We start from the raw sequence: 144,179 nt of genomic DNA, 5'->3' as shown, positions 1-144,179 counted from the left end.
CTTATCTATAAAAAAATGCCCGCTATTATTCAGAAATTTATAATTTGCGAATGTTGTCATTTGAATTATTTTCCCCATCAGATATAATGGATTTATTTCGAAATATTATATCTCGCTTACACCGCAAATAACGGACATTACAGTAAAAAGATTTGAACCATTTGGAAGATTTAAGCGCGAGGAGAATTTTTTTGTATGTATTCTGTTTAAAAGATCCCAATTTTGAGTTATGACTTTCTGGTCCCAAATGAGCAATACGCCTTTAGAAATCGAAATCATTGATCATGATGATCACTTGAACGCCTTTTAGTTTTCCGAAAAGGCGTTCAAGTAAGTACTCGTATTATCAACATAATAAATAAATTAATTTCGATAACTTCAATCACAAGTTTTACCTATTTTTTATTATAAAAAAACACTATTAGGACCACTGTAATCTGCTGAAATCGCTGTGTACGTTACCTTTCCTTACATTTCTTTTAATTCAGAGTACTACAAATCATGGTATAAAATTCTTTCGCTTAGTAACCCATAATTGGCAGAACTTATATTGTAGGATATCTAAATTATTCGAATCTTCTTTAGGTCGAGTAAAACGAATAAGAGATTTCAACTTGTTCGAATAATTCGCTTAAATATTAAAAATTCTGGAGAACTTTAAATTGTGTATGGCTATGAAAAATATGTATATATATCAGAAATTATCGAATTCAGAAGAGTAAAGGTACAACAACTATTTTTTTTCGGTTGAAATTTTTCGTTTCGTTCCATATACATATGTATATGTTTACGTACATATAAAATCATATATCACTAATGGCCACATTTATAGCATTTTTGAGACAATACAAAAATGTATTTATAAAATTGTTCAAATTATTCGTTATTCGAAAATAAAAGTTTTTAAATTCTTCGAATAATTATTCTTAAAAAAATTTTCGATTAATCGAACGATCATTATTCGAATGAAAACCCTACTATATTGTCAATCTATGAATACGAATGTGTGTGTGTTTTATTTCATTTATACTCCATTTCAATTCAGTTCATTTAGTTTAACCCATGTTTGGTTTGGTTCACAATCACCCTATTTCGTGTAAACTGTCTACATTTTTTTGAATGTCTTTATTAAATTTGTATTCATTGGATTCATTTAATTTAGTATATTTAGGGTTTTTTTTGTGTTTAACACATAAACGAGAGAGTGTGTATGTGAGTGTGTAAGCGATTTACTAATGTTTTTGTTGTTATCACTTTTACAATTGTCATTCTGCTTTTACGCAACTGTATTCTGTTTTACGTTGTCAATGTGCTAAATATGGGAGTGTCCTTGTCATTTATCCGTTTTGATCCCGTTTGTCGATCAACCTCTAGTGCGATTTTTTTTATATTTATGTGTGTTTGTGTAGTTTTTGGGTTGCTAGATGTTTGCTTGTATGTATGTATGTCTGTATGTAAATATAACTTTACTGTTTTGTTTAACAAGCTAAAACTAATGAATTTATGCATTTATAGGTTTTTTTTTGTTTTGTTTACAATGATTTATTTTGTTTGTACTTGTTTTTGTTCACACATTTTGGCATTTGAAAATTTCTTTGGTTTGATTTGTTGGAAAGCAAATAAAACGTTTTTTATTCATTCATTTTTATTTTAATGATTTATGATTTATGATCATTTTTGATACCCTGTCATGTTCGTATTTACATATTTTGAATGTTGAAGCCATGATTCTCATGGGGATCCGCGACATATCTTTATTGGATCCGTATGATTATTTAAAAAGGGCCTGTTTTAAACATTCCATTATGATAAAATAAAAGTTCAAATTTTAGAACAATCTTAGAAGAGTAGCAAATAATTCGCTTATATTTGCTATTGTGGAGTAATAAACTAAATTAATTTGTTAAAACATAATTATTGTGGCAACTTTTTCTAATCGATTAAATTAAAAACTTTTAAATTGATAACCTTTATAAAAAGAAAATAGATGATGACCATTAAATAATTTAGCATTTTTATGTCATTTATTTATATAAAGTCATTAATTTCTCTTACAAAACTTTATAAAATTTATATACCTTTATGATCAATTAATCAAAAGTTATTAAGCGTTTGAGTAAAGATAAAATCTTGTTTTGTATATCCATACAAAAAAACGATACATTTTTATACCCTAGACCACCATAGTGAGTGATAATTCGATAAAATCTGGTGCTTAAGTTTTTTTTTGGCCCAATCGTTACATGATTTCACCTAGCCCCAAACAAATAATCACCCAACCACCCGATTAATATCTTAATCAGGTGTATGACTTAAAATTGCTTGATTTACAAGATGGCGTATCTTTTGAACGCGGTTTTCAATAACTTATTGTCATTTAGAAGGCTATATATCTGTCATTTATTTTCACTTAGTTATTGAACATTATAGTGTAAACAACAACGTTTTTGTTTGCATCAAAAATATCGAATTATGTACAAACAAATTGGAGGCATTACTCCATGAGTATTGTTGTAAAACTCAACAAGAGCTTTCAAAATCATTGGGAACTACTCAAGCAGCAATTTCAAAATGTTTGCGAGCAACAGGATTCATCCAAAAGCAGGGAAATTAGGTACCATATGAATTGACCCCGAGAAACCTTGAAATACGATTTTGCTTGAAATACGATTTGCATTACGATAACCCGAGGCCAAAGAGATCGTATGTGAAGTCCGGCCAATCAGCCGAATTGACATCAAAGCCAAATATTTATAGCGCTATGGTCATTATCTGTATTTGGTGGGAGCAAAAGGGACCTATCTATAATGAGCTGCTGAAATCAGACCAGATCGTCACAGGGAGCCTGTACGAAATGCAACTGGTTCGTTTGATGCGAGCATTGGCTGAAAATCGCCCAGAATATGCGGCCGGACATGAAACCGTAATATTCCATCATGTTAAAAAGTTTTTAGAATGAAGTGGTTGCGTAGTTTGCCTCACTCGCTTTATAGTCCAGATCGTGCCTCGTCCGACTCTGGGATACGCTTCATATTGGAACATAGTATACGAAATTGACTTGATATGTTCTTGACCTCAAAAGATGAGCTAGGAATCCATATGTTGCCAGAAAGATGGGAAAAGGTAATAGCGAACAATACTTTGAATAAATTTATATTATATCGTGTATTGTACCCAATATAAAATGTAAATTTAAAAAAAGGTGTTCAATAAATATAGTCCGCACGACTTCAAAACTTATTTGAGTCTCTAAATGATATGGAAATGGTGTATAGCTGAAGTGAAATATACTGGAATATTATAAATTAAAAAAAAACTTGTGGATACAAAATAGATATTCATTCAAATTCTTTTTGACCAAACAATATTCCCTTACATTTTAATTAGCTGATACCACAAATATTTTATTGAAAACAGGAGTTTATTTTTTTGTATATATAAATAAACATACCAAATGCCTCGTCCACCTACTCAAATGAAATAATAAGCAGCATATCAATAAAAAAAATTGCACTATAAAAATCAATAGAAAATAAATAAGACTAACACTCGGCATGATCATCTTCATAAACTAAAACATTTTTCCAATTAATTCATACTCTACACATTGAGCAAGTTTTTTCATTCGAAATAACTACGAATTTTAATATGGGTTGAGGCAAGAGTGACTTAAAAGAACTCTACTGTGAGAATGAATGAATTTAAAAAGCAAGAATAGTAATAATAAAGTAGTTTACATTTCAAAGACTCCCAAAATTAGCAATTGTTAAAACATAAATGAATTCTCTCTCAGACACTTTGTTTTAGAGATCTAGACAATTCGTACTTTCAGAAAATACAAAAAATATATTAAGAAACTTCTTTTACATAAACTTAAAGTTGTATAAAAGTTTATTACTTCAATTGGGAGTTAGATACAAAGAAATGCTTATACCATTTGTAGCTAACAAGTAAATTTCTTAACAAACTCAATTCAGTTGTACAAACGAAATATAATCGTAGCAACTTCCTTTTTTGATTGTTTAATCTCAGTGTGATACTGAATATAATGATAAACATAAATATGTTTATACACATGTAGATATTTAAATATGTTTAACTATATAAAAAAAAAAGCGCACATAACTAAACTAACAGCAGATTTAGTAGGATTAAACCTGTTAAATGTGAATATAACAAAAATAAACCAAAAAAAGAAATCGATGGCTTTTGTCATTGACCAGCTGCACAGCTGAACACAATTATAAAATACAACATACAGACGAGAGTGTAAATTCGCGTGTAAACACTTTGATCACCTGCTGGCAACTGCAAAATAAGGGACATCAACATCAACGCCTGCAAAGCAGACTCGTGCATACAAACCGACCAACTAACGGTTTAGGATTCGGCATCCAAACAAAAAAAAAGAAAACCTTTTCATACGAATCATCAGTAGAATTCATTAAAACAACTTATAGGTTTTTCTTCATCATTTCTTTTCCTTTTTTTTTTGTTTTTTGGAAGCACATCATTTGCGTCTTATACGAATGCTTGGACATCCAACTTGGTATATGCTCCTATTAGCAACAACAACCATAACAAAACAGCAGTAACACGATTGCTTACAAAACAGTTCACAACAAGAGAACACCGTAAAAAGCTACTTCAACTTACTGGATGGAAGATCATCACTGGGATTATATAGAGGTCTCTGTTTTGTTCCAACAATGCTGAACTTCAAATCAAAACAGTCCATGGTGTCGAATGGATTGTATGCATGTCTAGTGGCTAAAAATTAAGACATCGAAACGAAAATATATGTATGTATATGACTTGTACTTGTTAAATGCATAAATTTGTCGAATGAGTGAATTGCAGGGAGCAGGAGTGGATGAGTAAGACGGCATAGCAAAATAAACATGAAATGTAATCTAATATCACACTTGCCGATCGAAGTGTACTTGTATATGCATCTACATTAGGGTGGCCCGGAATAAATGTTGAGGATGATATTAACTAATATAAAAGTATAATTCATTCACGAAAAAAACTATATTTCAATTCAAATATTTATAACATATTGAACTGGTTTCAATTATTTCATAATTTAATCAAGTATTCATGTGCTCAAAAACTAAATTTTCTAATATTTTGTACTGAGTTTTGAATTTGATAATTTTGATAATTGAATATCATTACCTTAATATAGAAAGGCCCTAACTGTTTTTTTTTTCCCAAAATTATGTTTTTTGCATACTTCAATAGATAATCCCCTAATAGACCATTGATAAAATAAAAAGGCACATTAAGTAGGTTGAAGATCTTCTTAAAAATCTGTGTTAAAAAACTTTAAGTTTTATTAAGTTGTTTCCTTCTCCTGTAAAGTAAGGAAAAAGTTAGTTAGGACCTTTCTATATTAAGGTAGCGTTATACAATTTTCGTTATTGGTTGAACTTTAATAAAACAAATTATTGAATATACAATTTTTTTATTAAAGTTCAACCAATAACGAAAATTGTATAACGCTACCATAATATAGAAAGCTACCTTAATATTGAAGTATGCAAAAAACAACAATTATCAAAATTTTCAAATTCAAAACTCAAAATTCAGTACAAAATATTAGAAAATTTTGTTTTTGAGTACAAAAATAATTGAAACTAATTCAATATGTGATGAATATTTGAATTGAAGCTGTTTAGGAAATGGTTTTTTCTGTGTTATAAGATACAGTTTCTCAAAATTGTTGTCCTGTGTCGAGTATTTGGTGATGAATAAAAAGGTCCTTATTTAATTTTGTTTTTTGATTTTTTCATATTTCTATCAGGTAAAGGTCTTTGAATGGCGCTTTCAGTCTTACATGATTGTGCATGTCCAAAAATATTCAAACTTTTGTAATTTTTTGTAATTTAAATTAATATGTTTAAACCGCATATAATTAAATTTCTTAAGCTCTTCATATCTCTAAATTAAAATAAATAAAAGTGTGTGTGAGATATCATCGATGCCATTATGTTTGGAATATAACAATGTGGCATGGGCTGTGTGGGACGTAGCGCCGTCCTGTTGAAACAACATGTCGTTGTTTTCCATATCATCCAATTCAAGCCAAAAAAATTGGTTATCATTAACATGTAGCGCTCGCCGTTGACGGTGATGGTCTAGCCAAAATCTACAACAAACAGTGACATTTTCGGAATGCATTGGACGATATTGGATCTCATGTAGATTGGTATCGTCTCAAATTCGACAATTTTGTTTGTTGACGTATCCAGATATGGGCCTAACATAAAATTAGCAAAGCGAGCGCCAAAGTTCGGATGTTCCTATTGCATGACCCTTTGATTTTCTAATGATACCAATATTTCATATGTTTACTTTGTGGAAAATATGAAAAAATTTTAAAAAGGGAATTTTTGAGAAATGGTCTCCTCAAACAAACTAAACTTTCATTTTAGTCGGAAACTCTCTTGTCATAGACCTAACTCAGTTGTCAAAAACCGAAGTAAAAAAGTATTAGTTGAAAAAACTATGTGAAAATAAAAAACACCACTCGTATGTGTGATTTTTTTGAATAATTTTTTGGTTTGAGTTGTTTTCTAGTATCCAATCTATGTGTATTTCTCTATGTCATAGACACCTTATTTTTCTGCCATATAAATGGGAGAAGCCTAATGTTCATATGTAAGTATGTCTGTCGTTAGGTTGGCGGAGAAATGAAAAAGAATTTGTAGGGTTTCCCAATAAAAATATAAATCTAATTTCGGTAATTTGAGTTTTGTCTATTTGAGATAAACTATATGAGGTCTTTTCAAGGACCTTTATTTATTTCACATAAGCATTATTTGAAGCACCGCAATGTATATATCTCATCTTTGTTTCAGAAGTATCGACACGAACCCTCTTTATGAGATAGCTAAACTATGAAATTCTTTCGGCTGATAAATACCTAATATCGTTCAATTTCGAAGGTGTTAAACAGTTCTATGACAAACTACATTTCAAAGGACGATGGCTTTTTAATATGCTGGACTTGTAAATGAAAACCATTTGCATTTCAATTTTTAAATTAGATTAATCAAACCCAATTAATCGTTCTGAAGAATCAACATCGTAAACTTGAATGAAAGTACAAAACGTAGACAATCAAAATTATAGTACTTTTCATATTTAGGTTGTCACAAATCGATTTAGCTTATTTAGAATCTGAAAATCGATTTTCTACCTTAATCGAAATTAAAATTAAATGCTTTTGTACAGAAAACTTAAATATTTTTAAATTTTTAGACACAATTTCCCAATTTATATTGGTGTCGTAGCGTTGTATCGTTCTATGTCGTATTTGTTTTTTTTATGATTTTTTTTTTTGGAAAAATTAGTATGAAAAATATTTATGACATACAACGCTACGACACCAATTATGAATTGGGCAAATGTTTATATTTATAAAAAATAAGTTCTTAAATCTCGTTGATCATTATTACAATCGAGGGCATAAAAGTACCATGGAATATTTTGAGAAATTTGAAAATATTTTCAATAATACATTCCAATATTAAATTTTCACCAATTTCGTAATAAAATTATTCCACCTCGGATATTCTATGGTCAAACAAATATTTCATCGTTAAAGAATCGCAGCAATATTCCCTAGAATTATGCAATTTATGGTACGAAAGACCTCGAACTGATGTATACAGATAGATATAACAAAAATCTTAGAATTGTGTCTTCAATGTTAATACTAGATTTTGGTAAGCAATGTGAAAGTTGTGCATTATATATAAAGATATACGAAATATGGACCCACTATAATTTAATGGAGACAAAACTTTATTTAAAACCCCTAAGAAATGCCTAAAGTTTCACATTTTTAAGAAGCATAAAATGCACTAAAAATAACTAACGAATGAATTGAAAGCTAAGCCAAACTGCAAGAAGCCTGCGAACAAACTATTGTCGTGGGCCGTAAACAAGACACATCAACAGCAGTTCTGGCAGGAGCAACAACATCATCAGCAACTGAACAGCATTAGCATTAAAGAGAAAAGTCTAAAGTTACTGCTGCTAAGCAGCAACCAAGGCACACGAAAAATCTGTGGCAACAAGAAAGTTGTGGAACATAAGTTGTTTTTTTAATACATAACAGGAGAGAACTTACAATTTCTCAATTGCAATGCAAAACAATGGAAAATTGTACATATGTATATGAATGTGGCTTAACTTGAAGCAACTAGAAACTTCTACTTCTACAAAATTCACTTTATTACTTTATACCACCACAGATACTTTTTCATAGGACTCGTATTAATTTTATGCTGCAAGTTTTATGTTTAAAATAAAATAAAATTACAAGTAAAAGTTAGGCATAACCAAAGTCGATTGTGAAATGAGCTAAACTTTGTTAAAAATTTAGAACGGTTGCTGCTTTTCTGGAAAGACGAAATAGATCCAAGGAATTGAACATCATGCCAACTAATCGGACAAAGGCTGAGGATCGTCAGTTATTGACTGCTGGATAACAATCAAATATAGAATTGCGAAACTTCACATTGTATAGGGGGCACTAAGAATTGCGCTAATTCTTCCATGGTTGTGGCAGCAAAGGAGCCGCAACAGCAGAAAAAGTTTCTTGTTTGTAGTTTAGTTTCCACACTGTTTTGTAAGTGTTTAGCTGTGATTCGAAAGCAATCCAGTTAATAATGCATACCGAAATGCACAGCAAACATTTCTACATAAGTATTTATTCTCATACTCATAGTGGTACTCGAATGTTGTTTTTTTTTCTTTTTTTTTATTGTAGTTTTGGTGATATATAAATTTTATAACTTCTTTTTGTTGTTGTATGCCACAAAAACATGGGAGAATAAAAAAAGGATCACAGCGTGTTGTCTCTTATGCGTTGATCATTCATTATTTAAGAATTGAAAAGTTAATTAACATTTTTATCCTCGTCGTCCGCAAGAAAAGCAGCAACAAAGCAACAAATAAAAAAAAATAAAAAAGAGAAGTGAATAAAGATGCATTGCTTGGCAATTTACGAGTATGAATTTATTGAAAATATAAGAAAATATTTTCAGAAATAAACAACAACAAAACTAAAATTTATAATCTTGAATTGGTTGCGCTTTATTTGCTTTGGTTTTGACTGGATTCTACTGCTGCTGCTGCTTCACCAATTGACAGCGTAAAGTCTGTAATTTGTTAAAATTAAGTTGTCCGATTTTTTCTGAAATTAATACAAGTGCGACAATTTTGTTTGGTATTAATTATGAAATATTTAGCTACAATAAATATAAATTTATATTGGAAATTATCATAAATTAGAGTAAATGTGTTTCATAGGATTTTAAATCTAAACATTATTTATTTCAAATAGAAATAGAAAATTTATTTAGAAAAGTAAAACAAAAGGATAACTAATGATGCATTTTAACGTTAAATTTTGCTAATTATTCGAAAACGAAGAAGATTTTAAAAATTGTTATTTATTTTTTTTAGCAATTTAAAATCTTGAGGAGAAGGACTAAAACTGAGTGCATAACAGCTCAAGACCAAAAGGACATGACTAGTTTAGTTTATAATAGTGGTGAAATGAAACAATTTGCACACAATTTGGCCGCTACCCAAATGACTCTGTCCACATTAGTTCATTTCAATGTCTAGAATTTTAGTTAGATGTGATGGAAATTAATTAAAAAACTATCCATCAAAATACTAATACTAAAAAATTAATAAAATCATTGGTCAAAATATCGGTTCGCTATGATGATGAAGAATATAAACTCAGCGGATGTAGAGAATCGGATACAATTATACATTGAGGTTGAAGATCACACAGAATAAATTGCATTTGTATTGCTCGCTACTATATATGTATTTAATAAATCCAATATTATTGGATTGGATACATCGGATTTTGACATTCGCCAATAAATCTATGAATATGAGGTTCAAACATTGGTCACACGGTGAACCAAAGGAACCAAACACTTTCATCACTGGCTGTTTTTACTTTGACAATAACAAAATACCCGAAGTAGTAGTTGAAGTCAGAGTTCAAAAGCAACAGAGCAAAGAAATAACTGAAAGATCCCTAACAAAAACAAAAACCAATATATTGTGAAAGTGAAATTTATACTAGCGGAGTTCAGTGTTTGATGCTTATGGTCTTGCGAAAGTGTAAATAGAAAATTGTAAAGGCTTTTGTGTGTATTTTGTTATTGGATTACGGTAAAATTTTACATTTGCTATGATGCTAGACCATTCGCACTTAATAATGAACTCCGCTACTTATTATAAAAAATTACAAATTAAAGTAAAAACCTGCATTGTAGAATGCAAACTGATCATTTTTGTCGTAAAAAATTTAACATATCTGATAGAGTTGTGAGATATCTTTGTTGTAATATGTCAAATTCTCTAAATAATTATAAATCTACAAAGAATACTTATTTACGATGGTAGACCTGAAGACCGTGTCTTTTTGAATGAAACACAGATTTTTGGATAAAAAATGATTTTACTTTTCAACATAGTCTCCTTTAAGCTCTATGCACTATGTCCAACGATTCTCCAATTTTGTTATCCCTTCCAAAAAATAAGATTGGCCGAGGTCATCAAAATATCACCGATCGGCCAACACCATATCGTGATTTTTTTTCAATTGTTTCGGGTGTTCGGCCACAACGAAATTCAAAAAACCACTTTTTTACAATTGAAATTTAAGATGCAGAGTTCCCATAGTATTTATCAAGCTTAAAATTGGTTTAAGTGATGGCAAGAAATAATGCTTAATGAGCAGACGAAATTAAATTTTCTCCAATGTCTGCTCAATTAACGAGGTTGTCTGCTATTAATGAATATCAAACAGAAACTATCAAATTTTGATAGGATTCAACAGATGCCTATTGAGAGGAACAGTGTTGCCCTTTCAGTTAAGAGCCGGAAATTCAATAGGTTGCGGACTTATTGACCCCCTCGTATACATATAAACTTTAAATTTGTTACAAAAATTAACCAAATATATCTATGGAGTTTGGACAAAACATCTTAAGTCGAGATAAGAAAATATCTTAGTTTTTTTTTTTTATAATAAAACTAACTTTTCAAAACGCTCCGTTTACACTAATCTGCTTCTTCTTACAAATATTAGTTTCTGAGATATCATAAAAAACAAATCGACTTATTTGGAGTTGTTGTTGATTTGTTTTTGACAACAAATTAATTCGCAAAAACTGTTTAATTTATCGATAATTATTTTATTATTTATCCTTTGTATAATTCTTTGAGACAAATAATAAAGTTCTTCAGGGACAAATAATAAAATATTGATCGATAAATTCAATAGTTTTTGCGCTCTCCTGAAAAATTTGAAAATTCCACTTAAGTTGTTTGTTTTGTCAAAAGTTCACAGATATATATTTTAATATATTGATTTTGTCATTCCGTTTGTAACACATTGAATTATTCATCGTTGACAAAGGTATATACATATATTCTGGGTCCTATGTCCGTCCGACTGACCGTCTGTCTGTTAAAGGCCTACTGGAAAGGGGATGACATTTTCCTCAAACATTCTTTGTTTACCAGAAATGTTTGGTATTGAAAATGGAAAAAATCGGTCAATTAGATCCAGAATTATTGAATAAAAAGGAGAAAGTTGATATTTTTGATACTTAAAGTTTTGATAAGCTTAAAATGCCTTTTCATAGTACATGTTTAGAAAATCTAAAATTCTTTTTTTTAATTTTTTTATGAGATTTAACTATTTTTAAGGATTCAAAAACATCAATTGTATTAATTTTTGATGCAGAATCGACTGGTGAAATCAGATTTGCAATATATTCAACCGTTTTTGCTCTACAGAAAAATGTGTTCTACAGAAAAATGTGAGTGAAAATTTTCCCCAAAAAACCTTCAGAAAAATGATGATACCCGAAAAACAAATGAAGTGACCTGGTCACAAACGAACTCTAATGTACATATCTCTCATTTGCTACAACAACGTCATAATTCAAAAAAAGTCGTTTCGAGAAAAACGTCTTTGAATGTTTTATGACATTTTACTATTTCTTAAATAAATTTTCAACAGATCATGCGATTTCAGAAATAAAACCTGATTTAAATAGTAGATACTAATATTTTTCTAATCTGTATATAACCCAAATTTTTACTTGTCAAATATATGGGAAAACATGAATTTTAATTTTGACGTTTACATCAACAAAACACCCTTACACAAAAAAAATGACTTTTTTGAAAACTGATAAAACTACATATATGAAAGACTAAAGAACGGCGCATATTTTGTATTACTCAGTTCAAAACACCCGGATTTTGAGTTATGACGTTGTTGCAGCAAATGATATGTGTTTTTTTCAAATTTGTAAGCATTTTCAATACAAATAAATTCGCAATCTTTAATCGGAAAATATGTATGTATGTATATGTGGAATTGTTCTAGATTGGTAAGGAAAATCAAAAGTATAAGAACATCATTACAGATTATACACATTTTATAATGCGAACTATATTTCCATATTGAATTCCGCAGTGGAATTAGAAGATTCAACAAGTATTATCATATTGATCAAACTTTATTTGGATTTACCTGACATTTGTTTGAGTAAATAATGTCCAACAATGTAACAATGACTTTCTACTGTGATATTTTATAAATGAATTCTGTTTTATTTAAATAATTTTTAAGTTATCACTCTTATTTCGTCAAATATTTCAACAATGAATGTCTCTTAACAAAATATTCATTTGACTAAGAAAAAAATTTGAAATCGAAACACCAAAATTAATTTATATTAGCATTTTAGACATTAACAACTTTGTATCTCTCATATCATTTTCAATTTGAAATGATTTTTTTATTTATTAAACCACATTAAGCGAAAGCACCAATTTAAAATGTTTGTAGTTTGTAGTTTGCAGTTTTTAGAAAATAATTAAATACTTGTACAATTAAAGTCAATAATTCAATTATGTATGTATATCGTGTCGTTTGCGATATTAAAATTGATGGACTTAAAACCATATTAAAATAACAAGAACAACAAGAAAAAATTAACAAATTTTATTCACACACACTTGAAATCAAAGTTTGAAATTTGAGACGATGAACGTAAAGTTTGCATAGAAAATTGTATCTGCACGAATGAATGTGTACGATTGAATGAACGAATGAATGAATTAATGTACGTTCGTATATTAAATGATCAAATATAAATATAACGATTGGCTTAACTGATCAAACTATTGCGATTAGACGCCATTTACATTTAATACGACCGATCAAATGTTTGCGTTTTTAAACACAAATGAACTGTTGACGCCAGAAACCTATTTAGGTGTGTATAAACGCATTTTCATAAGTGGCCATTCAACCAGCCAGGCAGCGGGCAGTCATTTAGACACGTATTAACCAACCAGTTCATATAAATATGTATACGACGACTAGATAATAAAGTTTTTTTTTATTTCTCAGTTACAGTTTGTGTTAAAAAGAATATCACCGAAACAGGAAATTAAAAATATGTAGTATTATTAAACATTTTAGCAAAATGAAAAAGAAAAAAACAAAAAAAAAAGTAAATAAACAAAAAAAATAGATTTTAATACAAACATAAACAACTAACATTAAGATAAAAATTTAATAATAAAAATTAAATAAAAATCAGTGAATGAATGAATTCATATTAAATAAACATGTTTTCCACTGTGTTTTACTCATTTAAAGTGTTTGTAGAATAAATTAATTAAACAAACTCAACTAATCCATGGTATTATTTCATACGATTAATAAAAATAATATGTAGTTTGTAAAAAATAGTTGTATGAAAGAACAACTTGTGCTTTAAAGTTTCGAATATTCGAAAACAGCTTATTTACGAGTTCGAATTTTATTAGGCAGAATTAGGACTCTTGAAAAGTCCTTATATCTTCTAAACCAATACAGATGCAAACAAATATATAAAAGGGGACAGATGTTTGGTACTTTTTGAAATTCTAGTCCTTTAAGGGGGGGGAAATTGTATATACTGTATTTAAGTACTCTTTTGGCACGCTGTTAATCGTTAAAATCAACAAATATACAAAATTCATTTTAAATCATATTCAATACTTTACAAAAAGACAAAAATAAATTTGTTGGTACTTTTTGGAAAATCGAAACTTTGAATGTATCTATTTTTGGTACTTTTTCATAAAAAAAATGTTTTTCTATACTTTGTCATAGTTATGAATCACACAAACTTAAGCCAAACTGGAGTATTCTGAAAATTTATTTGTGGTTTTTTATTCTAATTGTACTTGTCTAACATCTTAAATTATTGAATAATAGTAATTAGCAAACTAAGTGAAATAGGAATGATAAGCCACCCCAATTTTTTTTTCTTCTAATGGTACCAAAAATATCTAATAGATTTTTTTAATTTTTTTCAAACAGTGAACTTTGAAACATGAAATTAAACACATTTGATTTTAAACGTATAAAAAGTACCAAAAGCAACTTAATTCTACTCCTCTTTTTTTGCTCTAATGCAAAATGTAATATTTTCTATAAGAATGAGCCTAGAAATCCATTTAAATGGACAAATGAACCGATCAAGAAAAACTGAGTACGCAGTGTTACTATGTATGGTCCCTAGTTTCACGTATGAATCGATTTGTCCATGTGTAAAAATTACTGTTGCACTGTGTTATTAATGAATCTCAATAAATACACACAAATTTATGGTCCTTTCAAGTGAAACTTTTTTAATCACCTGCTCTTTTCCTGTGATGACAGACAACGTCACAGAAAAAACTTGTCGTTCAATAATTTTCAATTTTAATTATTTGCAAACAATTTAGCGTACGGGTATTCGAATACTGTCATTATCATCATCGAGGAATGCTCGTATTATTATGATGACCAACATTATGAAGATGATTATTATTGTTATTGTGATTGCTAACAGTCAACTGGGGCCATTAAGATGATACAGGTGTCGCTACTAGAATTTCATTATACTGTCAAGATCGTATATAGACACACGTTTATGTGTTCATTTTATATTATAATTTTTTTTAATTTATTTTTTTTTTTTAGCTTTTGTGGTTTAATAAGATGCTTTCTGTCTGATTTGTTTGTGTTGCAGTATATTAGCCATTATTTCAAAAGAAACTTGAAATTTAAATGACACTAACAAATTTATGAATCTAAATAACGCATTTTTAAAAAGACAGCTAAGCTACAAAACAGACTTTATTTATGACGAGCACCATAGTTTTGCACTATATGAATTTTGTTAAATTTTGAAAAATAGCGGATATATTGATGTATGAATCATGTATGTAAGTTATTTGGGGGCTATGGTAAGTTGACTTCAACATACAGACGGACATAGCTATATCGAATCCGATATCTATAAAGTTACGGAATACATATACTTTGTGACGTCATTTTTTTTTTCTCGTACAGTTACTGCATTAAATGTAATACGTTCCTACAACACAGTCAACATCTTTGTCATCATCTACATACAGTATCGCTCAAAACATCCTGGACAAAATTCGCGTTATAAATTTTCCAATTCCAAAGAAAATAATGCATTCTAAAATAAAAATTCAGTCTCAGACAACAAACAACGAAATTTAATTTAAGTATTTCTAATGATATTAAGAAAATTAACAAAAAGTAAAAAAGATACAAAATCTTATGACAAAACATATAGCTCTTAGTAAAATAAAAAACGTAAATGGATTTTATGAAAAAACTAAAGGAATATAGTCTGTGATCACTCATATTTCCCACCAAAAATTGATTTTTAAAACGAAAATTCCAAAATATCTAAAATTGCTAATATTTCGTAAACTAAACGACCTAGAGCGAAAATAATGGAAATCTGTGATCACTCATATTTCCCACCAAAATTTGATTTTTACAACGAAAATTATAAAATATCTAAAATTGCTTATAATTCGTAAACTAAAGGACCTAGAGCGAAAATAAAGAAAATCTGTGATCACTCATATTTCCCACCAAAATTTGAATTTTGCACCGAATATTTCAAAATATATAAAATAGCTTATAATTCGTAAATTAAACGACCTAGAGCGAAAATAATGGAAATCTGTGATCACTCATATTTCCCACCAAAATTTGATTTTTAAAACGAAAATTCCAATATATTTAAAATTGCTTATATTTCATAAACTAAAGGGCCTAGAGTGAAAATAATGGAAATCTGTGATCACTAATATTTCCCACCAAAATTTGATTTTTATAACGAAAATTTCAAAATATCTAAAATTGCTTATATTTCGTAAACTAAAGGACCTAGAGCGAAAATAAAGAAAATCTATATTTCATAAACTAACGGGCCTAGAGTGAAAATAATGGAAATCTGTGATCACTCATATTTCCCACCAAAATTTGATTTTTAAAACGAAAATTCCAAAATATCTAAAATTGCTTATATTTCGTAAACTAAAGGACCTAGAGCGAAAATAAAGAAAATCTGTGATCACTCATATTTCCCACCAAAATTTGATTTTTAAAACGAAAATTCCAAAATATCTAAAATTGCTTATATTTCGTAAACTAAAGGACCTAGAGCGAAAATAAAGAAAATCTGTGATCACTCATATTTCCCACCAAAATTTGATTTTTAAAACGAAAATTCCAAAATATCTAAAATTGCTTATATTTCGTAAACTAAAGGACCTAGAGCGAAAATAAAGAAAATCTGTGATCACTCATATTTCCCACCAAAATTTGAATTTTGTAACGAAAATTCCAAAATATCTAAAATTGTTTATATTTCGTAAACTAAAGGACCTAGAGCGAAAATAATGGAAATCTGTGATCACTCATATTTCCCACCAAAATTTGATTTTTAAAACGAAAATTCCAAAATATCTAAAATTGCTTATATTTCGTAAACTAAAGGACCTAGAGCGAAAATAAAGAAAATCTGTGATCACTCATATTTCCCACCAAAATTTGAATTTTGTAACGAAAATTCTAAAATATCTAAAATTGCTTATATTTCGTAAACTAAAGGACCTAGAGCGAAAATAATGGAAATCTGCGATCACTCATATTTCCCACCAAAATTTTATTTTTGTACAGAATATTTCAAAATATCTAAAATTGCTTATATTTCGTAAACTAAAGGACCTAGAGCGAAAATAATGGAAATCTGTCATCACTCAAATTTCCCACCAAAATTTGATTTTTAAAACGAAAATTCCAAAATATCTAAAATTGCTTATATTTCGTAAACTAAAGGCCTAGAGCGAAAATAAAGAAAATCTGTGATCACTCATATTTCCCACCAAAATTTTAATTTTGTAAACTAAAGGACCTAGAGCGAAAATAAAGAAAGTCTGTGATCACTCATATTTCCCACCAAAATTTGAATTTTGTAACGAAAATTTCTAAATATCTAAAATTACTTATATTTCGTAAACTAAAGGACCTAGAGCGAAAATAAAGAAAATCTGTGATCACTCATATTTCCCACCAAAATTTGAATTTTGTAAACTAAAGGACCTAGAGCGAAAATAAAGAAAGTCTGTGATCACTCATATTTCCCACCAAAATTTGATTTTTATAACGAAAATTCCAAAATATCTAAAATTGCTTATATTTCGTAAACTAGAGGACCTAGAGCGAAAATAAAGAAAATCTGTGATCACTCATATTTCCCACCAAAATTTGAATTTTGTAACGAAAATTCCAAAATATCTAAAATTGCTTATATTTCGTAAACTAAAGGACCTAGAGCGAAAATAAAGAAAATCTGTGATCACTCATATTTCCCACCAAAATTTTATTTTTAAAACGAAAATTGCTTATATTTCGTAAACTAAAGGAGCGAAAATAATGGAAATCTGTGATCACCATATTCCCACCAAAATTTGACTTTTGTACCGAATATTTCAAAATATTTAAAATTGCTTATAATTCGTAAACTAAACGACCTAGAGCGAAAATAATGGAAATCTGTGATCACTCATATTTCCCACCAAAATTTGATTTTTAAAACGAAAATTCCAAAATATCTAAAATTGCTTATATTTCGTAAACTAAAGGACCTAGAGCGAAAATAAAGAAAATCTGTGATCACCAGGTAAACCGGAAATATGCTCTAAAAAAAGCGTTTTAGGCGCTTTAAATATGCAGTAAAAACTTTAAAATATGCTCTTAAAATTTAAAAAATATGCTCTTAAAAAAACAAACTTTTACATAATTTTTAACCAAAAAAATTTACTTAAATTTTCAAATAAAAATCGTTGTCTATTGGATCTGAAAACATTTTTATACATAGAACATGTGCTTTCGACATCAACTGATGTTACAGGAGCAAATTTAAAAGACAATATTTCTTTAACACTTAGAACGGTTAAGTTTGAATTAGAACTAAAATTTGATATTTAGATGGAGCTATTATTAAAATAGTGCTTATTTTATATTAAAACAAGTAAGAGAGCTATATTCGGCTGTGCCGAATCTTATATACCCATCACCTAATTATACTTCAAAATAAAAAATTTAAATATTTTTAGGTGAACAAAATTTTTTTTTCAGTTTTTAAATTTTTTGGAAACAAAATTTTTTTTTTTAGGTGAAAATTTTTTTCAGTTTTTTAATTTTTTGGATAAAAAAATTTTTCGAATTGTTATTTTAAATTTTAAAAAAAAAATTCTGTTTTTTAAATTTTGTTTTTGGTGAAAAGCCATCTATTTTTCAATTTTGAATTTTAAACAAAGGAAGTAAAAACCTGTAACACAACAGCGAAAAATAAGGTTTTGATAAACTCAAAATATGTTATTAAACAGTAAAATATGCTCTAAAAACGCAAAATATGACATAAATATGCTCTTAAAACAAATATATGCAAAAATATGTATTTAAGGGTAAAATATGCAAAAATATGCACTAACAAATCGATGCCAGAATTCTTAAATAGTTCTGAAACGTGTAAATATCTTATCCATGTGCTCATTAGACTCACCAGAAAAAACATGCATTTGCATATTTTGGTTTCCCTGGTGATCACTCATATTTCCCACCAAAATTTGATTTTTAAAACGAAAATTCCAAAATATCTAAAATTGCTTATATTTCGTAAACTAAAGGACCTAGAGCGAAAATAATGGAAATCTGCGATCACTCATATTTCCCACCAAAATTTTATTTTTGTACAGAATATTTCAAAATATCTAAAATTGCTTATATTTCGTAAACTAAAGGACCTAGAGCGAAAATAATGGAAATCACTCAAATTTCCCACCAAAATTTGATTTTTAAAACGAAAATTCCAAAATATCTAAAATTGCTTATATTTCGTAAACTAAAGGACCTAGAGCGAAAATAAAGAAAATCTGTGATCACTCATATTTCCCACCAAAATTTTAATTTTGTAAACTAAAGGACCTAGAGCGAAAATAAAGAAAGTCTGTGATCACTCATATTTCCCACCAAAATTTGAATTTTGTAACGAAAATTCTAAAATATCTAAAATTGCTTATATTTCGTAAACTAAAGGACCTAGAGCGAAAATAATGGAAATCTGTGATCACTCATATTTCCCACCAAAATTTGATTTTTATAACGAAAATTCCAAAATATCTAAAATTGCTTATATTTCGTAAACTAGAGGACCTAGAGCGAAAATAAAGAAAATCTGTGATCACTCATATTTCCCACCAAAATTTGAATTTTGTAACGAAAATTCCAAAATATCTAAAATTGCTTATATTTCGTAAACTAAAGGACCTAGAGCGAAAATAAAGAAAATCTGTGATCACTCATATTTCCCACCAACATTTTATTTTTAAAACGAAAATTGCTTATATTTCGTAAACTAAATGAAATCTGTGATCACCATATTCCCACCAAAATTTGACTTTTGTACCGAATATTTCAAAATATTTAAAATTGCTTATAATTCGTAAACTAAACGACCTAGAGCGAAAATAATGGAAATCTGTGATCACTCATATTTCCCACCAAAATTTGATTTTTAAAACGAAAATTCCAAAATATCTAAAATTGCTTATATTTCGTAAACTAAAGGACCTAGAGCGAAAATAAAGAAAATCTGTGATCACTCATATTTCCCACCAAAATTTGATTTTTAAAACGAAAATTGCTTATATTTCGTAAACTAAAGGAGCGAAAATAATGGAAATCTGTGATCACTCATATTTCCCACCAAAATTTGAATTTTGTAACGAAAATTCTAAAATATCTAAAATTGCTTATATTTCGTAAACTAAAGGACCTAGAGCGAAAATAAAGAAAATCTGTGATCACTCATATTTCCCACCAAAATTTGATTTTTAAAATGAAAATTCCAAAATATTTAAAATTGCTTATATTTCGTAAACTAAACGACCTAGAGCGAAAATAATGGAAATCTGTGATCACTCATATTCCCACCAAAATTTGATTTTTAAAACGAAAATTCCAAAAAATCTAAAATTGCTTATATTTCGTAAACTAAAGGACCTAGAGCGAAAATAATGGAAATCTGTGATCACTCATATTTCCCACCAAAATTTTATTTTTGTACAGAATATTTCAAAATATCTAAAATTGCTTATATTTCGTAAACTAAAGGACCTAGAGCGAAAATAATGGAAATCTGTCATCACTCAAATTTCCCATCAAAATTTGATTTTTAAAACGAAAATTCCAAAATATCTAAAATTGCTTATATTTCGTAAACTAAAGGACCTAGAGCGAAAATAATGGAAATCTGCGATCACTCATATTTCCCACCAAAATTTTATTTTTGTACAGAATATTTCAAAATATCTTAAATTGCTTATATTTCGTAAACTAAAGGACCTAGAGCGAAAATAATGGAAATCTGTCATCACTCAAATTTCCCACCAAAATTTGATTTTTAAAACGAAAATTCCAAAATATCTAAAATTGCTTATATTTCGTAAACTAAAGGACCTAGAGCGAAAATAAAGAAAATCTGTGATCACTCATATTTCCCACCAAAATTTTAATTTTGTAAACTAAAGGACCTAGAGCGAAAATAAAGAAAGTCTGTGATCACTCATATTTCCCACCAAAATTTGAATTTTGTAACGAAAATTCTAAAATATCTAAAATTGCTTATATTTCGTAAACTAAAGGACCTAGAGCGAAAATAATGGAAATCTGTGATCACTCATATTTCCCACCAAAATTTGATTTTTATAACGAAAATTCCAAAATATCTAAAATTGCTTATATTTCGTAAACTAGAGGACCTAGAGCGAAAATAAAGAAAATCTGTGATCACTCATATTTCCCACCAAAATTTGAATTTTGTAACGAAAATTCCAAAATATCTAAAATTGCTTATAATTCGTAAACTAAACGACCTAGAGCGAAAATAAAGAAAATCTGTGATCACTCATATTTCCCACCAACATTTTATTTTTAAAACGAAAATTGCTTATATTTCGTAAACTAAAGGAGCGAAAATAATGGAAATCTGTGATCACCATATTCCCACCAAAATTTGACTTTTGTACCGAATATTTCAAAATATTTAAAATTGCTTATAATTCGTAAACTAAACGACCTAGAGCGAAAATAAAGAAAATCTGTGATCACTCATATTTCCCACCAAAATTTGATTTTTAAAACGAAAATTGCTTATATTTCGTAAACTAAAGGAGCGAAAATAATGGAAATCTGTGATCACTCATATTTCCCACCAAAATTTGAATTTTGTAACGAAAATTCCAAAATATCTAAAATTGCTTATATTTCGTAAACTAAAGGACCTAGAGCGAAAATAAAGAAAATCTGTGATCACTCATATTTCCCACCAAAATTTGATTTTTAAAATGAAAATTCCAAAATATTTAAAATTGCTTATATTTCGTAAACTAAACGACCTAGAGCGAAAATAATGGAAATCTGTGATCACTCATATTCCCACCAAAATTTGATTTTTAAAACGAAAATTCCAAAAAATCTAAAATTGCTTATATTTCGTAAACTAAAGGACCTAGAGCGAAAATAATGGAAATCTGTGATCACTCATATTTCCCACCAAAATTTGATTTTTGTAACGAATTTTTGTAAATTTTCACTCCAAAACAATTCCAAAACCCTTTTTAACTGATCAACACAATTAACTACAATTAACGCAAATCAAATGCAGTCAGTGACTAAATGAAATACATTTTATTTGAATAAAACCGTTATTTTTTATGAATTCGCTGTTATTTTTTATTAAAAGTGGAATGCGGCGAGTTATTCAAAATATTTTTTTTTAATAGATTTAACATGGAAATTTCTTATTGATGCGCCTAATATGCAAGATAGAAATAAACAAAACTGTTTATCTTCGATTGAAAATATTAAAGAAATTTTATGGTACAATGTTGCACCTTATTAACCGCGGCCTACACTTGTATTATCGAACGATATGAGTACACCACTGTGACTACGATAAAATCCCCACACTATTAGCTATTTCAAACATAAACTTTTCGAAAAAATAAGCAAATTTGTTTTTTTTTCTATAAAAATCATATAGATGGCATTTTTGCTCAATATGTTTTGGCCGACACTATATATTCATGTTATTTGTATTCGTCATATGTCAAAGTTAACATGTATATTTTGGGAATTGGATCCAAACATTCGTATTGTCTTTTATTATTTAAATTGCCATAAAAAAAACGATTCTAAATCTCTGAATAATTGCTAATCTTTTTAATTATGTATTTAAAAACCAAACAGAACAATAAAGTCTCCATTAATTTTTGGGTATTTTACATAAAATCTATTGTTTTCCCATTTTGTTCTTTGTGATTATCTGGCGCATCCTGTACATCCTGTTTATTGTTGTATCTTAAGGTTTTTTCTTCATGTTTTTTTTTTATTTTTTTGTATTTTTATTGTTGGGGGAGGCGTTTAAATGTTGATGGGCCATGAAAGCCGTGGACTCGTTTGTTTATTCAACAACTACATGAATTAACACATCATAATAATACAATAATAAACTTAAATAAATAAAATTAAAAATAAAGAAATGAGCCGAGATGAAGAAGTCTTCATTAAAAATGGCTTGTGCATACACGTTGTACATGTTTAATAATGAATAAATGGCAGTTGAAATTATAAAAAATTAAAAAAAGCACAGAAGACAAGGTAGTTAGTTTTAAAAGCTTAAAGGTAAATGAAGTAAAATCTATGAAAGGGGGAAGTAATCCCGGTCATATTTGGTCTTAAGTTTCAATGGCAGGTTATCACACAGCCTGTGGAACTTTTGTGGATTGGTATATTGGAACGATATCAATATACATGCGATCCAAGAGCCTCCTAAAAGTCACTGGTGTCGATTTTGGGCTGGCGGCGTCATTGGTCCATATGTCTCTGAGAACGACGTTGGCTTGGCCATCACTGACAGCGACGAGCACTGTAGGTTGATGATTACCAAAATCATTTGGCTTGAATTTGATGTTAATTAGCTACCGAGATCATCTTCTCAAATAACCTCTCCAACATAGTTTACCCTATATTTATTTTTAGTTTTAGATACTAAAGAACAAAATTAGACCCTTCCAGGACAAATATTTTAATTTGGCGAAGAAAAATCGATGTATACAATCGAATAATTCTTACATTTACGATAAATAGTATTCCTTCCCAGATACTTTAATTTGTTCCTTCATGCGCTTGTGTTGTTAAATAAATTGCGAGACAGGATTAAAGCAAAACATATCGAGTTACACACTTGATTGCTACTTTCAATGGAATCAAAATAAATGCAGAACTCAACCAAATTTAGCATATGAAGAATACACAAGGGCTATACAAACTATTGCCGCCAATTTTATAAGTAAATATGTACCACTATAGACTAAAGATAATGCTGATGACAATGATGATGTTCGACTTGAATCAACCCAACTCTACGTACAATTATGCACTGCCGGCCGGTACAGGAGACGATGGAGCGAGCGATTGAGCGACCGAGCACTTGCACAAATTCGCAATGTTGTTTAAAAATGGTGAGAAATCTTAACACATTCAGTAGCAAAGTCTGAATGGCTAAAATAAACTGCCCACAGAATCTTTTGTTTATATAAATAAGTATAAGTTTTTTGTTTTTTTTGTAGTTAAACCAACATTCCGCTGCTGATTCTCATATGACGGCCCTAGCAATTTCTTTCGGTGGTTATGGCTAATAACCAACAATTGGCAATCATTATATACTTTATGGCCACTAAAAACTGAAATGGCACCAATTTTTCGTACAACATCAAATGCAAGCCGCCGGCCGGCCTTACAAGAATTCACCGTTTCGGTCATTGTAAGTAAAATGCCATCATAATAAACCCACTGCAAATGGCAACAGCCACAGACAGGCCCAAACAACAGCAACAGCCAACAATAAATGCAACAGCCACAACAACGACAACAATAAATACAACAACGACCACTATGACGACTACTGCACTCAGCCACTCAGTTATTGGCGAACGAACATAAGGTCCCGACAATTTAATGTTTATCGGCTAATGAAGTTGACAACATGCGGATTAGCGTATTTAGTCAGCGTCACCACCATCAACAACAGCATCATCATCATCACCATCATCTTTGTCGTCGTCGTCGTCCTCATCATCATCACCGTCCTCATCATCACAACAACAGCAGCAAACACAACTGATTCAGAATCTTTTGAATGGCAACAAACTGAATTTATGCTCTTATCTACTGTGTCGGACAAAAATTGCTTTATTCTATTTCTATAGGGAAAACAAATTTGCTGGTTTTTGTTAGCCAGTTCAAAAAGGATCCATACATGTCAGATTCAACAGCCTCTAACCCGCAAGAGTGCCTCAAGACATGCATTACAAAACACCAATTATCTCAAAAAGTACACAGAGGAAACAGATTCGTGATAGCAACCGAATTTGTTGCCAATCGAATGATTCTACCTTAGTGACCGAATTTTACAGTTGTGGCTACAAAATGTTAAAAGGTGTAACAAAAGTTTGGTTGCTTCAACCGAAATTCTTCTTTATCAACTGACTTTCTGTTGATAGAACTAAAAAAGTCTATGTGTGCAACCGAATATTCGATTGGCAACAAATTCGGTTGCTATCACGAATCTGTTTTCTCTGTGTAATTATAATTTTTTTTTAATTTAACTATGACTTTAGTTACAGGTTTGTTAACATTTACCTCGAAGGTCGAAATGCATTCTGAAATTTAGTTTTTGTTCTGTCAGCTGTTTTGTGAGTGATATCATAATTTTAGCACAAATTTTGTGTGTCATTTTTTTTTTAAATCAAATCCATTTCGATCCATTCGAAATATTTTTTATTAATTCTTTTCTTTAGTTTTTCAATAAAATCGTATCATAATTATTGTTTTTTACACCTAAACCGGCAACAATGCCCTGGGGCACTCTTCACCTTTTTGCATCTGGTTCATAAACTTAATTTGCAAATTAGTTTCTGATGGCTGTTTTAAAGTTTGCGGGTTAGAGGGTTAAATTTTGCTCACTTGAACTAGTCTGTTGTATAATTGAATACCGTTTTATTTCCCGATGAATCTAAATATAATTCTGATGTAATGAGGAGAGTTCGACGACCTGTCAATAATAGACTAAATCCTAAATGATCTAATGGAACAGTTAAGCATGGAAGCTGACATGTTATGGTGTGGGGTTGCTTTTCTGGTGAAAGCTTAGTGCCTTTACACACAAGTGAAGGTATTATTATGGACAATCAATTGTATACAAATATATTTCAAGAGAAGATGCTGCCTCATGCCCACGATAAAATGCCTATTTACGATAAAATGGTTATTTAAACTTGACAGTGACCCTAAACATATATCTAAATTAGTGAAGGGGTTTTAGAACAGGAAGGCGTTAATGTCATGCAGTGGCCAGCACAGTAAGCCTACCTTAACCCTATGGGAAATGGTAAATAGACTAGTAAATCGGGAATTTGCACATCGGAATCCAAACAAATTGTATCAAGCTATAAATGAGGCATGTTCATCTATTTCAATAAGAACAATAGAGAATCTTATTAGGTCTATGTCTAAAAGAAGTGCTGCAGTTTTAGAGAATTCCGGTTATGCTACAAAATATTAATATGTTTTTTATCTTTTTTTTTACTTTTTGTTATTTTTTTTAATTTTTTTAATAATACTGAAATTAAGTAGAATACTTTATTTTCTTTGGAATGGAAAAAAAAGTTACAACACGAGTTTTGTCCAATATGTTTTGACCGATACTGTATATGCATGCATCTTTGTGATTTTATTTCTTATTTTCATATTTTTTGTCCATCATTTACTGCCTCCTTAAGTTGTTACTTCATTTAGTTTTAATATAATAATTTTCATTTGTCTCTCACACCATCCACTATCCACCATCATCGTCTCTTCTCTTCTGTTCCCTACCTTCTTCAGCAAGGACAATATAAAACTTAATTATAAATTAATAACTTTGAAAGTTATCATTAGATTAATGCCTAAGAATCCGCCATTTATGTATTAACTGGAAATCAAGGTTGCCAACTCTGCAACACATGAAATGATTAAATTAAAAATAAGTTTTCAGTTTGCTTTTTTTATTTGTGAAGTGTTTTTTCTTTTTTTGAGAAATTAGAATGCTGTTGTAAATCCAAATCACACGTTTTAATGTAAAATTTCATCAATTGCTTGAGTCATATTTTTGCATACATATTTTGTTGATAATACATATCTTGTTATGTTTTGCTATAAAATCCTTATTTGAAGCCGTCGGCATAAACATGGCCTACCCTCAATATTTTATATCCTAACTTATCTACGACAAATTATTTAAAACTAGCTAAAATTTAATATAAAACCGGCCTATCTCTTGTTTCACCAGTTTTCAGATAGCGTTGCAACTAAAATTAACTATGAAATAATTTCAAGGAAATCCGCATTTTTTACGAGTTTAAAAAAAAAAAATGTTGGTGAACCGCGCATAAATGTGCATATTTCGCTCGTTGTGACAACTATAATTACTTTAAAGAAAATATTGCTTCTGAGTTATTTATTCACAACCGGACATTATTAATATAAAGAATATAATTCTATATCGAATATAAAATCGATAACGCTCGATTTCACAAGACTAATGTACTTTTTCTGTCGTTGTCAAAACCGATTCCGACAATGATTGGATTCTATGACAACGGAAATAGAACACAGAAAAAACTGTAGCAGTTACTAAATATTTAAAAAAAAGTTTTTAAATATTGTTACGAAATTGTACTTGAATTCAAATATAACGATTTTAAGGGCTGATTTAAAAGTAGCATAATGCTTTCAAATAACAGTGCTGTAATAGCAAACTGTAACATATCTGTGGGCATTATTAAATAAAAGCTTTCAGTTGATTTGATCGTAAGTTGGCAACGCTGTATTCAAATATTCAGTTAAAGAACATTGTAGAAAGTACACCACAGATGGCGTATGTATTAATAAGATCTAGAATATTCGAATTTCGATAGTTAAAGTGCAATCTTGAGTGCAGATGGCAGTGTTATAAATAGTGGCAGAGGTTGCAGTCGTGAATCAGTTTATCAGAGACGCTATTTGAATAAACATCAACTGAGTGCCTTAAAGTGTGCTGTATTTTTCAAGTGAATTTCGTATACATTATAAAGTGTCTATTTCTGAGAATTTATAAACGTGTATAAAAAAAACATTGAGTGACTATTTAATTCTGTTGTTGTACATTTTAAATAAATAAAGAGTTGTTACAATTTTCAAACTACTAAACGGCTTTTATTTGCAATCAAAAGTATCCGGTTTATTTAAAGGAAATAAACAAACGTTTTAAAAAAAAGGTTAAAACGTAACAATATGAATTAAATTTTCAATATTTTTTTTATTTAATAAGTTTTTTTTTAATTTCTATATCAGCAATTTATTTTAGATATTTATTAATTCGAATATTATGCGAATATCTTTATATATATAATTCTTCTGTACGTTCTTTAGTAACTAAACTCCTCCTTAACGGCTGGGCCGATTTCGATGAAATTTGTTGTGTGTGTTTGAGTGGGTCCCTGGATGGTTAAGATTCACAATTGACCTATATAGGAACAATGGGCATTGCACCTCCCATACAAAGTAAAAATTTATTATTGCATATGTGGAGTACTATTATAGTGAGAGTCTTCAAACTTTGTGTAAGCTATGGCAGAACAACGTTTGCCGGGACTGCTAGTTATAAATAAAAATAATTTTTTTTATTTTAAAAAAAAAAAAACATTCTACATAGAAAGTTGAATATGTAACTAAAATATTGCGATAACTAGAAAAAATGGACATGGATTCTTTATATAAAAGAATTTTTTCAACAGGATTCCAAGTGGTCTAATTTAATCATCAAATGCATCAAGTGTGGAAGGGATTCAAGAACAATAATGGAAGAACAAACTGCAGAACTGTTCCTATAAATTAATTAATAAGCAAAACTATCATAATTTTGTTTCAAAATGAAAGAATTCCTAACAGAAATTCATCATAAAAAAAGAATAATACTTAACATTAAATTGCATTTTTATTGTTTACCAGTTGACCGCCCCGGCTACGCCCGGTAGCATTTACTAATGTTAGTTCTTCACCTGCCTGTTCTTATTTATTTGCAATAAAATATCTAAATTTGTACTGCATACTTTAGGGAGCTTTACCCGGAATTTTTGATTTTTTTTTCTTTACAAACCATCTCTTGAAAATTTCGAATCGAATAAAAAAAAATCAGCCAAATCGCTCCAGCCGTTCTCACGCGATGCCATTACATACATGGACCATTTAATTTTTATAAGAGATCGTATGTGATCCCGGCCAACCTGCCGAATGGACACCAAAGTCAAATATCCATGGAGCTAGGTAATTCTCTGTATTTGGTGCGAACAAATGATCTCCAGAAATCTGACCAGACCATCACAGGAAACCTGTACCGCCCAGAATATGCGACCAGACATGAAACCGTAATATTCCATCATGACAACACTCGGACACATGTTGTAATACCTGTTAAAAAGTATTTAGAATGAAGTGGTTCGAAGTTTTGCCACACCCGCTTAGTAGTCCAGACCGTTCCCTGTCCGACTACTATTTGGTTCGAACGATGCAGAAAGCACTCTCTCTGGAATGCGCTTCACTTTGGAACAGAGTATCCGAAATTGGCTGATTCGTTCTTAGCCTCAAAATATGATTAGTTTTATTGGCTCGGTTACCAGAAAGATGGGAGAAGTTCATAGGTAGAAATGGCCAATACTTTGAATAAATTTATATTCTACATATTTCTCAAAATAAAAGATAAAAATTTGAAGAAAAAATCCCGCATTTTTAAATCGGTAAATTTAGGTTTCATTTGTATACCAGCACATAATTTTTTGCCAACAAGTATTACCACAATTATTTATTGCCTATGTCGTAAGTCTAGTGACTCTAATTTATGTTGGATTTAATCTGTAAGTTAGAAATTGTTAATGAAAAAACTTTTGTAAATTATCATAACTTTAAGAGGTGAAAGATTAGTAGACTAAGATTTCAGATTCAGAGGTTTTTAACTATAGTCTACCGATATGTGTTACTAATTTTTTTCATTTCGAAACCCAAAAGAAATACAATCCGATTCTCAAAACGGTTTGATTTCCCTGCTATAAAGGGTGGGCTATTTAAAATTTTAAATTTGAATAGGCTATAAAAAAATGTACTGAATATCACAATATCATACGTATGAATACCACAACTGCCTCGACAGTACCTCATCCGATCAACCCAATTATTCAAAAAATCTAGTTTCTTTTTTAATATCGGGTATTTTTAACATTTTGTAAAAAAACATCAATAGTATTAACGAAAACAACAAAGATTTGGTTACAATTTTCAAACTGTTTATTTAACTATTTTAGTTTTTTCCTTTTCCATTAGAATCTAAAAAAGTGTTTTAAAGCTAACGATATGTATGTATTTCTATGTTATTTATAAAAGAAAAAAAATTCTTTGATTTGAATTTGGTTTTTATTTCAATTTCAAAAAAGGACACTGTATATTACGAGTATTATGATTATTGACAAAATCTTTAGTTTGTTTCGTATTGTAATTTAACAAACAAAACTAAAGGATAAAATCAAATTGTACACACACAGAAAAGTACACAATCGTATTTAGTTACAATCTCAGATAAGCTGTACGAATATTACCAATGAAGATACAAATTATTTACAAATAAGAACAGCAAATAAGGCCAAATATAAAACAAATGAAACACTGAAATGAAATGTAGTCATTGAAATATGATAGAGGACAAGTTTGTAGAAACACCGTAGAACAACATCATACATAACAACAACATAAAAATATAATAATAAATTATGTATAACAATAACAATAAAACACCGAAAGCAGAAAAGTAAACAAATGTTTGAAAAACGAGTATTAAAAGATATTTGTAACGATTTTCAAAATTTACTAGTAACTTTTTAGTTAATTTTCTATTTCAAATTTCAACCCCTCTACAAATTGTGCAAATTGTTAGACAACTGAATTAAGTATGAAATGATGTACACTAAAAGAAATTTTAGAATTCTGTAGGTAAATTTTCGGAATTTATCCAGTCTTATTGTACCTAATTATCGAATGCACAAGATCACTTTTTAGAACTCCATTTAAAATTAAGAAACAAATATCAAGGAGTAGTTTGATACATAGCAGAAATATATATTATGGTTTATTAAGACTCCAGCAGTTAAACAAGTAGTCAATGTATATGTATTGAGGTTTTAATTTGAGATCGCCTCAAAAAAAAGTGGCGTATGGTCCCCTTCTACCTTACATCCCATGTAATCTAGCTTGAAGACAATTGTTACTCTCTAAGTAATCTAGAGAAAAATAGTTATTTTGCACACCCGAAGTAATCTATTGAAGAGTTGTCGGATGAAAGTTTGTTGAAAAGCAAGGTGTCTTTTTTACAGACTATTTGAGGTCAATTAGCACCGGTACATGTTAAAATAACTAGTTATGTAGATAATAGGAATGCCAATCCCGAAAAGAAGGAAGAATTTATTTTCATATACATCGTGTTTATTCAATTTTATCACGATATTAATTATTATAAGACAATTATGAATGTTCAAGTTATTTTCTGAAGGGGACTGGGTACAAGTGTAGCCCGATTTCCGCAATACTTTACAGTATAATTTCAGAGTACTTAGAACTTATTTTGTGAAAATTTTATAAGGATTGCCGCATAATCGACATATTTATGACTGCTCAAACAGTATTCCGGGAGACAATTGTATGGGGATAGGGGAAATCGTGGACCATTTTCAATACCAAACAAAGTATTTTTGGCATGCCTAGTAGCTAATCAAGTAACCAGTTAGGTAGCTAGTAAGGGGATTGACTCTATGTAACCAGTATGTGAATCGAATGCGTTGACTACTTTGGACCAGCTATCAGACAGTCTCATTGTAATCAAAAAGGGTCAATGTGATAAGTAGGGCGTCACATAGCTAGTTTTCACCCTAAGGTAAAATCACTAGTTCGGGACAGTCACCAAGAACTGCTGGAACATTAAAATTACTTTCGTTTGATAAATAACAAAACTTCAATTAGCACTGCTTTCCAAATGTTCTGTTTTTGCATTTCCATTCCCAAATTTTCTCTCACTGCATGCTGATTGTTATCTCTCAATAAAAAAAGGAAACAATCTCAACAAATTGCAACATCAAATGAATTGTTTGTTCATATTTACAAGGATTTATGTTGTATTGTTTTTGTTAGATTTTAGAGTTAGAGCTGATGCGGCTGATAATGATGTGAGTGAGTCAGTCAGTATCGAGGGTTGGATTGGTTGTTAGGTACAAGCAAAAGGCAAAGCAATGCAATGCAAAGTAGAGTAATTTAGAGGAGCGTAGCGTAATGTAATGCAAAGAAAGATAAGTTATATACAAATAAAATTTACCGAATTAGGCCGCTTATAACGGCCATTTACACACACACAAACCTACAAACATATTAATGAGAATATTGTTAAATTAGAAGTCTCTGAAATGTGATACGCCCAACCACAATATAATAAATATGTTTCCAAAATGCATTAAACAAACACAGCAACGACAGACAGACAAATGGGCATTAAATTCATAGAACAATTGCAGAATTGTATAATTTAAAGGCAACCATTGAAATGAGCATAATTCCCGAACTAAATTAAAGGAAATATATTGATACTTCTTGTGCGTTTAGAAGCAGCTTGACTTTTTAGGCAAAAAAAAAATATATATTTTTACTTATTTTAATCCTTCTTAAAAACAATAAGTAAAATATAGGAGTCAGTATACAAGACTTATGTCAAAAATGATAATAAAAAAAAACAGATGTCTGATGGACAATTGCAAAATATTCAATTTAGCATTTAAATCTTATTGAGGTAATCGAGGGAGAAAAGGTTTCTTTTCTTACAAAATTCAAATTTCACCCACAAAGAGTCAAACCATGCCATGGTGTATTTTGTTTTAGTTTTCCTGACCATTAACGCTTTTCCTCATATTACTTACCAGCATAACAATATTATTATTTGTTATTAGTTTTGTATCGAGCAACAAAACAATATTTTAATAGGCTTATAAACCGAATTAAATATGACACTGGTTGTGGTACTCGAACATTCTTCATTCACTTCCTCGGCTAGAGTGTCAATATTGTCAATGCTGTATGTAGTAGTAATAACAACTATAGTGCCACCCTAACTGTTGTATGTATTTTATTAACATGGTTTATTACGCAAAGTCTTTGGCTTACATTCCTTCTGTGTGTCAGTTGACACTCAATTTGACTTGAACAGAGAGTCGCATTTCAAGCCAACATATGTTGTTATATGTACTAAGACTTCATCTGTTAAGTTTCGTTTGCTGGAAGTTTCATTGTTTCTAGTTTTGTTGCTTGTAACCTCAAGTGTCCTCATACTTACTAAAGAGTAAATATTATGTATGTCTCTACTTTGTTGTCCTTAATGATGTTCATATTCTAGGACGAATTTTACCTATTTCACTGCTGTTTACCAATGATATGGTAATATGGATAATAAAACCTTTAATGACCCTAGAGAACGAATTAGTTGGCTACATTTTAGTGGCATTAAAGTTTAACATTACATCTGTTTGTTGGCAACATTTGATTGTACATATTTTGTTGTAATTAAATCATGGAGGAGACAATAAATATAATTTTATTTAAATGTTTGATATAAAAAGAAGACATTATTGCGATAAAATTATTACCAGTTTGACTCTCAAAACTTCAGGCTAATAGAGTGAAAAAATCCTAAAACCCTAGGTCTTTATTAGAGTACTAGCTGAACCCGGTCCGCGTAGCTGGCCCTTAGAAAACATCTGGTTTATATTGCATATACAGTGTCGGACAAAACTGAAGCACGGTATCTCCCGACTTGACTTCGCATCCGAAACACTTATTATCTGTAGGCAGATGACGGCAGATATCTATAAGTACAGTGTCTTGCTATTCCCTTAAAAAAAGAAACGTTGGAAATCATCAATATGCAGGGAATCAGTACGACTTCGCCTTTGAATCTGCCACTGATGATTGTTGCTTCAATTAAATTTGGTGAACATTTTTTGATGGTCAATCTTTGCTGAGAAGCATTATCGATGATCCAACCTTCAATGTTACTACATGTGGTGGCATTCTGGCTGGTTCCAATGAATTCAAAACTTCAATAGGATAATTGACGACTTGTTCTTCGGTCATTGCCGTGTCAATCGATTTGTATTTCATTGATTGTTGCCTCAATTAAATTTGGTGAACATTTTTTGATGGTCAATCTTTGCGGAGATGCATTATCGATGATCCAATCTTCAATGTGGTGGCATTCTGGCTGGTTCCAATGAATTCAAAACTTCAATAGGATAATTGACGATTTGTATTTCATTGTTTCGCCAGGTAGTTTCAATTGAATTTGCTCATTGAGCTTGTTGACATCATAATATGACTTGAAAATACCTTGTCGATAACGGCTTGAATACTCTTTTGTATTTGGCAGAAGTTCGGCGTGAACGAAATCTCATTTGTGGCAGGATCATTTGGAATTTTTCCATTTCCGATGTCCAATAATAGCTTTGAGAATGTTTCGGCAGAAGGGTCTTCAGGAAATGCACACTCATGTGCATTTGGCTTTTGTAGCTAAATTTCCGGTGAAATAAATTTGAAGGAAACTTCGCATCATCATTGGGGAGCGGGAACAATGATCCAATTCTGTAGTATATTTGTCCTTGAACTTTAAAAGTGGACATGAAGCTGACGTTTTTAACGATGTTAGTTGCCCCGAAGGACGTCATTTGAAAGCATGAGTTGTACTTTTGGATATTTTGAATGAAGTGCTTGGAAATAGGATTGGCGCCGGAAATGTAACTTAGAAGCATCTCAGGCGGCTCAACAATTGGTGGCGGAACAACTTTACCGTTCGCACGGCATATTCCCGGGGATTCTTTAAGGAACTTCAAAACGATGCAATGTAAGCAAAGTTTGTTCATTGCATCGATTCTTGCTCTTCGTCGAGCCAATCGGGAACGATTGGCTTGTAGTCTTTCAATATGCTGTTGGGGTGTCTCTGCAGCTCTGGATGCACTGCGACACATTTGCTGAAGCCGTGATTCGCATTTTCTTTCACTTTCTGCGGCTCTTGACGTACATGACCTAGAAAAATAAGTAAATTAATGCTTATTAATCCAATTATTTTTCTGATTTGAATTAAATATAATTAAAGCATTGAATTCAACTGTATTTTAAAACATGAATTCAAGTATTAATCTTACTTGAATGGCATTTTAATTCAAGACTTGAACTCAACTGTATTAACACTATAATGTTTGACTTGAATTCAAGTTTCCTTTTCACGGCAGATTACTATACAATTAAAGTGTAACCACACTTTAATTGAATAGTATTTCAACCCTTGAAATTTGATGTATGACTGAAATTCAATTTATTTTACACTTGACTTTCAGCCCAAATGCTGATTAGGATATTTGAAAATGCTTTTATATTGCCAACTTTAAGCAACACGCCAGATATCGTATAATTGAATTGCATTAATATTGAAAATAAATATGTATTCGTTTTGTTTCGGATAAAGCCAAATATACATTTTTAGGCCGATTATTACGTTCGGTTTTTATTGGCATCTAGTAATAATCTATGCCTTCATACATATACATACGATTGTTATTTAATTTAGGTTTTTTGTTGTTGTTGTTTTGTTAGCTAAAGCTATTTATAATTTTCTTTTATCTAAAAATAAATGTTAAATACATTGTAATTCTTGTAACATGGGGCATGTGCTGCATGCTGTTTAAACAATTAGATTTGACACTTGAATTGCAGCAGCATTAGTCCGCGTGTCTAGTTTTCCAAAACTACTACTGCCAACAATCACTGTTTATAAGCTTTTAGGTTTTTAACTTACGAGTGTACCAGAGATCGGGTGAACTGCTGCTGCTCTTCTATTATCCGCGGTCATACAAATGAATAATTACTTTTTAATATGGAAACAAAACAACAATAAGCGGCAAATGAAAAGCGCTTTGCTTTGATCGCTCACTACAACAATGCAAGCCAAAAAAAAAATCCACACAAAAAAAATTACAAAACAATTTATAAAAATAAAGAATTGTAAACCCCAAATCCATTCCATCATCATCATTATTCCTTTTACTACTCACATTTTGGTATGAGTGTGTCGTTTCTTTAGATATTTTTTTGGTTTTTTTATTTGAATTATTTTCTGTGAGCTTCTAAAACAAACATTAAACCACAGCGAATCGCGTATGGTTTTTTAAACATTCATTGTACAATAAACATGTTAATATTGTTTGTTATTAGTACCAACAAACCAATTCATAGTCAATCCTACATCCATCGTACGAACGTATGTATGTACGTACACACAACACATTCCATTGGAGTACAATATAAATGAACATCAATACTTTTGGAGCACGATTTGTAAACAAAACAACATGGTTCTTTTCATTTCATTTCAATTCATTTCTTCTTTAAGATCTTTTGTTGTTTTTGTTTTGTTCAAAATCAGTTGAATTGAATAATGAAAACAAAATAAAACAACAAACACTGAAAAGTGAGACAGACCTGTAAAGAGTGAGTGATAAGCAATGACGTTTTAGTTTTTAATAACCTTAACCATCCATGGTACATTTCTTTCTTTGCTGCCAACCAAATGACCAAAGAAAGATCGTCGTACAACAATTCCTTCCTTTTTAACTTTGCTCAACTGCAACAAATATGTAACAACAACAAGTAAGTCATTTAAAAGATGTCTCAGTCATCATACACTCATGCATCCATCCATCCAATAGGTAGATATTGGTATTCGTATCTCTCATTCCCAAATATTAAATAGTTTAATAAACGTCAGAGGCATTGTTCATTCTGCCACATTCGAAAGTGATCTGGAAAATCAGAGACGTACATATCTATGTGGTGTTGCAATTAGGAAGTGAATGGAGATATCTCTTTAATAGTTATCCACCAGCTCAAAAACGTAAACAGGGAATCATATTGTGTAAAAATCGATTTGCAATCCCTAATAATGTTGTAATTGTGGTTTTCCGTCTCATAGTGCTAGCTTTAATCATTTAAGGTATTTACAGACGACAATACTGTGTTCCCGATTTTGACCCATTGTACGTCCGACTTACATTTGGCCTTATATACGCCGTTGCAAAGGTCTTTGAAATATCTATTATTGGATATCGATATTGTCTATATTAATGACTTAGTAATCCAGATATAGATCAAAAATAGGTAAAAAAAATCGAGATAGTCCTGGTTTTTTCCTTATATCTCAGCCATTTGTAGGCTGATTGACTCGGTAAATAGCAACCGAGGTTATTTATTACCCTTGTCACTCATGGTTTATTTTTTATATTTTCTTCACATCTTCACCCGATACATATAAAATTAAAAAGTTTTTGAATTGTGAATAGTAAATAAAAAAGCATATGTATTTTTTTTGTAAATCTTATACAATTTTTGTTTAAACGATGAAATTGTATTATGATACTTGAGTTTTTGACAAATATTAATACTCAGTATCGTCGTCTGTAACTACCTTTACAACACAGCAAAATCAACAAAGAAGTCTTTTTTATTTGTTGTTATTCTTTAAAATGCCTCGTGTCAAAAGAATTTGATTCATTAATCAAAAATTTAAGAATAAATACAATAAAAAAAACAAGATTGAAACAAAAATATCTGAAATATTTTGGTTTTACATTTTAACCTCACGTTACATACAAACATAGTTGGTTTCTTTGTCTTCATGTTTGTTGTTCCCAATAAAATTTACAGATTGTTTGAGTTTATGAATGTTTATGATGAATTAGAAAGCACCTACTGAATTTCAAAGTGTTTTTTTATATGTACTAGCCCAATAGAGAATTATATTTATCAATTATTAAACAAAAATTAAACAAACCATATGTCTGAAACAACAACAAAATACATTGACTAACATGTATTTTGTTTTTGCAAGAGTTAGGTTTTTAACATTTACGTCTAATCACTATGATACTCTGTTTACGTTGCTGTGAAATCCGATTTTCTCGAAATTCAGACGAGTTAATCCAACAATGTCCAAATTTACAGAACAGACATTCCAATTTTGCGGAGCCATTTATTTAAGTTTTTAGCATTTCTTTTGTTACATTATATTGACTATTACTACGTTTATACGTAGCCTATTCGCAAATAAAAATTATTTGCAATTAACTAACTCACTGTTTATATTTCACATTAGTTACGGAAAATTCTTGTTTTTATGAGATGCCGGATGGTAAAATGTAATTATTTGGTAGCTCTAGTTACGGAAAATTCTTGTTTTTATGAGATGCCGGATGGTAAAATGTAATTATTTGGTAGCTCTTTTATTGAATAAGATATGAAACATTTTTTATTTTTTTAAATGTAAAAATTATAATATCAAAAATTCTTGTCCGTCTTGCAATCCAATTAATTCAAAAACGCAATGAAATATTTAAAAAACGTCTTAATAAACTAAAAGCGTTAAAACATATGGCAATGCTTAATATCTTATTTGCAAATAGTGTCGTAAATCAGGAATTGTTTTCGTGAGTTAGCTATTCGCAAATAAAAAAATAATTCACTGTTTGTGCGGCATTTTTTTCTAATTGCAATATTTTTATTTGCGAATAAGCCGTGCGTATAAACGTAGTATATGTTCATTACATATATTTCATTAACTTTACAAGAACTTGTAATATCTAACCGTATGATTATTTGGAAGTTCTACAACCCCTTCTTAATGGGTGTGAATTGCAGAGCGAGTGAAAAAATTAAATTTTCAATAAGCAACGGGTGTATATTTTTCCCTATTTCCAAACTACAACCATTTCAAATTTTTTTTTATATTGCCATATTACTGGAACCAGCTGATTCATATCTTTGTAATCTGTAGAGCGGATACAAGAAAAAATCAAACTCAAAAATTACTCAAAATAATTTATTTTATTTTTATTTCTAAAAGAAATTTTTTGATCCAAAGCGGACATCAATAAGAAAATATAAGTCGTATTGATAAAATATCTTGTATGTTAATTTCCTTAAATTTTCCAAATTAAAGCTGCAGTTAATTGATAATGAAAATTTTAAATTCCTTTTCTCCACATAATTATTCAGTTTGATTTAATATAATTGCTGTGCAGAAATTTCAAGGTAATTGAAACGTATTTTATTTTAATTTGAAAAAGTTTTAAGTCTAACTAAAATTATAAAAATTAATTCTAATATTCATATTTTCTACAGAAATGCATACACATACATATTAATTAATTATTTATTTATTGTATTGAGTGTGCTAAATCAAATAACACCAATTGTTTTACTTTTACTTATTTTGCTGTTCTTTGAATTTTCTGTCCTCTGTTACGTAGAATGTGGTTAGTTGTTAAACACGCCTTCTTTCCATAAAATACTCTAAATAATTCCCCAGATATTTCATCAAAAAATAACAAAAAAGAAGAATCGAATTAAGATATTAACTGTATCTTTGTATACTCAAATGTGTCTATGACAGACCTGGCATATGTTTTGCTATGTTGTGTTTTCAATTGTTTGTTGCATGATCAGTTTTTGTGGGTTTGCCAAAATATATCAAACTAAAAACAATCAAACACAATCATCCAACACATGATTGATTATTAAATTTTTACCAATTGCTGTCATCAGCATTTAAAAAACAAAACTACTACTACTACCACTACTATGTTCAACTGACGGCTGCTGGTTGCTGCTACTTCTGCTAAAAACACAATACAATTCAATATAAAACGCACAGTTAAATTTTGAAAACGCTCCTCATGCATCTACATTTGTATTCGTTTATGTTTTCGGATTAGATCCCCTAAGGATTCAAACCAAACAACCAAAACAATAACAAGCTACATTTACACCAAAATTTGCGGACATGTGCTTAAAAATAACAAAACCAACTACAACAACAGGACAGCATATTGTTGCTCATTTGTTGCACGAACACAAAAGCGAAACCAAATAAACAACCAAAAAAAGCAGTGAGTCAGAGACGGTCATACTAGCATACAACCAACCAAGCATCAAACCCAAAAAACCCTCCATTTAGTTCGTTTTGACTGTCTGCAAACAACCAACCAGTCTTTAGATTGATGTTGTTGCAGCTATGTTGCTTGTTTTTCATTTTCCACAATTAAGAAAAGCCATTTCAAAATTATATCTGTTTGTGTGTGTAAGTCTTTGTATGCATTAATGTTGACCCAGCAGTTCTGAGTGACTGTCCCTAACTAATGAGTAGTTAATTTAACATGTGAGTGCTCTAAGCACTCACAAAGAGACTGTCCGATAGCTGCTCCAAAGTAGAAAACGCATGGGATGAAAAAACCGGTACCATAGAGTCAGTTACCTTATTAGCTACCTAACTGGTTACCTGATTAGCTACATAACAAGTTTTCTTAACAAGCGGAAGCTAATTGGCCTGAAATAATCAGTTAAATAGACATCTTCTATTCAGTCCAAAAACCGCTAGCAAACAAATCTTCCTCCAACAACTCTCCAATATATTACTTCTGGTGTGTAAAATAACTACATTCTAAAGTGCAGTAAAGATTTAAAGTGACTACACTATAGATTACATAGAGACACTAAAGTGACAAATGACTTCTCTCTGCACTACGAAGAGTACATACGAGACAAGTGACCAAAAATATATAAATTTGAGTCAGTCAAGTGATCAGACATTAGTGGCAATTACTGTCTCTAAGGGATACATTGACTACTTGTAAAACTGCTGGGCGATGCATGATTTACTCAAACAATTGCATGCCTAATAAATCAAGCGTATTCTCTTGATTTTTCCTCTTTGGCTTAAACATTTCACGAGTTCTCAAATCCATGTATAAAATCTATATTTATTCCCTAAAGAGTTGTTTAAATGTTGACTTTTTTGGAAATTGAAATGATCAGATTTTCTTCAAATACACTGCAGGAAATTATTGAATGCAGCCAGATTTACAGTGATTTGTATTAAACTGCCAAAATATGTATGTGGATTTTCCTATTATAATTCAAGGTTGGCAACCATTATCTCTGTTAATTTATTTAAAAACGTTCTTACACATTGATTTTAATGATATTAATGATTTAGTAATCCAGATATAGATCAAGAATCGGTTGTCCAGGTTTTTTCATTATATCTCCGCCATTTGTCCAATTTTTTCCAACCGGGTCTATAGCGGATATATTGATGTATGAATCATGTATGTAAGTTATTTGGGACATGGCTATATCGACTCCGCTATCTATAACGATGTAGAATATATATACTTTGTGCCCTTGCCACTCATGGTGAAGAGTATAAAAATCACGAAAACATTTAATTTATTGATTTTAGTGCCAAATTTAAAAACCGGTTTTCGGTTAACCGGTTTATAAACAATATGACTCACGCCTAATTCGAAGTGATGGCTTCATTTTTAATTCGCACTCGACTCTGCATATGCATTTATCTTTAGTATATCCTTCTTATTTACCAAATAATCTGTAAAAGCAACAAACAGATGAATTAAAAGGTATAAATGAAATGTCAATAGCAAGTACTTAACTTTGGAAAATAAATCAAATTGTTATACGAAAATAGCAACAACAACAATGAAAGAAATCATTTCTCAAAACAGTTTTCCACTGAATAGACAAATACAACAATAAAACTTAACAACAAACAATGACAGCAAAATATACATTCATTCGTAGTGACAAACATGATGTAGCCTGAACAAATGTACAAATAATGCTTGAATTGCTGCGATAAACTACAACGAATTAACGCAAACAAATTTAAAGCTGCCAAAAACAACAAACTCAAAATAACTAATTCTCTCATACGAAGGCAGTCTGAAAAGTTTTGTAGTTCGGAAATTATGATTTATGACATTTGTTATAATCAGGACATGTGTATAAAAAAATTTACTTAAAAGCAAATAATATGCTCTTAAAATATAAAAAAAATATGAACTTAAGAATAGTTGGATTTTGTTTAAATTCAAAGTTTTATTAAAAAATAAATAAAATACCGAATTCATAAACTAAAGTTCGTTATTATAGAATTAAATTGAAATTTTGATACAATTCATGTTCTGAGTATAGGGTATTCAATTAATCGGGTTTCTGGTTTAATCGGTTAATCGAGCAAATAATTAATCGGGGTTCAGATTTGTTCGGTTAATTTAAAATTATTCCATTAACCGAATAATTTCTATTTTAATTTTAAATTGAAAATACAACAACGAATTTTGTGTACAAATACATACAAAAACAAAACACAACAATTCAACCAAAAAATAAATATGGTATTTGAGATCCTTTTTGTATACACATGTAAGTTTTTTAGGGTTTTATTGAAAACTTCTGAAATAATCTTTTGTAAAAAAAATATATAATTTAAATATTTTCCTTTAAAACTATTTTTTTCTTTAGATTTAATAAAACTTGACTTGGAAAAAACTCTCTCGCTGATATATTGTTGGAGAAATCGAAATCATGATAAAGAATATTAAATATATCAGTTCTTTTTTTAGTTATACCATTGGAGTCCTTTTTGGATTGTTTTCAATATCTAGAATACTTTTAATAGTTTCGTTAAGTTCTGATAAAAAACTCGTTTCCAAAAAAATTTCGTCTATACATATAAATACAAACAAAGTTTCAAATACATGTAAATTAAATATGTCAGTTTTTATACTCACTAAACATGTTTCTTGAATGTTCGAAAAAATATGTAATTATACCCTTCAGCTTCGTGAGAAGGGTATATACATATAAGTTTGTCATTCCGTTTGTAATTTCTACATTTTTCATTTCCGACCCTATAAAGTATATATATTCTGGATCCTTATAGATAGCGGAGTCGATTAAGCCATGTCCGTCTGTCTGTCTGTCAGTCTGTCTGTTGAAATCAATTTTCTGAAGGCCCCAGATATCTCCGGGATCCAAATCTTCAACAATTCTGTCAGACATACTTTCGAGAATTTTGCTATTTAAAATCAGCAAAATCCGTCCATAAATAACGGAGATATGAGCAAAAATCCGAGATAACCTCTGAAAATTTCATCAAAAAACACAATGTTGCATGCTTTGACAAAAAAACAACAAAACGTATGTTTCTATGTGCAAGCTTTGTGTATTTTGTTTTTTCTTGTGTTTTGTTTCTTTTGGCGTTGTTGTTGTTTTTTATACAACTAAACGTTTGTTTGGTTGTGTGTTGGTTTTTTTTACAAAAAAAACAACAAAACGTATGTTTTGATGTGCAAGCTTTGTGTATTTTTTTTTCTTTTGTGTTTTGTTTCTTTTGGCGTTGTTGTTGTTTTTTATACAATTAAACGTATGTTTGGATGTGTGTTGGTTTCATTGCCTTGCGTATTTTGTTTTTTCTTTTGGTGTTTTGTTTCGTTTGGCGTTGTTGTTGTTTTTTGTGTTCTTGATAAATTTAGGATGCTGTACGCTGAAAATGGGCAATGTACATACATATAGGTATACTAATTATAAAAAATAATAATGCATCCACAACAAAGGTGAAGGGTATATAAGATTCGGCATAGCCGAATATAGCACTCTTACTTGTTTTACCTATATCTGGATTACTAAGACATTAATATAGACAATATGGATATCTAATAATAGATATTTCAAAGACATTTGCAACGACGTATATAAGACCATAGTAAGTTGGACCTACAATGGGTCAAAATCGGGAAAAAAATTTTAACCCGAATTTTTAAAAAAAAAAAAAAAATTGAAAAAACAAAAAAAAAAATTTTAAAATTTAAAAAAAAAAATTTTAATTTAAAAAAAAAAATTTTAAATAACAATCGAAAAATTTTTTTTTCCAAAAAATTAAGAAAACTGGAAAAAAAATAAAATTTGTTTACCTAAAAATATTTAAAATTTTGAAGTATAATTTGGTGAAGGGTATATAAGATTCGGCACAGCCGAATATAGCACTCTTACTTGTTTTAATTTGAAATTTGTTTCTTAATTGAAAGTGCAAAAAAAGGAATTTCGGTTAATCGACACAAATTAATCCGTTTATTTGTTATTCGAATATCGGCAATTTTAAATTATTCGAACAGTTAACCGTCAAAAATTAATCGGTTAACCGATTAACGGTTAATTGATTGAATACCCTATCTGAGAATAATTGCAATAAATTACTATGTCTTTACTTAAATTTTCAAATAAAATATTTTGTTCACAACGTTTATATATGTAGGTAAAAAAATCTCTATCTATATACATCACCCGTATTTAGAGGTGCAATTTTAAACATTAAATGTTTATGTGGTCCACACGTTATGGCCTTGACAATAGAATTAGGCAGTTCCCAATAAGTATTTTTACTGGAATTCAAATTGAAATTGTTTTCAAATAAATTCAAGCCAAATTCCAACAAAATATTCAAGTGCTTGAATTTTTATAGCTTTAGTGCTTATTGAATTGAATACAAAATTAATTCCAAGATTATTGCGCATGGAGACCCATGTAAGGAGTCCTTTAAACAAGGATATATTGAAATAATAATCTGAATGCTTGTCATTAGGTTATGGCTTTTTCTTAGTTTTTGATAGACCTTTTAAAATGGCCTTCGTACGTTCTCATACAAAATTCAGAAAAATCATGCCACAACTAATACTCTCATGCTTATGTTATATTTTAGTGGAGTTTATGTTGACGTTTGTTGTTGTTGCTGATTATTATGCGAATAGAATTGAATAAATGCCCAGCAGGTCTGGGTGACTGTACCGAACTAGTGAGTTTACCTATAAGTTAGGATGACCATAAATAGGATGATACATAAATAGCTATGTGACTAGTTAGCGTGACCCTACATAGACACAAACCGGTTACATAGTGTCAGTTACCTACACGCAGAGAAAAAATATAGTTGGGCATGGTTACTGTAACCATTTCAATATTGTTACAAGTTTTTTAACTATATTATAGTCACAGTAACCATTTACATGATTGTGGTAACAATAATATGGTTAATTTACGATTCACATGATTGTATCAACAACCATTCATATGATGAAGGACTTATCATATTATGGTGCTCTCGGCTTAAGGCTTATCATAATCTGAGAACAACATATTATGATAAAATTATTCATCATAAATATGGTTATATATGGTTGATACAATCATGTGAATCATAAATTAACCATATTATGGTTACCACAATCATGTAAATGGTTACTGTGACTATAATATTGTTAAAAATCTTGTAACACTAAATAAATGGTTACAGTAACCATGCCCAATTATATTTTTTCTCTGCGTGTAGCTACCTAGCTGGTTATTTGATTAGCTATGTAACTAGTTATTTTAAATTAGCACCCGAATTGACCTCAAATAGTCAGTTAAAAAGACATCTCAAAGGCAGTCCAATATCCAATTGCAGGCAAACAAACCTTCCTTCGACAACTCTCCTATAGATTAATTCTGATAACATATATAATTGTTTTCTAAAGTGCAGTGCAAAATAAACATTTAAAGTGACTACATTCTAGATTACTTAGAGACATTAAAGTGCCAAATGACCCAAAATATATAAATTGGAGTCAACCAGTGATCAGACATTAGGTTCTCTACAGGATTTACTTTATCTAAGGACTGACCTTTTGTAAAACTGTTGGGTGGCTTGAGAAGTTATTGTACTTATGTGTGTGTGTAGCATGAAGTATGTATGTATGTATGTGTGTGTGCATGTGGTTGAAATAAAAGTGATGCATGAATGAGTTGATCATGGCATAAATGTCACTTTTAATCATTAAGCGAGATGTTAATAATCCAAATTGAAAAATAGTTAAACAAACAATGAACAAAATACAAAAAGAAAACAAAAAATAATCCAAAAACGTTAAGGAGCAGGATAAAAAGGGAGAACTTCAACAAAAATAAACAATTAAAAACAAACAAAAAAAATAATCCTCATATTAACGACGAAGATGAAGAGTTATTTAAAATTGAAATTAAAATCGAAAAAATGTTGCTGAGCGATTTATCATATTTTGGTAAGACAACAACAACAGCAGGATACCAAATGTCCAATGTTGCCACCAATAAAACTATAAACTACTTGTGGCTAAATTACACATAAGTTGCATATTTGTGGAAAAAAATACACATAAAGGCGGTTCAGGCGAATTGGATGGCGGGATCATTGGTTCAAATATGAATTTTCTATTCAGAAGAATTACAACTCTTCAGCAACAGATTACTGAAGAACGAAACGACACTCTGTATGAATGTAATCGGACTCCTCCAACCTCTATACTATTGCAACTTTCATGAGATCCTCCAGACAGGATCATGTTTAATTTTAATTTAAAACAAATTTTATAAAACGAGTGTTACTAAATCATGAAAACCATATTTGAGTTGAAGATACATAAATTGAAATTTGAAATTACACATGAGCAACACATCCAAATTAAAATTACACGTAAATTGGCAACACCGCAAACTTCTTTGTGTTGTGCTTTTATTGTAGTTGTTGCTGCAACAAGTGACTATAAAAAAATTATAAAATATTTACCACTTTTGAGTGGTAGTGCGATAATTAACCATAAGAAAAATGCCAAGAAGGTGGCACTTTTAGTTCGTAAAAAATATCGGTAAATGAAATTTTTTCATAGTTTTCAAGAATTTGAGTTTTTCCTTTATTATTTTTATACCCTTCATCATGAGTGGCAAGGGTATCATTCCGTTTGTAATTTCTACATTATTCATTTGTGTCCCCACAAAGTGCATATACATATTCTGGACTGTTATATGTAGATAGCGGAGTCAATATAGCCATGTCCGTCTTTAGTTGAACTCAACTCTCCGTAGCCCCCAAATAACTTACATTCATGATTCATACATCAACATATCTGCTAAAAACCCGGTTCGACTTAAAATCGGTTGAGATGGCCTTTGCAACTACGTATATAACGCTATAGCAAGTTAAAATCAAAATGGGTCAAAATATTTAAAATTTTTATTTTTATGATTTCACCTAGGACCCATTCAAATGTCCCCCAGAATACTGTATTTTTCTTCAATTGCATTTTTAAAAATCGCAAATAAATAAAATAATATGATTAGAATAATCGTAAAAATACTTACATATTTATTTCCAGTATTATATTGAGGTCACTTTTCAATACCACCTCGAACTGAAAATTATTTTTTTTTCTTCCCATATCAGTGAGTGAAATAAAAAAGTTAAACTGTTGCCAACTCATTTAAAGGGTCATTGTGATTTCATCTGTCATAGATCGATAGCTTTATGAATACGGGCAACCACTCCACTTCGCATAAATCCACTGCCGTACCAGAAATTGCAGTATTTATACCTTTCAGATTTAACTACTACAACAAAAACAATGTATACAAAACATTAGCGGTGATTTAAGAAGCCATACCACAATCAGCGGGTGTTCAATCGAATTCGTTCGAAAGAAATTGATCGAATTGTTTTATAAAACCAAACTTGTACTTGTTTGTATCCACGAGTGAGTGAGTGAATATATTTATCTGGCTGGTATGACGACTGACTGTTAAATTCACATGTGTGCGATTGAGTGTGTTAAAAAATGATAAACTGAAACAGAAATTAATTTGTTTGTCACTTTACGGAGTATCGAATGTTGTTCATCGTTTACTATAAAAACAGAATCAAACAAGATAAAAGTACAAAATCCCTTGTTGTCAAATGATTAAACCTCAATTTTCTTCACATTTAATAGAGATTAAAGACGACTATGTGAAATATTTTGTAAGTTTCGTCCAGGGACGGACACCGGAGCTAAATGAAAACGTGATTCGATTTTAATCAAATTCAGAGGAATTAGTTATTTTTATTTTATAACTGAAAACTTTCTACTTGTTATCGTATTTAAATCATCAACAATCTTAGTATCAATATCTTCTTAACAGCTTGTTCCGTTTGATTTCAATTTGCAACCACTTTGACACAAACATTTACTTAATTGTTACAATCATATACATATATGATTACTACAATTATGTGAATGGTAACCTAAACATATTATGGTTGTTGCAATCATATACATAATTACAGTGACCATAATATTGTTAAAAAACTTGAAAAAAATGTTGAAATGGTAAACATGTATAACTATATTTTTTTCTCTGCGTGTGTAACCACATGTTTAAGAGATTTCTGAGAGTTAAGTCCTAATCCGGGAGAATATTTGTATGGGATTTGGAGTAAACTATTTACTAGTACATTAATGGTGTTGAGATTTACCTTAAAAATCGTATTTTTTATGTTTTTTAGGGTATACCTTATATTGGGGTTAGGGTAAATACAGTTTAGAAAATGTCGAATTTTGTGCCAACAAAACGTTATATGCGGGAAGTTTTGCTTTGCTTCTTAAATTTAAAAAAATATTGCCGCTGAAGCACACCGATTGCTCAGAAAACCTTATGGTGAATGTGTTCCATCGTTTTCAATGTGCGAGAGATGTTTTGTGCGGTTCAGAAGTGGTGATTTCAACACGGAAGACAAATATCGCCCAGATCAGCCAAAAAATGTTGATCTCCAAGAATTGGAGGCATTATGCATGAAGGTTCTTGTAAAACTCAACAAGAGCTTGGAAAATCATTGGGAGCTACTCAATCAACAATTTCAAAACGTTTGCAAGCAGCAGGATTCATCCAAAAGCTGCGAAATTGGGTACCGTACGAATTGAAGCTGAGTGACCTTGAAGGACGATTTTGTATGTCTGAAATGCTGCTTGAACGCTATAAATAAAAATCATTTTTGCACCGAATCATTACTTCCGATGAAAAATGGATCCATTACAATAATCCGAAGCGTAAATGAAGATGTGAAGCCCGACAACCAGCCGAATCGACACCAAAGCAAAATATCCGTGGCGCTAAGGTAATTCCTTGTATTTGGTGGTAGCAAAGGGGTCCTATATATTATGAGCTGCTGAAATATGACCAGACCATCACAGGAAACCTGTACCGAACGCAACTGATTTGCTTGAAGCGAGCATTGGCCGAAAAATACCAGTTAAAAAGTATTTAAAGTTAAGTTGTTGGGAAGTTTTGCTTCATCCGCTTTATGGTCCAGACCTTTCCCCGTCCGACAACTATTTGTTTCGATAGATGCAGAACGCTCTCTCTGGGATACGTTTCACTTTGGAACAGAGTCTCCGATATTGGCTTGATTCGTTCTTGGCCACAGAAGATGAGCAGTTTTTTTCCTCGGAATCCATATGTTGCCAGGAAGATGGGAAAAGGTCATAGCTGGCAATGACCAATATTTTGAATAAATTTATAATGTTTAAAAATAATATGTATATTAAAAACTGCATTTACATATGCATTTTGAAGTAAAATACAAAAAAATATGCATTATAAATACTATTTGCAAAACCATGTCCTAACAAATCGATGCTGTATTTGGATGTTCTAGAAAAAACATATATTTGCATATAAATCCGCCCACTAATGATTACATTAACCATGAAAGGAGGCAGTAGTAGCTAGCCCTTTTAGGCAATATTACTTAGACATACCTACATACATATTATTGTGATACTATTGTGTGATGAGATTCACACCAAGGTATTATGTAGTATATAATTTCTTATTTATTATTTATAATATTGTATTAAACTGGTGTTGTTTGAAAAACTCAATCTTTTTTTAATACTTTCAGCGTTATTTTCTTGAAGTTTTTATTTCTTTCTGGGTTGCTGTGTTCTCTTTAATCTTCAGGTGTGTAATTATTTGTGATTCTCTTGTGTTGTCAACATATCAGACATGTTTTGTTATTGTTGCTGTTGCTATTGTTATTAAAAGTGTACCCAAAGAGAATTATACAAATGTTAAGGAAAAGGTGGTGCGGTACGTTTGATGCATCTCAACAAAAAAAAAATAAAAATAAAATTCAAACATAAAATAACGTAATAGACTCAACAATATTGTTGGACGTAACAGCCTAAATAAAGACATCGCCAGACATCGCAGCAGTTTTAATAATTATGGAATTTAATCTTGACGTTTTCAACGCGAGAATGAAAATGAAATCATTTAATAATATTCAATACAAGCATTTCATGCGGCTACCAACAGCAGCAGCAAGCGCTGGCAACGACGACACATTTCAATATTACAATCTGCTCATACGAACAGAAGAATGTTTGAGGAGGCAGTGATACCAGTTAGAGTTTCTAAGCTTGTGTTTTGGGAAATCTATTTTGGGAATTTAATACATTTATTCTTAATTTACTCTTGTTATCTTTAGGAACAGAAGAATGCTAAGTGACCCACCCGGTGACCCGGCTATTGGTTTGAAAATATATAAATGCAATTTTAAAGATACAATTTTAAACAGTTAAGAATAGAGAATTGGTAAGAAGTAGTAGGTAGTAGTTTGATTGTGTTATGACAGTGAAGATTTCTGCTGGAGTTTTCGTCTTCTTGACGGTGGAGCTGAAGATTAAATGTTTTATGTAATATTATGTGCGTTTAACTTGGACAAAGGTAAAATTTTGCAATATACTGAAAAGAAGCGTGTCCCAGAGAGATCGTTCTGCATCGATCGAAACAAATAGTAGTCGAATGGGACATGGTCTGCACTATAAAACGGAAGAGGCTAAACTTCCCAACCACTTAATTATAAATACATTTCAACAGATATTGCAACATTGTCATGATGGAATAATACGGTTTCATGTTTGGCAGCATTTTTCGGCCAAAGCTCGATTCAAACGAATCAGTTGCGTTCGGTACAGGTTCCCTGTAATGGTCTGGTCAGATTACAGCAGCTTATATTAGATAGCACCCTTTTACTACCGCCAAATACAGAGCATTGCCTTAGCTCCATGGACATTTGGCTTTGGTGTCGATTCGGCTGGTTGGACGGGCATCACTTACGATCTCTTACACTTCGGGTTATCGTAATAGATCCATTACGATACGCAAGCAATGATTCGGTGCAAAAATGATTTTCTTTTATAGCGTTCAAGCAGTATTTCGGGCATGCAATTGTCTTTCAAGATCTCTCAGCTTCAATTCATATGGTACCCAATTTCCCATATTTTGAATGAATTCTGCTGCTTGCAAACGTTTTGAAATTGCTGATTGAGTAGCTACTCCCAATGATTTTGCAAGCTCTTGTTGAGTTTGACAACAATCTTCAATAACTGTTTTCAAACTTTTGTGGCTGGCCTGGGCGATCTTTGTCTTCCGTTTTTTAAATTAAAGAAATAAAGCAAAACTTCCTGGTATCCCGGGATTTAGGAAAATCTGTCCCGTTTGGCATCCCTATTGTTAACATTTGGTCGTCTGATAGCGGTTCGTTTTTTTTTTTCATTTTCCCACTGTGGTTGTTGTTGTAGCTAAAAGAGTATGCCTGATGTTGTATTATATTATTTTTTGATCTTCGTTAAATTATGTTCTATTTAATCGTTTCTTACGATTCGTTGCGGTTCGTTTTATTTAAAAATTTTGGTTTGTTTTTGTTATTAATGTTGCCTTAATAAGCCGTAGATTGTCATTATTGTCGTGTTTTATTTTTGTTTTTTTTTTAGTTTGATGTTATTAGCCTGAGGTATTTAAAAAATATTGTCACTTTTTTGTTGTTTTTTTTTTTCAAATTAAATTACTTTATTAAAAACTTTATATGCAGATTTGAATTGAAACAGGTTTGGTTCGGCGTATGTAGGGAGTTGTGGTTAAACAGTTTTTTTTTACATTTTAATATGTTTTGTCGTTTTTTCGTTTAAATTTAAATCCTATTTGTTTGGTATGGTTTGCTGGTTCAGTTCAGTTTGGGTCTTTAAAATTTAAACTATTTGATGTTTTTCAAAAATAAACTGTCAAAACTTGTCGTAGAAATATTTATGTTTTTTTTAGATGTTGAGGCCATAGGGTAACTGAGGCGACGCATAATTGTCAAAAACCTAACTCTTGCAAAAACAAAATATTACATTACATTTTAATAATTTTTTGTTAAAAAAAATAATTTACTTAAGGGCCCCAATGTGCCCCTAATTAACTAGGTATGTAATGTGGTTGACATAGATAAGTATTAGAAAATGTATAAAGTCCCAAAAAACTGTGGTTATTTATCATTAAAAATCATACCAAATAAGTTATAAAATTTCGTTTACAGATATTAAATATAACAATATAACAACGGAGAACGTTTTGTGTGTCTCCTGTAAAATTTGTGAAAAGGGACTTATCACGATTGCACACTAAGCTAACGACATTTACATATAAATAGTGTGTCAAAAAAAACTTATACGCAGACAAAACTTATCCTTGCTCCAACAAATTATTATTTTTTTAATCACGTTAGCTTTTAAAAATATGTCATATACATATATTGTTTCGGACAAAAAAATAGCAAAAGATCTGAATGTTCATCGTCAAACTTTTTCAAAAACCATTAAACAGTATAAGGAAGGCTTGAACATTGAAAGAAAACCTGGATCATGAAGAAAAAAAGTTGTAACAGACATAGGTAAGGGAAATGAAATGAAACAACTCTTTCGAAGAGCACCGAACACTTCTATCAGAAAAGCAGCTAGTAAAGTTAAATACTCTGATTCTTTTTTGCACAGCGCCAAAACTATTTTAATACAACAAGTAAGAGAGCTATATTCGGCTGTGCCGAATCTTATATACCCTTCACCAAATTATACTTAAAAATACTTTTATTTAAACAAAATTAATTTTTTGTAAATTGTTTTTTTCCAAACTTTTTATTTTCAAAAAAATATTTTTGGGGAAAAATAATTTATGAAAAAAAAAAAAAGAATTTTTTGGTGAAAAAAAATTCAAAAAATATTTTTCCCGATTTTGACCCATTGTAGCTCCATCTTACTATTGCTTTATATACGTCGTTGCAATGGAATTTGAAATATCTATCATTAGATATCCATATTGTCTATATTAGTAATCCAGATATATATGTAGATCAAAAATATGACAAAAATCGAGGTTGTCCCGTTTTTTTCCTATATCTCCGCCATTTGTGGGCCGATTTTGTCGATTTTAAATAGCAACTGAGCCGGAAGAATTCCCGATATATTGATGTATGAATCATGTATGTAAGTTATTTGGGGGCCACGGAAAGTTGATTGCTTGCAACATACAGACGGACAGACGTTAAACCGGTTTTTAAAAATTACGCTTTTTCAAATTATTCGAAAACCGGTTTTTAGAATATGTCGAATATTTGACAACTCTAATTATGACAATATGACATGATGGGATACTATCTACTAGGGTATTCATTCGACTAATGATCCTTCGATTAATCGAATAATTTCTTACGAATAATTATTCGAACAATTTAAAAATGGCCATTTTCGAGTAACGAATAATTCCAACAATTTTATGTAGAATAATCGAATAAAACGAATAAATGTTCATATATATTTAAATTTATTAAATTGCTTAAAATTTTTCATAATTTCAAATTTAAATAAGTAATAATGACTCATAAAAATTGTATTGTTTCTAAAATTCGACAAATAACTAAAGAGTGAACGAAAGGGACTTTCTATCACTGTAGATGAATGTTCCGATAGCTCCTTCTATAAATATATAAATACTAGCTGACCCGGTGCGCTTCGCCACCCCAATTAGAAGAAAGAAATAGTACTATCAAGTCTCACTTTGTGAATCTAATTGAAAATGTCTAATTTCAAATGCAAAATGTGTTCCTAATTTAAAATTTTTAGGTTTATTATTATAAAATATTCAAAAAGTACCATTGCAATAAGGAAATAGTACCATTGATTATCACTTTTAAATTCCCATTCACTAAACCATAACCCGTCAAGTTTGAATTTTAGATTTGTATATCATTTCCTATATTATCAACTAATTTTGTTTCTATAATACATAATATTTAATAAATTATCACAAAACCGAAACCGCGGTTTTGAAATTCTTCGATTTTTTGGAAACTCTAGGTCCATTATTATAGCAAATTAGGGTATTCAATCGGTTAACCGTTAATCGGTTAACCGATTAATTTTGGTCGGTTAACTGTTCGAATAATTCAAAATTGCCGATTTTCAAATAACGAATAAACCGATTAATTTGTGTCGGTTAACCGATTAACCGAAATTTATTTTTTTTGCACTTTAACATAATTTATTTGTTTTTAATTTTCCATTTTAATTCAAATACAAATGTCAAAGTAAAATTACATATTTTTTCGAACATTCAAGAAATATGTTTAGTGAGTATAATAACTGATAAATTTAATTTACATGTAATTGTCGGATGAGAACATTATAATAGACGAAACTGGAAACACTACTGAAACGAGTTTTTATCACAACTTATCGAAATTATTAAAAGTATTTAAAATCTAAAAAGTTCAAAAGTTTATATACTTAGAAAAAACTAAAAAAATAACTGACAAATTGGATATTCTTTATCTTGTCTTACTTTCGATTTCTCCAACATCTACAATCAGCGTGAGAGTTTTTTCCAAGTCGAGTTTTATTAAAACTAAAGAAAATTATTCACTTTTTGGTTGAATTGTTATGTTTTGTTTATTTTTTATGTGTTTGTTCTTTTTTTATTAATAAAATACTTCAATAAGTACTCAAAATTCGTGATTTAGTTTCAGTTTAACATTTAAATATAAATTATTCGGTTAATCGAATAATTTAAAATTAACCGATTAAATCTAAACCCCGATTAATTATTTGCTCGATTAACCGATTAAACCGGAAACCCGGTTAATTGAATACCCTATAGCAAATTCAAAAAAGTACCCATGAGAATAAAGAAAAAGTACCACGAAGTATGCCCTTGAATTTTCACTCACTTGGGACCATATACGCCTAATTTCATATTTCTATGTCCATTATTACAAAAAATTAAAAAAGTACCATTAGAATATAGAAAAAGTACCAAAAATCCCCCACTTGTGGTTTCCCACTCACTCGGGTCCATATAATCTTAATTTCATGGCTTTAGGTTCATTGGTGAAAAAATTACAAAAAGTACCATTCGAATAAAGAAAAAGTACTAAAAAGTCTATTGTTATAGAAAATTCAAAAAAGTACCATTAGAAATAAAAAAATTACCAAAAAGTCTCCCCCTATAATTCTCCCTCACTTTAGAACATATACGCTTAGTTTCATATTTTTATGTCCATTATTACAGAAAATTCAAAAAGTACCATTAGAATATAGAAAAAGTACCAAAAAGCAGCCACTTGTGGATTCCCACTCACTCGAGTGGGATGTTTCAATGTTCATTGGTGAAGAAATTACAAAAAAGTAGCATTCGAATAAAGAAAAAGTACCAAAAAGTCTCCCCCTAGAATTCTCACTCACTTTAGAACATATACGATTAATTTCATATTTCAATGACCATTATTATAGAAAATTCAAAAAGTACCGCTACAATATATAAAAGTACCAAAAATCAGGCACTTGTGGTCACTCCGGTCCATATAAGCTTTACTTCATGTTTCTAGGTTCATTGGTGAAGAAATTACAAAAAGTACTATTTGAATAAAGAAAAAGTACCGAAAAGTCTCCCCCTAGAGTTCTCACTCACTTAGGACCATATATGTTTAATTTCGTGTTTCTAAGTTCATTGTTATAGAAATTTCAAAAAAGTACCATTAGAATAAACAAAAAGTACCAAAAAGTCTCCCCCCTAGAATTCTCACTCACTTAGGACCATATATCCTTAACTTCATATTTCTATGTCCATTATTACAGAAAATTCAAAAAGTACCATTAGAATATAGAAAAAGTACCAAAAAAAGTACATTCCCACTCACTCCGGTCCGTATAAGCTTAATTTCATGTTTCTAGGTTCATTGGTGAAGAAATTACAAAAAGTACCATTCGAATAAAGAAAAAGTACCAAAAAGTCTCCCCCTAGAATTCTCAGTCTCTTAGGACCATATATGCTTAATTTCATGTCTCTAAGTCCATTGTTATAGAAAATTCAAAAAAGTACCATTAGAATATAAAAAAAGTACCAAAAAGCCCACACTTGTGGTTTCCCACTCACTCGGTTCCATATAAGCTTTATTTCATGTTTTTAGGTTCATTGGTGAAGAAATTACAAAAAGTACCAATCGAATAAAGAAAAAGTACCAAAAAGTCTCCCCCTAGAATTCTCACTCACTTAGGACCATATATGCTTAATTTCATGTTTCTAAGTCCATAGTTATAGAAAATTCAAAAAAGTACCATTAGAATAAAGAAAAAGTACCAAAAAGTCTCCCCCTAGAATTCTCACTCACTTAGGACCATATATGCTTAATTTCATGTCTCTAAGTCCATAGTTATAGAAAATTCAAAAAAGTACCATTAGAATATAGAAAAAGTACCAAAAAGCCCACTCTTGTGGTTTCCCACTCACTCGGTTCCATATAAGCTTTATTTCATGTTTTTAGGTTCATTGGTGAAGAAATTACAAAAAGTACCAATCGAATAAAGAAAAAGTACCAAAAAGTCTCCCCCTAGAATTCTCACTCACTTAGGACCATATATGCTTAATTTCATGTTTCTAAGTTCATTGTTATAGAAAATTCAAAAAAGTACCATTAGAATATAGAAAAAGTACCAAATAATCCACACTTGTGGTTTCCCACTCACTCGGTTTATATATAAGCTTTATTTCATGTTTCTAGGTTCATTGGTGAAGAAATTACAAAAAGTACCATTCCAATAAAGAAAAAGTACCAAAAAGTCTCCCCATAGAATTCTCACTCACTTAGGACCATATATGTTTAATTTCATGTTTCTAAGTCCATTGTTATAGAAATTTCAAAAAAGTACCATTAGGAGAACAAAAAAGTACCTATAGTTCAGTTAACAAATTTTGGTACCTAAATATTATCCCCTATTCCTAACACTAACTTCACTAAGATGCATATCAGCTAACTTTAATGTCTATAAGTGTAATAATTAAAATATTAAAAAAGTACCATTAGGAAAAAAGTACCAATTTCCCTTTTCCTCCTTGAACACCCCTAAAGCTTGAAATTTAAAAATACTCCATTTTGCCAAAATTGTTTATGCTACAGACATGTCTCAAACGATTGAAATCTGTGTTAATGTGCCCAAGAAAAAATATGTTTTAAAAAAAGTACCAAATTGTTTACCCGGATTTGGCCAATATACACCTATTCACTCGAGTTCCAAATAACATCCTGTTAGTTAATTTTTGTATGAATCCAGGAGCCAATGTTCAAACAATTATCAAAATTGGCTTAATTATTTCAAATAAAATGTATTTTCCCGATTTTATCCCCTTTTTGGTACCTTTTTTATCCCCATTGCGGTGGTAAAATTTTATTCAAATAAAAATCTGCATCGTGGTGGGAGTTCATAATAAAATATTCGAATGTCTATGTCAAATTATAGAAAAACATATTTTATGAAAAAGTACCAAAAATAAAAACAATTTTTATCCCTTAAGGGTTCGAATTTCCAAAAAGTACCAAACTTGTATTTTTTATTTTTTGATAAGTAAAGAATGCGATTTAAAATTTGTTTATATGTTTATTGGTTTAAAAGATACATAGGGTGCCAAAAAAGTACCAAAATACAGTTTTTACCCGTTTTCTCACCTAAAATGTTCGAATTTCGAAAAAGTACGAAACACCTGTCAGCTTATTTTTTAGATGAAGTAACATGCAATTTTAAGTTTTTTTGTATCTTTATTAGTTTTGAAGATATAAGGTTACCGAATTTACCCGTTTTTACCCTTTTTTACCCCCTAAACGTTCGAATTTCCAAAAATCCCTTCTTATCGGATCGTTTTGGGGAGGGAGGAACCCACAGTTAAAATTTCATGATTCTAGCTTCAGCCGTTTGGGCTGTGCGATGATGAATCAGTCAGTCAGTCAGTCAGTCAGTCAGTAACGTTACTCTTTTATATATATAGATTACTGCAAGAAGTTACAATTATAAAAACAAATCTTTCAAAATTTTTAACTTAAGACTTGAACCAATGAAAATAAAAGGTACGGAATAAAATATTTGTTATTTAGCTGGCGAAATATTAGAAAAATCGCAATTAATAATCAAAATATTAACTTTGATTAAAGTGGAGTTGAATGTGATTTAGAAAGTGATATTGAGGATGATTTTGAACATCGTTGAAGATTTTTGTCTAACATGGTAATAAACTTTTTGCGTATTTGTAAATGCGTCAATCATGCACTGCCTGACTTCAAATTAGCCACGTTCACTGACAATGATATCAAACTTTGGACAGATTCCCTTTATGGTCCCCAAGACCAACGTTTATAGAGCTTGATGTATAATACAATTTGTTATAAATAATTTAGAAATAGTGAATAATTAATTTACTAAAGAATTAGTTACTCAATTTAAAACCCGAATTAATGAATGACATAAAAAAGTTCTTAATACGTTTAATTGTATTTGAATTCAGGATCATGTCCAACTAACTCAAATTTTTTAAAGCATAGCTCCAAAACGAAAACTAATGGTTTTGCTAGTCAATTGTTTTGTAGATTGTTCCGGAGTTTATCTGATCAGAATATCTCTGTTGAAAATTTAATGATGGAGTTTGTTTTTGAATGTTTTTTAACATTATCAATACTTGAATTGTTAACTTTAACCAAAGAATAATAACAAGAAGTGAAACGCTGTCAAAAAAAACCTAACTATAAGAATGTATTGATATCATTTTATTTATATGTATTGGTTTTCAAACCACTTTCACCACACCCCTCAAACACACAGAGTTGTAAAAAAGCGACCTTAAAAATTATAACAAAATTTTATTATAAAAATTCAAACAATTCTCAAATTATTTGAATGATATTTGATCTGGAGAGGTTTTATAAATAGATTTTTCCGCTTTTTATTCCATAATTTCTGCAAAAATTAAGTTTATTTAAATTTTTTTATTAATTTCCAATACGAAATTTTACAAATGTGTTTATTTTAGTTTTTATTTCAACCCATAGAGAACGTAGAGCGGAAACTAGAAAAAAACTCAAACAAAAATATTACTCAAAATAATCACACATACGAGTGTTGTTTTTGTTTTCACATAGTTTTTTCTACTAATACATTCTCACCACTTAGGTTTTTGACAACTGAGTTAGGTCTTTGACAGGAGAGTTTCCGCTCTATGTCTATTCTCTATGTTTCAACCCCCAAAAAATGAATGTCAAAAAAATTAAAAAAATATTTTTTTCGTTTGTGCAAAATATATATACACGTTTCGGTTATTTAAATGGTTCAAATGTGTGGAAAAAAATAATAAAAATATTATGTGATGGTGAAAGTGTGTGTTAGAATTGCAATTTTGTGCAATTTTCAAGAAAAAGTTTTGAAGTTAAATCTCTCAACCCAGCAGTTAAGCAAGTAGTCAATGTATCCCTTAAAGACAGTAATTGTCACAAATGTCTTATCACTTGGCTAACTCCAATTTATATATTTTGGTCATTTGACACGTGTGTGCACTTTGTAGTGCAGAGAGAAGACAATTGGTTACTTTATACATCCCAAGTAATCTAGCGTGAAGACAATTGACACTTAAGTGTCTCTAAGTAATCTGGAGTGTAGTCACTTTAAACATTTTGTGAGTAATTCGTACAAACTGGTTTTATACAAATTGTCAAGTAGCTGATCAAGTAACCAGTTACAAAGATAGTAATGTAACTGACGCTATGTAACCAGTATGTGAATCTAATGCGTTGCCTACTTTGGACCAGCTATTGGACAGTCCCATTGTAATCAAAAAGAGACAATTGACCCGCTGCTTAGGACATGCCCGTGTTAAAATGACTAGTCACGTGGCTATCGAAGTAACTAGCTCCCACCCTAAAGGATGGGTAAAATCACTAGTTCGGTACTGTCTCCTCGAACTGCTGGGAAGTGTGTTGAATTCACATACGACTCGTATGTGAGAAGAGAGAGAAGTTGTTGTTGTAGAAAAATTGAGAGTCTTCCCTTCTTGTTATTCTTTGACTTTAACGTTATTTTTTTGTTTTTCTTTCACAATAAAATATTAAAAAACCGACATCAAAACTTCATTCTTTACTTTTTTAAAATAATTAAAATTATTCGAATAATTCGATTAATTTTAAACGTGTGATCGAATTATTCGAACAAGTTAAAATCTCTTAATCGAATTATTCGTTTTATTCGAACAATAGAAAAATCGAATAATTGGAATACCCTACTATCTACACTAATTGAAACACTAGACATTAAAATAATAAATTCTGAATAAGTAGTTTTCATATACTGAAGATCACAATATGATTCAGTCAAAGCAAATACTTATTATATATTTCAAGGGCAGGTCTAATGTGCAAGTATCGGAGATTGCGCTAATGTATTCCTAAGTTTATTTAATGATTCCTTTGAAATTCCCACGTACTAACAACTCCAATGATTATATGTGTAGAATAGTTATAGCGTTATTTGTGACTCCATTTTAAATTGAACGTAATTTTAACGTTAAATATGTATGTATATGTTGGGGCGTTTCGAATTTAGCTTTTAAAACAACATTTTCTTATCATCTATTTATGTGCTACCAAAATTGGTCTAAACATTTTAGTTTTTTTTTTTTTTATTATTTACAAAACAATGAAAATATTGCTTATCGCTGTCGTTATAATAAAAATCGCTAATATTTTAGATCGAAAAAAAGCATTTGTGGCGGCATTTCAAAGTGACTTTAAAAGAGAAGATTAATATATAAACAACAACATAACCAAGAGTAACAAGAAATGTTAACGAAGCCATGTTTTGAGTTTTTAAAAACTCATAAAAACTATAAAAATTATAAAAATGCATAAATATTTAAATTGGAAATGCATTATAACAAACAAAATTAAAAACTTAAAATAGGCAGAAAGAAACATTATGAACCTCAAAACAGAACGGACAAATTCATATTCATACAAGTAACAATAAAATTAAATTAAAAAATGGGAATAATTATGTGAAAGTGGGCGCTTTTTATGTTATTGTTTGTATTCGTACGATTAGAAGGCACTATCTGTTACATATTCTTTAAATCTTTTACTAATGTTTTGGTCCATAATTGAGTCATATTGTATGCTGACTTTGGCCATCGGTCTCAGGTAGCACCACAAATATTTATATGTAACCAATTACCAACGATTTCCATATATTGTTATAGTGCTTTTCTTCTTGTTTTTTTTTTTGGTTTTGTTATTAAAATGTTTCTTCTTTGTGTTTTGTAAATAAATTAAGATCTTTCTTTCCAAACAAAACCCAACGAGATAATGACAACGTGTTGATGTGTTACATTTAAAGATTCCATTTGTTGTCTGTCAGCTTGGAAAAAGCAGAAACAGAAAATTAAACCAGTGAAAATAATAATATACCAACGAAACATATATAAATGACGGTTGGATTTAAATTAGTTAAACTACATATGTATTATTTACTTAAAATACATTCGAACAACAATAATGATACATGACCTGATGAGACTACTTAAGCACTTTATTGTCACCAACATTTTGTTTACACCCGAATAATAAATGCGTCTTAGAATGAAATGGTGAAATGGTGATCAAATGACACGATCACTTTGATCAGTTGTTTAGATGGCTGCTGTATGAAGCTACTAATTTTCTTGTAAATCTTTTCATTTCAATTCATTCCACAAAGAAATACCGCTTGTTTTGTAAACGTAAATGGAAGGCAACAACTGAATTGTATTGATGGCTTAAATGATAAAAGTGTTAACTCGTTTACATATATTTTCTTTTAACATTTTCAAGAAAGAAAATATTATAATTTTTGTTGATAATGTGTTAATGTTTTTAAGTATGTTGTTATTATGGTAATGAAAGAAAAATTCAAATAACTTTACTTTAATCACTTAATTTAGACGTTATATAGTTTAGTTTAAAAGCTGTCATGCGATTGTGGCAAAATCATTTTTCAAATTTACGTCTTAATTTTATAAGACGTTTTTTTTTAAAAAAAATTTTTAATTTTTGAATTTTCATATTTTTTAAAGCGAATTTTTCGTTTTTGTATAAAAACTCGAATTTCGTAAGAAACTCTTAAAAAAAGAGTTTTAAATAGCCGTCACAAAAATATATCATTTGAGGAGTTTTATTTTTCCCGTCAAAAAATAAAACTCATTTGAGGAGTTTTATTTTTTGACGGGAAAAATAAAATTCCTTTAATGAGTTTTATTTTTTGACGGGAAAAATAAAATTCCTTTAATGAGTTTTATTTTTTGAAAACTCCTCAAATGAGTTTTATTTTGTCACTACTTTTTGAGTTCCAATAATAAAACTGCAAAAAAGGTTTTTTTATTTGCCTCAGTTTTAAAGAGAACAAATCATTCCACTATTGTGAGGGTTTTTTAATAATTCTATTTATATTTTTGAAGTCAAATTTAGATGTTAATCTTCATATATGATGAATGCTACAAAATACACTGCTTTATGAAGAATAGAATCATTTCAATAAATCCTTAATATCCTCCCCCTACTGGTTTGAGAATGTACAATATTATGCAACTATTTACTAAAAAAAAATTTAATTTTAAACTGTTTAATAGTTTAAATTAAATTGTCTAAGAAATTTTAAGGATATATAGGGCAAATATTAAGTTTGACAATTTGAAAACTTAAGTTAACACAGTAGTTTATTGGAAAATATAATAAAATGAATTTAATCAAACTATTTTCATGTCGTGTCTAATTTAATTTAATTTATGAGCTCAATATTTTATTTACTTCTTATATTATTTTTAATAAAACATTGAAATCAAACAATAACCAACTATTTTTAAGTACATATTTATTATATTTTAAGAGCATATTTTTGGTTGCCCTGATTATAATTTATAAAGTGCAAGGTGAACCAATTGTCATTAAAATAAAAACAAGTGGGATTTTAATTTGATTCCTATTATTAAATTGTTGTTGTTTCTTTTTCTAAAACAAATAAATCAGATAGACTCAATAAACAAAGATCAGAAAATAAAACTCTTTTTGTTTATGACTTTTATTTTATGACGGAAAAAATAAAACTCCTCAAATGAGTTTTTTTCTGACGGGAAAAATAAAGCTCCTCAATTGAGCTTTTTAATGATGACTATTTAAAAAAATCAAATATATTTAATTAAAATTTATCTATGTATGTATATAAAGAGTGAGTCAGAAAAAACGTATGCTTTTATTAAGTTAAATAAAACTTAAACCATTCAATATAAAAAAATCTCAGAAATACGTAAATTTATTTAAATATTGTACAAATTCATTACATATTAAAATATCGGCATATTACTTGGTATTTATAAATTTATCCAAATTTTCCGTTACCTTTTTGGACGAGGTGATCCACTTACGATTAAAATTAAACTGGGATAACTTTCCTGTGTTCTTTAATTCGTTTTATACAATAGCCCATTAACTTTGCACAGACCGAAATTCTGGACAGTTGGGTGGATTTGCATTATTTGAAGGGCCTTGGCATGATGCCAAATCAGGCTAGAAATATGAAGGCACTCTGTGCAGTTTTAATAAAGGTAAAAGCCGTTTTGTAGACAATCTTTAATATTTATCGTGCATGACGTCACAAATGATTGGCTTATTTTGAAACAACTGCAAATGGCTCGCCACACAAGAAACTTCTGGCGGAATTTTCTTCTTGAACAATACCTCGTCCATCAGCCACATAAAACTCATGACCTGGAAGTTGTGAAAAGTCTGCCAGTACATAAGTTTCATCATGCATCACACAACAGTTGTATTTTTTTTATAAAATGTTACCTCAATTTTTTCGCTTGTTGGTTTGCTTCTAAGTTATTTAACGCATTGCAATCTGGAAATTTATACGACTTCAACCAAGCATTAGCTCTGCTTACAAAAGAATCAGAGCATTTAACTTTACGAGCTGTTTTTCTGATAGAAGCGTTCGGTGCTCTTCGACTTGTTTTGCTTTACCAATATCTGTTACACCTTTTTTTCTTCCTGATCCAGGTTTTCTTTCAATGTTCAAGTCTTTCTTATACTATATAATGGCTTTTGAAAGAGTGCGACGATCAACTTTGAAATCTTTTGCTATTTTTTTGAAAGTCCATATAGGATTTTTTAAAAAGTTTTAATTATTTTTTCACATACTATTATTTTGGTGATAATTTTGTCCGAAATAACAGTTGTAAATGAATAATTTAGAAAAGATAATAGTTGTGTTCGCGTACTTGATATTTTGTAATAATTTGTACAAATTATCACTGGAAGTTACGGGATTCCGTTCGTTTACTTTTAAAGACTTGTAACGAGAGAGCAAGAGAGTTAAAAAGTGGCAGTTCGTAGATAGAGAACATGATATTTTTACTGGACATTTTTTGTCCAGCAAAAAAAATCAACATAAAAAATACGTTTAAAACATATTGTAACCAAAAAAAAAAGTTGAAAATTAACAAAATTTACAAGTTTTGCAAAGAAAAGAAGTAAAATAACCCAAAAGAAACGTTTTAAATTGGTTTATAATAAAATACAACTTATTTTTACAAATTGTTGTTCGCGGACTTTTTTTGGTTATTTTTCAGATTGAGAGTAAATTATTTTTACTCTCTAAAATAAATTTACTAGATATTTTTTACTGGAAAGTACGCGAACCCACCTAATATCTGACATATTTTTAAAAGCTAATGTGATTAAAAATAATAATAAGTTGTTGGACCAAGGATAAGTTTTGGCTGGTATAATGTGTAAAAGTTTTTTCTGACTCAGTCTTTATGTATGTAAGGAATACACAGATACGATTATAAATAACACGATTTAAATACATAAATACTCGTACTTAAGAGATAGCGTGAATTTACAAGGATATCGTGTAGTGGCGGTGTGAATATATGAAATAAGTACTTGCACCATCTTCAATGGACTCGGCACTTGCACTCTTTGAAATCTATTCTTCCGATATACCGCACACAATCAATAACAAAACATGATTGTCATGTCATTTAACGAGCTAAAGAAGTATTAACGGTGGGAGGAGGAGGAGGAGGAGTAGGAAGAAACTAGTACATTCATTCATACTACAATAACTGTTTGTTGGTTATAAGTTGTTTAAAGATAATTGGTCACATATGGAGACTTTCGCACCGTGTCATCGGTGTCGTCGTCAATTATTTTGAATTTCATTTTAAATTTGTTTCGGAAAGTTTAAACCATAATATAGTGAACACAATAGATTGATGTTTTGTAAATGTTTCCCCTGGCCAACGTGTTTTATTGTATAATTTTAATAAATACTTACAATACAAGTACACAAACAAATGCATTCATAAATATACATTCATGTGTACATCATGTATCCTTATCCTGTTTAACAATGGAAAGTTTTTGTCCATGCTTTGTGAAATCACACAAGCAGGCATAGAAACGAGCCGGATAAATTTATACATGTATGTATTTTCCCATTAAAAAATGCTTAATGTATGCATGTTTGAATAAAAATACAAGTTAAAGACACATGTGACCAATAGCACCACCACCATCTAACGGAGCAGTTACTAGTAGCTGTTGTGGTGTGGGTATGTTTAATGATACAGGATAAGAGGTCATCCTTTTGGCCTTAGCTTTTGTTGTACAATATTTTCTAAATGTTTTGCCTGTAATTACGTACGTTTGTTAAATAAATTATTAACTCTATTAATTAACAATAAATAATAGAAAATAATACCAAATAGAAATTAAATGAAAAAAAAGTAGAAAAATAACACACGAAATTGAGTCAAAATATTTGAATAGTTTTTGTACGAGTATAAAGACAGGATGTCTGATTGTTGTATAATTTGACAGCCAAAACAAAAATATCACATATCCTTGTGAAAATATGGTTTTTATTTTCATGTGTAAGGAAACGTACATATGTACATTAGGATAGCACCGCTTGCATGGATAGCACCGCTTGCAAATAGAGGTGTCAATGTTCCCAACTAAAACCTTTCACATGATACCAATACATATTTCATATGAAAAATAACAAAACCTTATAAAAGTAGCTTTTTATCTTTGCATCCAGCTCACCAAATATTGATGGCAGGACAAAATTTTTGAGAAACATCTACGGCATCTACGAATGAGAATTTTTTTGGCGCCACCCTAATGTACATAGTATGTTGTATGTTTGTTTTTGAAGGAGTTAAGCTGGCATGTGTAATTTGCCACTACTGTGCCATTTGAAACCATGTGTGAGTTTCTCCATACTCATTGCAACCGTTTTCACATGTGTGTATTCAATGATTCCTGCTGTATGAAGGAAAAAGTAGGCGTTTTGCTAATTAGTTTTTTTTTAAAAAACTCAAAACCCTTTTATGTTTTTTCTCTCTTTTCATTTGCGATCTACACTTTGAGAAAACCATTGGTGGAATTAAATCAGATTTTTAATTTTTGCAGCAAAAAATATCTCGCTTGCTTTTCATTAACACAAAAAATGCTACTTTTGATATAAACTGTGGTGCAAAAGTGAGGCACTGTTTTTAACTTTATGCATCATTAAGTGTGGACTTTTCTATAACAAATAACATGACTTCATTCTACTCTACTCTGTCTATGAAATTGATTTTCAATGCAAAAAAAAAATAATGTAGTTCAACTTTCCCCCAAGCTGTTATTTAAATAAAATAAAAGGTAAAAGTGTCTTGTTTCGATTTAAAAAAAATTAGTTCTCGGAAGTTTCCGGAACAGGATGAAAACTTAAAATTGTTTGTCGAATGATAAACGAAATATCAAAAAAATTCTTAAATATGTATGGGTTTCGTGACCCATTTTATTGCAACTCGGCATGTGTTCTTTCTTTGTTTCAGAAAATATGTGTACCAATTTTCTAGCCTTTAGCTTGGATAGGAAAAATTGTATGAGAAAAAATTGATTTCGATTTTATGGGCAATGGGCGTTGGTCATGGTTGAGTTTCATAAAATTTAATTGTTTTCTTAATTTAGTCCATATAATTCTCGGTTCCAAATTTCAATGCTCTACGACCACTCCTTATAACTTTTGCACAAAAATGTATGCGCCATCCATCTATGCGTTGCATCTAATTGCGTTCTAGTGTTGTATTCCGTCCAAACTTGGAATCATATTGCTCTTTTTCTCCACTTTATTGATGATCTAATATAGATTTTTTAAATGTGCCAGTGTGATATACTTATTCTTCACTGTCACTTTCGTATAACATTTCTAATTCGCCTGGAATATCTGTTGCTTTGTCGTCACATAATAAATTTTCTTTTTTAATTCCCTCCTCATCAGTTTCACAGGCACTATTTGGAGTAATAATTGTGAAATCAAAACTTTAACAGATTTCATTATAATCATGATCAGCGTCAATGGCAGGGTTTGAAACTAAAGGGCATAGGTTAAAATTGAATCAAATTGGCCCACTGTGGCGTGAGTGTCCGTAACATGCCACATTTGTTAATGAATTGTAAATGTACACACATTTATTATTTTGATACATATTCCTTCTTATTTATAATTAAACCTTAAGCATTTCCTTCAGTGTATTTGCTAACCTTAATCACATGTAAGTAAATTGATCTCAAATAAATCATTTAATCACTATTCAACATTCATATGTTGGGGTTTCTTTGCACAGAGTCCCACATATTTAATAATAAAAGACTGTCTCATATTTACCAAAAGGTGCCGAAATTATTGATTAAATCGAAAACATCTTAACAGCTCAAACGCACATACGATCATGTCAGACAGACGTTCTTTAAAATGTTTTCTAAATACATTTGTGTATTTGTATTGTTGTTTTTGGCAATGAGTACAGGAATACAATAGCTTCCATCTGATTATGGGCGGCAAAAATCGAATCTAAAGAATTGATAAAATTAGTTAGATACTCATGTTTTACCCACACGCTGTATGTGCAAGGTACTTCTTCATCTTTGTATTCTAACATTTTACAAATATTTTCAATAAAAAAAAAGAGATCAATAGAATTTCGATTTTTTATTTGTTGGTGTATAGAAATTGTTTACTTACATTACATCTTTTTAAAATAGTTCACATTTGAGGACTTGTACACATATCATACAAACTTATTGCGATTAAGTAATAAGATATGATTTCATTACAAAGTATTTTCTCTTTCTTTTGCTTTCTTTTATTTAATTAAAGATCTTTATAAATTGTTCCTTATACTAGCGAAAAGCGAAAAAAAGTAGAAGGATTGTGGAAGATGGTGTAACCTAAGCAGCATGTGTAAAAGGTAATTTGATAATAAATCATATGTGAATAATAAATACTCTTTTACAAAAAAAGTATCTGGCAATCAATGATCTTTTTACCCTTCGCTAATGGGTTAGAAATATCAGATCTAAGGCGGCTTTAAAAAAGGTGTTTAAACTGAGATCTTTAGCAGATCCCGCTAAGTTTGTTTTATTATTTTTTTGTTTTGTTATTTCTTTAAAGGAAAATTTACTTAAGATTTTTTATTTTTAAATAGTTTCTGGCGCGCTGGTATTTTCAACTTAAATTTGATAAATAAGCCTCAAAACTATGATTATTTAAAATGTGTACACATATTATTTAGTGCATGTTTGTTAAATAATTATAGAGTGAGCCTTAAATTTCACCCTTTTTTATACGTTATTGAAAAGTTTGTTTATGTTTAAATGAAATTATAGAGCGACATACATAAATATAGAATATTGTAAGTAAAGTTTTGTGCAGCAATGACCAAAACGCACTAAAAAGTTTCTAAATATCTGAATATAGTTTTCAATTGAGGTGGTTTGTTAAAAGTAGAATTTTATTTGTATAAACCGAAATATTTGGAAAATATATTGAAATTTGTGTGTAGAAATACAATTTTTTTTATAAAAGTATATTATAGTAAAAATACATTTTTTTTAAAAAGTAATAGCTATATTTTTTTTTTTTTTAAAGCAGAAGTACTACTTTTTTAAAAAAGGACTTACTTTAGGACTACTACTTTACTTTTGACTACATACTTTTTAAAATGTAGTATGTATTTCTACTTTTTTAAAAAAAATAGTAGTATTTCTACTACTTTTTTAAAAAAGTAGTTTTATACTCCTTTTCTAAAATATTAGTATTTCTACTCCTTTTTTAAAGAAAATGTAGAATTTCTACTTCTACTTAAAAAATGCAACTTTTTTAAAATAAATAGTAGAAATACTTTTTAAAAAAAAGTAGTAGAAATACTACTTTCTTAAAAAATATTAAATTTTTTAGTAGAAATACTACTTTTCTTTAAAAAAAAGTAGTATTTCTACTACTTTTTTTAAAAAAGGTAGTAGAAAGACTACTTTTTTCAAAAATACTAAATTTTTTTTAAAAAAAAAGTAGTAGAAATACTACATTTTTTTAAAAAATGAGTAGAAATACTCCTTTTTTTAAAAAATGAATTAGAAATACTACTTTTTTAAAAAAAGTGTAGAAATACTACTTGTTTTTTTAAAAAGTACTCCATTTTTTTACTACTTAAAAAAATGGAGTAGAAATACTACTTTTTTTAAAAAAGGAGTAGAAATACTACTATTTTTTAAAAAAAGGAGTAGAAATACTACTTTTTTTTAAAAAAGGAGTAGAAATACTACTTTTTTTAAAAAAGGAGTAGAAATACCACTTTTTTAAAAAAGGAGTAGAAATACTACATTTTTTTAAAAAAAGGAGTAGAAATACTACTTTTTTTGAAAGAAGGAGTAGAAATACTACTTTAAAAAAAAGGAGTAGAAATACTACTTTTTTAAAAAAAGGAGTAGAAATACTACTTTTTTAAAAAAAGGAGTAGAAATACTACTTTTTTTTAAATTGGAATGTATGAAAAAAAATCAGTTTTAATACAATCCGAATCATAACAAGTAAGAGTGCTATATTCGGCTATGCCGAATCTTATATACCCTTCACCTTTGTTGTGGATGCATTATTATTTTTTATAATTAGTATATATGTATGTATGTACCAGAGCTGTAAATGAATCATTCTTTTTTGATTTTAATTCATTATGAATTAGCTAAATTTTGAATTAATTCATTGAATTGAAAAAATGAATTGAATGAAATTTGAATCAATTCAAACGAATTAGGCAGAAATGAATTTCAATTCATTTGCAATTCAAATGAATTTGTAAAAATGAGTTGCAATTCATTTACAATTCATTTGAATTGAATTGATTTTGAATTAATTCAAATGAATTAGAAAAAAGAATAGCAATTCAAATGAATGATTCAAAAATGAGTTGCAATCAATCAAATTCAAGAGCAGATCTCTAGGGGGAATGAAAGATTTCTCCTACCAAAATGAAAATATCCAGTACAAAAATTGAAAAGCCTTGTCCTGTATACGCGCCTGATCAATGAAAACATGGTGTTTGGAGTTTATTTCTTCAAGAAGAACTGATTTTTATTTTGAAATACGCTGAACGACAAAACATATTTAATATTCAAGAAGCAATTAATAATTTTTGAAATTTTGTGACCCACGACCACCCAACAACAAACTTTTTGCTAATATTTATATTATATTTATTTCAAAAAAATAAAACTATCTTCCAAAAATAATCAAAAATAAGGAAAAATAACAATGTATGTATGTAGTTCAAAACACAATTGAGTTTCATAAATAAGGCTAATTAGATTTAATTAGAATGCATCATTCACCTTAAACAACAATAGCTTTTCAAAATTATCATCTGAAAGAAATCCACGTTTAGGGATATTTAGAATAGAGGCGTACGAAAATAATCTTTCAACACCAGCTGACGATGGTAACGGCGCATTATATTTAAAGGAAGACTTTTTAACCGTCGATTAATTATACTGCATACTTAATGACATTGAAGAATCTGCTAAATATGCTGCGAATTTCGCGTCGGAGTTGGAAATGAATTGCTAATTTTTTTTTAATTCGTTTGAATTAATTCAAAATCAATTCAATTCAAATGAATTGTAAATGAATTGAATTAATTCAAAATCAATTCAATTCATTTGAATTGGAAACGAATTGCAATTCATTTTTACCAAATTCATTTGAATTAATTCAAAATCAATTCAATTCATTTGAATTGGAAACGAATTGCAATTCATTTTTACCAAATTCATTTGAATTGACTCAAATTTCATTCAATTAATTTTTTTGTGTGAATGATTCGCGAATTAATTCAAAAATGAGTGATTCATTTACAGCTCTGGTATGTACATTGCCCACTTTCAGCGTACAGCATCCTAAATTTATCAAGAACACAAAAAACAACAACAACGCCAAACGAAACAAAACACCAAAAGAAAAAACAAAATACGCAAGCCAATGAAACCAACACACGTCCAAACATACGTTTAATTGTATAAAAAACAACAACGCCAAAAGAAACAAAGCACACATACGATTTGTTGCTTTTTTGTCAAAAAAACCAACACACAACCAAACAAACGTTTAGTTGTATAAAAAACAACAACAACGCCAAAAGAAACAAAACACACAAAAAAACAAAATACGCAAAGCATGCACAACCAAGCATACGTTTTGTTGCTTTTTTGTAAAAAAAAACCAACACACAACCAAACAAACGTTTAGTTGTATAAAAAACAACAACAATGCCAAAAGAAACAAAACACAAAAAAAAACAAAATACACAAAACTTGCACATCCACACATACGTTTTGTTGTTTTTTTTGTCAAAGCATGCAATACATTGTGTTTTTTGATGAAATTTTCAGAGGTTGTCTCGGATTTTTGCTCATATCTCCGTTATTTATGGACGGATTTTGCTGATTTTAAATAGCAAAATTCTCGAAAGTATGTCTGACAGAATTGTTGAAGATTTGGATCCCGGAGATATCTGGGGCCTTCAGAAAATTGATTTCAACAGACAGACAGACGGACAGACAGACAGACAGACAGACAGACAGACAGACGGACATGGCTTAATCGACTCCGCTATCTATAAGGATCCAGAATATATATACTTTATAGGGTCGGAAATAAAAAATGTAGAAATTACAAACGGAATGACAAACTTATATATACCCTTCTCACGAAGCTGAAGGGTATAAAAACAAAATACATATGTAATTAAATTTGGTACAATTTGTAAATTTAATTTGCAGGGTTGGAACCATCTCACATAGGTCTGGAGTATAGTTTTTTTTTGACCAAAACCATATACTTTCTTTTTTACGTTGAAAATTAATTGAATACTAATAAGTGAGAGGTTGAAATAAATTTTAGCACTTTTTAAACCTTTTGTGACCAATAAAAATTTTTAAAAAAAATTTTTTAATTAAATAATTTATTATTAATGTGCTAATATTTCATTATTTTCATATATTGTATCCTCTGGAGAAATTTCACAGTTTAAGAGTTCTAGAACTTCTTGTGGAAGTGACAAACGCTTTCTTTGGTGCACACGTGTAAATAATTTGCTTAAAAATGTTTAATTTTTCATAAAACGGGCAAGTTATTGTAAAGTAAATTGATGCAAATATTTTCCACCATATTGCTCTAATTTCGAGTTTATTTATATAAAAGTGTTGAGAAAAGTCAACACTTTTAACCATTTTGTGTAATCTTTGTTTAAAGTCTGCATAAAAATTCAAACTATATATGATAAAATAAATTGATTGCAAATAATTCCCAACATATTGGTCTAAGTTCGCTGTTTTATAATTTCTTCAACACTTGTAAACATTTTGTTTTATTCTTAAAAAAAAAATTAATAATGAATAAATTATATATAATAATTCTGCACATCAGCAAATTTTTTTAAGATTTAACTTTTGACATATAAAATATATATCATCAACTATAATCTAAATAAGAAATATTTTATTATTTTCTTTATTTAACTAAAAAGTCTGTTGGATAAGCATAGTACCAATATGATAGAAATAATTTTTTTTTTAATTTACGAAAAGATTTGAGTTTTGGCCATAAATTTTTTATTTCTAGACCTATGTGCATCTGCAGGATGCACTTGCTGATGAAACCAACAATACGATTTATTTTGAGCCACACACAAAATAGATAAGATATTGCAACACATGACAAAGTTATTCTGCTTATATAAAAATAAGTAACAGAAACATATCAAGACCACACAGGATAGTTGATGTCCTTTTCGAACTCATCAAATTGAAACATCATCATTACTTTTCTTATCACTGCAACTTGTAACATAAATAACTGTCATCATTAAAACTACCTACAACATAAGATATGTACATTAGTCTACAGCACTTACCACATGCAGTACTTGCTGGTACTAACTAAACTTAGAGCCCTTTTTCTTATTCTACAAGACACACACTGCGATACTTCATTAAGACACGTTAACGCCTGCCACTGGTTCATAACAAGTCACGTACACATACATAAGAAATAAATTACTCTATCTGTCGGCAAATTCTGCTTTCTTTTCAAACTATAAAAACAAACAAAAGATTTTTTCAGATTTTTGATAAGGCGAGAAAACAAACAATCCTTATTGTTCCGACACTAAAGAATGGATTTCAAGTAGTTGGCCATTTAATTATTTATAATGATCCTGATTATTGAAATTGATAGTTGAAGTTTTAAGAGTAACTATAAGTGTAATAAGTAGTATACATATGAACATAACGCAAAGAGCGTCAACTCAAAATTTTAAAATGTTCAGTAGAAGCAAAAAACAATTTTATTTTCAATACATTACAATGAAACAACTGTACGGATACAACTGAATTTTTTGGCGAAAGAGTAGAGTAGTAGTGGGTAGATATGACCACTGCACATCGATTTCTTGCAAAAAGTGAAAATTGAAAAATTTTGAGTTGACGATCTTTAGAGGAACCAGTGCGATATGAATATACAAAGATTGTAAAGTCGAATTACCACATAATCTATTACGTTATGTTTGAAAATCTAAGCTTTAGTTATTTTAAAATAGTAACAAAAGAAGGCTACCTTAAACAAGTATTTGCAAATTACATATTTGCAAAATATAGTGGCACCACATAGCTCTATTCTGGGGAGAGTAAAGAATTGGACAGGGCCTAATTTGGTTTTGGCAGGAATAGGGATCTTCGAGCGATATATAAACACAGTATTTGTATTTGCATCGAAAACAATTTCAATGTTTTCTCAGGTGCCAAAGAAGGTAAAGTAGTGGCGTTTTTGGAAGGAAATAAACCTCTTATTAATAAGTTTTAGAAATGGGAACACTGACTCTCAATTGATCAAAATCTTCCCAGGAAATCTAATATAAAAACTAAACAGAATAAAAACCATTCTAGAAAAATTACCATGTTTGTAAGAAATCAAACGAACTTCAGACCGTTACATTTGGAGTCAACTGTGCTTTATATATCGCTCCAAGATTCCTATTCCTGCCAAAACCAAAATAGGCCCTGTCCAATTATTTACTCTCCCCAGAATAGAGCTATGTGGTGCCGAACTCTTTGCAATACATATTAATCTCATAATTTCGGTCTCAAGTTAGTTTTGAGAAATGTGAACTACATCTCTGGACAAATTCTACTATCATGTTGGCCTTGCTACAAAAACATCACTCGCATTGGACTGCATTCGTCGCCAACAGAATCAAGTTCATAACAGATAAAGTTAGAAATCACAGATGACGTCATGACAATCTAGCCGATTTAGGTTCTCGTTGGTTAGAAATGATTTGTGGTGGCATGGAACAAAATGGTGAAGTTAGACCCATAAAAACTCATTTGAATCAAAACTCAGAAAATATTCTCTCTCGCTTCTTTCAATTGTCAGTCTTCACTACACAACTCTCATCGCTAAACGTATGTTAGTGATTTGTTGTCAAAAGCTATACATATTTCCCCGAACATTCCTTGTTTTCTAGTGGACAAGAGATTCGCAGGAAGAGTTCGTTACTAACATTTAACCCGTTTATAGATTCTGATGTCATCATGAGGATAAATGATGGACCTCCCGGATCTGAAATGATGAAGAACGATTCCCTAAGATTATACCCTGCTCAGGTCTTTTCAAGGTATTTTTTTTGAGGTATTCACTACCATGCTTTCAAGAATCGAAGCGTGTCTTTACTCAAGGCCTTTAAGCCCCATGATTGATAACCCCACTGAAATTTACGCTCTCACACCCGGAAATTTGGCATCCCATTGCCATGTCCTGTCCGTACAATAAAAACGTATCTTGTTCTTTACATTTATATATTTTTCTCTTTATTTTATTTATTTATACTTTAATTTTGTCTTCATCTTATATAATTCGGATAGAATTCAAATATTATAAAACTTCGCATTATACAATACATTATCTAGGGAGTAAGTAATACATATACGAGTACATACATATTATATATATATAGTAGTTCGCTACTTGTATTAAACATTATGAAACTTTAATTTCAGTCTTAGGTTTACCAGTAGATTCCTAAAAATACAAGAAATTCAAGCAATGTTATTTCAAGAAAATCGACGAATATTAAAATTTTCTTTTGTATTTCATAAAATTTTGAAACTCACATTACGTTATTGTTTAAATTTTGTTCGGATTCGAATTTGAAGTTTGCTTACTTTTGTTATACTTTGATTCGTCTAACAAATCATCAACAGAATTGAACATATAGTTTTGCATTTCGGTAGCAGCGGGAGTGCTATTGCTGTTTGGTTGGGATTCTTTTGTATTGTTACTAATGTCATCGGTATCGACGGACAATGGTGCCGATGAGTCATCAACAGCTGGCTCATCGGGTTTCTTAACGTGTAACAAGTCAATTTCTGTTAGAGCAACATTGGGTTCCTAAAACGATATTATGATGGTATTATTATTGGAAAATATGTACAAACAAATTAGTAATTTTACCTTTTCTAGAGCCGCATCTGCTACTTGCAAATGATAATTATCCGAACAATAACTTCTCAGCAGTTCAATACCCTTTTCGCGACAATTACCATAACGATTTTCCCACGCATCCATTAACCGATTATAGTAACGAGGGTGTTCTACAAATTTCAAATACTTATGTGTATCGGTTGTTGGAAATATACGTTCCATGGGACTGCAGCGATTTAGTTCATCTTCGGATACCAGCAAACAGCGTACATCATCCGGATTGAGGTTTTCCAAAATGGCATCTAAATATTCTTCACGATATTCTATAGAACGATTTGTAAAGTGATTATGTTTTCGTATTTCATCATTTCTGAGACAAGTAGTGAAAATGCGTTTATCATGGCAGAGTGGAGCTTTCAGCTTCAACGCCTCCAATATCTCTTTTTGATTTTTCTCATTCAGTTTCGGTGGCACCTGGTACAGGGCTGTGTTTAAAATCGACTGTATCAAAGGTCCCTTTACATGCAAGTCCAATGGCAATTCTGAATGTAATGAGGGCGATATATTGATTTCCAAAAGCCAGGGTATAAGATTTTCATCCAACAAAACATCAAAGCCAAACAATTCAAAACAGTTGTAGCGAAAATTTACATTCTGACGATATGTGCGATTAAGACCAGCTTCACCACTTATAATAGCTCTGATCACCAGATTACGTAGAGTGGCCCATAAGCGTTTAGTGTTGACACCACGTCCCTCCAGGCAACACCACAATGATTGTAGTGTCCATTTATGACCCTGGCAAGCATTGACATCTTCGTTTTTCGAATAGTTTTCCGAAAATTTATTTATACTATAATTTGTCAGATGCATGCAACGTTCATCAAGATTATTCAATCCAGAGCTATATTTAACTGGATTATCAACAATTAATAATTATATTATAATAAAATACATAAATATGGATTAATTTATCTTACCAGAAGCAAATCTTGCCAAACCATCTTTATACATATAAATACGCAAAGGATTTATAGAGGTCATAACCACATATATACGCATATCAAATTTGTTGTCATTTATTAACAATGGCCGTTCTATGTACCTGTAATTAGGATTTATGTTATTAAGGATTTTATTTAATATTTAAAGGTTTGGTTTACTTTTGCACTACTAATGGTCGGTCTTTGGGAAACTGGGACCATTTGTTTACAATACTTATACCAGTGCCTCTAGCACTAGCTGGCGGCTTAACAATCCACTTATTTTGTCTTGATGCATTTTTAGGCCAGACTTTCCTTAAGTCTTCTAAATCGTCGGGCATTATGTAAGATCTGAAAATATGAAAAAGTTTCATATACATACATATAATTAAAGTGGTCACTCTTTTCGTTAGTTAGACAACTAAATTACCAATAATATACAAAATATTTCAGAGCAATGTCGATTATGGATCCAAAAATAAACGATTTTCAATTTATAAACTCAAAAAATAGTAGTTTTTTGCTTCGGGCGAAAAGGTGACTTAAATCTTTTGTTATAAAAAAAAAAAAAATACAGAAAAATATAAAAGTATAACACTTTTATATTTTTCTGTAAGGTATCTTTGCGGAGAAAATTTTGGTAAACGCCCTTCGGAATTTGAACTATTTTTTTATCAAAATTTCAACTCTGGGCCACATGTTCTAAAATCCAAAAGCTGGGATCAAGTATTTTCCCAGCCCCAAAGAAAAATATTAACCCTATGGGCTAAATTTAAAAAAATAGCATTTTTGGGATCCAATTTTTAGGAATTCCGAAAAAATTTTTTGGTTGAGATAAGTTAATTTTTGGGTTTTTCTAGAACTAGCTGAAGGCTTTCCAAAAATATAAAAATCTTTGAAATCGGATGGGAAACAAAAAAGGTACCCTATTTTGAGCCTCATAGATCCGTCCCTGAAGCATTTGTAGTTTCCATTTTAATAACTTAAACTCGAATACTCCTTGTCTACGCCCACGTCAAATGTTATCCCGATCGGACCAGCCGTTTAGAAATGACAGATTTATTTCCAAAAAATGTTGATTCTGCCTCACTGTGCAACAGTTGAAAACGCCTGTTTAAACTAGTTATTTGTCATTTAATTGTTTTGCTGTATTTAATTAGTTTTTTCTTAAAAGTCGAATCTAAATAAGAAACGAATCTTTGGGATAATCCGACTATTCCGGCCGGGCTCTCACGAATTTTAATTGTCATCTTTGACCAATTTGATTGAATAACAAATTAAATCAAGACGACAGATTTTTAATTTTAGACGTTTCACTCTGTGCAAGAAGCGAGTTCGGAATTTACGACTACGATAATTTATGACCGATAATCATTTATCCTGCAATATCTAAGATTTTTGACAGTATAAGGAAGGAACAGAGTTTATTCAACTGTGAACAATTCTCATTGATTCATACAAATCAAATTTATAATCAACAATGTTGATAACACGCAATTATTGTTAACATTGAAGCTGCTAAAAGTTTTAGAAATAGAACATTCTAGTTTTGTCCGAATGAAACTGATGGAAGATGGCAGTATATAAAAATAGTGGCAGGTTGATTTTAATTCTGTTAGAATTAAAATCAACTGCATTCCCAGTACATTATAAACTGTGTAATATAAGTGTATGTACATTTGAATAAATAAAGAGTTGTTACAATTTTAAACTGCTTTTATTTGCAATCAAAAGTATCCGGTTTATTATAGGAAATAAACCACCGTTTTTAATAGGTAAATACGTAACCATAGTATAATACTGAGAAGTCTCCAGTATGTATACTGATTTAATCTTTGAAATAAGATGTATAATAATATAAGATAGTTTATAAAATATGTAAGTAAATTACTTTAAAATTACCTTTGCATAAATCCAAATTCTTTATTACCAAACTTTTTCATATTCTGTTGTATACTGCGCCACATGCTGTCCTTGCGTCCAATGCGAAAAGATCCGGGCATATGATTGTATTTCTGATGTGATCGTATCGTTCGAAAACCAGGACTCTTCATATGCTTTTCCCAAACAGCCATCCAGTCGGTGGTATCTATGAATAAAAACAAGCAAATTATTTTTACAAAAATTAAGAAACCACAAAACAGTTAGTCATACTTTTAATAATACGAAAGCCCGAATTTAGAACGACACGTTTAACTATTTTCGGCATAACCGGACTCAATTTCCATTTCAAGATCTTGTGTAGTTGTGGTGGCATGGTTGGACCAGATTCCGCATGGGAAGAAAAATTTAAGTACGGAGGCACATTTGGAAAGAGACTTGGCGATAATATACACTGGGGCGTTGGATATATGCAGGTCTCATTGGTAGTTTCATTATTTTGCTCAGCATTTTCCTCTTCTATGGCGGCTTGGTAACGTATGTTTTTACTTTGATGTGTTTCAGTGCCATCTTCGGCCAGATAAAACGGATCGCCGGTATATTCCTCTTCTGAGTCGCTATCCGTATATGTGTTTACGTCATCAATGGCTAAAAGAAAAACAAAACAAAAATGTTATTACAATATAATCTTGTATATGTTTAGACTCATTTACCCGCACATGGGTCATCATCTGCCAAACCATTACTATTGAGATGAGCCGCTGCCTCACTGCTGCAACTATTTGCTAAAGAAACACCAACATAATTACTATGACTTCCCAAATTTGTTTGTATCATACCGTGCATTTGACTATTATTACTGTTATTATTATTATTACTATTGCGTGCATCAGGTGTCAAGTAGTTTGCGGCATAAAAGCTCGCCTCATAAGCAGTGGCCGATGATTGTGGATTGGTCAAACCATTTTGTGTTAAAATCTGTTCTTTTTCTTCGTAGTGATGACCATTAAGCAGACTACTGGCATGGAATTGATTTACAATGATTTTCATATTATTCTTAGCGGATGATGAGGAGGTGTTTGTGAAACTGGTAGTATGTGCATTATTATTGGTATTATTGGAAGCAGAAGCAGCTATATTTTTTGTGGGACTGTTATTGCGTGCCACACTTGTTAACTGACCATTGTCAGCAATTGGCGATGAACTGTGACCTGTACGCTTGGCAGTTCGTGGACTGGGGTATTTCGCACCACTAGCCGTTTTAGATGGCATCTCTTCTCGTGGTCTCTTTAAATGCAACTTTAGTGAGTTAGTAAAGCAAAAAGGGGAAAGGAAGCGAAATGATGTGCAAACATATAAAAACATACATATGAATATTGTGATGAAGTTTGTTATTAACAAGTTGAAAGTTACAACGAAATTCATGTCACAATTTTTAACATTTTTTGCACTTGCAAACTTTTGCGCATACCCAAATGCAATGCATATTTACACAAGATTGTGAATTGGTCTAATGTGTAATGTTAAAAATGGTGACGTGAATTACCTTATTGTAATGTAAAATTGTTTAATTATTTTTTAATTAAGCAAATATTTAAAATACTTATAAATTAACAAATTTAAATAAGGTTTAGAATTATTTAAACTATGTTGTCACAAATTTACAATAAACAATGCTGCATGAAAGAGCTGAGAAACAATGATCCAATAATCAATCCATTTTGAATATCTGGAGATCTATAATCTATTAATTTCTAATTACTGTACGGATTTTAGTGGGTGCAGTACCTCCCATATAGATTAAGTAGTTATTTTCGAATATCTAGATACTTATAATTGCGATAGTCTTTAAACTTTGTAGAAATAAATGTCCTATCACTGCACGAAGTTTGTTTTGGATATGGTCGGGATCCCTCCTATACAAAGTAAATAGTTATCTAGAGAACTATAATCTCGAAAGTCTTTAATATTTATTCAAACCACTTTATTATTATTCTACAGAGATTGATTAAAAATGGGCGGAATCGTATTACTGGGCATACCGTCTTTCACACAAATATAATCAGGGTTATTCCTGTTCTCACTTTCACCATTCACCTTATTTTTGAAATCACAATTGCAACAATAGTATCTATTTTTTTCAGAATTTCTTATTAGAGATGTTTACACGTAATTTATTTAACCTTAATTATATAATTTTCGAAATTTTCAAAAATAGGGTGAATGGTGAAAGTTAAAACAGTAATAGCCATGAATATTTACAATCGAATATTTGAAGAACTATCTGATATTAATTTAGAATGAACAAAAAACGAGGTTTCTGAAATAACACCGTAATATGTATATCATGTTTGCAAATTACAAGCTAATGGAATATCTTTAACAACAATTTGGGAAGGGAAAATAAACTAAAATTCATTTAAAATTTTCCGTTTTTGTATTAAAAGCCTCCCGACTACTATTTGTTTCGATCGATGCAGAACGCTCTCTCTCTGGGATACACTTCTCTTCATAACAGAGTATCCGAATTTGGCTTGATTCATGTTTGGTCTCAAAAGATGAGCAGTTCTTTTGACGCGGAATCCATATGTTGTCAGAAAGAAGGGAAAAGGTCATAGTTATTCTTATTTGGATACTTTTATACAATTGCGAAATTAATAGACAGGCAGACATTTTTCGTTTCCTTTTTTCGTTCTTTTTCGCAGTGTGAATACTTACATTGTCAAATGCATTTGAACATTGATGTGTGAAAAATTATATGAAGCAACAACATGAAAACTGCGAAAAGTAGAAAAGAGAATCCAAAAATGTCTAGTACAGATAGTCGTGTACTACACACTCTACCTCTTCAACCCCTTGCCTACACACATTGACTGTCTGTCGTTCAATTTCTGCATTGTAAAAGAGAATGTTGTAAAATATGAAAGAACGACATTAAATGTACCTGTCACTTGCGATATGCAGTAACAGTTATTAAAAGTGATTTTTCAATCACAGGTATCGAAATATTGCTCATCTCTAATGTGTGTAAATTTAACTAGCACAGACATAAACCAACATTTTTAGCACAGCCAATTTTGATGTTAACAAAGAGCACTGTTAATCAATTGTATGTCTACAATATTTGGAATACTTTCAAAATAAGTAAGGAGTAGTAGTGGGATATCTGAAATAATGTTACATCCAAAAGTGCTAATACATATTTTTTTGGATTTGTGAAACAACACCTCATTCTTTAAAATATGCATAAAAGGCGTTAAAAATATTAAATTTTACTTTTTAAACAATCTTAGATTTTCTTGAAAATTTGTTTTTGTTGATATTCAGCAAACAAGCCCACATTGGTTTTTCACCATAATTTTAAGTTCTTCAGGACATGTATTTGTGGCGTTTTTATACTTCTTTTGCTCACTTTTTTGCTGGGTTATTATCGAATATTTATTAATTTATCTCGTTAAAAAAATTGTACTTGTATGTTTTTATTATATAGTAATACTAAGGTGAAAATGAAAGGTCTATTAGTTTTCATCAAAATTTAAACGGTGACTATAATTTCTCTAGATACAATTACAGAGACAAAACAGAACTCTAGATATTCTATGTTAAATTGCAATTGAATGGTATCGAAAATCCCTTTGACAACAGTTTTTTGATTTTACTTGAATTTTGTTTCTCGCTCAATCTCTCTCACAATTAACGCATAAACAGAAAATTCGGTAAAATAAGATTGTTACTCACCTGATTGCTGGCAGCAGACTCTGCTGTTGCCTCGGCTATCGATGCAGCAACACGTACTCGGGGTTTATTTTCATACGCTATGCTTTTCTTTCTACTACTTCCACTAACAATACTATTAGTAGCGCCGCCATTTATTTGACCTGCAGCAGTTGGGGCTGATGTTGATGATGACGTTGTTGTATTTCCAACATAGCTGTCTGCAACAGGGTTGTTATTGTTATTGACGTTATTGTTATGCTGATTGGTCACATGTGAGAATTTATTGGCACTAACATTGATCATTTCCAATTGGCAACCTTGGGGCGTATGAGCATGGTTATGTGAGCCGAGCAATTGCTGAGGAATATGTTTTTTGGCATACTTGGCATCTTTGTACATTTCCACTTCTTCACGCCACGATTCATGAAAATCTAAAATTTCTAAACCCTTTTTACTCGCACTACTGCTCCGATTGCTGGCAGCATTCTCTTTGGCATGTTGGTGATGGTGACTATGATGGTGGTGGTGATGATGACCATGACCATGGCCATGACTGTGATTTAAGGCATTTTGTACAAAAGATTGAGCTGCTCCCATGTTTGTAGTTGTTGCACCACTTCCAGTGCCGCTACCTTCTTTAAGAACAGAGGCAGACGATAGATTTTGCTGCTGTAGTTGTTGTTTCTGTGGCTGTTGCTGTTGTTGTAACATTCGTTTTTCGATTATGGGTGCCATATTTGCAATTTACTATTTACTTTTAATTTAGATTTCTGAAATTTAAATAGACGTTTCACACAATATATTTCTGGATGTATTTTTATTATTATTTTGTAATTTTCCCTTCATTAAATTGTAGCCTTTTCGATATTTTTATTTTTTTTTTTTTCAAATTTGTATCGTGTTTTCCAATTTAAATGTATTTATCCGTTGTGGCACAACTTAAAAGTTAAAAAATGCAACTGCAACTGAATTAATCTATTTTGAATGTGGCACAGACCCAAGTTTTTCACTTTTCTACTAAAGCTCTCTGTACAATTTGTTAGCGACAGTGTTATGCTGATAAAGAGCGAGCGAACGCATTGCTAGACATTTTGTTGTTATGTTCAGCCAAAATCAACAACAAAACGAAAAACAATTACTACAGCATCCATCAAACGATCGATGATCAATCCAATCCAATATTTTGATTTTGTTCTATTTTATTTTGAATTTTTCATTACTTTTTTATCTTTTAAGTGGTTGTGTATGAATGTATGACCACATGAGCATGAACATGCACATGTATTCACTTAATTCTCTCATCCCAAGGGTCATACAAGCATTAAACAAAAATACAATTGGTAAAAACAAATAAAATAATGAATGCATGAACAATGAATTAACAAACGTGCTGTTTTTTACTACAATTCATTTATAAGAAATATTTTCGATCAGTTATAAAGGCATGTACATATTTATGCACATATAAAAGAAATGTTAGAAATGATAATTAAAACTATTTCACTATTGGGTAATTCCATTTTATTCCGACCCAGGTTGGATTTTTGCCATTTTCGATTTTATTTACATTCATTATTTACATTCTACTCTTGGCTGCGCATTATATTTAAAGCCCTCTAAAGCTAGGTACTCTGTTCAAAATTTCGTGCGAAATGCTGTCAAACTACATATAAAATATTTGGAATGAAATATATGCGAAATAATTTCGCAAAAGCAGTACTCTGTTTTTATTGTGGAAAACATGTGAAATAAATCTGGTAACCTTATTTTTCCACACGAAATAACATACGCAGCACTTTTTTCGCACGAAATTAAAACCAACAGCTAGCTGTCAAACAGCATGTAAAATTTTTCGCATGAAAAAACCATAATTTTTCGCAAATATGAACAGAGTACTACGCTTAAAGTTGGACATCTCGGACATTTCTGTGAAAAATGAGCAATGTTTAGGATCGAATAATTAAAATTTACTTTTGGATTCAAAGATACATACTATATGCCAATTTTTATTTCTTTCCACATTAAAAACCTTATTTAAGTGGGCTATAAATGTACTAAAATTCACTTATTTTGTGTAATAAATTAAAAAAAAATAAAAATTTACATTTTTTTTTGGGTGAAAAAAATCGGTTAAAAAATATTTTTTTCGATTTGATCCATTGTAGGTCCGATTTACTTTATATACGGCGTTATATACGTCGTTGCAAAGGTCTTTGAAATATCTATCATTAGCTATCCATATTGTCTATATTAGAAACTTAGTAATTCAGTATAGATCAAAAATAAATCGAAAATTGAGGTTGTCCTGGTATCTCAGCCAATTGTGGGCTGATTTTCTCGATTTTTTAAATAGCAACCGAACCGGGTCTATAGCGGATATATTGATGTATAAATCATGTATGTAAGTTATTTGGGGGCTATAACGATCCAGAATATACATATCGCTCAACGCCATAACTCAAAATCCGGGTGTTTTGAACTAAGTAATACAAAATATGCACCGTTCTTTAGTCTTTCATATACACACAAAAAAATAATCGAGGCTATATTAACTAGGGATGCCAAACGGGACTGGGTTTTACAAATCCCGGGATTCGGGATTTTAGAAATGTAAATCCCGGGATCCCGGGATTTTTCGGGATTTCGGGATTTTTCGGGACTTTGGGATTTTAGTTAAACGTCAAAAACATCAAATTCAACAATAAAAACTATTATATCATTAATATATTTAAGTAAAAACATAACAAATCAAAAACTAATGCGTTAAATTAAAATAAAATGGTCCATGATTTCCCCTAGCTCCATACAATTGTCCCCCGGAGTACTGTTTGAGCAGTTATGCGGCAATCCTTATAAAATTTTGCACAAAATAAGTTGTAAATACTCTAAAATTATACTGTAAAGTACTGCGGAAATCGGGCTACATTTGCCCCTAGTCCCCTTTAGAAAATAACTTGAACATAAATTTCGTAAAAGTGTAAATTGTGTAAAAGCCTGTTAATGCAAGGGAGACGTGCTGCTCTCCGATTCAAATGAAAAAATCTGTCTGCGTTTGGATTTGAAGCGAGATTAGTATTATAAAAAATATGGTGAAATTTAGCTTTCTAAGTATTTTGGGTGCTTCAAAAATCTTCCTAAAATATCAAAAATCTCATAATATTTCGGGATTTGTTAATCCCGAAAAATCCCGGGATTCTTTTTCACAAATCACGGGATTCGGGAAATCCCGATCCCGAAAAATCCCGGGATTTTCGGGATCGGGATTTCGGGATTGGCATCCCTAATATTAACTAAGCTTAATTAGTTAATTTCTTTTTATATGAAAACTAAAAACTAAGTTTTATTATCTATGCCAATAGGTAATTCAAACAATACACTTTATCTAAAAACTATGTTAATATAACTATTGGAATTAGTTATTTGATGTTTGGTATCTTTTTCGATGTTGTTTTTGTTATTTTATTGTCAATTGAAAATATTTTTGGTGCAAAAGGGTATGTATGAAATTATCTAAAATTTTAGTTATATTAACTAAGAAACTTTGTAAATGCCCTTTGTTCTACCCTTGCGCTTAGTTAAATTTATACTATATTCTTAGGAAATATAACCTATGGATTTTTTTGTGTGTAGTTTTATCAATTTTCTAAAAAGTCAATTATATTTTGTATGAGAGTGTTTTATTGTTGTAAACGTCAACATTAAAATTCATGTTTTCTCGTATATTTGACAAGTAAAAATTTGGGTATATACAGATTAGAAAGATATTAACATCTACTATTAAAATCAGGTTTTATTTCTGAAATCGCATGATCAGTTGAAAATTTATTTAAGAAATAGTAAAACATAAAACATTCAATGCCGTTTTTCTCGAAACGACTATTTTTGAATTATGACGTTGTTGCAGCAAATGAGGATAAATACTTGTGGGGTCACAAATGAAAAATGTAGAAATTACAAACGGAATAACGAACTTGCCCTTGCCACTCTTGGTAAAGGGTAGTATACAAATCGGTACACGTCTAATGTGCCACATGTTTTTTCTTAAATTTATAAAATATTTCATTAAGTAAAATCATTTTATTTTAAGCTTTTATTTTAACCATCACCCAAAAAAAGTGAAACAAATAACAAACCATACAATTCATACTACATAAACTAATGCGTCACCAATGGGAGGTAACAATATGATTGACTGACAAGAAACTAATTGTTGCAGCGATCAAACGACAGGTAATTTCAACAAAAAAATATTTATGTACATTGTTGAAAATATTGTAATGGTAGCAATAAATAGAAAATCTCAATGCCAAAATTGTCTAACACTTTCTCATTCTATTTGTCGATTGATTACAATAATTTCTGTACCACGTTAAATGATCCGAAACTACTTCTGTTGCAGTGTCAGTGCAGGCATAAGGTGTTTACTGAGGAAAGAATGTTTTAAATTAAATAAAATGATTTTTTGCATAGGGTTCAAATATTTTGAAATGTTTAACTTATTGTAAGAGATATGTTTATGTTTTTTAGAATAACAAGATAAAAACAGTTAAAGAGATCTTAATACCCTTCACCAAATTATACTTTAAAATAAAAATTTAAAAAAAATTGTTTACATTTCTTTTTTTTCAATTTATTTGTGAAAAATATTTTATGCCAAAAAATTATTTTCAAAATTTGTGTGAAATGATAGCAAAGTTCTATGGTAAATTACAATTTTCCTATGGTGGAAAAATTTTATAATTTTGCTGTGCCAAATGAAATATATTTTGACTCAAATAAATTTTGACAATTGTCTAAAAAATTCAAAATACTTCACAACAAATTATGTAATTGTTTTTCACTATTTATTGAAGATTTATAAATTAAATACAAATAAATTAGAAAAATATTTTTTAGTTTTGTATATTTTATTATACCCTTCACCATGAGTGGCAAGGGTATATATAAGTTTGTCATTCCGTTTGTAATTTCTACATTTTTCATTTGCGACCCCACAAAGTATATATATTCTGAATCGTTATAGATAGCGGAGTCGATATAGCCATGTCCGTCTGTCGGTCTGTCCGTCTGTGTGTTGAAATCAACTTTCTGAAGCCCCCAAATAACTTACATACACGAATGATACATCAATATCTCCGAAATTCTTCCGGCTCGGTTGCTGTTCAAAATCGAGAAAATCGGTCCACAAATGGCTGAGATATAAGGAAAAAACCAGGACAACCTCGATTTTTTACCTATTTTTGACCCATATCTGGATTACTAAATCATTAATATAGACAATATGGATATCTAATGATAGATATTTCAAAGACCTGTAACGACGTATATAAGACCATAGTAAGTTGGACCTACAATGGGTCAAAATCGGAAAAAATATTTTTTAACCCGAATTTTTTTTTTTCAGCAAAATTTTTTTTCACTAAATATTAAAAATAAATTAAAAACTAAAAAAAATTTTTTTAAAATTAAAAAAAAAATTATTAAATTAAAAAAAAAAAATTTTAAATTTAAAAAAAAAAATTTTAAATAACAATTTTGAAAAAACAACTGGAAAAAAATTAAATTTTGTTTACCTAAATATTTAAAATTTTTATTTTAAAGTATGTATATTTTGGTGAAGGGTATATAAAATTCGGCACAGCCGAATATAGCTCTCTTACTTGTTTTTGTTCACCTCATATCTATCAAAAATTTACTAAAAAAATTCGGGTTAAAAATTATTTTTACCGATTTTGATCCATTGTATGTCAGGCATATACATATGTATGTACGTCGTTGCAAAGGCTTTTGAAATTTCTATCATTAAATATTAATGACTTAGTAATCCAGATACATATATGTATGTAGATATAGTAATCAGGCATTTTTGGGCCGATTTTCCCGATTTTAAATGGCGGATATATTGATGTATGTACATTAGGTATATAACTAATTTTGGTGGCATACCACCACGTGATGACCAATGTTGTACTAGTAATGAAAATAATTTTTTAAGGTCATTTGGAATCAAAAACATCACGCCCCCCAACACCAATTTCTAAGATAAACTAAATTTTTTTTTCTTTGAAAAATTATATAAATAATTTCATTTTTTTTGCAAGTATGAGGGATACGTCCTTTATTGAAAAATTATCTTTTGAAGTACGGCCGCAGTTATTATTAAAAAAAATATATTGGCGCATATTCATAAACGATCACCAAGTGTTGACTTTTTTAAGTACCTATTTAAGTTATTCACAATTGGTTACTTTCAGCACAATTAGTTAGCACTTAATCATGGGTAAAGTTGTAACTAAATGCCAACTAACTAATACATTCAAAAAAACAGCTGATTGATTTCATTTTAATACATCTATACGAAAAGAAAATAATCTAGATATGTGTTTTTTTTTTTTTTTTTTGTCAACAACATTCTATTGAAAAATTTAATTTTACATGCCCTTATTTAATTGTTTTACATACATACTATAACTATACATTTTGTATGTACTTTTTAAAGAATTAATTACAGTATACATATATCGATCAAAATATTATCGACATTTTGTTTTCTCTACATATCAAAGCAGTAACTAATTTAGTTATGAATTGTGAATAAGATCTACAACTATCTATGAACTATTTTTTAGTTTCTGTTTTACTAGTTCCGACTTTAGTTATGATTTATGAATATGCGCCATTGTTTTTCAAAATAATTGAAAAAATTTAATGAAAAATATTTAAACAACCGCGAAATAATAATACCGTGGTTTTTCATATTTTTTAATGCTCTATTTGACTACGCTATGCCAATTTGCATATTTGCAAAAAATGTCAAAAGTTATATACCTAATGTACATACAGTGGTGGCCAGGAATTTAAGACAAAAATTGTTTGCTAAATTCCACGTGATTGTCAATTATTTTTTCAAATATTTCCACAAATATGTATGCATGAGGACTGTTTTAACACACAAGTGTGTTTTATTCGACTGTGTCAATTCATACATATTCACCACGAACACATACAATTTTTCTACAACTTGACCAAAAAATTTTTTTTTACATAAACATATTTTCTCACATTTATATCATTATATTTTTATTATTATAAAATATTCGGACCATATTTCGTATTTTTAGTTCCATTAGTTTCGGTCATATCATGTTATTAACAGCGGATGTTCGCTGAGGTGGGTCAACGTATTTCCACATATCTTTGTCCATATATGTTTTACCGATTTTTCCAAACATTTTTCAGAAACTAGAAACATTAATAATAAATTTCATACCCTTAGAGGTCTTTTTATTTTGGCTCTATCGCACTTAAAATTCAGTTGATGAAAAAAATTCAAGTATTTGTCTTAACTGTACATACATATGTAGTATGTACAGTGGTGGCCACCAATTTAAGACAAATACTTGAATTTTTTTCATCAACTGAATTTTAAGTGCGATAGAGCCAAAATAAAAAGACGTGCGATAGAGCCAAAATAAAAGGACCTCTAAGGGTATGAAATTTATTATTAATGTTTCTAGTTTCTGAAAAATGTTTGGAAAAATCGGTAAAACATATATGGACAAAGATATGTGGAAATACGTTGACCTACTCAGCGAACATCCGCTATTAATAACATGATATGGCCGAAACTAATTGAACTAAAAATTCGAAATTTGGTCCGAATATTTTATAATAATAAAATTATAATGATATAAATGTGAGAAAATATGTTTATTTAAAAAAAAAAATTGTTGGTCAAGTTGTAGAAAAATTGTATTAAATTCCTGGTCACCACTGTATGTAAGTTATTTAGGGGCTTAAGAAAGTTGGTTTCAACATACAGACGTATGTACATAAGGGCATTGCTATATTGATTCCGCTAGAAATTACAAACGAAATGACAAACTTGTATGTATTAGACCCTTGAAGAGTATGCAAAAGTTAATACATATTTAGATTTTGTGTCAAACATCATTAAACTTATATTCATTAGGGAAGTGCGACATACTGTTTAATCAATTACATAATCGGATAATCAATTAATTGATTAATTTGAATTATGATTTTTCAAATTTGAATATTTTTGTCATATGTATATGAATACAAATACATAGATCGGAAACTCTCCTGTCAAAGACCTAACTCAGTTGTAAAAAACCTAAGTTAGGAGAATGTATTATTAAAAAAAACTATGGGAGAGTTTCGATCTATGTGTATTTATTCCTTCTGCCTACATTTGTCTTCGTTGCACTTACCCACTTACACATCTATTTTTTATACACACAGATAATTTTGCTAAATACGAGTATGTTTGTGAATGAGTTTCTTTGTTGGTTTTTGACATTGAAATTTGTAAATAAATTTTTTTTTATTTTCAGTTTACTATTTTACCAAATTTTTGTTTTAGTTTTGGTAATTTTAGAAAAAACGTACTTGAATTGTTTTTCTAAACAATTCATTAATGTTTAATATTGAAATATCCAATAAACAAAGAGAAATTTCTAAGCCGCTAACATACATAGAATAATACCATATGTATATAATGACGAAATTAATCAGAGAGGCAAATACCCATAGATAAATATACATACATATGTATGTAGATCGGAAACTAGAAAAACTCAAAATCTGAATTAGTATACAATAAAAATTAAACATATCTAAACATTCAAAATCTCTAAAAATTGGATATATTTCATGTAATATACCCAAATTTTGTGGAAATCCCTCCCCAAGAATTCTATCCAAAAATTAATCAAATTACCGCATTCGTGATCGAATGAGCTATCGCATCGGAAAATGATTTCGATATCGAAATTATGATAAAATGTACTAAATTTTTTGCTCGATATCGAATGCCATAATCTCAAATAAGAAAATTACGATAAATTTTACTTGCTATCGTCCCCTTAATAAAACAATAGGTGTGTTCGCGAACTTTCCAGTAAAAAATATCTAGTAACTTTATTTTAGAGAGTAAAAATAAATTACTCTCAATCTGAAAAATTACAAAAAAAAAAGTACGCGAACAACAATTTGTAAAATAAGTTGTATTTTATTATAAATCAATTCAAAACTATTGTTTTGTGTTATTTTACTTCTTTTCTTTGCAAAACTTGTAAATTGTATTCATTTCCAACATTTTAATTGTTTGCTCTCTCGTTACAAGTTTTTAAAAGTAAACGAACGGAATTCCGTAACTTCCAGTGATAATTTGTACAAATTTTTTCTCGATTTTAAATAGTAACAGAGCCGGGAGACTTCCCGATATACTGATGTATCAATCATGCATTAAACACATTCAAGACAGCAGGCTACGAACTTCAATCTGTCAAAAATAAAATGCACACGTTTATATGGAGACGATTATTTTAACGACAGCACAGCTACACGGCCACACGACTACTCATGCCGATGTAGCCGAATTAGGCTAATTTCTATTTTTGTCAACTACAAAACAGAAATAGTGTTGCTAATATAATAAAAAATGTAAATCAAATTAGTGCTTAAAAAAATATATTTTTTTACTTAATTAAGAGAAGTTTCTGATAACCATATTGAAATAAATTAATAACAGGTACATAATTAATTATAACCATATATATATTTTTACTCAAAATAATTGTTTCAGTCTTAATTACTTTGGAATTTTGTACGGTTATTTTTTATTAAAGTGGCACCACTGAATTATTAATCAGCTGTTTACTTTGTAGCTGTCGTCTTTAAAATAATTCAGTAGCTGCCACACGACTACAACTGTAACCAGCAGAATTTGTGTTCGTGTAGTCGTGTAGCCTGTTGTCTTGAATGTGTTTAATGCATCATGTTTGTAAGTTATTTGTAAGTTATACGGAAAGTTGATTTCAACATACAGACGGACATGGCTATATCGACTCATGCCAAGTGGTTCGGTGGTTCACCTGGTACATAAATTTGCCTTGGCAAAGCGTATTTAATAAGTTGACAGCAGTGGCGAATTGAAATACATACAGGCGAATTAACTTATTTCTATATGTGTAGTTTGAAATTTATGCGTGCTATTTCTAAAGTCAGCTGTGCTACCGATGACACCAAGGCGTATTTAACAAGGTGACAGCAGTGGCCAAAGTAAATTAATAAAGTAGACTCAGTAGAACAGCTGACTATTTTTTTTACTTTGGTCTGAACTTTCAATTCACTTGTGGTTGTTGTGGCGAAAAATACAACAAGCCCAAAAGCAAAAACAACAACAGGCAACTTTGACAGCTCAGACCTTAAACCAAAAACAAAATTGCTTGTGGTTTTTGTAAATGTTGTATTTGTTGTAGTACTGTCGCTACTTTATTAATTTACTTTGGCAGTGGCGAATTGAAATAAATACAGGCGAATTCACTTATTTTTTATATATAGAGTTTGACATACGGGCGTACGGGCGAATATTTTTTATATATGTAGTTTGACATTTGTGCGTGCTATTTCTATAATCAGCTGTGCTGCCGATGGCACCTTATTAAATGCACCTTGGATGACACTTTATTACAAGGCGTATTTAACAAGGTGACAGCAGTGGCGAATTGAAATAAATACAGGCGAATTCACTTATTTTTTATCTATAGAGTTTGACATACGGACGTACGGGCGAATATTTTTTATATATGTAGTTTGACATTTGTGCGTGCTATTTTTATAATCAGCTGTGCTGCCAATGGCACCTTATTAAATGCTCCTTGCTTTATTAAATGCACATTGATACATTGCAATCCAAAGCGAATTTAATATTAAGTGGTGTCGACAGCACAGCTAAAGGCGAATTTATAGAAGGTGACCTAAGAAGAACAGCTGATTATATTTTTTATTCAGTTGCTAAGACAATTGAACTGTCAATTCACTTGTGGTTGTTGTGGCGAAAAATACAACAAACCCGAAAGCAAAAACAACAACAGGCAACTTTGACAGTTCACTTATCTTTTAACAAAAACAAAGTACCTGTTGTTTTTGTACATGTTGTAGTTCTGTCGTCACCTTCTATAGATTCGCCTGGGCACAGCTGATTACTTTTCTCATTATGTAGTTGTTTAGAAGTTTTTGCTTTCAAATTTACTAGTGCAAGGCGTATTAACAAGGTGAGTGCATAAAATCAGCTGTTTCTTAATTTGCTGTGGTTTTATGTACACTATATGTCAAACTTTGTTTATGTTTACATTTGTTATTGTAAATAACATAGTAATATTTTAATTCGCCTTGATTTTGACATTTACCGTACATTTTAACAAAAACAAATTGCCTGTTGTTTTTGCATTGTTGTATTTGTTGCCGGGACGCACTCACCTTGTAAATACGCCTTGTACTAGTGTTTGTTGCGGAGAAAACTACTGCAAATGTAAAAGAAACAAAAACAACTGTCCGACTTTGACAGCTCAAACAACATTAAGAAATTGCAAGTGGTTTTTGTAAATATTGTAGAATCGACACCACCTTATAACAAATTTAACTTGATTCCAATCCATTCTCATGAATTAAATTTTTGTTTCTCAGTTCCCTGTCACCTATGGCCACTAATATGCAACTTTTATTAATTATTATATATTTTTTGTAATTATATATATTCACCACTTATTTATGCTCTTTCATTTTGTAGATTTTATGAATGAAAATTAACTTTGTTTAAATTATTACAGATATATTTACTAACGTCTTATTGTAGTATCACCACTAAAAACAGCCTTCTTTTATTTGCTCAAGCCACGCGTTCCAATTTCTCTTTCCATTTTTTTCAATTATCCTTTACCGATTTTGCAACATCACAGCTGTTCGGTTAAAATGACAACTGCTAGTTCACCTAACAAACCCTGAAAACAATATTCATAGCTGCCAGATTAATTTCGGAAAAAAAACCTTAAATATTCCAATAAAAAAGAAAAAAATCGTCATTTCGAAATGACGGAAAATTGAAAAGGTCATACTTCTAATAGTAGTTTTAAATTTATATTAAAAAAGTAAAAATATAAAGTAAAGCTCCCAGTATTTTATAAATAAATATCTTCTTTACATACTATATTTATTATTTCTGACAAAGAAAAACAAGAAGGGAAGTGTCTCATTTTTTCTACAACAACTTCTCTCTCTTCTCACATACAAGCAAAGTAAATTAATAAATTAGACTCAGTAGAAAAGCTGACTATTTTTTTTTATTCAGTCTGAACCAAGGCGTATTTAACAAGGTGACAGCAGTGGCGAATTGAAATAAATACAGGCGAATTCACTTATTTTTTATATATAGAGTTTGACATACGGGCGTACGGGCGGATATTTTTTATATATGTAGTTTGACATTTGTGCGTGCTATTTCTATAATCAGCTGTGCTGCCGATGGCACCTTATTAAATGCACCTTGGTCTGAACTGTCAATTCACTTGTGGTTGTTGTGGCGAAAAATACAACAAGCCCAAAAGCAAAAACAACAACAGGCAACTTTGACAGCTCAGACCTTAAACCAAAAACAAAATTGCTTGTGGTTTTTGTAAATGTTGTATTTGTTGTAGTACTGTCGCTACTTTATTAATTTACTTTGCATACAAGTAGTATGTGAATTCAACTCACTTGAGAGAGATTTAACTTCAAAACTTTTTCTTGAAATTGCACGAATCTATAGATTCTAACCAAGGTGCATTTAATAAGGTGCCATCGGCAGCACAGCTGATTATAGAAATAGCACGCACAAATGTCAAACTACATATATAAAAAATATTCGCCCGTACGTCCGTATGTCAAACTCTATATATAAAAAATAAGTGAATTCGCATGTATTTATTTCAATTCGCCACTGCTGTCACCTTGTTAAATACGCCTTGATTCTAACACACAATTTCACCAACACATGCTTTGTAGTTGACAGAAATAGAAATTAGTTTAATTCGGCTACAGCGGCAAAAGCAATCGTGTGGTCGTGTAGCTGTGCTGTCGTCAAAAGAATCGTCTTCATATAAACGTGTGTATTCTAATTTTGACAGATTGCAGTTGGTAGCCTGCTGTCTTCAATGTGTTCCATGCATAACTAATACATTCAAAAAAACCGCTGATTGATTTCATTTTAATACACCCATACAAAAAGAAAATAAACTAGAGATGTGTTTTTTTGGCAACAACATTCTATTGAAAAATTTCATTCTACATACCCTTATTTTAATTGATTTACATACAAACTATAACTATAAATTTTGTATGTACTTTTAGAAAAATAGTCTCTTAATAGCTTTATAAGCCTTTTAATTAATTACAGTATATATCGATCAAAATATTATCGATATTTTGTTTTCTCTATATGTCAAAGCAGTAACTAAGCTAGTTATGAATCTACAACTATCTATGAACTATTTTTTAGTTTCTGTTTTACTAGTTCCGACTTTAGTTATAATTTCCCAGTTGTCAAAAACCTATGTGGAGCGAATTCATTTGTATATAAACCGTTGATAAATTGAAACATTGATTATGACTATTAAATACAAATTAGTTATTTATTAAACAACCTGTAATATTCACTGTAGTATATTTATACTTGTTTAAATAATTTTGTTTGTTTTATAAAATTGTATTAAATGCCAAAGAAAATAAAAAATATGAGTTCAGTTTGAATTTAGCAGCAGAACAGAAATATCGTTAATTCTTAAAATTCAGGTGTGGGGTGTCAAAATGGATTTAAGACCTAACCGCCAAACGATTATTGATGCATTAAACTTAGCTGGGATATCTTTTCCTGAACAAGCAACAATATCCCAATTGAGAAATCTGTATAAGAATTTGACGGAACCACAAAATAATACTGATGTTGCTGATCAAGTTCCCGATGCTGAAAATATTACTGCTGTTGATGTGTGTCCTGATGAAGTAAATTGTACTTTAACTGCTGCTGATGTTAATAATTCTGATGTCAATAATTCTTGTGAGATTTTGTTTGGTCGTGAAAATGTGCCTATTTCTAGTGGCATAATATCTGATTTTAATCCTGCCTCAAATGTAATTCCTGATTTAAATAATCGAGATGAAGAGCAACGATTGGAAAAAGAATTAAAAATTCTTCGAATGCGCCATGAAATAAATAATTTACAAAGACAGCTTCAGTCACTTGAAAGTAACTCAGTTCGATCTTCTACCAGTCGTCGTATTAATTATGAAGAACTTGATGCCGTTGTACAAAAATTCGACGGTGATGACCATCAAGATATTGTGAAATGGTTCAGTCTTTTTGAAGATTACACAATGATGGCTGGTTTTAATAATAATGAATTATTGTTGGGACTGAAGTGGTTATTACGTGGAAGCGCTCGTATGTATATTCAAAACGTTGATGTAACAAACTATCATGAGATGAAACAATCATTAATCAAAACATTCAAGAGGACGGTAACCTGTGAGGAAGTATACCGTAAGTTACGTTTACGTACAATAAAACAAAACGAATCCTGTATAAGCTACGTTATCGCAATGCAAACAATTGCGTCCCAAGCAAATGTTAATGAGAAGGAGTTGGTGGATATTATAATTGATGGACTACAGGATAACTCCACCAATATATCTTTACTATATGGAGCATCATCAATTGCCAAGTTAATCGAATGTTTAGACCGATATGAACAACGAAGAATACGTAAAGCTGAGGTTGCAAAGCCCAAGTCAAACACTAAAACAGATGTTAGATGTTTTAATTGTTCGCAGTTTGGGCATTTTCAAAGCGCGTGTCCCAAACCTCCAAGGCCCCCAGGTTCGTGTTTTACATGTCATCAAATGGGTCATTATAACAAAGACTGCCCAAATCGAAAAAAAAATAATATAGTCGCATCAGTTTTTCAAGAACCAGAAAATAATCTAGAAGATGTTGAAATAAATCCAATACAATTGGTGAGTGTGGCTTTTTGTTTAGTTAATAAAAACGATTGCACTGATTATATGAACTTTAATTCTCTCATTGATTCTGGTAGCCCCATTAATTTTATTAGGCGGTCTCTTGTACCTTCAAATATCAAAATATCGAAGAAATTGAAAGTAACTTCTTTTGTTGGCTTTGGAAATTTGAAATTACAAATGTATGGAACAATTTCATGTTTGATTAAGTTTCGTAATCTTATTAAATGTGAAGAATTAGTGGTAGTTCCAGATAATTATATGACAACTTCAATAATTTTGGGTCGAAGTTTTATGAATAAATTTAATATACATTTGTTACAAATAAATTCAAAAAAATCAAGTGCATTCGATTTTATTAAGGACAAATTAGGGAAAGTTAATAGCGACTGTCTTAATTTCGATCAAAATGAATTATCAGATTCAAATATTAATAATGTTGAATTGTCAAAATATAGTTTAGATATAAACCCAGTGTTAAAAACAGATGAAATACATTTAATTAAAGACCTCATTGTAAGTTCATATCTTTTTCCCAAAAATCTTACAAAAACACAGTCCAATTATAAAATGAAGATACATTTATCAGATGATATTCCTGTACATTGTTCTCCTCGTCGTCTATCATATCATGATAGAATGGAGGTTCAAAAGATTATTGATGACTTGTTGAATAGAAAAGTTATTCAACCAAGTAATTCTCCATATGCTTCAGCTATTGTTTTAGTCAAAAAGAAATCTGGAGAAACTAGAATGTGTATCGACTATCGTAGTTTAAATAAGAAAACTATTCGCGATAATTTCCCTTTACCATTAATTGATGATTGTATTGAATATATGGTTGGAAAGAAAATTTTTAGTTTGTTAGACCTTAAAGACGGATTTAATCAAATTGAAATGGATGAGAAATCAGTTCCTTTTACATCGTTTGTTACACCAAATGGCCAATTTGAATATTTGCGAATGCCTTTTGGTTTAAAAAATGCACCTGCGAATTTTCAAAGATTTATTTATAACAACTTTCGTGATTTAATAGATTCACGTGAAATAGTTGTTTATATAGATGACATTTTAATTGCATCGGAAGACTTAAACTCTCATCTGAAAACGTTGGAAAAAGTACTTTGTCGATCGTATGAAAATGGCTTAGAGCTCAAATTAGGGAAATGCAAATTTGGATATAATGAGATTGAATATTTAGGGTATATGGTCAATTGTTGTGGAATACGACCTACCGATAGACATTTAATAGCCATTGGAACATTTCCAATACCTAAAAATCGAAAAGAATTGCAATCATGTATTGGACTGTTTTCATACTTTCGAAGATTTGTTCCTTCGTTTTCTAAAATTGCAAAACCTTTGTCAGATTTATTAAAAGGAAAAAAGGAGAAAAATTTTAACTTTTCGGAGGAGTGTATGAGAGCTTTTAATGAATTAAGGCAGGGACTTATGAAAGCACCCATTTTAGCTATTTATAATCCGAAATTGGAAACAGAATTGCACTGCGATGCAAGTTCAATTGGATTTGGGGCTGTTTTATTGCAACGCCAAAAAGATCGGAAGTTTCATCCGATTGCGTATTTTTCGAAATCAACATCTGACGCAGAATCGAGATATCATAGCTTTGAATTGGAAACTTTATCAATTATATATGCCCTACGTCGTTTTCGAATTTACTTGGAAGGTATTCCTTTCAAAATTGTTACGGATTGTAATTCCCTATCTTTGACTTTAGGTAAAAAACACGTAAATCCAAGAATAGCACGATGGGCGTTAGAACTTGAAAACTATAATTATTCAATACAACATCGTAGTGGTTTATCAATGGGGCATGTAGATGCTTTAAGTAGATGTAATGAGAAAAATGTTAATAATTTTTATATTCATCCAATAGTAGCAGCAGTTGATTCTAGCGAAATAGATACCCAAATTCAAATATTGCAGAATCGTGATGAGAATATAAAAACATTAGCCTTAAAATTACAAAATGAAAATGACGATAACTTCGTGTTATCAGATGGATTGGTTTTTCGCAAAGGTGAATCGAATCGTTTACTTTTGTATGTACCTGGTGAAATGGAAGAGAATGTTGTACGTTTGGTTCATGAGAAAATTGGCCATCTTGGTGTTGATAAGTGTTACGATGAGATAAAATTTAATTACTGGTTTCCAAAAATGAAAGAAAAGATCAAATGTTTCATCCAAAATTGTTTAAAATGTATAATTTATTCTGCACCAAGACGAATACATGAACAAAATTTATATAATATTCCTAAAATTCCTTTGCCATTTGATACTATTCATATTGACCACTTCGGTCCATTGCCATCTTTGTCTTCGAAATGGAAACATATTTTGGTAGTAGTGGATGGATTTACAAAATTTGTACGTCTTTATCCAGTCAAATCTACAAGTACAAAAGAAGTATGTTGCGCCATGAAAAAATATTTTAATTATTATAGTAGACCAAGACGTATTATATCTGATAGAGGATCTTGTTTCACTTCGAACGAATTTAAAGAGTTTGTAGATGATAACAATATAGAGCACGTCAAAATTGCAGTTTCATCACCACAAGCAAATGGACAGGTGGAACGTGTGAATAGAATTATAAAGGCAATGTTAAGTAAGTTATGTGAACCTATAAGACATGCTGATTGGACATCAAAATTATCCGAAATTGAATTTGCAATTAATAACTCTGTCAACAAAACTACTAAGGAAACACCTAGTAGACTACTTTTTGGAGTAAATCAGCGTGGAATTGTAATTGATGAATTAAGTGAATATTTGGAAGAAAAAAAATGAGGAGTCAATGAATAGGAATTTAGATGGAAAACGTTTAAGGGCTTTAGAGGGTATTAAAAAATCTCAACAGTATAGTGAAAATTACTTTAAAAAACATAGTATACCTCCGAAAAAGTTTTCAGTAGGGGACTATGTTGTTATAAGGCAAAATCATAATATTGCCGAAAAGAATGGAAAATTATCTGAAAAGTATCGCGGACCTTATATGATAAGTAAGATTTTGGGAAGGGATAGGTATCTTATACAGGATATTGAAAATTGTCAATTAACACAATTACCATATAAAGGCATTATTGAGGCAAACAATTTAAAAAAGTGGATATCATAAGATAGTCTCAATAACTTTTCCTAATTATATATGCATATATAAAGCCACTATTCACTTAAATATTATTGATTTATTGTTAATATTATGTTTTTAAAATTATTTTTATTATTGTTGTTTTTTTTTTGTTGTTTTAATTGATTGGGGTCAATCAATTTATCAGGTTGGCCGAACTGTAATATTCACTGTAGTATATTTATACTTGTTTAAATAATTTTGTTTGTTTTATAAAATTGTATTAAATGCCAAAGAAAATAAAAAATATGAGTTCAGTTTGAATTTAGCAGCAGAACAGAAATATCGTTAATTCTTAAACAACCCCAATCATTTCTCACAATATTTGTATATTGCAAACGATGTGGCATCTCATTTTCACCCAAATTCAACACACTTTTGGTTTATAGCAAGGTGAATTCTTTATTTGTTGGTGTCGATAACACATCTTATTATTTTTCATCCCTTGTTTATAGGCTAGAGCTGTCAAATGCTCTAGTGTTTGTTGTGGCGAGTTCCACACAATCGCAAGACATCAGCCATATTTTGACAGCTACAGCCAGTTTTGTAGAATCGCTCTTGTTGTGAATTCGTATTGGTTTATAACAACAAAATATAAACAAAGTTGGTGGTTTACCGTGATTTTTTCTAGTGTTTTTATAATTGTTTGTGCAAAATTTTAATTACAGATTGAGCAAAATCGAAGTAAAGAATGTCTAAAGTTTATTTAATACCCGTTGCGGTGTTTCTAATTTTCCAAGTTACATTTATTGGCACGTAAGTAGATTGTCGATTACAATATTTAAAATTTCAATAATTTAATAATTGTATTGAACTTTCTTTGTTTTTACGCATAACGTACTGACTGATTGCGTTTCAATTGTGCAGATATATAGCGGCCGTTTTACAAGGTCACGTTGTACCCACTGTACCGTACATTAGCGACGCAGCCACCTATTCCCCGGAAAGTTGTGTATTTGGTCAACTGATAAATATCGGCAGTGCATTGCGTGAGTAGAACAAACAAGCTAGTTTGTGGATGGGAGAGGGTATTTTCCATTTACAGAAAATTAGTCATTATACGTTTGTTATTGTATTGTTTTGTTTTATTTTTATCTTTTGTTCTAGTGGGCATAACAATTTACATACGTTATCGTCAAATTCTACAATTATTCGAGCATCATTCTGACTTGGGAAGCAATTTGTTACGTTACAATCGTTTAGCTGTGTGGTTTGGTTTAGCATCATGTCTGGGCATCAGTATTGTGGGTAATTTCCAAGAAACGAATGTCCGTATTGTTCATTTCATAGGGGCGTTTTGTTGTTTTGGATTTGGTACCCTTTACTTTTGGATGCAAGCGTTAATATCGTACATGGTTTATCCCATAGCGGGTACTAAACGTTATGCTCACATACGCTTGGGCATGTCGGTATGCTGCACTATATTGTTCATATTATTAGCCGTGACTGGAGTCATGTCTCATATATTATTTAAGGGTTTAAATCCCAGAAAATGGTACGTAATTTTTTAAATATTATTTCTTCAATTTTATACTTGTATTAATTTGTTTAGGTACCCTTCTGATGGCGGTTGGTATTTCCATGTTATCAGCTCCGTTTCTGAATGGATCATTGCCACTGTATTCTCTTTTTACATCCTTACATTTACGGATGAATTCCGTGATGTTGATATAGATCACCCTCAGTTACGTTTGATCTCTTATTCTCTAACTTTACAATAATTATTGTTAAAATGAATGGTTAATGTATAATTCATGTATTAAATAAGAAACAGTAAATTTTTTTTCGAGTCGCCATATGATGGTGCTTTTTTAAACATTTCTCTCTAGATATTAATAATTGTCAAAATTTTAAAACATTTAGGCATGAACGTTTTTACATAATAATCATGAATTGAATTTCTTTAATTGTTAAGTTAGTTCTTAATTTTCCTAATATGAAAGTAAAAAAAAACATAAATAAACGAATAAATACGTTTAAAACTATATAATAATAAAAACATTAATAATAAATCATTATTATTTTTGAGCCTACTATCTATCTACTATATCTGAAGAAAAATATAAATATGTATAAAAAAAATTTATAAATGGTCTAGGATTATTTTTTAATAGCTTAGGAAAATTGTTCATAACATGTGATTGAGATTCTTAAGGTTTTGTATTAATTAAATAGATATTGCACTACTGCTAGACTTATCGAAATTTGCGATTTTTGGCATTGAAAATAGAACAAAATTTAAATAAATCAGAATTTAAACATTTCTATAGAACGCATCGATATTATTGTTAATAACACATATTTAGAGTTAGGTACTTTTTCACTAACACATGTTTAGAATTAGGTAATGCTCTCAAAGAGTCGGACTACTTGTTATACATTGCCTTAAACATTCAAATAATTCTACCAACTCTGTTGAAAACGCTATTGTGATTTCAAATATTTTGCTACCAATAAAATAAAAAGAACATTTATTTGGAAATAATTTCGAAACAAATAATTTCAAATTATTCATTGGTTACTCTACATAAGTAACCTATAGTTAGTTTGACAAAACTATAGTGTTACAGACTTTTTATTAAAATCTTACCATTCAAAAAAATGTATTCATTATTACATATGTATATTAATTAATATATTATATAGGTACATATATTTTAATATTTAATACTCGTAGTCAAATTCACATTCATCTTAAACATGTTCTTTTTGCAGCCACAAACTAATTAACACCATTCTAATGCTTAATAAAATAAAATTCAGTTAAGGTGATAAAGCTATGTTGCTCCCATTGCCACTATCACATATACGGTCAGTTCGCGATAAATCCAACTGGCTGGATAACTCTACGGGTACATCCAAATAGACACGATCGAAACCAAAGGAAAATATTAACTGTCTTAATTTCTCAATATTTACGTAATCATTTTGGGACGACCATATAGTCAAAGTACATTCATTCGTCTCATTTACAGCATTCACCAAATCACGTAATTCATTTAAACTATTTGCAGCAATGCCAGCTCGTACGGGCAATGTTATAGGTTGGCGGGTCTGTGAAATGACATTATTTTTTATAATCTCCAACATGGCATTGGTCTGCTCACGTGAATAGGAGCCATTGTTAATGGTAGATGTCCATTTGGTTGTCCAACCTATCGATAATACAACATTTTTGAATTGAGCACAACCAGTTAAAAATTGTTCTGGGTCCACAGGCCTGATGAGAGTTTGATTGACAGGACCTTTGACAATGTCGGCATTGAGCCAAATAGGATAAGTCATCTGGATGGAAAATATAAATGATTACATAAATTTCTTGCCTACTCTATATGTTTTCAAACCTCTGGTATTTTTTCTTTCAAAGTCGACAAAGCTCCTTCAAAAACCTCTGTGGATTTAAAATCCAGTTTAACTCCTTTCATTTTTTCTGTATGGTTGTCATTGTAATTTTTTATTTGCAATAGAAATGAATCCAATGATAAATCTGAAGTATTCGCTGGTGGATGCGCCATTATAGGTAAATCTACTCCAGTATTGTTAATTGTACCCATAACTATATCGGCTTCTATGAAGTCAATATCACCTGCAAAAATATAATTAAGGGACACATATATTTTATTTGGGTATTTGGAAAATTATGAAAATGTGTAACCTGATATGATGATATAACATTACTTACTATTTAATGCACTTGTTAAGTGCTTCTGACTATTGACTGCATGGGCCCATGTTAAAGCTGTCAAATTTGCCTTAGCTCCTTCAGTATTTGTTAGCATATTTTTGGCACTTTCTTTTGTGTTTGACTTCATTTCGATATGTTATTTTAGTGTTTTTAGCATTATCCAAAAATTCCGATTCAGTTATTGATGAGCCATTTAGAGTTTGTATTAATGTTAATTTTGAAAACACATGTAGATATGTAGTTTATTAAATTTAAAATATTATTACTAATTTACTAATTTCTACACTCTAGAGTGGCAATCTGAGAAAATATTATGTGAGTATTCCTCAACGAACTAGAAAATTTCAAATTATCCGCGATTTTGCCTGATAATCTTAAGAGAGCAATACTATTCTTCAATACATCAAGATGTTTGCCAACAGTTTTTGTAAGCTGGTACCGTTTTGGAAAATTTTGTACTTTATTTCACATACAACGAAATGTTTAAAAATAATTTAAATTTAATTAAAATTCTTAGTTTCTTCTTTGTATTTTTCTGCATATTTTCCCGCTTTTTTCCCTGCTTATTTTAATTTATTGTTGTGCATATTTAAACTTGCTCTAGCCATGACCATGACTTCCCTTACTATTATGTTATTCCAAAATTTATATAATTTTTCAAAGATTTGTTATGGAAATGTTTATTATTTTCAAAGTATGTATGTACATTAGGCCGGGTCGATTTGTATGGAGGATCAAAAAGTAAAAAATCGTATAGCAGAACGCAATCTACGGAAAATTCGAAGAAAGTTTCCACAAGAAACCATTTTTTTCACGAAAAATCGTATAGCAGAAACGCATTCTACGGAAAATTCTAAGAAATTTTCCCCAAGCAACCATAGGTCTAAAATCAAATCCTATCTTGCGCATTTCGTCTTTTATCCAATAAAAAAAAACTACTATAAAAGACGAAATGCGCAAGATAGGATTTGATTTTAGACCTATGGATCGTGAAAAAAATCGACCCACCCTAATGTACATAAATCCAAACATAGAATAAACACATAGAACGGAAGGAGAGAGTAATATATATTGAAAAATTACTCTCTTTTCACACATACGGGTGATACAATAACAAAATACATGCAATACATTCTCATGAATTAGGTTTTTGACAACAGACTTAGGTTTTTGGCTCTCAGTTACCTATCTAGTTATTGTCTATGAATCCAAACACCCATGTTCATAAAGTGTTAATATTTGTCAAAAACTCAAGTACGTACGTATCATAATACAAATACATCGTCTAAACAAAAATTGTAATAGATTTTCAAAAAATACAAATGATTTTTTTGATTAACGAGATTAATCACCCATTTAGATTAAAAATGCGATTACAAAAATATTTCCATTTCAAAGAAACAGAAATTGCTCAATTTTCTAAGTGGATTTTTTGGCTTCTCCGAAAGAATTTCTATTTTCCATGTTTTTTAGTCTGTGTACTTTACAATTTGATGTAAACTTTTATAAAATTGCAAAACCATTTAAGTAAATGTACCTATGTTTGGAAATCATTTTAAAGTAGTTCGTGATTCGTACCCGATTCATGTGAAAATAACACGATAAGAAAAGATTATTTTTATGTCTAAATTTAAAATGTTCAACGAATTCCATTTGAAAATTATAAAATTATTTTAACAAAGATGAAAACAACATTCACCCTTATCGTGATTGGCGTAAACGTCTTACGACTACGAGAGTTTCGTACTAGATTAAAGATAATATGCAAACTGTTTCTTTAATCTAGTACGAAACTGTCGTAGGCGTAAGACATTTACGCCAGCCACGATACTTACTTGTGGTTTAATTAGTTTTTTTTTGTAAAAAATAAATATTTTCTTAATAAGATTAGCATTGGACGATGTTAAAACATAACAGTCTTTCAAAGTCGCTGGAACCAAACAAGCGAAAAAAGTTATCTGTTTGAGTGACTTCAAATTATATGAATTCGTCTTGGTTTATATTTTTGCTGCATGTAATATTAAGGCGAATTTACTTTTACACACAATAAATTAGATACCAACAGAGCTGCCCTAGGAAAGTGAAAAAATACTTTGTGACAGTGTCTCGTTTTTATGCACAAAAAAATCCAATTAAATATTAATTTTAATAACAAAAACGAATTTTTTCGTTTATATTAATGAATTAATACAATTACATACTTTGCCCAAAATTAAAAGGCAAATTAATAATATCATTCTAATATACGACGTGAGATTTGTTAGTTTCTCAATAATCACTTGAAATTTTAACATTTTCTTTTTGCTTCAATTCGTTTAGCTTTTTTATTGTTAACTACTAATTTTATTATGTATGTTAATATTCATTTGTGCAACTAATTTAAATATAAAACTCACGGAATGGTGTGCGAATTAATTGTAAGATTTATTTACTAATTCAATTTATTTAATTGTAATACAGTTGTTTTATTGTTAGTTCCAAGGCGAATCTAAATAGAATCTAATTATTAGATTCGCCTTGGTTACTTATATTCAGTGTTACCGCAACCTCAAAATATATGTAACCAAAGTAAATTAATAAAGTAGACTCAGTAGAACAGCTGACTATTTTTTTTACTTTGGTCTGAACTGTCAATTCACTTGTGGTTGTTGTGGCGAAAAATACAACAAGCCCAAAAGCAAAAACAACAACAGGCAACTTTGACAGCTCAGACCTTAAACCAAAAACAAAATTGCTTGTGGTTTTTGTAAATGTTGTATTTGTTGTAGTACTGTCGCTACTTTATTAATTTACTTTGTATGTAACCATGTTTTTTTTTTTAAATAACTAAAATGCAAAAAATGTAATAAAAACTAGGTACATTTAATAAGGTGTCATCGAGAGCACAGCCGGTACGCATTTATGTCAAACTCCATATAAAAAAATTAGTGAATTCGCCTGTGTTTATTTCAATTCGCCACAGCTGTCACCAAAGTAAATTAATAAAGTAGCGACCAAGGCGTATTTAACAAGGTGACCTTGGTAGCGACCAAGGTGCATTTAATAAGGTGCCATCGGCAGCACAGCTGATTATAGAAATAGCTCGCACAAATGTCAAACTACATATATAAAAAATATTCGCCCGTACGTCCGTATGTCAAACTCTATATATAAAAAATAAGTGAATTCGCCTGTATTTATTTCAATTCGCCACTGCTGTCACCTTGTTAAATACGCCTTGGTAGCGACCAAGGTGCATTTAATAAGGTGCCATCGGCAGCACAGCTGATTATAGAAATAGCACGCACAAATGTCAAACTACATTTATAAAAAATATTCGCCCGTACGCCCGTATGTCAAACTCTATATATAAAAATAAGTTAATTCGCCTGTATTTATTTCAATTCGCCACTGCTGTCACCTTGTTAAATACGCATTGGTAGCGACAGTTCTACAACAAATACAACATTTACAAAAACCACAAGCAATTTTGTTTTTGGTTTAAGGTCTGAGCTGTCAAAGTTGCCTATTGTTGTTTTTGCTTTTGGGCTTGTTGTATTTTTCGCCACAACAACCACAAGTGAATTGACAGTTCAGACCAAAGTAAAAAAAATAGTCAGCTGTTCTACTGAGTCTACTTTATTAATTTACTTTGTATGTAACCATGTTTTTTTTTTAAATAACTAAAATGCAAAAAAAGTAATAAAAACTAGGTACATTTAATAAGGTGTCATCGAGAGCACAGCCGGTACGCATTTATGTCAAACTCCATATAAAAAATTAGTGAATTCGCCTGTGTTTATTTCAATTCGCCACAGCTGTCACCAAAGTAAATTAATAAAGTAGCGACCAAGGTGCATTTAATAAGGTGCCATCGGCAGCACAGCTGATTATAGAAATAGCACGCACAAATGTCAAACTACATTTATAAAAAATATTCGCCCGTACGCCCGTATGTCAAACTCTATATATAAAAATAAGTTAATTCGCCTGTATTTATTTCAATTCGCCACTGCTGTCACCTTGTTAAATACGCCTTGGTAGCGACAGTACTACAACAAATACAACATTTACAAAAACACAAGCAATTTTGTTTTTGGTTTAAGGTCTGAGCTGTCAAAGTTGCCTATTGTTGTTTTTGCTTTTGGGCTTGTTGTATTTTTCGCCACAACAACCACAAGTGAATTGACAGTTCAGACCAAAGTAAAAAAAATAGTCAGCTGTTCTACTGAGTCTACTTTATTAATTTACTTTGGCTGTCACCTTGTTAATACGCCTTGCTCCAAGGTGCATTTAATAAGGTGCCATCGGCAGCCTAGCTGATTATGGAAATAGCACGCACAAATGTCAAACTACATATATAAATAATATCCGCCCGTACGCCCGTATGTTAAACTCTATATATAAAAAATAAGTGAATTCGCCTGTATATATTTCAATTCGCCACTGCTGTCACCTTGTTAAATACGCCTTGCTCCATATATAAATAAAGTGAATTCGCATGTATTTATTTCAATTCGCCACTGCAGTCACCAAGGCGAATTTATATACAAGGTGGTGGCGAATTCAGGCAAATACTAACGAATTCATGCATTTTTTATATATGGAGTTTGACATTCGAAACAATGAGAGAATTGTTTTGAATGTCAAACTCCATATCAAGGCGTATTTAACAAGGTGACAGCAGTGGCGAATTGAAATAAATACATGCGAATTCACTTATTTTTTATATATAGAGTTTGACATACGGACGTACGGGCGAATATTTTTTATATATGTAGTTTGACATTTGTGCGTGCTATTTCTATAATCAGCTGTGCTGCCGATGGCACCTTATTAAATGCACCTTGCTCCATATATTTTTATTATGAATTCGCTCCAAGGCGTATTAACAAGGTGAGTGCATAAAACCAGCTGTTTGTTAATTCGCTGTGGTTTTATGTACACTATATGTCAAACTTTGTTTATGTTTACATTTGTTATTGTAAATAACATAGTAATATTTTAATTCGCCTTGATTTTGACATTTACCGTACATTTTAACAAAAACAAATTGCCTGTTGTTTTTGCATTGTTATATTTGTTACCGGGACGCACTCACCTTGTTAATACGCCTTGATTCGCTCGTATTTTCCTGAATTCGCCACCGAATTAAGGAATGCTACAAACGTAAAAGTAATAAAAACAAAATGCAAACTTTGGTGAACTGTCCAAGGCGTATTAACATTTTTTATATATGGAGTTTGACATTCGAAAGAATGAGAGAGTGGTTTTGAATGTCATACTCCATATATAAAAAATTTATGAATTCGCTCGTATTTTCCTGAATTCGCCACCGACACCACTTTGTATATAAGTTCGCCTTATAAGTCGATTGTTCGAACAATCGACTTTTTGCTGAAAAAAAACTTTTTGGTCGGAAAAAAGTCGAACAATCGATTATGTTATCTCAAAAGTCGAATAGTCGAAAAAAGTTGAATAGTCGATAAAAGTCGACTTTTTAGAATGTTAAAAAAAATATTTAATTGCAACATTATAGATACTAAAACTATTGCAATTTGGTACACTTGCATTTTTTGTAGTGTATTCTAATATAAATAATAAATAAATGTTTATAAATTAAAGCTTTTTTCTACACAACATTCTTCTAACTATTATCGCCTTGATAAATTTCATTTTTATTGCTAAACATTACAAAAGGCGCATCAATAAATGTGGAAACTATGTATTTGTTACAAGAAATGGTAAAAAGTTGAAAATAGTCGGAAAGTCGAAAATAGTCTAAAAAAGTCGAAAATAGTCTAAAAAAGTCGATTTAACTAAAAAGTCGAAAGTTCGAAAAGTCGACTTTTATAAATTACCAAAAATCGAAAGTTCGAAAAGTCGACTTTTTAAAAAACGAAAAAAGTCGAAAGTTCGAAAAGTCGACTTTTTAAAAAACGGAAAAAGTCGAAAGGTCGAAAAGTCGACTTTTTGTTTCAGCTATAGAACCCTACTTTTTATATAAGATTCGGCACAGTCGAATATAGCTCTCTTAGGGCCATTGTTACAACTTGCCTTTATAGTTAAAGGTAACTTTAAGCAATAGAAAAAGATACCCTTTTTAAAATTAACTTTAACTATAACGGTAAGATGTAATAATGGCCCTTAAGCTACGTTTCCGCATACACCGAAAACGAAATTCCATACATTTGCACCGAAAAAAAGTTCGTTTCAGAACATACTTTGTGCTTAAAACTCTGACGTAGTTTTGAGAAACAAAAAATACTTAAAAACTACCGTACCTATCTGTTTTATTCAATGATTAAGTTGTGTAATTATTTATTTAGGTTTTAATAGTGTCCGGAAAGCACAAGTTTTTAACCCTGGGACTTTGGATTTTTACCGTATTCGGTAAACACATACATACGCTTTGGATTCCTTTGAACATTTTCCTTTTTAATATTTTTATTTTCGAAAAAATCGCGATTTTATTCATGATTACACTATATCTACTTTAAACTAACTACATCAAAATCGGAAAAACGAATATTTTAATTTTTAAATTTTCTTAAATTTCTCCTGGGAGAAGTTTGAAACCATTAAGTATATTATCAAAATTTGTAGATTTTTCTAATTAATGCAATATGTTTTTCGTGTCTTCTAATCACAAAAAAGTTAATTTAGTTGTTTAGACATTTTAACACATTTTAAGTTTATTTGCTAAAAAAAAATTAATTTAATAATGCGTCGTTAATGCATTTTGTGATTTTTTTTTTAAATTATGATGTAGTCTCAATTTGATATCCCAAATAGCAAAACAAAAAACGACAAAAATTAGATTTTATTCAGTTCAAAATTCAAAATTTAATTTTGTAAAACTTTTATTTATTTCTTATAGTAGTAACAAGTAGGTATAAATTACAAAATTGGCTTAAAATGTACATGTATGCATAAAGTAATTAATATTAATTGTTTGTGTTTTAAGAAAGCTTTTCAACGTTATCACTGGAGGTTAATGAAAATTTAAAATTTTCCCATAAACTACTACCTAAATTTATTATATATTATGTAAATACTAAACAATTAATAATAACCAATACTTTTAAAATGTAGTGTAATGAATAATTTACTTTTAATGCTTTGGCCAATTCAAAAATTGTATAATTCTCAAAATTATGGAGTATTAAAAAATAAAATAAACAAAAAAAATGACTATAAAAAGTTAATTAGGTTTTTGCACTAGACTTAAAGTTCAATAAAGTTATTGCAAGTACGTGAGTCTTGAGTTGTTTGTCTTTATACATTGTGTCGGGTTAATTTCCATATAAAAATGCCAGCCTTTTATATTAAAATGAACACAAAAAGTTTAACCAGATGTTTAGTTTAAATATTAACACTTAAGAACTTAAATTTAAGATAAATAATTTATTATAATTTTTTTGTTTTGTTTTTATGGTTTACACAAAAATGGAAATTATAGAAATAATAAATAATAGCCGAATTAAAATCAAGAAAAAAATACTTAAACAGAACAAAGCTAGTAATTAAAAAAATGTACATAGTTTTTAAAGATGACCTTTCTTTTTATGAGCAAGTGCTTTTATGTTGAATGATTTCACTGAATTATGACATAAGTTTACAAAATTATATTTGTACATAGATTTTTAGTTTGTTTGCGTAAAGGTATACATATTTAATAGTACTTCTAAAGTCTTTAATAAATAAATAACATTTAAAGTACTACTATATAATAAACAGTTCAGTTTAGATTAAACAAGTTATAAAAAATGAATTTACATATAGAATATCTTAAAGATTAATCGCAATAGTCTATCAACTACTTATCACATCTGAAGAGGACGTTTGATTGGATGAAGTGCTGTTCAATAGCCCTTCACTTAATGATCCATTGGTGCGCAACAGATTAACACCATTGCGTTCTAAGAGGTTTAGTTGTTCTCTGGGTCTACGGGGTGGCGATCTCGTAATAGCCACTGAAGCTTTGTTGGATAATGGTCTAAGTAATACACTTTTTCCTTTGGGATCTTGCCAACAATGTGTAATAAATTTTGTTGGATACCAACATATCATTATAACGCCCATGGCCAATAGAACACCAGTTATTAATTGACCAATTAACACTATAAGCGGTACTAAAGCAATATCGGAAGCAAGTTCTGGAGTAACGCGTACTCGTTCTTCTGCCCACATAATGGGTATAAAAGTACGGGGTAAATTGTTGAATCCACTGGAATAAATAACAGTAGACGAAAGCAGTTAATTAGATTTAGCAAGACTTATGGAAGTTTAGCATTATTTACTTACGTTATACCATCAATTGATTCTATAAGATAATTCGCCTGAAAACCACCACCCACATCCATAGGAACACCAGCATTGGGTTCCAGAGTCATAAAGAATTCGTGCTTTGCTTTTTCAGGCTTCAAACCTTCAATAGCTGCTAAATATACAGGATCGGCTTTGTAAAAATGTGGATAGGACATGTATATCGATGAATTAAATTTACATGGTGAAATGTTGAATATACCAGATGCTTCACATTTGCCATTAATGCAAAAACATTTATTTTCGCCGAATATTGTACCTAATAAGAATAATATTTTAAATAGAAAATTTTTAATTTCTAAACAATAGTTTTAACTCACCATTATCTACTGATCTCTCAGTACCACTGTATTTATATGCAGTAACACCATGTATAGCCACAGTTTCTGTATAATCTAAAGGAACTGCTCGACATATATTAGGTACATAAAGAAATACTGAATCTTGGGGTGTTAAATTAGGTGGAAAGAATTCACCCATAGAACCCTTTACACGACCACATTCTCCCTCGAACACACCATTGTGGGTCTTATAATTCCATGCATGTATTTGGCCCATTTTAGAAGTATCATCACCACCGGTAAATATATTGAAATGGCCCTCATAATAAGCACTATTGTTGCGCTATAAATATCAAAATTAAATCAAAATTTAGTCAATATGATTCTCTAAACCGTAGTTTACATTTAAATTACCGTATACAACCAACCAATACGATCAAAAGGTACTTCCACAGCACTTGTAAGTTTGGAAAAATATCCGCCAATTGTTACAAAGGGATCTTGATATCCAGCAAATAACCATTCATTGGCGGTTTTTGTAATATAGAACTTTTTATTGTATGCACTCAAGCCACGATTGAGGAAGAATTTTTCAAAACTTGATTTGTTTTTCAATCTTAATGCCGCAGACTGTAAAATAAAACATAAATAAACTTAAAGTATTTCCTTTAAAATGCATAATGTTAATTTCAACTTACATGTGCCACTGTATCAACAGTTGTTATTTTATCTTCCAGTGTGCCATTACTACCTTCTTGATCAAAGTAAAACACGGCCTTTTTTCGAAATGACACCGAAAAATTTGTATGCCATTGTATATCGACTTTATCGGGTGCTTCTCGGAATCTATAAGGTCCCAATTGCTCAAAACGTGGCTTTTTCGTTGAACCAGTATAAAATTCTTCGGGATTTGTCCAATTGAATAGGTAAACATCAAAATTTAAAGGTAATGGTGATATTTTCCAACCTTCATAAGCTGGTGATTTTTCACTCAATGCCATTTCCTGTAAATAGTACGATAAAACAAAAACAAATATATCAAAATGAAGAAAGTACTGTCCGATTTCTTCTGAGATAGTCATTAAATATGAATGTGTAGCACAGTGTTTCAATCAATGCGAATTCATTACAGTAAATAAATTCGCCTTGGTTTCAACTATCATACCGTATTAAAATTTTATCAGTATATTACTAATGACATCAAGGTGGATTTAATAAGGTTTCACCGGTAGCACAGCTGATTATAGATTATAGTCAAATTCCATATATAAAAAATAAGTGAATTCGCCTCAAAATTGAGTAAACCTGGGTTGTCATAGAATCCAATCATTGTCGGAATCGGTTTTGAAAACGACAGAAAAAGTACATTGTTCTCGTGAAATTGAAAGTTATTGGTTTTATATTCGATCTTGAATTAAATTCTATATCGATTAAACAAAAAATTACATTGGATTTCATAAGTCAAATGTACCTTTTTAGTCGGTTTCAAACCTGATTCCGACAATGATTGGAACACCTGTGAATTTTTAGATTTTTTTTAAGATCATGAAAATCATTATAGTCCGACTTTATGAACCGAATCTATTATTCAGCACAATATTCAATAAGCCGAGGTGTTTACCTATTTTTGAGGCTGTGTATTTTGATTCGCCACTGCAGTCACCTCGTTAAATAAGACATGGCTGACATCTTATTAAATAATTTTAACTACATTGAATGGCCAAATTACCGCATTCGTGATCGTATCCAAAAACTATTTCGATATCGAAATTATGATAAAATGTTCTAAATTTCTAGCTTGATATCAAATATCATAATCTTAAATAAGAAAATTAAGATAAATTTTACTCAAAAATTTGGCCATTGGTTAGATCGCTCAAAAATTGACCGAGGTTGTTTCAATGTTCACGATATTTTTCATCGCATACTCTACGGAGCATAGGGTTCCCTTACTGCCTTGAATAATTGTAAACTTATTTTAAGGCTTGAAAAATATTATGGAAATTGACATTGTAGAATTAGCAAGGTACAATTATTAGAAAGTATGTTCTCAATTATACATTCCCTATAACGTCAAACAAAAGAAAATTAAAAAAATATAAAAAGGAAATGCCAAAAAAAAATAATTGAATTTAAATTTTTATTACAAAAATTTACTAACAATTGGAGAAAAACTATATTTTTTTAATAAGTGTGTATAATTTCAGTTAAAACGTAACAAATTTAAAAAATATCGCGGTAACAAATTAAAAAAGTAAAGTGATTAAATACATAGTTTGACGTTTTAGGGGTGAACATTGGAAATTCTCTCTAATAATTGTACCTGGTAACTGATTGTACCATGGGAAATTGAAAGACCACAAGTAAAATAATTCTATTTTTATTTATATAAAAAAATATTATGGTAATGATATATAATTTGGTACCACTAATGGACATACGGATATTGATTAAAACAAACGATTTTGATTTCAAAAATTTACAGTTTTTTCTTTTTATCAACTTGAAAATATCGACATTAATGTTTTGTTGTTTTGTGTACTATAGTTATTTTAACATTAAGATAAGATATAGAATTGCGTATTGTATAGGATTAAAAATTATGCCTCATTTTGTCAACTGTCTAAAAAATATTCCTTCACATTGTTTCGAGCAAAAACAAGTAAGATTGCTAAATATATAAAAATTTGCACAGGTGTCTTTAAAACTGCATTTTACATTTGGGAATGTAATCGTTTGTTGTTAGTTTATCTTTATTGTTTAACTGATAATTACAATTAAGTTATTAATTGCTGCAATACTTTTATTATTATTGTATGTACAAGAAAATAGAACATGTGCAGGATTTTTTAACAATCGGGAAATTTAATATTTTGTAAACAGAATTCGAATTTCAAACTAGATTATGATTAACTATTAAACAAAATTCATAGCAATCATATAAACAGAATTTTTTTTTTAAATTTACTCAACAATTATAAAAATAAAATTGATTAAACATTTTTATAGCCTATAACTAATTGTACTTCACATGAAATAAAGACGTTAAGTCACTTAAACATTATCGCAATTCTAACAAGATTAGATAAAATTGTGATAATGATAATAAAAGTAAATAATAAATAAAATAAAACGTACCTAAATACGATAATTGTATTTTGTATTTTAAATTTTAGCTCAGTAAAATAAACTACAACTCTTTCACCAATAAATATACATATGTTTATATAAAGTTATGCAAATATTTTTACTCACCTTTCCTCTCATTTGTGTAAACATTTCAATCCAATTTAAATAGAGATACACTCCAGCCAAGATCGACAATAGGCCGATTCCAAGTACTAGGAAACGTCTTATACAACTGCATTGCCGCGATGTCATTACGCTATGTTCGGAAACGGAAACAAACTAAATTTTGCAAATAGTGTAAGTCGTTGGCCAACCTTGAAGGTGACAGACACCAGAATATAATCGATTTTTTTGTTCTTCTCTGTATTGTTGTTGTTGTTTTATTTAGTAACTGATAAAGTTAAAAAAGAGAATAAAATCATTTTATTAACTCAGAAAACTAGAAAAATAGAGAATCATAGATAAATACACTTAGATCGGAAACTCTCATGTAAATGACCTAACTCAGTTATCAAAACCTAAGTGGTGAGAATGTATTAGAAAAACAAACTATGTGAAAACAAAAACAACACTTGCATGTGTAATTTTTTTGAGTAATATTTATGTTTGCGTTTGCCCTGGTTTCCGATCTATGTGTATTTTCTATGTAGAGAATTTCAATATAATTTTGACTAGAGAGCTGTGTTGCCGGAGTTGAGTGTAATTTTTAGAAAAGCCACGAAAATTATTTATTCTAAAATATTAATAATTTAATTTATAATTAATTTTTTTTTTAATTTCTATTTAAAAAGTTCATCTTAAATTTAAACAAATTTTTTACCCTAGTTCAAAGCTTACAATTTTTGTGTTTGTGTAAGTCTGTACTCAAATTTGAAAATTGTTCTCCTTAACCCGAACTTACCTCTGACATCAAGAAACACAAAAATTGAACAAGAGACTTGCGCAACTAAATTGCCCAATGTGAAACGGGTCTTTGACGCAGAGAAGGACTTTGAACATTTTTTTATACTCTGTGAATTTCAATGATTTAATAAAATGCATTTTTACAACATAACAAATTCAACCACAATGGACATTCAATAAAAAGGACAAAATTCCCAGAAAAATAAATTAAACAATATATTTACCAATATGTATATGTCGCATAATATGTTTTAAATAAATAAAATTACTCAAAGATTGATGTTGTTTCTAAAAATAATTCAAAAGAATTTTAATTTCGTATTGATAATTACACACAAGTCGGCAACACTGCGAGAATTAGATGAGTAAACTTTTTGTTTTGACCACTTGTTAATATATGTAGGCAAAAACAAAGTATTTTAACACGTACAAAAAAAAACAAAAACAATTTATTTTTAAATTAAAAAACTAAATACATAATAAAACATTCTGCAATACAAATTATGTGTAAAAACAGTTTTTCTACAGAATAACTTGTATTAAAACTAGTGTTGTTTATTATTCGAGTTTAATTTTGATCGAATAAATGTTAATATTTTTTATCTCTAATATTAATAAAAAAAATATATGCTTAAATAATATAAAATTAAACATTTAATGAAATTATGGTTGATTGAAAGTTATAGAATTTTGATGTCAATGTATATTTTATCAATTTAATTGGGCTCTATGTTAATTTTAAAGGCATTTCAATTATTTCCTACATATTTTGTAGTCACAAGGTTTTCAGGTTTAATCCAAAATCAATTAAAAAAATAAATGTAGAAGTTTGTTTCTAATATTGTAAAAAGTCCAATCATGGAAATGTTTGTTTAACATTACGATATTTGTTCTTTTTCATATTTTAAGTAAAATAAAAAATAGTTTTTACCACACGGATTTATTTAATTTATTCGATTATAATTTTTTATTCTAAAGCCTAGTAATCTGTTCATATTTGCGAAAAATTAGTGTTTTTCCATGCGAAAAATTTTATTTGCTACAAATGATCAATTGTTGGCCAAAAAATAACCACCAATGTCACCTTGTATATCATTACACTATGCTAGGTACTACATATAAAATATATGCGAAATAATTTTTTAATTTGACTTCTTTATTTAGTTGTATTTACTACATATTTAAATAGATTTATTGAATATTTTCGTTTTAATAAAGAAGGGTTTATTATAATAGTTTTAAAAAAAAATTAGAGGCTATTTGAGCAGCCCTTCTATTCCACATCCAATTCAGCAGCAGAAAGCAGCTGCCATAGAGAATTTTACATCGAGACGAGACACTCCGATTTGTCAAACTAAAATACAAAAAATCATATGTCTACAACAACAAAATACATTGACTAGCATGTATTTCGTTGTTGCCAGAGTTAGATTTTTGACAACAGACATAGGTTTTTGATAGTGACATCTCGTCTCTATGTTACCCTACATAGAGACGAGACGTCATTCCATTAAAACATTTCTTTCAGCGTAATTCTCTCACGCTCACCAACATAAATACAGTTTTAGCTTTGGGTATCCCTGATCTACGCACATATGTTTATTTATTTTGATAACAGACTTTGGTTTTTGACAATGACATCTCGTCTCTATGATACCCTACATAGTGACGAGACGTCATTCCATTAAAACTTTTCTTAAAGTGCAAATCTCTGACGCGCACCATTCCTGTACCCCGTTTCTGTAACTTGTGAGAAGTTTTCGCATCGAAAAAAATTAAATTCTAGTAGTCATTCAGTTTTTAACAGGATGACTTAGGTAATGTTTAAACTGAATACATTAAAAGTACAGACACAGTAAACGATTTACTAATACTCGCCCTGTGTTTAACAAGAAGTTTATAAATGTTTCGAATGAAAAGTTTCTCACATACAATACAGAAACGAGGTACAGATCTACACACATATGTGTACTTAGCTACCCATCATTTAACCATTTGTTGTGCAGAGAGAAATCAATTGGTTACTTTATACATCCCAAGTAATTTAGCGTGAAGACAATTGCCACTAAAGTGTCTCTAAGTAATCTGGATTGTAGTCACTTTAAACGTTGCAATTCGTGAGTAATTCGTACAAACTGGTTTTAGGTATACAAATTGTGTTGATATAATTATCATACAATGTATTTTTGCTTAAGTTTACTGATATCCCATGTAACATAGCATGAAGTCAATAGTCACTTTAGTGTCTCTTAGTAATCTATGGTGAAGTCACTTTAAACTTTGTACTGTAATTTATTTTACCCACCAGCAGCAAACTATTGGATAGTTGTCGGAGGAAGGTTTGTTAACAAGCAATCGTTTTTTGGACTGTCTATGATATGTCTTTTTAGCTTAATATTTGAGGTCAATTAGCTACCGTACATGCTGAAATAACTGGTTAGGTAGCTGGTAAGATAACTGACTATATGTAACTGGTATGTGAATCCAATGCGTTGACTACTTTCGACCAGCTATCAGACAGTCTAATTTGAATCAAAAAGGGTCAATGTAGGGTATTGTGAAGTTGGCTGCAGATGATGAAGAAATCGTTATTTATGTTTTTGTTATTATTTTCTTTACTTATTTTAAAATTGTAAACAAAATTCTCTTGTTTACTTCAATGTTAACACTAGGCGACAGAAAACGCAACACTCGACGATTTTATTTAGGTAGGGCTGTTACATTATATTAACACCAACATACAAAAGAGGAACACGAACAGATCTTTACAAATGCTTTAAATTTTTAACAATAAATACGAGGCGAATTTATAGAAGGTGACCTCAGGAGAATAGCTGATTATTTTTCTCTTCACTTGTTTAGATGTTTGAACTGTCAAATTTAATTTTGTTTATTGCGGCTAAAAATACAAAATACATAAAAGCAATAAAAACAACAGGCAACTTTGACTGTTCAACTATCTTAACAAATACAAATTGCCTGTTGTATTTGTATATGTTGTTGTTATTGTACTTCTGCCATCACCTTCTATAAATTTCCCTTGAATAAATATTTGCTTTGCTTAATATTGTTGTTGTTAGTTTAGTTTTGAAGTAAGTAAATATATTACGAAATTATTTGGGCGGCGCTACAGCAACACTAAACAATTATATTTTCTTCTTCCTTGGGTGTGTTAATTGAAAAATTCTGTATTGAATTTTTCAATTTAAAAACTAAATGAATTTTTATTTTTGTTGTAGTTGAACTTAAGTGTAACAGATTTTGTCTTTGTTTTAAAATGCTGTTATTATGATTCATTTTATTTTATCATTATATTTATTTGTTTAGTTGACACTTTTATAACCAAAAATTGATAACTTTATTTTATCACACATCACACTCTCTTTTTGTTTTTGGATAATCTTTACTTTTTGTATTATTTCTTTTTCACTTCAACGGTGATCTCACTCACTACTTTACCGCTAAACGATCACACAATTGCGACTGTTGATTTGATACTATTTTCCATGCTAAAGTAAATTGTAGTCTTCTGTTAAATAAAAGTGGTTCTCATTTTAGGAAGCCAGACTATTTTGCTAGTGGAGAAAATAATTGGGAATTCTTTTAGTATTAAAATGACATATAACAAGTTTTCTACTCTAATTTTTATTATAACAAAATGTTTCTACAATATATCGGTTCTAATAATCTGTGGTATTCTAATTTTAAAGCTGTTTTTGAGATATCACCATTTTAAATTTTGATAGGATTTATATTATTATTTATAAAGTTTGGGACGTTGTTTCCAAATATGGTACAAATAATTTTGAGTTAACATTCGACTGATTACAAACTTTATGTTTTAGCATTAAACGAAATGAGCTATTCTTGACTTCATTTCAGTCATAATAATAACTAGTCGAAGGAGAAGTCAGAAGGACAGTTGATTCTTTTTTTCTTCACTGTTTATATGTTTGAACTGTCAAATTGACTTGAGTTTGTTGCAGCGAAAAATACAACATGCCCAAAAGCAATAAAAACAACAGGCAACTTTGACAGTTCAACTATCTTTTAACAAAAACAAATTACCTGTTTGTAGTTCTGTCGTCACCTATAAATTTCTCTTGAAACAGTCACTGCATTTTAGATATTTTATTTTATAAATATGGTAACCTGCATACATAATTTTTAAAACAATTGAAGAGAAAGAGAGAGTATGTATGACCAAGGATGCCAGAACTGATGGTTTTACCCAAAACTGGGAGTAATGTTTAACGGATACAAATTTGAAGATCGGAGTTTTCTGTAGGATATCCAAAATTAAAAATAAATTATTTCTTAATAAGTAAATATTAATTATTATAATACATTTATCCAAATATATTAATGGCGCCTTTGTATGAGATTTTACGAATCTTTTATGTGACGTAAAAGCTTTCATTTTAAAAATGTGGGAAATTTTTGGGTAAATATATTTTAAAATTGGGAAAACGAGAAAAATGTCTGGCAGCCCTGATTATGATAGCGTTAAAGAAATGTTAACAGAATTATGTTACTCATATTTTAACCAAAAAAAAACTTGTTTTAAATTTAAATAAAAAATAGAATTTTGTAAATCACGCTCAATAAACACAATTCATTTAAAGTTGTTTACGCGATATGACAATTTAAAACAAACTGCGTAAAAATATTTATTATTTAATTAAAAATAATTCGTTAGGAATAGCCACGATCATAATGTTAATACATATGTACATTTTTTTTTACTCATTTAGAAACCTACATACATATGTTATGTGCATTTAATTTTACTGCAATATTTTAAAATTTTATTTTTTAATTTAATTTACATACATAAATACTCACATTGTTATCAGTTGAAATTAAAATACAAATTCCAACTTGTTTTCATTCTTAAATGAGTAATTATTAATCTTTGTCTGGTTTTGAATACACCGAAAAAAAAGTCGCTCAAAAATAATTTAATAACAACATATTGCCTTTGCCTTTAGTAAATGATATTCACTTGAAATATAAAGAGAGACCTTGCAGGTAGACAGTGTGGAGCTCATGCGAAGAAAAGAAAAATACAAAACAAATTCTATAAACAAATTTGTAAACAATCGTACGATGGTCAATGACATGACTTGAATTGGTGTGGGTTATTTATTTATTTTTATATTTTGGGGTGTTTAAATAAATTAAATTATGTTACAAATTAGGAATACATATGCGAATAATAAAAAAAAACATGAATTTATATGTAAAGAAAGGTAATTTTGTTTATAAAAATTCGGTTTATATAATTTTAAAACATAAATAAACATATGGGATTAAATATTTTTAAACAATTTGCAACTTTGTTTATCTTCACTTGTAAGAAAGTGTCGAAATTCAATGTCCAGCTAAATTCACCGGATTATTGCAATTTGTACAATATTTTTTTTTGAGCTTAACAATTATGTTTTTATCATTTCATTTAAAATGTTTATCAATTAAAAATAAAATTTATTACCACAACGCTGATTATGATCATTAGTTAACAGCAACTGAGAGTACATGTGAAAATAGAGTTGCCAAGTCTTTATAAACCATATCGAAATAAAGCAGGGATTCCAAAACAAAAACTGCATTTGTGTTGGTGAACAAGAGAGAATTGCACTGAAAGAAAAGTTTAGTGACTAAATAAAATTCAGTTATTTATCTGGCTTCATTTGTTTACAAGCATGAATTCCACGTTTACGATTTTTTTTTCGCTTTTTTGAACAAATAAATTTCAAATCCGAATATTTTTTTAAAGATCGGATATACGTATCAGACTATATAAATGTTTCTTTGAGTGGATATGAAAAATATATCAATACATCCGCTAAGCACGTGCTTTCTACGCTGTCCCACAAAAGAGAATAATAATATGAGCAAGGCGTATTAATTATATGTGTGTGGCTAGCTAGCACAATATTGTGCAATAAAATGGTCATGGGCCGTAAACTGATAAGTAAACAAATAACACGGCGATAATGAAGTAAAAATACCGGGAAAGTGATTTTTCTGATTTTTCTGAATTTTCCAAACACCTCTACAATCTTGAGTGTTTTGTAAAACTTTGAGAAAACTGTGTGCTCTAGCAAACATATTTTTGTATCGATTTTTCAAATTTGGACATGTTTTTATTTTAAGAAGGAACCGTACTATTTATGAATTTATATAAAATATGTACATTAGGCTGGGTCGATTTGTATGGACGATCAAAAAGTAAAAAATCGTATAGCAGAAAAGCAATATAGGGAAAATTCTAAGAAAGTTTCCTCAAGAAACCATAGGTCTAAAATTATCCAATAAAAAAATAAATACTGAAATATCATTGGATAAGAAACGAAATGTGCAAGATAGGATTTGATTTTAGACCTATGGTTTCTTGGGGAAAATTTCTTAGAATTTTCCGTTGTTGTTGTAGCAGCAGTGTTTGAGTTTGAGCTGACAGCCCTTGGCCGAGTGAGCTCAGGTCATTCCGGTGCGTAGAACCGGCTGTCGTGGGAATGAAATTTTCCGTAGAATGCGTTTCTGCTTCACGATTTTTTTTGGAAAAAAATCGAAATCGAAAATTAAATTTTCCGTAGAATGCGTTTCTGCTTCACGATTTTTTTTGAAAAAAATCGACCCTCCCTATATTTACATATATGTTTATTCATGTGTAAAACGAGTTATTGAACTTTTTATAACATAACGCATAAAATTTTGTTAATTCGACGATTTCCTTATCACTTTAAAACTGTAGACATAAAAAAGTTTGCAATTTGGTAATAATGCGTGCAATCTATCTAAATATGTATATAATTAATAGGTCAGGCGATTTCTTGTGACCCCTTTTACGCTTACAGTATACATTAGATTATAAATGAAAAATATTTTTTCATTTATTTGAATGTATATGTCGGAAAAAGTTTTGAAGCTTTTTTTCAAATAAAAACAAAAGTTCTATTTTAAAGTAAAGTCGACTTCAACAAAAATTAAAGCTGAATTCACCCATGAGTTTCTGAAACATTTTTTGTTCGGAACATTTTTTTTATATGTATGTAGTTTGACGTTCCATTTTTGAGAGAGACTTCAAACTACATATAAAAAAAATTGTTCCGAACAAACTTTTTTTTCTTAACTTTAAATTTTCTTAGGGTATTTGATTTTAAAATGTTCTTTAAATTCAAAAATTGTTTATGAAAAATTGATTTCAATTCGAAACATTTATAAATAATTTCTTAAATAGTATGATTTTTTGATAATTTTTCTTTTCAAATAAAATCTAGGAGGCTTGAAAAAATATTTAAAATTTCATTTATATTTTTAACCCTCTCATGTCCGATATTGCGTATATGCAACATTGTGTTTACGAGCGTCTAAGTACCGCTTTAAATATTTTTTTTTGAACCTTTATAGCCTCATGTGTTGTTTAAGCTTACAACTAATTGGTTGGTAGTCAGCTGTGCACGTGTTCAGTTAGTAGCTATTCTCCCGAGAGCGAAGTTGACAAATTCAATTTGCAAAAAAACGTTGTTTTAAAAAAGTGTCAAAAAAACCATTAAATAATTAATTCATCTTAAAACCAAGTTCAACAACTAAATAATAAAAGGTAAGTGAGTAATTTAAAAAAACCTGGTATGAAAATATTATTTAGTTTGTCTGTAATAATTTTGTAAATGTAGTGTTGCGTATATGAAACATTGGTCTATTGTGATAGTTTTGTACCGCAGAGACATCACACATACATACAACGAATTGAAGCATATGCCGCTTATAAATTTCCAAATGGATGTTGATACCGATCTTTTGAATGCAAGTCAAACTACAGTTGTCGAAAAAGAGTGAGGTAGTCCATCATCACTCCTTTTTACAATGAATTCAGGAACTTCATCACCTTCTCCATCGACTCCGTCATCACCAGCTCCATCATCACCAGATACTTCATCACCAGCTCCTTCTACGGGTTCTGAATCAAACCCTATAAAAGATAATATGTTGCAGAGCCTGCAAAATCCCTACGATTTGATGGTTATAATCATTGGCCGGAATGGGGAACAAGGGGCAGAAGTAAGCTATGCAACACTGGATTTCCAAGCTGTAAATCCAACAAATGCAATGTGCAATTGTGCTCCAATCCTCAAAAAAATTGTTTTGTATCCTACCATAAATAAATTGAAATAAACGGCATTTGAAAAAAATCAACTTGTATTTAAATTTATAACACCATTGCCCAATGTTGCATATACGCAATATCCTGTAGCTTCTGAACCAGGACATCTAGGACATTGAAATTTTTGTCAGTTGATATTGATTTTTGTCAGTTATATGTCTACTCAAACAAATTTTAGCCACGCCCATTTTAATTCGGTCATGAGAGGGTTAAAAAATGTTTAAATTATCCTTGGAACATTTTTTTATGATTTTCAGCTAAAAAATGTGAAAATATGCGCGAAATTTACTGCATTTTTTGAAGATTATGAAAATATTTAATGTTAATGGATGTTTATTATGTATTAGGTACTGTAAAAGATGAGGCAAATCTGAATCAAACTATTTTCATGTAGTGCCAAAGTTACTGAAATCGAAATTAAATCTTATAAAAAGCAACTTTAATTTATGAGTTCAATTTACTTTTGATTTATTTAATAAATCTTTGAATTTCAAACTAAAAGCAACTGTTTTTAAGTGCATATTTTTATATTTTAATTGAATATCTTTGGTTGCCCAGATAATTAAATATATTTATTGAAGGAAAATTCAAAACCTGTATTTAAATTGTGACTTAATTCAGATTACAAAATCTTAAAAATTATAGTGAATGTACAAAATATTTTTAATAATAAAGAGTATTTATTTAAAACCACCTATTATGAAAATATAATAAAGTTACAGTGTTATATTCGACATTGTCGAATCTTATATATCCTACACCTTAATATGTACTATGTAAAATAAATTCTGGTCGATTTTTATTATTAAAAACAATTTTTCTTTATGAGAATTATTGATTTCAACAGACAGTATTCAGAGTATACTCGTAGTTTCGCAATTCAATATTCTAGAAATTGCGAATGGAATGAAAAACTAAATATATATAAAAGGTGCAACATGTCTGCTGTCGTAGAAAGTTATACTTTCCGTTGATTCAGCTTCCCCTAAGTAGCTAATATTTGGTCGAGAGCGATCTCTTCATTCCGGATTGTAGATATAGTTGTCGTGAAAATTGTCTGTAAGATTTTCTAGCACTCAAACCCAAAAGTTAACAAAATAATAGAAAATTTTAAAACTAATAAGTAAAAAAAACAGACTGCTGATTGAAATACATTTTCAACAGAAAAATGTATAAATAACTTTGTGAACAATCAAATGTACCCTTATAGTAAAAATCCTTATAAAAAATGACTACTTAATTTAAACCTACGTAAATATTTATATATATAAAACTATGTACTTTAAAGACATTTTATCAACTATTGCCTTTGTTCCGAGACATATTTTCAAAGTCTTTTTCAAAATCTTCTCGCCGACTATCCTCCAGACACGAACTTAATGCTTCATCCTCATCCAAATGAGAAATTATAACCGGTAAACTACGCCTGGGATGAGAAATGTATAAGAGCGAGGGGAAGTTTTGAGGTAAACTATACAAAGCCTCCCTAACCTTGACATTTTTGTATTTATTTTCATCGTCTTCATTATCATAATCGTCGTCATCGGCCATTGTATTAATTTCCATGTGATGAGTATAACGTTTATTCCAGGCCCGTTTCAAAGGCTGCCACAGGAATATCAACAATGATATTGTCATTATTGAAGTACCAAAGATGTGACAATACATTTCAAGATTGTTAATAATTTTTAATAATATGATAGAATTTTTGGAAATTCGCATATGCATGTCAAACCAGAAAGCTGGAAACAGCATACGACGTTCTGTTTGATATGATCTGGAAAGGTGATAAAAAGAGTATTACGTTAAGAAGATTTTCATGAATAATAAAAATGTGATCTAAAATGTGTTATATGCAAATAAAAATACTCTCAGATCCGCAAAATGAAATTGTTATAACTGATTTTGGTTTAATTACTCAGTCCAACAGCATTTTTGGAACAGAATAGCGAGCCTATAATTCTGAAAGGGCATATTGAGTAGATCAATTGTGTAGAATAAACTTATAGTCCAGCTGGTCTGAATTTTTTTTTACAGTGGTTCAAAGTCAAAGGGAGCATTATATTAACTGAAAAAATTTTGTAAGTTAATGTCTGAGAGAATTCTTATTGTCAGAGTTAAATTGTGGAATTTTATGGGGATCAGTTTTGTGGAAGAACATTTTTTTCCCATTGGTCAAAAAATTAAAACTTTGACCGACTGTAAAAAAAAATTCATTCCAGCTGGACTATAAGTTTATTCTACACAATTGATCTACTCAATATGCCCTTTCAGAATTATAGGCTCGCTATTCTGTTCCAATCAAAAATTCTCAATTTTTCAAAAATTATCAAAAATGTATAGACAAAATTAAAATATGGATAACTTTTTCTAACTGAATATCTAAGTGATTTCACATATTTTTGTTTGTCCCGTTAATAACTTACCTTATATGGGAACTTGGTTGTATGTAGAAATTCATTTGAAGTCTGGCTCTAAGTTCCAACATAAAACCTGTACGTGGTTCCAAAATGGCCGTAGTAGTGTGTATATCCATATCTGGTTTCAAACCATCAATTTTGGATATAAAATATGGATCGGCATCCATAAAATGAGGATTTGAAATGAAAATGGGAAGGCCAAACCAACATCCAGAAATATTGGCTGCACCGTAGGGTAAACACTCGCCATTACAAAAACACTGGTTATCGGGATTTAAGGTTCCATTATCGAAGAAATTTGGTGATATTATATAGCGGTATCCCAAAATACCATCCACCATGATTTCATCCAAATAATCTAAATTTACTGAACGGCAAAAATCAGTAAAAAAGTATTGTATCGATTCATTCTTTTTGAGGTTTGTCTTTTGAAACTCTCCAGGTGATCCTTTAACGGCTGAACATTCCTGAGGAAAATATTCAGAATAATTTTTGCCATTCCACAAAAGAAGTTGACCAAATTCCTCCATGTTTCCCACACCAGTGCCAATAGTGTGAGTGCCTAACAAGTCAGTGGAACCGTTGCGCTAAAGATAAATAAAAATGTATTTAATTTATTTTTGTTTTGTTTAAGTAATAAAGATTTCTGATACTCACCCCATAAATAAATCCAATACGATCCCATGGTACAAATATACCCATTGCACTGCGGAACGATGAAGGAAATATAGATAATAAATTCACAATATTATCCTCAAATCCCTTAAAGAAAAACTCTTCAGCCGTTCGCTTCCAAACAATACCATTTTGGTACAGTCTCAAAGCCATATCCACGACGGTTCGTTTCATATAAGACCAATCTCTGGTTTTCGAAGCGGCTGCCTAAAGTTTAAAATAAATAAAATAATTGTGTAATTATGTATTCGCAATTCATCTGAGAAATTACATACCACTAGTAATGCGTTCACTGTTACCAGTTTGTCGTCCAATTGTCTCTTACTCTTATCCTTGTCAAAATAGTAATAATGTTTTTTACCATAATCCAATGTGTTATTCTCTGGATGCCATTTGAAAATTTCTTTTTGTGGCACTTCGAGAAAACTATAGGGACCAATTTCTTCTAGTTTTGGCTTCACATTTGGAGTGAAAAAATCATCCGAATTCGTCCAGTTAAAGAAATATAGGTCTATTGTAACATTCACATCCGGACTTGTCCACATATCAACTATTTTGTTGCCTGGCCGTAGTTCCATATACTATAAAAATACAAGTATTCAAATTGATTATTACATATTTTTATTGAATTTCTCAAATTATTTTGTGTCCTATTAGTGTCCCTAAATCTACAAAATTTATTACTTATTGAGACCGTAGAGTAAAATTACTTTTAATTTTATTTTGTTAATGCCTTATTCATAAATAGCATAGAGAAATACACATGAGCGGAAACTAGAAAAAAACTCAACCAAAAATATTACTCAAAAAAATCACACATACAAGTTGATTTTGTTTTCACATAGTTTATTTGTACTAATGCATTCTCATGCATACTTAGGTTTTTGGCAACTGAGTTAGGTCTTCGACAGGAGAGTTTCCGATCTATTCCGATAGGAAAATATATGTACAGGATGGCGCTTAATGAGCTATATGTATTTAATTCTTCCTAAATTTTTTAATTATTATTTGGTCTTTGTTTTTTTTTTCAACATTTTGTGAAAAAGACTTCGGGAATTAATATTGGTTTAATACTAGGGTATTCAATCGATCAACAGTTAATCGGTTAACCGATTAATTTTGAACGGTTAACTGTTCGAATAATTTAAAATTGCCGATTTTCAAATAACAAATAAACCGATTAATTTCGATTAACCGAAATTCCTTTTTTTTTGCACTTTAACAAAAATATTATTGTATTTAATATTTTATTTCAATTCAAATACAAATTTCAAATTAAAATTATATATTTTTTCGAACCCAAGAAAAAGTTTTAATGAGAATAACAACTGACTTATTTAATTTACATGTATTTGTACAGAATTTAACGAAACTAAACGAAACTAAACTAAACGAAACTAAACTAAACGAAACTATCAAAAGTATTCAATATCTAAAAGAATCCAAAAAGGACACCCACCAATGGTATAACGAAAGATTTGATATGCTTAGAAAAAACTAAAAAAAATGAGATATTTGATATTTTTATCCAATATCTCGATTTCTCCAACATCTACAATCAGCGAGAGTTTTTTCCAAGTCAAGTTTTATTAAATCTAAAGAAAAAAAACGTTTAAAAGGAAAAAAATTAAATTATATTCTTTTTTTAAAAGATTATTTCAGAAGATCCCACTAAAATAGATCTCAAATACCATATCCGCTATTATTTTTGGTTGAATTGTGATGTTTTTGTACACAAAATTCTTGGTTGTATTTTCAATTTAAAATTAAAATAGACATTATTCGGTTAATCGAATAATTTTAAATAAATCGATTGTTAACCGAATAAATCGCGATTAATTATTTGCTCGGTTAACCGATTAAAGCAGAAACCCGATTAATTGAATACCATATTTATTACTGAATACGTTGCCGAAATGTTGTCCAAATGATAACAATTTCACAACCATTTTAGCAGACACAGCGAACTAGTTTGTTGTACAAATAGTAATATAGCTAGTGTAATGCTTCCAATTGGCACTTTTCAAACTTCTGAGTTAATTTATAATATTGAAAATATTTATTAAAGTATAAAAATTAAGTAATATTAAAAAATACTCACACTATCAATAAAACGATTTACAAATATTTTTGAAAATACTGTACAGAATACACCAACTAGAGCTAAAAAGATGGCAAAAACAACAAACAAATACTTGGCATATTTCCTCGTCGACTTGATGATCAATCTGGGAGATCGCTTCGGCATTTTTAACGGCAAGAAATGGTTATATCTGAAAATATGACAAAAAAATAAAACACTTAAATAAATTACAGAAGGTTATATTTATATAGAGAGTCTTAAAAGAGAATGAACATCAGTGATTTTTTTTGTTTTTTTAAGATCATTAAAATCATTATAGTCCGACTTAATTTTTTTTCAGAACCGAATCTATTATTCATAAAAATCTCCAACAAACCGAAACTTTTAAATTTTAATCGATGGATAGATAGATTTTAGAATTATTTCATTATCTTTAAAAAAATCAAATAATTTGTGGTGTTTACTCACTTTTTGAGGCTCTCTGTATGTGGTACATTTATTTAGATCAATTCTCATACTTAACCTATACAATTTTAATTAGATCTAAATAAACAACTAAAGTTATTCGTTTTACTAACAATTATAATGACAATAACAGTAATAACATCGTACTGATCATTTACACGTTATTAGTAGATTTAAAAAATAAGCATTTTTAATAACACTTTGTTTATTTAACCTTTTTTGTTGTATTTAACGATTAGTAGTAATTGTAAATTTAAATTATAATATAATAACGTCAAACTATATTTATAACAATTTCTTTATGATCATAACTTAACTTACAAAATACGTATATTCATAATTGTCGTCAATAATGCATTTGAGTGCATTTATTGACGATACCCTTCAACACTCACTTAACAACATCATGATTTGACCAATTAATATTCATTATTAAAGGTATTTTTGTAATTTGTCTTAAGCTTATATGTAAATATCAGCACATGTTTATAAGATTTTTTCATATTTTTAATGTAACGCATTTTCCACCAAACATTTAGCTTACCAAAGAGAATGTTTCCAACAAATGCACAAATTTTATAAAATTTTTTGTGCTAAATTTTAAAATATATTGGTTTTGTAAGTTCATGGAAATTGGTAATTCGTACATACATCGATAGACATTTTATCATTTTGCGGTTTAGTGGTCACTTTACTAACCACCTTTTCTATAGTCTTTAAAATATAGTTTATTGGCATCTATTACCATTTTGCTAAACAATTATATTTTTTGAAGTCATCAGGTGTATTCGCGTACTTTCCAGTAAAAAATATCCAGTAACTTTATTTTAGAGAGTAAAAATAAATTACTCTCAATCTGAAAAATTACAAAAAAAAAGTACGCGAACAACAATTTGTAAAATAAGTTGTATTTTATTATAAATCAATTCAAAACTATTGTTTTGTGTTATTTTACTTCTTTTCTTTGCAAAACTTGTAAATTGTATTCATTTCCAACATTTTAATTGTTTACATTTGCAGCCATATGCTTTTAACATATTTTTTACTGGACATAAAATGTCCAGTAAAAAATATCATGTTCTCTATCTACGAACTGTCACTTTTAACACTCTCTTGCTCTCTCGTTACAAGTTTTTAAAAGTAAACGAACGGAATCCCGTAACTTCCAGTGATAATTTGTACAAATTATTACAAATTATCAAGTACGCGAACACAACTATCGTTTATGTTTTTTTTTTGCAGAAGTTCGCCGTCAGGGTGTTCTGGTTAGATAAATATATTAATTTGAAAATTTTTTAAGAGACTTTCACGCATTCAATAAAAAAAGCACAGAGTGTTTATTGTTTATCAAATTCAGTATTACTTTGCTATTTCGTTTGTTTAGTCAGAAAATTTAGTCAAAAATGTTCGATTTCCAAAAAATGTATATAAAACGAAAATTTTTATCATAATTATTTTTAATACCAACCGCCAAGGTGTAAAATAACCACCCCACTCCCCAAAAAACTTTGGAATGGCCAAGGCGAATTCATATAAGGTGACCTCATCCCTACAACAAGTACAACAATACAAAAACAACATACATTTTGTTTTTGCTTTCTTGCCCAATCTGTCAAAAAAACAGCTGTGTATAAAGCAAGGCGAATTTAATAATAAACTGGAATTTAACAACAAACCAGTGAAAGATTTATATTTATTTTTATTTATTGTTTTATTTCTTGTGGAGAATGGTAATATTATCGATGAAGAGTTCAAACGCGTGGTGAACAAAAGAAATGTAATACTGGAAGCCAAAAATCGAGAGATTTACTCGGCAAATTTCATTCCACTTCTTCCGACTTAGTTCATCTTTAGGTACGCGGAACAAAGTTCCACTTCCCTTTGGATATTTAAATTTACAATAAGTGCACACACGCATATTTTAAAATTGATTTTATTATTATTAATATCACTTTTTAAACTTTAAGCTTTTTCTCACTTTTTAAATTTTTTGGCGCGCACTAGAAAGTAAACAACAAGCCAACAATTTTGACAGTTTGGGCAAAACAGCTGATGATCAGCTGGGCTAATGAGCTCACCTTATATGAATTCGCCTTGGGAATGGCTTGGTTTTTTTATGTTTTGATTTACTTTTTAAGTAAAAAGTGCAATTATTTTGATTTTAAACTTATACACAAAAAAGCATGGCTGAAAGAGTTATATGTATGTGATTAAAAGCAATGACGCTTCTTTATACTTTCATCGGAAGGCTTTTTTTACACGATTGCATTAACTTCTCTTCTACAGATCAACATATACGACCATTTATTTCCGCCTGAATGGGTTATAAACCCAGACACAATTGTTTTATTTAGTATGAGTATATAAGAATCGCATTTAAAAGTAGTTTTCTGTGATTTTTACCGTGTTTTATAACATCAATTCACCCTGACGTTGACCCAGTTTACAATCTTATGAAAAGGAATTAGTTTACAATATCTCAAACAACTTCCGGTGTAAGCACGTTATAAAAATAACACATTTCCAAACGACCGCTTCTTACGATATCCAGTCAACATTACTGCACCGACTCTATGTATCACTCAAGTCGAATTCTCAAATGTATGATTTATATAATAAACACTAAGTATGTCAATTAAGTGCATAATATTTTGTTCAAGGATCGTAAGAAATGTTACACGAAATTTCAAAAAAATTCAAGTCCAAAAATTAAATTCAGCAAGACAAATACAAAAAATAAAAAACAATAATAATAAAATTTTATTACAACAATTACTGAAAAAAAAAAAATACAAATAACGTTGTTAACATAGTAATTAATATAGAGGGTCAAAAACCCTTTGCAAAAATACTCGAACTTTACACAGATTCTACCTTTCTCTCATTTTTATTTAATATTGCCATTATTATTGTTTTAAACTTTTATTGAAATATTCTAAGTAAGAAATGTACTAGAAAATTTATTAAATACTTATTATCATTGTGAAATAACAACATTTTATTATAAGAAAAAAATTCAATCTATGTGCGTAATTAATTATTCTCATATCTTGCTACTACCACGTTAATAAATCGAGTACAATAAAATTGTTTACCGATAGATAAAACACTTTTCCAAGCTCATTTCTTATTCAAATTGTCAATTTCCGATTTAAATCAAACGACTAATTGTAGTTAAATATGTAATAACAAATAAATATTAAATTAACCTGAAAACTGGCGATAATTTTATTTACATCTAGTTTGTTTTAAAACGTTTTACACGTACTTATGCATATTCAAGTTTTTTTTTATAAACAAAAAAAAAATATCTATCTAAAAATTGTTATTATCAAGTTCACTTAAAGAATTAAATTAATCAGTTTAATTTTGTGTTGAGTTTACGGGGTCAACATCTCTTTGACTGTCATTAATGATACGAATTACAACTCGTACCTCATTGAGTTTTGATATTTACATATGTAATTATGTACTATTGTTTTGTTTAATTAAACTACGAGTACTAATAATTTGTTGTTAATTTAATATAATAATTTTATTGGTAATAATTGTTGCACGTTGTTTTAATATATATACATATATATATATTGTATTAACATTTAAACCTCCTTTTAGACGGTAGATTAGCTATTGAATTTATATTAATACAGACAATTTTAATTTACTGTTTACCTACATATGTACATAAACTGTTCTCTTCTACCTACATTAAGTGTTGGAAAAAATAATAGAAACGACCGAAAGTTTCAAAATTTTCTAAAATTTGTATTGAAGGGTTACAAATACGGCCCTATGCTCCTTGTAGGAGTTAACACGAACAAATATATGTGTTATAGTGTTATATTGGACCGATCCTCACAAAAGTTGGTAGAAAGATTTAGGTTCATATAAAATTTCATCATCAGTCCCCATACAAGGGCGACCTTGTATGGGAACTAGAGACAAATATTTTCCCGATTTTCTCCATTATTCCGTATAAATTCGGAGAACTTAGATACAACATTTTTTGCTGCTCAAACAGTATTATGGGGGGGGTTATTTGTATGGGGGCTAGGTGAAATCATGGACATACATATATTGGCCATTTTAAATCCCAAACTAACCTTATTAACAGAGAGTATTTGTGGAATAGCCTTTTGTTTGGGCCCTATCGTGTTTTCAACAGACAGACGGACGGACATAGCTAAATCATCTTAGAATCTTATACAAATGTAACAAAATTCTCATTATGAATTATAATTTTCCATTATTTAATGCAACGGTCTTTTGCTTTAAATTACAAGAAATGGGTTTAAAATAATTATTTGAAATATTAAACAAAGAAACTGTTTCTGCGTTCTCATATTATTTTAACAAAAAAGGACATTGAGAGCATCTGTTCATATGATTCAGAATAGCTTATAAGATATAGAAAATAATAGCAGCTTTGGAAACTCAGATAGATGTCCATTAACTTATTTTTTTAATTACAATATTGTCCAATTCCAAATGAGTCAGTTATTAACATAGTATTCTAAAGGTAGGATCACACGTGGCAAATATTTACTCAAAAAAGCGTAACCACTTTTATTAGCACAAATTTGTTTGACGTATTTATTCTTACAAGTGTTTTTTGTAAGATCAAACAGCATCAAATAAAATAAAAAAAAAACAAATTTTAGTTTTGAATAGTCGTAAGTAAAAGGAGTTTTTGAAATAAATAAAAGAATTCAAATATATTTTATTTAGTGGTTACGTCTTTTTCATCAAATATTTGCCATGTCTGACCCTACCTTAAATCATACTGTTTTTGTTTTGCGTTTAAATCAACTTTAACATAGTTAATTCATTCTATCAAGGAATTAGACATTTTGAAAGGTGCAATGACTTTTAGTACTGCAAGGTCGGCTGAAAACATTACTGCTGCTCAAGAAAGTGTTCAAAACAATCCATCAACCTCAATTCCACGCCGTGTTCAGGAGCTGGGTATTCAAAGAACTACTTTGGCCACAATTTTGCTCAAGGATTTCCGTTTAAGATTCGGTTGGCACAAGAGCTTCTTCCACAAGACCATTTACGCCGCCGTACATATGCCAATAGGATGTTACAGCTCGCCCATGACAACCCCGATTTTCATGAAAAAATCATAATGAGTGACGAGGTCCATTTTCATTTGAATTGATATGTGAATAAACAGAATAGTCGGTTCTGGGCAATGGAGAACCCTCAAATTATTCATCAGTCACCTTTGCATCCATTAAAAGTGACAGTCTAGTGTGCAATTTGGTCATCAATCGATGATTGATTTTGATAAAATGTTTTAACGATTAAAACACGTTGGTTTATCGAATATTTTTCCATAATAAATTTGCCATGTGTCTACTTCACTACTGCCAAATATGAAGTGTCAATACTAATGTTTACCAAAATGGCGTCAAAACAAAGTAGTATACCTTCCCGGCGTACACCCTGTATTTTTCTGTTTAAAAAGTAAAGCTCATAAAGATCATTCATACAAAAGAAACAATTTTAAAATTAGATAGATTAGATGTATGAAATTGTAATTTCACTAAAACGAAGTGATTGAGAAAATCAATAAGTATTTAATAAGTAGCTAATTTTTGTAGCTAATTTTTGTATCACTGTTTTATTGTCATAAGTACTATAATTTGAGATTTCATTAGATACATTAGTACTTACTTACATACGTACTTTATTCGTAAACAAGTATTGTACACAAATTCATTGAACTTTAATTTGTTTTTGCATTGTAATCGTAATTACAACATCAAGAGCAAATGTATATCAATTCCAACAAATTTGTTGTAATTTCAAATCATGTGTTAAATAGTGCTACTTATTATACAGTTGTGAGTAATTTTAAACAATCGCCTATATAGTCTATGATGCGGTCTTGCAAACTGACATTGTCTACACAATTTAATATTTTAACTTTTTTAAAAATACATATGTATGTATGTATTTTAGCTTACATATACATATGTATGTATATTGAAAATGTGCATGTATTTAGAAGAAAACTATATTTAGTTATCTTTATATTGTGGATATGAAGCTGAGTTGAGGCTAAATATCTTCTAATATCAAAAAATATATTACGTTCTTAAACAAAAAATATACATCAATCAAGTTTTTAATCAGTTTCTAATTAAATTTTCATAAAATTATATATCAGTTTAACTAACGTCTAGATCAACATACACATGCATTTATCTGAAAATATTTTAAAAACAGATGGTCAGATCTAAATTTTAAAAATAGATCGGAAACTCTACTATCAAAGACCTAACTCAGTTGTCAAAAACCTAAGTGTTGAGAATGTATTAGTAAAAAAAATATGTGAAAACAAAAACAACGCTCGTGTGTGACTATTTTGAGGAATTTTTTGAGTTTTTTTCTAGTCTCCGCTCTATGTTTCTCTATGATAGTTTTCATACAAAAGTAATACTTTCTGTACACAAAAAAAATGTTTGATACTTTTATTTTGATTAAACATTTAATTAATTTACAATTTTAAACCAATACAAAATTATAACTGACTCAATAATTTTTATACTTGTTTATTGTGTTATCGTCAGTGTTTAAAAAGCTTTTTTTTAACTGTTGCTACAACTACTGCTTCAAAAAAGTGTATGTAGCGGTAGCAGTAGCATTTGTCTTTTGTCTTTTTTCGTTTTCTAGTATTTTTAAAACTACTGCTACCTTCAAAATATAAAACTCTTAACAGAGCAGTAGTAATAAAACATGAATTGTAAATGGAGTAACATGAACTGTAAATGGAGTAATTTTTAAGGTAGCAGTAAAGTAGCAATTGATGCAGCAGTAAATGTAGTCAAAAAAGAAAATCTTCAGTCATAACACCAAAATTGACAGAATTAAACACTGTGAATTGTTTTTGTTTTGAGAGAGTTTGAAAGAATTATTCGATTTTATTCGTCTCAGATGTTCGTGTTGCTAACAGAAAGATCGTGTTTTCTGTGTGTATAACAAAAAAGTCGAACTTTTTTTTACAACACGACCAACATACAAATATACATTCACAACAACAACACATAATATAATTTTTTGGCTGAAGATTTTTATTTTTGACTTATTTTATTGCTACCTCAACTGCTACTTCTTCTACTACCTCAACTGCTACTTCTATTACTACTAAATTTTAAAAGTAGCAGAATTAATAAAAAACTAATGACTGCTACATTAAAACTTTTTCTTTTTTAAGGTAGCAATAGAAAATAAATTTTTGCTACTTTTAAATTTTTATTTTATTAGTACTACTACAACTACTGCTACCAAAATGTGAAGGTAGCAGTAGTAGTAGTAATTATTGACTCCGAGTTTTTATTAATTTTTTAACTAGACTACTTGTGTTTTTTCGTTGCTACTGCTACTTGTAGTCTAGTTTTTTAAACACTGGTTATCGTAAGTAGCGGTCCATACTGTGAAACATTTGATGCAAAACATTTTTAAATTCTCCTGTGAAACTGTATTCGTGTCCACAAAGTGAAGTTTTTGCTTTTCAGTTTTTGATATTCTGTACAGAACGAATAAATGTGGATGACATACTCAACAAAAACTTATGTGCTGTTTTTCTATAGCGAATGAGCGTTTTGAGTGGACGTTTTACATGTATTTTGTTTTTGTTACAATAACAAAACACATGTTAAATTTCCACTCAAAGTACTCGTTCGCTATAGAAAAACAGCACATTAATGTACATGAAACAGAGTACCTACCCTTTTCCATTCCTCTTTCCCCTTTCATCAACAAACTCAAATGTTTTGCAGCAAATGGACTAACCAACCAGCAGAGAACTACGCCGAAAGCCTAAGAGTCGGTTAAGCCGAGCCGCCGAGTCGTGGTATATTAGGACAATATGACATGATAGGAGACCTTGTCAATTGACAAATTATTACATTTTATTCTATTTTTTTAACACTTTCATTGTTAATAAGATTTTATATTTTGCGTAAATAAAGAAAAAATATTTTTAAATTTCTTATATTTAATATTTGGTTATTGTAGAATTTAAACTATTGGACAGAGATTGGAATCTGACCTATGGCACCTACTATCGGGTAACATAGAGACATAACTGTCAAAAACCTAAGTCTGCAAATACATGCTGCTCAATGTAATTTGTTGTTGTATCAGATATATGATTTGTTGTATCGGAGTATCTCGTCTCAGTGGAACCTACCTTAAGAAAAAAAATTTTAAATATATGAATTTCTGTATATTAGGTCCAATCTAATTAGAGGTGAGTACTAGGATATTCAATCGATTAACCGTTAATCGGTTAACCGATTAATTTTGGACGGTTAACTGTTCGAATAATTTAAAACTGCCGATTTTCAAATAACAAATAAACCGATTAATTTGTGTCGATTAACCGAAATTCCTTTTGTTTGCACTTTAACATATGTACATATTTTATTGTATTTATTTTTTCATTTCCATTTCCATTTCAATTCAAATACAAATTTCAAATTAAAATTTTATATTTTTTCGAACATCCAACAAAAATTTTTAGTGAGAATAACAACTGACGTTTAAAAGGATCTCAATAAAAACCTAAAAAAACTCAAATGTGTATACAAAAAGGATCTCAAATACCATATTTGCTATTATTTTTTGGTTGAATTGTTATGTTTTGTTTGTTTTTAATATTTCTGTATACAAAATTCGTGGTTGTATTTTCAATTTAAAATTAAAATAGACATTATTCGGTTAATCGAATAATTTTAAATTAACCGATTATTAACCGAATAAATCTAAACCCCGATTAATTATTTGCTCGGTTAACCGATTAAACCAGAAACCCGATTAATTGAGAGTGAGAGATATTATAATTTTATATAATTTCAACATTGGTTTCACAGTTTTCAGTCGAATCAATTTTGATTATTTTCTGAGCCGTTTGTTTCAATGATGATTACACCAGTATATAAATCGTAAAAGTAGATGTGAAATACATTTTAAGTACAAAATTACATTTGGTGCATAGAATTTCATAATTGAGATTTATTTTAATTTTTTTCTGTGTATAATACAAGTAACTGTTATATATAGATTTTAGCCAGAAAAAAAAATATTTTATTATCTTTTAAATTTTAATTAACAAATAATTAGATGAGGTTTAGAAAAGGTTAAGCTTTGTTTGTTAAGTTTTGTGTTATAAACTAAAATAAACACATATTTTAGTACATACGAGTATATTTTATTATTTTAGTTAATATTTATTTGCGTATTATATAATTCTTAAGCAGTTATTATTAAGTTGTTATTGTGATGAATGTTATCATAAATTCTGTTTTAATTATATCATAAATTTAAAATAATAAATAATTGTATGTAATGATTTATATTAAGTAGACAAATTTAGAATAAGTAAAATTTCGTAATTTTAGATTTTTAAAATGCCAAAAAACTTGTTTTTTTAACATATAATTCTCTACCTAGGGATTGCATTTATTTGTAATCAAGAATAATACCGGGCAGAAAAACAAACAAAATTCCCCAAAATGTTTCTTGTGTGGCAAGCCATTTGCAGTTGTTGTAAAATAAGCCAATCATTTCTGACATTAGGCACGATAAACACAGAAATACTTACATATATAATACGGAGTGGAGTGTCTACAAAAACGGCTTTTACATTTCTCAAAACAGAACAGAGTGCCTTCATATTTCTGGCCCGATTTTGCATAATACCACTATGAGAAAAAGGCCTTTGAGTGGTATTCAAATAATAATAATAATAATGTTAATTTTGTATCACGGGAGGCAAATCTAGCAAACTGTCCAGAATTTCGGCCTGTGGAATTATATTGGGCTCTTGTTAAAAAATAATTAAAGACCACAGGAAAGGTATTTCAGGACATGCATGCTTTTAAGTGATTTTAAGCAACTATAAATCGTTAATGGGAGGTGTTCCGGAAAAAGCCAATACTTTAAAGTTTAATGAATTGGTACAATATTTTAATAAATTTATGTATTTTTAAGAATTTTTATATTGAACGTTTTTATTTTTATTTAACTTAATACAAATATGTATAAGTTTTTTCCGACTCACTCTTTAGTTTTAATTTGTGAAAAATATTTGTTATTACGTGTATATTTTAAGTTTAAAATTACTTATCAAACAGAAAGTGGACCCTTTGTGCCTTTCCTATTACAATTTAAATCAATCACAGTCTTGATAAGAACAAACAGAGCTCGCGTCAATCAAATTATTTAATAAAACTTACATATTTTAGTTAATAATCGTATTTTTCGAAAACTTAATTTAAAAATTTATATATAAATTGCATAAAAATCTCAGTTTGTAATAAACATTTTTCACATTATTTTTGTTTAATGATTTGAACTCTCACTTTCATTGTAGATGTCACAAAACCCATAAAATCAAAATGGCAACAAGGTTTTCGAATAAAACTTTTCCACAATGTTTCTATTATAAATAGCTGTTGTTGTTTTGTTTTATAAAGGAACTATGATATTGCATTTATTACTAGCATGATACAGTTAACATTTTAAAATAGAAATTAAATTTAAAATTTCATATATGTAAGTTTGTATTTTAATTTAAATATTGACAGTTGTCATCATTCAATAAATATTTACCTATATTTATTAAAAACTGTTTACTGATTAACTAGCTAACTAACTAACATACATAGATTTAAAATGACACAAATTCAATAATAAAATTATTTTATATCACTTTTGTGCCATGAGATTTGTATATAATTTATAGGATCATTTACTTTAATATATTTTTCAATAGTTTTATAATCTTGCTCATTCAATAATTAACGCACTTTATTATTTTATTTATTTTTTTATTTTCGTTTCACTTTTTTTTTTGTTGCAACATTAAGTCAAGTTGTAGTTTGAAATACCGACTGAAATGTCTTCCTAAAAACGTTTTGTATTTATAAATTGTTTAGATTTACAATTTCTAGATCTCTGGGAGATTTTAAGTGCTGTGACTAGTTTACTTACTCACACGTTCAACAATGTCACTATTATTTAGTAATTAATTTATAGTAACAAAAAATATATAATAATTTTGTATTTATTCTATTTCTTGAACTTTACTGAGCTGAGTCTGGTTAATTACTGTTTAAAAATAAAATGCAAATAGAAATCAGTCTTGTTTATAAAAAATCTTACAAATTGTTGTGTTTTTCTTTATTATTATTATTGTATTATTATTTTTTTTTATTTAAGAGCAATCTGGCCACTTTAGTGCACTTGGAAAAATTTGATTTAAAATTATAGATTTTTTAAAATGTTTAGCTTTTATTTTGAAACATTTGTACAATATGACCTTTCCCAATTTTTCTGGCAACATATGGATTCCGAATCCAAAAGAATTGCTCATCTTTTGAGGCCAAGAACGAATCGGATACTCTGTTCCAAACTGAAGCATATCCCAGAGAGAGAGCGTTCTGCAGCTATCGAAACAAATAGTAGTCGGTCGGGCACGGTCTGGACTATAAGGCGGGTAAGGCAATAATTACCGACCACTTCTTTCTAAATAGTTTTTATAAGGTATTGCAAAATGTGGCCTAGCGTTGTTATGGTGGAATATTACGGCCTCATATTATGGGCGTTTTTTGCCAATGCTTTCTTCAAACGAATATGTGGCATACAGCTTTTCTCTGATGGTCTGTTCAGATTTCAGCAGCTCATAATAGATAGAACTATTTTGCTGATGATTTATAGCGTTCAAGCTGCATTTCAGACATATAAAATCGTCTTGGTACCCAATTTCCCTGCTTTTGAATGAAATCTGATGTTTACTAACGTTTTGAAATTGCTGATTGAGTAGCTCCCAATGATTTTGCAACCTCTTGTTGAGTTTGACAACAATGGATTAATGACTCCAATTCTTGGTATTTGTCTTCCGTGTCAAAATCACCACATCTGAACCGCACGAAAAATCTCTCGCACGTTGAAACCGATACAACACATTCGGTGAACAATCCGTGTGCTTCAGAGTCACTTCTTCAAATTAAAGAAATAAATAATTTTTAAGACATACAAAATGTGAATAATGAAATACATATTTTTAAATCATCCGATGAATGATCAGTACAGAGTTTAAAAAGCTTTATCGAATCGTCAACATTAATTAAAAATAAATTCATAATTTCTTTTTATTTTTGCTTTAATCGCAAACTGTGTCAACAACATGCAAATAGTTAGCTCTTTTTTTCCTTTTTATCAATATGTAAGTCATATTTGCAGAAATTGTTGTAAACAATAATAAAAACTTATCACACATTTGTCTTCTTCATTTTCATGTGTCTGCATTTTGTTTTTCAGTATTTATTTAATTGTTCTATTACAAATGATATCAATTTACTATTGCATATCTTTATTTAATATGTTTCCAATTCACAAAGGAAAACAATTTCTAGCTAAATATTCTTAGAATGAAGAAAACGCATTCAAATTCTATTATTCAAAACTCGATTTGCTTACCAATTATAGTAAAACAATAAAGGGTTTTTTAAAAAATGTATAGTTAAGGATATGTTTTAAAATAGTACCAAACTGTCCAAAAATCGATTTTTTATATGTGTTTGTGATCACTCATATTTTATATACATATATTGAGCTTGTTTTCCTTAAAATCGCAGTATTTACAAAGTTATTAACGATTTAAGATATTTGAGTTTTTCGTACAAAAATTGGATTTTTGGTATATATAAGTTATCACAATTTGAGCTTGTTTTCCTTAAAATCGCAGTATTTACAAAGTTATTAACGATTTAAGATATTTCAGTTTTTCATACAAAAATTCGATTTTTGGTACAAAATAAGAATGATCACAGATTGAGCTTGTTTTCCTTAAAATCGCAGTATTTACAAAGTTATTAACGATTTAAGATATTTGAGTTTTTCATACAAAAATTCGATTTTTGGTATAATATACGAGTGACCACAGATTGAGCTTGTTTTCCTTAAAATCGCTGTATTTACAAAGTTATTAACGATTTAAGATATTTGAGTTTTTCATACAAAAATACGATTTTTGGTATAAAATATGAGTGATCACAGATTGAGCTTGTTTTCCTTAAAATCGCTGTATTTACAAAGTTATTAACGATTTAAGATAATTGAGTTTTTCATACAAAAATACGATTTTTGGTATAAAATATGAGTGATCACAGATTGAGCTTGTTTTCCTTAAAATCACTGTATTACAAAGTTATTAACGATTTAAGATATTTGAGGTTTTCATACATAAATACGATTTTTGGTATAAAATATGAGTGATCACAGATTGAGCTTGTTTTCCTTAAAATCGCTGTATTTACAAAGTTATTAACGATTTAAGATAATTGAGTTTTTCATACAAAAATACGATTTTTGGTATAAAATATGAGTGATCACAGATTGAGCTTGTTTTCCTTAAAATCGCAGTATTTACAAAGTTATTAACGATTTAAGATATTTGAGTTTTTCATACAAAAATTCGATTTTTGGTATAATATACGAGTGATCACAGATTGAGCTTGTTTTCCTTAAAATCGCAGTATTTACAAAGTTATTAACGATTTAAGATATTTGAGTTTTTCATACAAAAATACGATTTTTGGTATAAAATAAGAATGATCACAGATTGAGCTTGTTTTCCTTAAAATCGCAGTATTTACAAAGTTATTAACGATTTAAGATATTTGAGTTTTTCATACAAAAATTAGATTTTTGGTATAATATACGAGTGATCACAGATTGAGCTTGTTTTCCTTAAAATCGCTGTATTTACAAAGTTATTAACGATTTAAGATATTTGAGTTTTTCATACAAAAATTCGATTTTTGGTATAATATACGAGTGATCACAGATTGAGCTTGTTTTCCTTAAAATCGCTGTATTTACAAAGTTATTAACGATTTAAGATATTTGAGTTTTTCATACAAAAATACGATTTTTGGTATAAAATATGAGTGATCACAGATTGAGCTTGTTTTCCTTAAAATCACTGTATTAC

The 144,179-nt window shown here is 29.8% G+C and overlaps 5 protein-coding genes across 13 annotated transcripts; 1 reads left to right on the top strand and 4 right to left on the bottom strand.

Moving 5' to 3' along the window:
• Positions 1-74,826: 74,826 nt before the first annotated feature.
• TTLL4B (Tubulin tyrosine ligase-like 4B) lies at positions 74,827-93,828 on the bottom strand. 5 transcript variants are annotated; one of them, XM_065501718.1, is made up of 10 exons: positions 93,700-93,828; positions 82,071-82,819; positions 79,046-79,631; positions 78,606-78,980; positions 78,354-78,540; positions 76,632-76,802; positions 76,449-76,573; positions 75,499-76,382; positions 75,159-75,435; positions 74,827-75,066 (listed from the first exon to the last, which is right to left on the bottom strand). In XM_065501718.1, the coding sequence occupies exons 2-9, from the start codon at positions 82,782-82,784 to the stop codon at positions 75,172-75,174; spliced, it is 3,306 nt and encodes a 1,101-aa protein (XP_065357790.1). In that variant the 5' UTR covers positions 82,785-82,819; positions 93,700-93,828; the 3' UTR covers positions 74,827-75,066; positions 75,159-75,171. The 5 variants fall into 5 exon arrangements, with proteins under 5 accessions (XP_065357790.1, XP_065357793.1, XP_065357789.1 ...); XM_065501721.1 differs by lacking the exon at positions 93,700-93,828 and having other exon boundaries at positions 79,046-79,117; positions 79,172-79,631; positions 82,071-82,871; XM_065501717.1 differs by lacking the exon at positions 93,700-93,828 and having other exon boundaries at positions 82,071-82,871.
• A 6,898-nt stretch (positions 93,829-100,726) lies between these two features.
• On the top strand, positions 100,727-102,068 carry LOC135950862 (DNA damage-regulated autophagy modulator protein 1). The gene is made up of 4 exons (XM_065500386.1): positions 100,727-100,812; positions 100,924-101,045; positions 101,164-101,551; positions 101,609-102,068. The coding sequence occupies exons 1-4, from the start codon at positions 100,748-100,750 to the stop codon at positions 101,775-101,777; spliced, it is 744 nt and encodes a 247-aa protein (XP_065356458.1). The 5' UTR covers positions 100,727-100,747; the 3' UTR covers positions 101,778-102,068.
• A 495-nt stretch (positions 102,069-102,563) lies between these two features.
• Positions 102,564-106,233, bottom strand: LOC135952529 (protein FAM151B). Its single transcript, XM_065502533.1, has 4 exons — positions 106,138-106,233; positions 103,739-103,862; positions 103,401-103,642; positions 102,564-103,341 (listed from the first exon to the last, which is right to left on the bottom strand). Exons 2-4 carry the CDS (start codon positions 103,833-103,835, stop codon positions 102,820-102,822), a joined length of 861 nt encoding a protein of 286 aa, XP_065358605.1. The 5' UTR covers positions 103,836-103,862; positions 106,138-106,233; the 3' UTR covers positions 102,564-102,819.
• Positions 106,234-110,536: 4,303 nt separating this feature from the next.
• pes (peste) lies at positions 110,537-119,815 on the bottom strand. Of its 2 annotated transcripts, none has more exons than XM_065502531.1 (7): positions 119,471-119,815; positions 115,585-115,849; positions 113,028-113,333; positions 112,744-112,959; positions 112,369-112,672; positions 112,028-112,307; positions 110,537-111,950 (listed from the first exon to the last, which is right to left on the bottom strand). In XM_065502531.1, the coding sequence occupies exons 2-7, from the start codon at positions 115,708-115,710 to the stop codon at positions 111,536-111,538; spliced, it is 1,647 nt and encodes a 548-aa protein (XP_065358603.1). In that variant the 5' UTR covers positions 115,711-115,849; positions 119,471-119,815; the 3' UTR covers positions 110,537-111,535. The 2 variants fall into 2 exon arrangements, with proteins under 2 accessions (XP_065358603.1, XP_065358604.1); XM_065502532.1 differs by having other exon boundaries at positions 119,769-119,787.
• A 5,373-nt stretch (positions 119,816-125,188) lies between these two features.
• On the bottom strand, positions 125,189-141,286 carry LOC135952527 (protein peste-like). Of its 4 annotated transcripts, none has more exons than XM_065502529.1 (6): positions 141,176-141,286; positions 129,725-129,896; positions 127,899-128,204; positions 127,606-127,830; positions 126,955-127,535; positions 125,189-126,305 (listed from the first exon to the last, which is right to left on the bottom strand). In XM_065502529.1, the coding sequence occupies exons 2-6, from the start codon at positions 129,869-129,871 to the stop codon at positions 125,825-125,827; spliced, it is 1,740 nt and encodes a 579-aa protein (XP_065358601.1). In that variant the 5' UTR covers positions 129,872-129,896; positions 141,176-141,286; the 3' UTR covers positions 125,189-125,824. The 4 variants fall into 4 exon arrangements, with proteins under 4 accessions (XP_065358601.1, XP_065358602.1, XP_065358599.1 ...); XM_065502530.1 differs by having other exon boundaries at positions 141,180-141,280; XM_065502527.1 differs by lacking the exon at positions 141,176-141,286 and adding an exon at positions 140,938-141,066.
• Between the last annotated feature and the right edge of the window lie 2,893 nt (positions 141,287-144,179).

This window comes from Calliphora vicina, chromosome 2, assembly GCF_958450345.1.
Source record: "Calliphora vicina chromosome 2, idCalVici1.1, whole genome shotgun sequence".
Lineage (NCBI taxonomy): Eukaryota > Metazoa > Arthropoda > Insecta > Diptera > Calliphoridae > Calliphora > Calliphora vicina.
The sequence above is the reverse complement of the archived record's forward strand: the minus strand, read 5'-3'. Positions and strand labels throughout refer to the sequence as shown.

Bases quoted from the DNA above. Each gene is read 5' to 3' on its own strand.
- TTLL4B (XM_065501718.1), bottom strand. From the start codon at position 82,784: ATGGCACCCATAATCGAAAAACGAATGTTACAACAACAGCAACAGCCA. The intron at 78,981-79,045 runs GTAAATGAGTCT...TTTTTCTTTTAG, and splicing joins AGATGATGACCCATGTGCGG to CCATTGATGACGTAAACACA. The intron at 75,436-75,498 runs GTAAAATTACTA...ATATCGTTTTAG, and splicing joins CAGATGCGGCTCTAGAAAAG to GAACCCAATGTTGCTCTAAC.
- LOC135950862 (XM_065500386.1), top strand. From the start codon at position 100,748: ATGTCTAAAGTTTATTTAATACCCGTTGCGGTGTTTCTAATTTTCCAA. The intron at 101,046-101,163 runs GTGAGTAGAACA...CTTTTGTTCTAG, and splicing joins AAATATCGGCAGTGCATTGC to TGGGCATAACAATTTACATA. The intron at 101,552-101,608 runs GTACGTAATTTT...TAATTTGTTTAG, and splicing joins GGTTTAAATCCCAGAAAATG to GTACCCTTCTGATGGCGGTT.
- LOC135952529 (XM_065502533.1), bottom strand. From the start codon at position 103,835: ATGCTAACAAATACTGAAGGAGCTAAGGCAAATTTGACAGCTTTAACA. The intron at 103,643-103,738 runs GTAAGTAATGTT...ATATTTTTGCAG, and splicing joins CTTAACAAGTGCATTAAATA to GTGATATTGACTTCATAGAA. The intron at 103,342-103,400 runs GTTTGAAAACAT...TTTTCCATCCAG, and splicing joins TGAAAGAAAAAATACCAGAG to ATGACTTATCCTATTTGGCT.
- pes (XM_065502531.1), bottom strand. From the start codon at position 115,710: ATGACATCGCGGCAATGCAGTTGTATAAGACGTTTCCTAGTACTTGGA. The intron at 113,334-115,584 runs GTGAGTAAAAAT...TACTATTTACAG, and splicing joins TTACACAAATGAGAGGAAAG to GAAATGGCATTGAGTGAAAA. The intron at 112,673-112,743 runs GTAATTTAAATG...TGATATTTATAG, and splicing joins GTATTGGTTGGTTGTATACG to CGCAACAATAGTGCTTATTA.
- LOC135952527 (XM_065502527.1), bottom strand. From the start codon at position 140,975: ATGAGCAAGATTATAAAACTATTGAAAAATATATTAAA. The intron at 127,831-127,898 runs GTATGTAATTTC...TTTAAACTTTAG, and splicing joins CAGTGAACGCATTACTAGTG to GCAGCCGCTTCGAAAACCAG. The intron at 126,306-126,954 runs GTAAGTTATTAA...TCACCTTTCCAG, and splicing joins CAACCAAGTTCCCATATAAG to ATCATATCAAACAGAACGTC.